Source organism: Myotis daubentonii, chromosome 13 (assembly GCF_963259705.1).
Source record: "Myotis daubentonii chromosome 13, mMyoDau2.1, whole genome shotgun sequence".
Taxonomy (NCBI): domain Eukaryota; kingdom Metazoa; phylum Chordata; class Mammalia; order Chiroptera; family Vespertilionidae; genus Myotis; species Myotis daubentonii.
Window position 1 is genome coordinate 30,318,503 of NC_081852.1, and position 144,179 is coordinate 30,462,681.

General features: G+C 40.6%; 2 protein-coding genes and 1 long non-coding RNA gene across 4 annotated transcripts; all 3 read left to right on the forward strand.

Annotated features, from left to right (window-relative positions):
* The first annotated feature begins 2,759 nt into the window (after window positions 1-2,759).
* SLC16A9 (solute carrier family 16 member 9) lies at window positions 2,760-68,144 on the forward strand. 2 transcript variants are annotated; one of them, XM_059662662.1, is made up of 6 exons: window positions 2,760-2,899; window positions 34,478-34,708; window positions 48,858-49,001; window positions 59,829-59,924; window positions 64,510-65,427; window positions 66,069-68,144. In XM_059662662.1, the coding sequence occupies exons 2-6, from the start codon at window positions 34,513-34,515 to the stop codon at window positions 66,245-66,247; spliced, it is 1,533 nt and encodes a 510-aa protein (XP_059518645.1). In that variant the 5' UTR covers window positions 2,760-2,899; window positions 34,478-34,512; the 3' UTR covers window positions 66,248-68,144. The 2 variants fall into 2 exon arrangements, with proteins under 2 accessions (XP_059518645.1, XP_059518646.1); XM_059662663.1 differs by lacking the exon at window positions 59,829-59,924.
* Window positions 11,719-12,271, forward strand: LOC132214942 (protein S100-A14-like). The gene has a single exon (XM_059662661.1). It carries the CDS (start codon window positions 11,829-11,831, stop codon window positions 12,141-12,143), a length of 315 nt encoding a protein of 104 aa, XP_059518644.1. The 5' UTR covers window positions 11,719-11,828; the 3' UTR covers window positions 12,144-12,271.
* Window positions 68,145-69,249: 1,105 nt separating the features above from the next.
* LOC132214534 (uncharacterized) lies at window positions 69,250-88,569 on the forward strand. Its single transcript, XR_009448303.1, has 3 exons — window positions 69,250-69,384; window positions 72,836-73,144; window positions 88,346-88,569. It is a non-coding gene; the product is annotated as an uncharacterized LOC132214534 (long non-coding RNA).
* Window positions 88,570-144,179: the final 55,610 nt, after the last annotated feature.

Sequence of the window (144,179 nt, forward strand, 5' to 3'; positions counted from 1 at the left end):
GGTAGGGAGACAGTTTTAGTCTTGTCTCTGCCAACCTGCTCCCCACCCCCTCTCCACCCTGGGGGGTGATCAGGGGAACATCCCTAGCTTCTCTGGGTCAAATTCCATTCATAGGTAAAGCATCAGGGTTGGGTTAGATTGCTGAGTTCTCTCGCATGGCTACATGCTCTGCTGAGGTGTGACTGAACAATGAACCTTCACAAGGGGTAGGGGCAATTTTCACATTCCTGCCTGGCAGCTATTCCCAAAGCCAAGTGGCCAATGGCCCCAGAGCCTGCTCCCATGCCCCCGAAGTTCTCCAGGCTTCCCTCTGCCCACTTCATTCATCACACTGAGTCTGGACGCCCAGGCATTTGAGTTGTTGACCTCTGGGATCTAGTCTTACGCTAACCTTGGCCCATGCTGTGTGTGAGGGTAAGCTCATTTTCAGTTCTTAGTTGATAGGCGTGGACTGGCCCCAACAGACATGGAGTGCTGGCCGTATACTCTTTTTAAAAGAAATCTGTGGAGATTTGGTGGAGATGAGAACAGGTACATAGCAACTTCAGAAACTAATTGGTGAACACAAACATTTTCGAGCAGGGTTTCCTTGTCTCCCAATATAATTCCGTATACAGTGATTGGTTTGACTAACTACCAAGAGGACATTTGTTCTGACGATTAGGGGGTATTTGAATCAAAGAAAAAACTTTCTAAAATATCTTTTATTGACACACATAGAGAAAAGGACACAAATTAGCAATGTATAGATCAATGGTTCTCAACCTTGGCTGCACATTAGAATCACCTGGGAATCTTTTTAAAATCCTGATTTCTGGCCGAAACCGGTTTGGCTCAGTGGATAGAGCGTAGGCCTGCGGACTGAAAGGTCCCAGGTTCGATTCCGGTCAAGGGCATGTACCTGGGTTGCCCAGTAGGAGATGTGCAGGAGGCAGCTGATCGATGTTTCTCTCTCATCGATGTTTCTAACTATCTTTCTCCCTTCCTCTCTGTAAAAAATCAATAAATATATTTTTTAAAAAATCCTGATTTCTGGGCCTCATCCTCTGGAAATTCTGTTTCTTTGTTACTAATGTTGTGCCCCCCCCCCCCATAACAAAGAAACAGAATTTCCAGAGGATGAGGCCCAGAAATCAGGATTTTAAAAAGATTCTCAGGTGATTCTAATGTGCAGCCAAGGTTGAGAACCACTGGTATAGATCAGTGCATTATTACAAAGTGAGCACACTTGTGTAACCACACCACTTGAGTAAAACCATTGTGTTCAAAAAATAGAACATGATGAGAAACCCTATTGTATCCCTTCTCCTAAGAAATAAATGTTTTATGTTAACAGAACCATCTTTTCATTTTTTCTTTCCAGAAAGTATTCCTGGGACCACCTCCCTTTTCGTCTTACTGTTACTTAAATTTTCTCCCTAATCTTTCTCCCTCCAACAACAAAAAAATAATGTCAGCTAGCACTGGCCAGTCTCTTCCCCATAGCCTGCTAGGAAGGAATGGAGTGGGACAAAGTGATGACCTGCTGTTTGCATATCTGTAAGAAAACTTGACATGCGTCGTCAGGGCCCACAGAGTTTTTTGTTTGTTTTGTTTTTTCATTCTCATCTCACAGGCAAGATAAGAAAACGGAAGCTCAGGAAACGCAGAAATCGACCCTTTGCAAAGTGTAGGGTCTGTAAGTCAAAACCAGAGCCTTCAGTTTATAAGGGAATTCTCATCCCCGTGCTGGGTGGCCCCAGGCCCCTTTGAAAAGCTAGTAGAAGGTATGGTGCCCCTTCCCAGAAATATGTACACACACACAGGACACCAAAAGGTGCAGAGTGTAGGCGGTTCCCACACCAGGTGAGCCCCTGGTACCTGTGGACTATGCTAGTCGGTTGCAGTGACTCTGTGGGGACACAGCACACAGCGCCTTGCCCATTACCTTCCAGCCACAGGTGGGAGTGTACTGTCAGCGCAGTCCACCCGCAGGACACCCCTTAGATGTGTGCACTGCGGGGCGCCCTGCTTTCCGAGGAGCTGTCACAAAGGACAGCAATTGGCATCCTCACTGCTCTCTGCCCGGGAGCACCGACTCCAGAATTCTGGTGCCCGTTTCTCCGGGATCACTGCCAGCGGAGTATACAGCTCCTGACCGACGGGCACCCGGCGGCCCCGGGAGCCTGGGAGACCAGGGGCGACTCGCATTCATCTCTAGACCCCGGGATCCCCCCACCTGCGCATGGGCCCTGGGAGGGTCGGCGTCGGCACAAGCGCGGCGGCGGGCGCACTCCTGTGAGCGCGGAGAGGGCGCCCGGCCGGCGGTGCCAAGCTCTAACGCCTTGGTGGCTCCCGGCCCGGCCCGGGGCCCTGGCAGTGCCCTCCCTCCGCCTGGCCGGCCTGGCCCCGCACCGCTCCGGGCCGCGAGAGCTGGAGCAGCGCCCCCACCGCCCGCTTTTCCGCCTCCATCTTCTCCGCCTCCGCCTCCTTCCCCCGGCAGCCCGCGCAGTCCTAACCGGTTTAGACTGGCCAAGGTGCCCCGCAAAGCCGCGAGGGGTGTGTGTGCGGCGTGGGGCAGAACCCGGGCAAGGACTTCCCGGGGAGGAGGCGAGAAAGAAGGTGGAGCCCAGAGGAGGGGGCCGGCTCCCTTCCTCCATGTGGCCGCCGCCGCCGCGGAGCTCGGCGGGGGCAGAGGGCGGCGGCTCCCGCGGCAGCGCGTAGCGGGACCGATTGCCCAATACTCCGGCAGGGGCCGGGGCCGGGGCTGGGGCCGGGCCCCCGGATAAATACCGCCCGGCAGGCCCGGCGCTCCAGGGGACAGCGGCGGCCGAGGTCCCCACTGCACCACCGCCCGGCCCACCCGGGGCACCGCGCCCCGTGCTGCGCCCCGGAGTCCCCCACCGCGGCCGGTGCGCAGGTAAAGGCTGGAGCTCGCGGGAGGGTCCCACGCGTGGGTCGGCGGCCGTCCGAGCTGCCGAGCCGCCCAGAGGCCAGAAGTCACTCCTCCGACTCCGAGTTGGAGGCGGCGGCGGCGGCGACGCTGTCACCCGCGGCCAAACAGCTCGGAACCGGCTTCTGGTCGGAGTGTGTGCCGGGGGCTGAGAGCGCTCCGTGCGCGCGCGCCCACCGCTGACAGCCCTTGTGCTAGGGTGCGTCTCCGTGGTGGGCAAGTTCCCCCAGGAATCCGAGGGCGGCGTTTTGAACGGAATGGGAAGCGAGAGCGAGAGAGGAGTGGGTCCTGGGAGGAAGAAGGTGTTCTTGGGTTGGATTCGCGGGGGAGAACTGTCCCGGACTCCCGTAACCGCACCTGGGGCTGCTGGTGGCAGAGCTGGGGGTGGGGGTGGGGACGACTCAGCGGGCCCCTATTTCCCAGAGGGCATCGAGGCCTCCCGGCGCCTTGGTGGGGACTTGTGCTCGCAGGTGCCCCCGGGAGGGTCGGAATTAAAGCCCGAGTTCTCCCGGGCTGTGCCGCGCCAGTTCAGCATCTGGGAGCGCAAGAGCCCAGCCTCCCATTCTGCTGGGCAGACAGGGCCCCCGGGCCTCCTGGACACCCAGCCGGCACCTGGGAGGACTTGTGCTGACCGCTCCACCGGTGGCTCCCTAGGGCACCTACTCTGGCTTCCGCAGCGCCCAGAGCTGGGGAAACAACTGATAACCAGTTAAAAGTTGGTCATCAGCCCGGCCGGTGTGCTCAGTGGTTAGAGCATCGGCCCAAGTACCAAAGGGTCGCAGGTTCCATTCCTGATCAAGAGCGTATACCTGGTTGCAGGTTCGATCCCTGGCCCTTGTCCTACCTGGGTTGCAGGTTCGATCTCAGGCGGTGGTCGGGCTAGTGCGGGAGGCAACCAATGGCTATGTCTCTCTCATATCAGTGTTTCTCTCTCTCTCCCCCCTCCCTTCCACTCTCTCTAAAAATCAATGGAAAAAAATATCCTCAGGTGAGGATTAGCAAAAATAAATTATATAAATAATAAAATAATTTGGTCATACAAAACAAATCAAAGCTTGTTGGGATGCCAGGTCTAATCCAGCACAGATCAATCTCTTGGAAGTTTAGGCAAAATTTACACTAAATATATTACTTACTACTTACAGTAAGTTATTTAACATAACTTTTTTTTTTTTTTACTAGTTTCCTGTGTCACAGTTAGTTTGGGTGTATTTTTTCCCCAAATTTTGAATTAACCTGGATAGTAGTTCTGATTGTAGGTGGATTTACACCCAGAGTAGTCAGCAGTTCCATCAAATTTTGTTAATTTGGTATTTCCTAACAATTTCTTAGATTCCGGTTGGCTTCAGGTGTGAGAAATTGTTCTGGCTCGTTCAGGCAGAGAACTGAGGACGCTAGACAAGAATCTGCAGTGAAAGCACCGGTTACTCATTATACAATCACACCTTCTTTTAAATTACACGTGAATGCAAATAACAGAGTCAGTGCCCAAGTCATTGCCAAAAATGTGTGTGTTTTTTAAGGCCCTGAGAAATGGAAATTACAAAACAAAATAGTTGCACCTGCAATTTTGCAAAGACTCATACTTTTAGCACCACTGGCTGCCTGAGGGACATCCTTCTCTGTTTCTTAATCTTTTGTGTGTAGCAAGTAGGGTAACAAGGACCCTTCCTATCAGTAGGATAAATATAGGGGCGGAGAAAAGATACAGGGAGGTAGATCAGGATATTAAGAAATCTCTTCTAACTTCTGACTGTGACTTTGAAGAGATAGTGCTGATGGTACGCATTGGTTGGTGTCTGAAGCTGTATGGGGGCAGGTCATGGTGCTTAAGGGGTGAATCTGGTCATGAAGCTCGAGCTAGAGGATGAGAGTTAGACAGACCTGGTCAGATTTACAGGCTTTATTTCCTCATCCCATGCCTCGATCTTTTGAACCCCCAGCTTTTGTAGTCTTTTTCTTTAAAAAAAAAAAATATGTTTCATTGATTTCAGAGAGAGGAAGAGAGAGAGAGAAACATCAATGATGACAGAAAATCATCAATTGGCTGCCTCCTGTACACCCCCTACTGGGGATAGAGCCCACAACCTGGGCATGTGACCTGACTGGGAAGCGAATCCTGACCTCCTGGTTCATGGTTAAAGGCTCAACCACTGATCCACACTGGCTGGGCTGTAGTCTTTTTCTCAAGTGAGGTATTTCTTTAACTTAATTGGGTATAGAACAACAGTGGGAAAGTACAAAAGAAAGTGTCTTGCTTCTATAACTATAGCTTTCCAAGAATCACCTAGTGACTTTAATTAAAAACTGGAAGAATGTATATATTTTGAGCTAGTTGGCCTTTTCTTTGGGAAGTTCTTTATAAACATCAAAGTATTTCCTGAGACTGCAAAGATTATGAGACTGAACTATAAGTTAAAACTAAGTTCATGGGAAGAATACATAGTCCCTGCCTTCAATTAGGTTAGCCTCTGGAGAAAGATAGGCATGCTGACAGATATCTTCAACACCAGATAGTGCGATTGGAATCAGATGGCAGTGATATCAATAATGTGATCTTAAATGGCAGAGGAAAGGAGAGGTTCACTTAAGGTTAAGAACTGAGAAAAGTTCTGTGGTGGGTATAGCATTTGAGCTGGGACTTGAGAAAGGAAGAGCATTTCCTCAGTGGAATGGAGGCCTGCTGGAACAAGGGAATAGTATAGAGCAGCGGTCACCAACCTTTCAGACCTCATGGACCACCAGTGGTCCATGGACCACCGGTTGGCGACCACTGGTATAGAGGAATGGAAGTCTGGTGTGTTCACAAGTAGATGAGAAGGTTGAAATAGCTGGAGCCTGGAATTTAAGGTAGATAGGCTGGGAAGTAGGATAGGGCTAGATTATGGAGAACATGACAAACCATGCTAAGAAATTAAAATGACATTGAATATTATTATTGTTATACTTACACCAATAATTTTAGCATTATTAGCTGTAGTTCATACCTTGAAGTTCAATTTTGTGAGCTTCCCTCTCTAAAATATGTAAATTAATAAAATCCCAGTGGTACATGGTTCCTATAAATGTTACTGTAAAAGAGTAATGTGTTCTGAGTAGCCTTCGACTTTGGGAGCGTGCTTAGCTCAAGCCAAATCTGATCCCTAGAAACAATAGTATGGTGACATTAGTTTTCCAGAAGAAATGAGCCATTATTCTAGTCCCCCCCCCCCCCCCGCCTCCACAGACACAAATCTGCAATTTTGTGGTATAACAATTCGTAGTTTGATTAGAACTTTAGATAGGAAAATACCTCTACTTCCCCAGGCCAATAAGCAGAGTAAAGCCACCTTCTGTTTTCTGTTTCTATTATTATTGGGCCTCTAGAGGCCCAGTGCATGAAATTCATGCAAGGGGCTCGGCCCTCGCAGCCCAGGCTTCAAGTTGAAGGTTGTCCAGAAGGATGTCGGAAAGTCGTTTGGCTGTCCGCTCTAATTAGCATATTATGCTTTTATTATTATAGATTATTACTGTTTATCAAACATGGTATGTCAAGTGAGCTAACACGCCTCATTTTACCTATGAGGGCATAACTTATATCTTAGACTGAGAATTTCAACAGGTTACTCAGCTAAGTGAATGATGGGACCAGGATTTGGACCCGAGAAGTCAGTCTTGAGAGCCTATCCTTTGAATAATTGTGCTATCACATAACAAGGGCATAATTAAAGGATAACTATTATTAATAGTAGTCAGGAGGAGTGTTTCTCTGTTTTCCTTTGTATCCTCATTCTCATCATTCTGAGCATTTTATTTTCTGTTTTATAATTGAGACATGATTGACATATGACATTGTATTACTTTTAGGCATACAACATAATGATTATATATATATAATCATTTTAATTTCATATATATATATATATATATATATATATATATATATATGTAAGTGCTTGCCATATAAGTTTAATTAATACCCATCACCACACCCAGTTACATACTTTTTTTTTTGATGAGAACTTTTAAGATCTATTCTCTTAGCAACTTTCACATATATGACACAGTATTAACTATAGTCATCATGCTGTACCTTCCACATCATTCTGATTAATTTTACTTTACACAATCACATATTTCAATGTTTTAACACATTTTCAAACTATTATATGAACTTGTACATTTGCCCACTCAAAAGAAACTCTTAAACTCTGAGAAAAGACGGGATATAGGGTAAAGAAAACATTAATGAATACAAAGACCAGGCCTGCCAGGTTCTCTGGAAGAGTGTCAATTTTAAATATTCTTCTCATTATTCGATAAACCCCCAAATTGCACTACATCTTTTTTATATATATAAATTGATTTCAGAGAGGAAAGGAAAGGGTGAGAGAGATAGAAATATCAATGATGAGAGAGATCATTGATTGGCTGCCTCTTGCACACTCCCTACTGGGGATCAAGCCCAAAACTCAGGCATGTGCAGTGGCCAGGAATCGAATGGGAACCTCCTGGTTCATGGGTTGATGCTCAGCCACCACGCCACACCCGCTGGGCAGGCTCCTTTGATATTTTGCATGCCATATATGTTGCCATGTGTTTTGATTTTTATTTTGAAAGTGATGCAGCAAATATACTAGTTTGTACATGACGTACTGAAGTGTGTATTCTGACAACTGATTGGATTCCACATTGTCATGTACAAATTACGCAAATCATATTAAGCAAAAGACCATACAGTTTAGATAGCTTCATCATATACTTCTTCACCAGAATACTGCTATTAGGGCCAAGCTTTGTGGGATAGGGGTTGTATGGTGCATACTAGATAAAATGCAACAAGAACCTGGCTGGCAGTACAGGGAGCATGGGTAAGAGTTTGGGATACAGGGAGGTATTATACCAATCAACTTTTATCTAAATGTCTGGCCCTCATTTTGCTTATACTTCTGTTAAATCTCTAGATCTTTTTTATCTATTCTCAGACTATGAGTGATTTTAAAATTCTGCTATTTTCTCTTCTGAACCTGAGAGCAGGACTTGGAAATAGGTGACTGCTGCATTAGTCAGTAAGGGATCTTGATACTGTCTCTCCCCTGGCATGACACATCTGAACCTCAGTTTCCTCATACAGATGAGGAAATTGAGGCGTTGATAAGAGCAGTGGCAGCAAGTTCACAAGGGAAGACAGGCATCAGAGATAAGCAAAGCAGATTGGGGTGGGGGCATGTCAGGAGAGTACAGAGGAAACTACATGCAAGTCAATCTTGGTTCCATGTCAGGAAGACATTAGGGAGTGAAAGGAACTGGAGACAACATGCCCATTCAATGAGGGACAACATTAGTAAGTTCTAGACAGTTTTATTTAAGAACCAGGGCCCAGTGTTGCCAGACCTTCTGATTTTTCAAGCGAGTTTGGAAATTTGAATTTTTTATAAAGAATCTCCCAGATTTAAAACACTGGAAATTCATTCAGAATTGCTAAACATTAAATAAAAATAAAAATAAAAATTGGGCAGGCCAAACAAAACACCTTTGGAGATCTAGAGCTCAGACTTGGCCTGAGCACTGCCAATTTTCTAGGTGATTTCCGAGTTTCCTTTTGGCCTCAGACTTCCATGCTCCTACACTTAACCCATTTTTATCTCTCTCCTATTTCTTCCCCTTTCCTAAAACATATTTCAGTGCTCACCATATCTAAATTATGATAACTTTAGAGGAGCTTTTTGTCATGTGCTGGACTATGTATGATAAATCTATACGTTCTTTAAAGTCAAAGGATGCCTTTTTTTTTTTTTTTTTGATGGCCATGCTATTGACATAATTCGAAGGCCCCTGCAGTTAATTACTTGTGTTAATTATCCCTTTTAGGGACAGTTAGTATGGTTATGGTTTAATTCCAGGACCCAGAGCTGTTTCTCTAAACATTTTAATTCCTGCTCTTCCTTCTCACCCCAATGTGAGATACTAATGAGTGAGGGAATTGATTCGGGTTTTCGCCTGGACAAGGTGTATTTATAGGCTTGACTTGTGGTGCTAAGGCAAAGGAATCTTCACCCTGGCAAGATTTCACTATCTAGTCTGCCTCTCTTCTTAAACATAGAGCAATCTGGGGATATCCTTGAATTGCAAGTAGTTGAATAAGGGTTTGGCTGTTATGAGTTGTGCTACTACAGCAGTTTAGTTTTCTTTAAGAGCATATTACTGTGGATCCAAAAATAAAAATGGAAATAAAGGTAATGGATTTTCATATGATTCCAATCAATTCTGGCTCCTAAGAGACCTGTGCAGAGAAATTCTTTAATGACATTTTTTTCAAAGCTGGAATTTTTGGATTTGACTGGCTAAGGTGTGTTCTTCGCTTTCTATCCATGAGCTATTTTACAAACACAGGGGCATGACTCTAATTGACAAGTTCAGGGCAGATATTGACAATGGGAAGGAAGAATTCGAGTTAATAAAGCAGGAGTGATGCTTAGAGAAACCACATGCATTACTGGGATGAGTTGATTGCAGGAAGACCAACAGAAGGCTCTGAATGACAGTTCTGAGCTACAGTTCGTTCTTATCCTGGCTCCAGTGATGACTCAACCCTCCTTTGCACCTCTGAGAGTGTAACTACCTCTGGATGTTTAACATTTAAGACCTAACCTGAAAGAATCAGGTAATTATTTGATCAGACCATCCGACATACCATCTAATGTTATATTGGTAAAAAGTTGAGATTCAAAACATCAATTTTTTATATTTTTACATAGATATTTGGCTAGCCCTTCAGATTCAATGATGGAAGCAGGCTATGAGCTCTAAAGAGTCAGGGGTGTCAATCAATTTGACCAAAAACTGCAAGGCAAACAAAAGCTTCATTTGGGGGCCTTTTTGGAATTGCAATTCTGGAACCAGATTCGGATAGGAACCCAACTGTGGTCTGAGGTGGAAAGAAAGGGATAGAGTTTATTAAGACATAAAAAGGGGGGTTTTCCAAAGCGATTGCACAAGTTGCTTTGAATGAGCTGTGATTGATGCTGGCAAGCTCACTGACTTTATACTGTATATGATTAATTTCTTGTGTCCATGGCTAGGTGAAAAAATATTTTTTGGGAGAACCAAGATGGTAGCATAGCTAAACCCTACCTCCCACAACCACATCAAAATTACAACTAAAATACAGAACAACCATCATTCAGAAATACCTGAAATCAGGTATTGATTGGAAGTCATATGACTAGAGAACTAAAGAAAAAACTCATTGAGACTGATAGGAGAGAGGAGGCTTAGAATGGGCTTGTCCAACACACACTTGTGGCGGTTTTTTACTTGGGAGGGATATCGAGGCTGCAGAGGCCTCCCATGAGGAGCAAGGAGTCCAGCCCCACACCAGACCACTCAGAACAGAGTCCTAGTGCTGGGAAGAGAAGTCCCCATAACTTCAGGCTGTAAAAACCAGCAGGGATTGTGGCTTAGTAACACAGAGGCTGCTGAAGTCCCAGGCAGTTCCTCTTAAAGGGCTGGTGCACCGACTTACTTGGACTCTCTCCCTCTGAGCTGCAGTGCTGGGGCAGTGGTTTGGGGGCACCCAAGGACATACAGGGAAGAACTGGGTTGTCTGGCACTAGGGCAAGAACTTGGGGTGGCTTTCTCCCAGACAAAAGTGCTGGCAAAGGTCATTGTCCCTATGCTGAGACTTCCCTCTTTGCAGAGCTGACTAGCAGGAGCCATATCTGAGTTTCCATCAGCCTGATTCACCCTGTTCACTCCACCCTGGTGATTCCCTTATATCCTGCCCCACCCAACTTGCAGCCCCATGCAAGCTGTTTGCAGCAGCTTTTCCATATGAATATTCTGCACTGACTCAGGTTTTAGACTCCCCTAAAGTCTCCCAAGCAAGTAGCAGTAGGCATCAGCATGCCACATTCTTCTCAATAAGAGGCCCTTGGGGGCCCAGCGCCAGCAGCAGCCTGCCTTATTTCATAGCTTGGCCTCTCCTGGGCACTTCCAAGTCCAACATAAGTAGCAGCCATCTACAAGCTCTGTAGCTTGTGTTGGGTAGCCCCAGACAGGGCACAGACAGTGGCTGATTTTGTACCTCCAGGGAGGCCCCAGAGCCAGTACACTCGGTGGACAGCTTTAGACCATGCCAGATTACAACTCTACACATCCATGACCAACACGCTCAAGGACAGACTCAGTGAGCACCAAAGCTCCACTGAAGCAAGTCCTGCTCCATAGTGGTATCTCTTGCACAGCAGCTCTTCCACTCTAGTTGAAGCTGGTACTCAGTACCAACTGGCCTGGGGATCAATTCCTCCCAGTGATACCAACAGCAATCAAGGCTCAACTACAACAAGACAGTGAACACAGCCCACACAAGGGTGTACTTAGAGTGCCCAACTCAGGTGACTGAAGAGGCTGAGCCTCTGGGCCCTACAGGACACCTATTACACAAGGCCACTCTACCAATCCCAGGAGGCATAGCAGCTCTATCTAATACATAGAAACAAACACAGGGAAGTGACCAAAATGTGGAGATAAAGAAACATGCCACAAATTAAAGAACAGAAGAAATTTCCAGAAAAAGAATGAAATGAAATGGAAGGAAGCAAAATACTAGATACAGATTTCAAAATAGTGGTTATAAGGATGCTCAAGGATCTTAATGAGCTTCAATGGTTATAAGGATGCTCAAGGATCTTAATAAGAATGTCAAGGATCTTAGAATTTCAAGGAAATTAGTAAGAACATAACATAAAAAAGATCCAGTCAGAAATGAAGGCTACATGAACTGAAATAAATAATTTACAGGGAGATCCTGTCCTGCCTCAGAGGTGTCAGCAGGTAGATCATGAGCCATCGGCTCCTCCGGGGCAGGCTGTAGATTACACAACTCTCAACCAAAGGACCAAGCACACCAGGCACCATGGGACAGTGTCGGTCAGCCAATGCCGAGCATGCCCAGGAATTCAGTGACGTGGAGAGGGCCATTGAGACCCTCATCAAGAACTTCCACCAGTACTCGGCGGAGGGTGGGAAGGAGACGCTGACACCCTCCGAGCTACAGAACCTCGTGACCCAGCAGCTGCCTCACCTTATGCCGAACAACTGTGGGCTGGAAGATAGAATCGCCAACTTGGGCAGCTGTAACAACTCTAAACTGGAGTTTGGAAGTTTCTGGGAGCTGATTGGAGAAGCAGCCAAGAGCGTGAAGCTGGAGAAGCCTGTCCGGGGGAGCTGAGAATCTTCCCCTGGGATTCTTGGGGGGATGCTGGGGAAAGGGGACCTTAGAGACTGTGGGCCTGGAAATAAAACTCCTCTCTTTACCGTCACCGCACTGTTCCCCAGCCCGTGCCTGCCTCACCTCTGCCAGGTTCAGCTTCATAGCGGCCCCTCCTGGGGTCTCTGCACTTCATCCCTGGGAGCTCTGTGGAGAGAATGGGTCCAGGAATCCCCACCAGAGGGAGGCTCAGGGGGCAGGCTGGGGCCAGGGATGGTGTGGAGGGGTCAGTACGGTTAAGGGCCACACCATTTGGTAGTGGGTGCTGGGCAGAGAGGAGCTGGACTTTGGGAAATGATTTGAAAGGGACTGGGAATAGGGCTGGATATTTGGAATTAAAAAAGGTCTCTAAGAACCTACCCCTCCTACTCTCTTCCCCAACCCTAACGAGCTGTCTGTCCAATGTTTTATCTTCCTGCCTCCAGCTCTGCCCCAGCCTCCTCCCAAGACTGTCCTTGGACAAGGGCAGGGGAAGTGGGAGAGCAGTGGGGAGGGGGAGCAAACTAAGAAGGGTGTGACCTTGGGGAGCGAGAACCAGCTGGGTGGTTGGGCATTTAAAGAATGATGGCTGTTTTGTATATCTTGATTAATAAAAATAAAATGGAAAAAGTGAAAAAAAAATAATTTACAGGGAATAAACCATAGAGTAGAGGATGTTAAGAATCAAATTAGCTATTTGGAATATGAGGAAGCAAAAAACACCCAATCAGAAAAGCAAAAATAAAATAGAATAAAAAAATACGAAGAGAGCATAAGGAGCCTCTGGGACAACTTCAAGTGTACCAACATTCGCATTCACGGGGGTACCGGAAGGAAAATAAAGAGTGCAAGATATTGAAAACCTATTTGGAGAAATAATGACAGAAAACTTGCCCTACCCGGTGAAAGAAATAGACTTACAAGTCCAGGAAACACAGAGAGTTCCAAACAAGAGGAACCCAAAGAGGCCTATACCAAGACACATCATAATTAACACATTGTTTGCAGGTAGTGTTTATCGCGCGCTAACAGGTGGCACGGGCCATTTTTGCTAATTTTTTGCGCAAATGGCCACGTTCAGTAAAATTACGATAACTTTAGTTTATGTATTTATACGTTACCCGCATTCTACTGCTAGTCTATAAAAAACATATTAATACGTGTCCCGTGCTCTACTACACGGGTAGAACGTATAAATACGTAAAACGTATAAATACGTTTCCCGCATACAATGTGTTAAAATATCAAAAGACAAATAGAGCATCTTAAAAGCAGCAAGAGAAAGGCAATTTGTTACCTACAAAGGAGTGCTCATACAACTGTCAACTGATTTCTTAACAGAAACTTTGCAGGCCAGAGGGGGGTGGCAAGAAATATTCAAAGTGATGAATAGCAAAGGCCTGCAACTAAGATTACTCTACCAAGCAAAGCTATCATTTAGAATTGAAGGTCAGATAAAGAGCTTCACAGACAAGAAAAAGCTAAAGGAGTTCATCACTACCAAACCAATATTACATGAAACATTGAAGGGTATTGAAGAAGAGGAGGAGAAGTAGGAGGAGGAAGAAGAGAAAAGGAGAAGACAGAGAAGGAAAAAAAGATAAAAATATGAACAATAAAATGGCAATAAATATATATCTATCAACAATTGAATCTAAAAATAAAAATAAATAAATAAAAATAAACAAACAGGAAATCTAATGAACAAAATAAACTGATGAATAAAATAGAACCAGAGACATGGAAACATGGAACAGACTGATGAATCTCAGAGGGAAGCGGGCGAAGGGTAGGAAGAGATTATATGCATATACGCATTACCTATGGATACAAACAATAGGGTGGTGAAGGCCTGAGGTGGGGTGGGAACTGGGTGGAGGGGGCAAGTGGGGAGTGGGGGAAGGAGGGCATTTGTAATACCCTCAACAATAAAGATTTCAATATAAAAAATGTTTGGATAAAATAATTTTTATTTACTTATTGATTTAAGAGAGAGAAAATTGACTTACTATTCCATTGATTTATGCACTAGAGGCCCGGTGCACAAAAATTTGTGCACTCAGGGGGGGTCCCTCAGCCCGGCCTGTGACCTCTTGCAGTCTGGGACCCCTCAGAGGATGTCTACCTGCTGGCTTAGGCCTGCTCCCTGGGGGATCGGGCCCAAGCTGGCAGTCAGACATCCCTCTGGCAGCCTGGCAGCCCTCGGGGGATGTCCACTTACCAGCAGGAGCAGACCTAAGCTGCAGTCGGATATACTTAGTGCTGCTGAGGAGGTGGGAGAGGCTCCCGCCACCACCACAGTGCTGGCACCCGTCAGCCTGGCTTGTGGCTGAGCAAAGCTCCCACTGTGGGAGCACACTGACCACTAGGGGACAGCTCCTGCATTGAGCATCTGCCCCCTGGTGGTCAGTGTGTGTCCTAGTGACCAGTCATTCCCAGTGGTTCTGCTATTAGGGTCAATTTGCATATTACCCTTTTATTATATAGGATAGAGGCCTGATGCACGGGTGGGGGGTAGCTGGTTTGCCCTGAAGGGTGTCCCAGATCAGGGTGGGGGTCCCCACTGGGATGCCTGGCCAGCCTGGGTGAGGGACTGATGGCTGTTTGCAGGCTGGTCAAGCCCCTCCCCCCCCAGTGGGGACCCTCACCCCATGGAGGTTTGGCCAGCCTGGGTGAGGGGCTGATGGCTGTTTTCAGGCTGGCCACACCCCCTTTAGGGTGGAGGGGGTCCCCACTGGGGTGCCTGGCCAGTCTGGGTGAGGGGCTGAGGGCCGTTTTCAGGTTGGCCAAGCCCCTCAGCAACGGGAGCTCCCAGCCTCTCCTTTTTTTCATTTTTTTTTATTCTGGGATTTATTTACCTTCTATAACTGAAACTTTGTTGCCTTTTGCGGAGGCTACAGCTGGCCGAGGGAAGCTTGGCTTCCTCCATCACTGGAGCAACCAAGCCTCCTGCTCGCTCCAGCTCCGTGGCTGCCGGCCGCCATCTTGGTTGGGTTAATTTGCATATGGTTGCTCTGATTGGCTGGTGGGCGTGGCTTAAGGCGTAGTGAAGGTACGGTCAATTTGCATGTTTGTCTTTTATTGGTGTAGATTTATTGGTTGCATATATATACACATAAATACACACACATATGTATATATTGATTTCAGAGAAGAGAGAGAGCGAGAGTGAGATAGAACATCAAGAATGAGAGAGAATTATTGATTAGCTGCCTCCTGCACACCCTACACTGGAGAGGGAACCCACAACCTGGGAATATGCCCTGACTAGAAATTAAACTGTGACTTCCTGGTTCATAGACCAATGCTCAACCACTGAGCCACACCAGCTGGGTAATTGGTTGCTTCTTGTATGTGCCTTGTCTATAGATCGATCCACAGTGCTCTAACCAACTGAGCTACCCGGCCAGAGCCCAAAAAGTTTCTTTTTTAAATAGAGAGTTCAATGATGCCGAGCCAGTTCCAGGAATTGCTTTGGGAGGTAGCCGTCTAGTTTAGCCCAGTTCAAAAGTTTAGTTTCACATGGAGGGTGTGTATTAGCTCAGCTTCCTGGAAGTCTCCCAGATCCATTTTATATTACTCTCTTGACAATATCAACTTTATTTTGCAGTTTTTCTTTCACATTTTTCCCCTTTTGATCTAGATTTTTTTCTTAGAAAGCATTGATGATCAACCATGAGGAAATATTGGTCCATCATTGTAAAAGCAGCACTGATCCCTCATTGCCAGGAAGGCTCATTCCTGGTATGTCATGTCCCACATAGGAAGGAAAGCAGTTTCCTGAGTTTACAATAGGAGAGCTTATGGTCGGTCACATTTGAGCAACAAAGAGGCTTGTTGGAAGCAGAGCTAAGTCACATATTCCTCAAATAGGAAGTTCTTTTGTAGACGTGGTCTCATTTGGATTTATTTGTTGTATCATCTCTGGACATTAAGCTACCTGATTCTGGCAGTGGCTGTTAGTTGTTGTTTGATGCACCTGGTAAGACACCTAATTAAGGTAGTGAACAGTACAATCACAAAAAAACAATATGATTAAGCCTGTAATATAGAACAAAGCCAGGTCCCTATTCTTGTGGGCAGCCAGCTAAATAAGCCTGTCCCATCCTAATTTATAGAGTAATAAATAAATACTCTTTTTATTCAAGGATCTTACCATTCTTTTCTAGAATCTCAAGTTGTTGTATCACTTTATCTGATTTTTTAACATAGAAGCAAGATTCATCTCCCAAAAGGGCACAAGTACCACCTTGTTGGTTGGCTAACAAATCTAGAGCCCCACAGTTTTGGAGTACAACTTCACCCAGAATGTCAGTTATTCTTTGTTGTTCTTCAAGACCAGTTGCAGTAGTGTTTAATGCTTGTGCTACAAGAATAAAAATATTTCTGATGGACTTTTTAAATTCAGCTATTCCATCCCAAGGGAAGAAAGCTCTAACAAAGCTCTGTCCAAAGCCTCTATCTATATAGGGTTTTGGGTTGAGAGAGTACCCAAAAAGACCATACCCCAAATCCCAATTCTGTTTGATTCATGTTGGTTGAAGTTTATTGACAAAATAGCTTAGATTGGGGATAATGGTGGAGGAAGGGAGAGTCTTTCTGGCAACAGCATCAAGTCCTAACATAACAATACCACATCTGCCTCAGCGTGGGGTAGTAACGTGACCTATATTTGAGTCCCACATAAGAGGAAACACCTGGTGCTCTCAAGTGAGAGTATGTAATTAGGCCCTTTAACCCAAACTTGAGGGAAGTATTAAGTCCTATTTCTGAGCAGAGACTTCATCTTAGCAATATGTTGGATGATCATGCAGAAGACATTAAAGTCATCATGTGATTTATAATGAGTGATTCAAAGAGCCCCTGATGTTTCCATATATTTGGATCAGGATTGAAAGGTTAGCATTTGATTGTTCTAAGTTTTCAGGCCGGCATTTCCTAAGAGACATATTTCATTTGTCTTCCACAAAACACCAAACTTTTGATCTAGTCCCCAAGTAGTATTCCAGAGCGGAAGGATAGCCTCTTTCCAGGATTGAGTGGCATTATTTCCGGAATTTCCCCACATCAGAGAGACATTGTAAGAAGTAACATTGCAGTCACTTAAGGTCCCTTGAGGTGTGAACTCCTGGTTGTCTGAATCATACGAAAGAGTGTAGTCACTAATGCTTAAAGGGACAAAACCCATGATTCTGCCTAAACCATTTATATCTTCAAAGCAGACAGTGAAGTTATCAGTAAGCGTCCAGATTGTATTTGGGTAATCCCTTGTGGTTTAGCAGGACCTCATGGATGAAAGACCATGTGTTCCATTGACATTTTTTTTTTTGAAGTTTGAGAATAAAAAAGACTTTAAATCTGGTGTTATGTCAATTTAGGTTTGTAAGCTTTCAAGGCTTAAGGGCCAACTCACTAATTCTAGTTCATTATAAGTATGGTTAATTCAGGTGTGTATATTCACAGTCAGTTAAGTTGGCATTGTTGGATAATTGTTGGATAGGAGGAGCAAAAGACTGTTGAAGAGCAAATAGGGTAGTCATTGTAGTAGGCAGACATAAGAATCTGAGTATGTTCATCCTGAAATTAGACTAAAGAGCTAGGAAAAGGAAGAATATAATCAGTAAGTGAGACAAAGATAGTCAAATAGAAAATCAAGTATAAGGGTTGCTGGGTGGAATCATGTATGACTGACCTGGTCGAGAGTCTTGGGAGAGCCATCTGCATCAGGTGCCATCTGCTTCAATCCCAGAATGAGAAATTTAGTGGTGGACTTGGGTTGTTTAGAGGTTTTCAGTTTAAGACCTCTAGTAGTCTGAGATAACCAGTCAGATTTGGGTGTCCTTTTTAAATGAGAAACATTAATCAAAGAGTCAATACCCTTAAGTTTAGCAGCACAGGGGTTAGTAGTAACACATTATGTGGCTCTTTCCTTTGTAGCTGACAAGCATCTTTATGGAGATGGCATTCTCAATAGACATCATCTCCAAACTGGAGACATGATGCTGTAGATCTTTCTCTCCCAGGAGCACACTATGGAAAGACTGCTTTATGAGCTGTGAGTTAGTCTCAAGGGCCCTTATAAGTTCTTTAGAGTAAATCAGGAGGTCTCCTTTCAGCAGTGCAAATTCATATATTTCTTGATCAAATCTCATGGTTCTGCATGTAATAATTTGAAAAGGAGGCAGTCTGTGTTTGCCAAGGAGACTACGTTTGTCAAAGGAACTAACTAGACCTTAGGTTGAGCGATACCAAAGGAAGAGCCTTAGGCCAAGGCAGATTGAAAGGCTACAAGTTTTGCCAATGAAGTTTTTATTATAAGACCAGAGGGCTGGGGATGATAAGCACAATTTGTAAAATCAGCCAGATCTTACCGTTTGTATAATTTGTCCTGTGAAATGAGTTCCTTAGTCACCAGGGAGTTCTGAGGTGATTCCCCAAGTAGGGAAGTTCTCTAATATTTTACTCACTGCTGCTGCTGTGGCTCTGTGGCATGGGAATGCTTCTACCCATTGAAAAAACATACAAATAATTTCTAACACAGATTTGTAACCTTGAGAAGGAGACAAGTAAATGAAGTCCATTTGCAAGACTTCAGAGGACCCTAAAGGCAGGGGGGAAACCTATCGAGGTATGGTTTTTCCCAGGTTGTACTATGGGCAGATTTGGCATTTGGGGTATACCTGGGAAGCTATTTTTGAAGATGAGATGACCCCCAGTAGTAATGTTTTTCTCATAAAACCATTTTTGGTCAGTGTTTTAGTGAGTTAAGTCATGCGCATATTGTAATATATGATGTTGTATGCAGTCAGGGAGAAGTGGTTGGTAGTTCCGAGCTACCCATAACATTCTTTTAGGGCCAAATTTACAGCCTTGTTTTAACCATTTTTTAAAAACTTTGTGGAACAGCCAAATTATGTGCTTCCATGATGTTATCTTTTTAAAACCCTAATTGTTTCCGTTGGTAGGATGGATGTTTCCATTGGGTGCTGAGATTGTTTTAATGCCTCTAACTTAGCAGCAATGTCAGCCAAATTATTACTTCTGCTTTCTTCTATATTTGCGATGGAATGTCCAGGAATATTTATGATTACTTAAGATTTAGATAATTGGATAACCACTAAGAGTTCTAAAATATAAGAACTGTTTTTATCTTTGGTCCAAAACAAGTCGGCAATCCTGTTTCAAGAGCTCACCTCTCAAAGAAGATGGAGGGCATCTTCATCGATGTTTCCTCAGAGGGTGAGCAGAGGAGGTGGTCATCCGAATATTATAAGTGGGTGGACTGGTAAGGACATTTTATACTGGCAATATCTGCCTTTAAAATTTGGGAAAAGGAAGTCGGACTTTCAGTGTGGTTCTGAGGCATTACTGTCCAAGTATAATGTTGCTCTTTCCATGTGAAAGTGAGTGAGGATTTAATTTCAGGATCAGCAGGGATGCTAAAGAAAGCACTACAAAGATTTATAACTGACAAGAATTTATTTTCCGGTGGTATGACAGAGTAAGGTGTGAAGGTTATGCATGACTGGGCGCTGGGGTATTAACATGATTTAGTACTCTTAGATATTAACTAAAGTGACATTTAACAAGGAGGATAGGAGTATTAAAAGGGATCATGCAAGAAATAATGAGGCCTTGTTTGTGATACAGAATGAATGTAGCCAATGTCGGTGACATTTTTTGACCAATGTTTATTGGAATGGAATCTAAAAGAGGATTTGATTCCGTTAAAGTGACAGGAAAAACCTAGAATAGCTATGGGTAAGTCTATGGATGAGTTTTTTTTTGAGAGTCATTAGTTAGAAGCTCAAGATGTAAGAATATTTCCTCCTTTTGAAAGGAGAAAATATGGGCTTTTTGAGTTTTAAGAAAGTCGTTTCATCCTAAGACATGAATAAGGGCAGAAGGAACCAAAAGACATTAGTGGATTTCCTGCACAGGTTCAGTTTGAAAGGAATTGGAAGGGATTTGAAGATAGTCATGGATTGATTGGAAACATCCACCCTTTGTGTGGCTTCTGTACTCTGAGAAAGGAGAATGGAGAGTCTGGTGGAGTTCAGAATTGATAAGGCAGCTCTGGTTTCTACCAGGGGCTTGGTTACCTCATTCCCAATAGGTAGATCAATTTCTCCTAAAGAATTAGGAGCATGGTAAAAATCTTCTTTTGATCCTCTGGGTAACCTTATTGCTGAGAAAACTTAAGTTGGAGCCCTTACAGAGGATTCACAAATTTTGTAGACTTTTATTTGTTGTATTTGTTAGCCTCGTAGTTGTTTTTTCAGCTTTAAGCAATCTTTTTTTCCAGTGTCCAAACTTTTTACAATAATTACAAACCCCATTTGAATGGTAGTTTGCCTTGGGGACTCTGATAGTATTTGCCATTAATTTAATTATAGGCTCATCCTTGAAGTTGCCTAAATTTGAGCATTTAGAGTTAGGGCCTACCTATGTGGCTTTCTTTTGGGTATCTTTTTGGGTAGCTTGGGATTGCTGCTCAGGATAGTTTACTAAATCATGGGTTTACGTGGTGGCCCAGTTAAGGTGTAATCTTTTTTACCAGTTGTTCAAGTTCATCCTGTAGACCCTCAACAGAGGCTGAATTAAAAAGCATCAAGGTGGCATCATTGACTTCATCTATGCTGGATTACTGTGTAAAAGTGTTTCCAAATCTATTATAGTAATAAAAATGGTTTCATTGGCGTTTTTAACACTTTTTAAAAATTTCTTACAAGCAATAACTTGAGGAAAAATCTTGGATATCTTTTCATGAAGCTGTTTAGCCAGCTTTGAGGCTTTGTTCATGGTTTCTTGTTTTTAATGGGAAAAATCTCTCATAGAGTTTTGCTATCTCACCTTGTTTAGTCATTTTCTGGCATTCATTCTCCTATGAGCATATGGATACCCGTGGTCGGCAAACTGCGGCTCGCGAGCCACATGCGGCTCTTTGGCCCCTTGAGTGTGGCTCTTCCGCAAAATACCACAAAATACCACGTGTGGGCGCGCACGGACAGTGCGATTGAAACTTCGTGGCCCATGCACAGAAGTCGGTATTTTGTGGAAGAACCACACTCAAGGGGCCAAAGAGCCGCATGTGGCTTGCAAGCCGCAGTTTGCCGAGCTGCAGTTTGCCGACCACTGGATAGGCTGATAGAAGTCAGAGAAACCTACCTCATATATCTGGATAATAAGCAGAAATTCTCTAGTAAACTCAAGGTGTCTTTTTTGGAGATTCGGAACGTCTTTAGTAATGGTATGAAGCTCAGCTTTCGTCCATGGGGTAGAAAAAGTAAGGAGTGTCGACTCAGGCCAGTCAAGTCCAATGGTTCAACTTTAAAAGGAGAGAGAGAGCAGGGGGTTCTAATGGAGCCTCAGATTCATCGTTACAAATCAGGAGTTCACGGAGTGAAGAGTAAAGGGGAGGACAGGTAGGCAGTAAAGGAGCAGAAGGTGCAGATAATGAGACATCAGAAGAACATTTAGAAATTTCTTCAACTTGAGTTTCTGAGGCAACTTGGAATTTGCTTTGGTTCATTTAGAATTTGTATTTTGGAGGAAAAAAAATTTTTGAATCACCTTATAAGTTGCGAGGCTTCAAAATGCCAATTAAAATATACTTCCCATTCAGGTTGCTTAGTTCTGTAGTCTTTTTCCAATTGTAATAAATGTTATACTAGCAAGATTGCCCAAATTAGTATGAGAACTTAGAGGAGGAATGACTAACTGTTGGAGAGTTAGGGTCGCATCAAGTAGGAGGAGACATTTAGGCTGTCTTTTTAAAAAATATTAATTGATTTTTAAAATATCAAATCTTTATTGTTGAAAGTATTACATATGTCCGCTTTCCCCTCCACTGATCCCTTCTAGCCCCGCCCCCCTTCACCACCCTATTGTCTGTGTCCATATGTTATGCACATATGCATACAAGTTCTTTGGTTGATCTCTTTCCATCCTCCCCCCCCACCCCCCCCCCCACCCCCGCTTTCCGGAGAAACAGGTGTTTGTCAGTAGGAAGTAAAGAAAGGTACTACAGCCCCTCTAGCAGCTGGTGGGGACTGAAGAGTCGGAGGCATAGTAAAGGGAAAAAGCATGGCTTAGGAGCTGGACTGTGACAGTGGCTTGGGGATCACAGGTTTGCGGGACATTCTGGAGAGGTGTGGTTGGGGCTGGATCATTGCACATCTTCAGAGGAAAACCAAAATAACCAGCAAACTAGCTGGGTATTTAAGGGCCTAAAGACCTAATATCACATAGACAAAACATGGATAGGTAAAACCAATATTTTCATTTTAATCTATAATTTTTTAGTAACATTATTCATTGATGGAGGGCTATACGTTCCATCTTTGATTTCTTGTGTGCTTAGAGTAAATTAAACAAAAACTTGTGCCCTGATAATGAATAAACTGTGTGTAGTGAGGAACTATGGGAAGATAGTTTGAAGCAGAATTTGAGATGATCAGAAGCACGGTCTGGAGAGATGGCTCAGGCAGCAGGCAGCGAGGATAAGCAGAGGGACCCATCACAGGTGGCTGTGACAGTGCAGGATTGGCAGAGACGATGGAGAGGAAGAGTCTGATCACAGGGCTCTGTGCCTGCAAGGCCCTGTTTCTGGTTGATAGGGACACTGGGGAGGTGAAGCAGGGAGGGGATGAGGAGTGGGCTTTCTGCTTGGGCAAATGGAAGTATGGTGATAGTTTTCCAAGTGAAATTCAGGAGGAGGAATTCTGGATATGTCAAGCAACTTAACTATTCCCACTTTATAAATGAGGAAACTGAGAAGGTTGTTAATTTGCTTAGCCACACGGCTAATGGCAGAGCCTCAGTAGGACTCCAGGAGAAATGATTCCAGGATTCTTGTTCTAAACCGGAGGCTTTTGGTGTTTCGACTGTGACCACAGTCAGATGTACTTTATAGCCTGACCCTGCACACATACATGGGCGCATGTAAACACAGAAGCAAAGTTTCGCAAAGTATTACCTTATCACCATGCAGGAGGTGCTCTTATATTTTCTATTCTCATCTATTTCATTCTGTTTTAAATTCCAATTTTTAAAAATGCTGCTCACAATACATGATTTATTTCAAGACCCATGACACATTGCATAGTTTGAACAAAACTGCTGTATACCACCACTGTGCATTGCTTCCCAAACTATAGCGTAATGCTCTTTTCTTTCTTTCTTTTTTTAAAACATTTTTATTGATTTCAGAGAGGAAGGGAGAGGGAGAGATAGAGAAACATCAATGATGAGAGAGAATCATTGACCTGTCTCCTGCATGTCCTACACCTAGGAATTGAGCCCACAACCCGGGATGTGCCCTGACCGGGAATCAAATGATGACCTCCTGGTTCATAGGTTGACACTCAACCACTGAGCCGTGCTGGCCAAGCTTAATGCTCTTTTCTATTAAATTCAAAAAACATTGATTGAGAGCCTACTACATGCATAGATATGGAAAGAACATAAAGAATATAAGATGTGCCCTGAGCCCAGAGTATTTTCAGTGTAGTGAGGAAAAAAGGAGAAAGACAAATAAATGACTAATTAGGATGCACGCCAATACAAAATAAAAAGGGAAGGGTATAAACAGCACATAGTGGAAACATAGAGGAAGCAGTAATTAATACTGGCTCTTAATATATGTTGCCTTGACTGGTAATGTTTAGTGTTTTTTGCATGCAAGAACACTAAAAGACTTTTATGAAATGAATAGAAATATCTTTGGAAAAGACTTTTAAGAATAAAGGTGAGCCCGGCTGGTGTTGATCTGTGGCTGAGCATGAACCAAGACATCCTGGGTTTGATCTCAGTCAGGGCACATGCCGGGGTGTCAGGCTCAATCCCCAGCAGGGGCAGCTGATTGATTATATATACTTCCATATTTAAACTTGAAGTTATCAGTGTTTATAAAATATGTTCTTATAAATGGGATATAGTCAGGCCTTGTCTTTTGTCTACTTTGACACTCTGCCTCTTAGTTTAGGTTCTTAGTTCATTTGCATTTAATCTCACTCATCCATGTTCCTATTTCTCCAATTCCCTTCCTCTTTCTCTAAAACTAACTAAATAAATAAATACAATTTTTTTAAAAGAATAAAGGCAAAAATAAATTTAAAGACCATAATATTCTGTGTATTATGCTCAAAGGAGTGGTCAAAGTAACATTATTATTATTTAGGTATCAGTTTGTTCAGTCTAAGTCCCTGAATGATGTCAGCACGTTCAGTCATATTAAAGAATATCCATTTAAAAAGTTTTAAAATAGAGGAGTATTTGTGAAAAGAAGTTTACAGCCAACTTTCCAAAGTAAAAGGATGCAGCTATAGGTATCATTTATGAACCTGCATTAGGTGATAACTCCTAAGATTAAGGGGAAAGAGGCTTAAGTAGAATCTATCAAAAAGCCTGTGGACATTGGGGTATAATGAGGAGTAGTGATGTTTATCTGGTAGAGTTTTATGTATTTTAAAAAGATACCATTTGAAAGTTTTTGGTACTGTGTCTGATACATAGAAAATGTTATTTGAAAATGGTAATTAAAAGTTATTCCAAGATGTGACTAAGTCATAGTACATTTAATCCTTAGAAAATGTTCTTAATCCCATTGTTTAGGTAATTCCTAAGAAAGGATAGTATCATTATTGAGATTTAAGGACAGTTGAAATATTTTTCATAGTCATGATTGACATGGATGAAAAGATCCATTTAAATAACTAAAAGCAGTCAAGTCTTTCATTCTATGCTTGTAGACTAGGATGTGCAATGAGTTAAGATGGTCTATAGTGCTGTACTGCAGTCCTTTTGCCCAATGGCCCAACACATTGAAATCACCTCAAACCCTTTAACAACCTGGCCTCACCCCCGAGGTCCTGTTTTCAGTGGTCTAGGGTTGGCCCGGGCATCGGTCATTTTTAAGCTCCCAGGGTGATTGTACTGTGCAACCAGGTTTGAAATCCCTTGCAGGTCTTAGTGTACCCTTTGGTGATTAGAAACATACTCAGGTGGATATACAACCTTAAAATGGGATCCGTTGTTTGCTTTTTTGATGCACACAGAGTTACCACCTTTTCTTAAGAACTAGTTTAGAAAAGAAGAGCTTAGGAGTCTCTTGTAGCCCTTGTCAACTTTGATGATTAATTCTCACTTCTATTCTACCAAAAAGTACCCCAATAACTGCAGAGCAGCATCTGGGAAAGGGGTGTTAGTCAGCGAGTGGCTTCCTGAGTTGAGCTGAAAGGAAGGAAGGAAATAAAAGAAGAAAATGAAAGCAAGGCAATGAAAGCTAACCTTATTTGGACTTCAGTGCCTCTTTGTTTTTCTTCTCTTGGCTATTGGTGACCTAAGAGCACACTGTCTTTGTCATTGTGGTCTTTCCCCACTTGCTGACTTGTTCTTACTGTCAGGAAATTATCCAGGATGCTGGGAAAAAAATATATATATCTTTTTATTTTTTCCTGAGGGAGAAATTTGGTAAAAATGGTGTGTGTGTGTCTGTGTGTGTGTCTGTGTGTGCGCGCGCACGCGTACACACAAACTATTGTGGTAGAGAAGTGTGGGCATTATGGATATTCTGGTCAGCTGTATTTATAAGGATAATACTTCCTCTGTCAAAATAAAAAATGAATTTCTATAGCAATCAATTATGCTTCAAAGGATACAGAATAATGAGACTTCTGTATGTCAGGCACTGTGCTAAGTGCTTTACATAAACGAATATTTACTCATCACAGCAATCTGATGAGGTAAGTTACTATCATTCTCCCCAGTTCATAGATGAAGAAAGTGAGGCACAGTGGTATTTAAGTGACTCGATGAAGGTCACCTTGGCCAGTATCAGAGCTTGGATGTACACTCAGGTTATCTAGTCCATGTTCCTATTCCTTATGCTAAATGTTCTAGAATATATATCTTCACATATTTATAGAAATAAATATATCTCTGTTTGTACTTGTATGAAACTGAAGCTATTGACATAACAAAAAAGTGGAAATTGTTCTAACTATTCATTGGGACCACATAGTACGATTACCAAAAGATCCCAGCTTCCCCCTCCCATTAATCCTCCCTAAACTGAGAGGTTGTTTTGCCAATTTGAACAAATTAGTAGGTGAATCCAACTTCATGTTGACAGCTTTATTGTAATCACCATCAACATTATCATCGCCATTAGAATGTTCTCAGAGTTTTACCATGACTGCTCTACTGGGACTGAGAGGCTGCCCAGGGCCTGTGGCTTGGACCCAGCCCGAGAGGTGGGGTGACCATTTCGGCACTGGCTGCCTGGAGATTCTGGGAGCTGCTTCTCCCTGCATCTTTTCCTGGGTTGCTGCAAAGCAGCAGGATGGCATTGTGGGTGGTTGAGTGCTTCTCCACAGGCAGTGTGCCCAGGCTTGGCCATTTGGGACAATGGGGAAGAGGCAGGAAAAGACTTTTCTCTCTTTGTGCTGGCAATGGTGTGTCCTTGCTCTCCTTGGAGCCACAGGAAGAAACTGAGCTCATTCTGTAGCCAGACCAGCTAGAGATTTGGGGCATTGGCCACATCAAAGTAAGTGTGGGGTTAATAGCAGTGCCACCACCAGTGGAAATAGTGCCAAATGCCACAAGCAAAGAGGGAGCAGGCATCTCTCCAGTCCTTTGTTCTCCGTCTGAGCTCCAGAGTACTTACTTGGAAAAATAAGTCATGCTCTCCTGAGAAGGTCCAATTACCGTATTTTTCCATGTATAAGACACCGTTTTTTTCTAAAACTGTTAGACTGAAAATAGAGGGGCGTCTTACACGTGGACGTCAGTGAGGAGGGAGCTGGGCCTGTGTGTAGCTGCCCATACCTTGTCAAACAGGCTTCCTCCAATCACGAGCCTTATTGTTACTGACGTCAGCTGATGCTGTAATTGGAGGTGGAGGTGGAGAGTGCACAGATGCAATAGCTTTCTGAGCTTTCTGAGTCCATAAAGATGTCAAAAGATAAAAAGATAAATACCGGTAAGCGATTGCCTTACTCTGCAAAATTCAAATGGAATCTAATCAGTTATGCAAAAGAGCATGGAAATAGAGCTGAAGAGAGACAATTTGGACCTCCTCCCACTGAGTGTATGATCAGACAGTGGAGAAAACAGGAAGAACAACTCCTTAAGATGCCAAAAAAGAAGAAGGCATTAAGAGGAAAACCAGCAAAATATTGATTTCTTAATTTTGGGTTGAAAAAGTGGGGGGCGTCTTATACATGGGGGCATGTTATACACAGAAAATGTAGTATTCTGCTCTTGTTTTGCATAAGTTTGATTTTTTAGAGACAGATACTTTTCTATCAACTTATAGTTCCTTTAGGTGTGTTAGCATGTTAGAGGTTGGTTTTTGAGTTGTTTGATACTTTCTTACACCATTTCTGTTTTCATAAAAAAAAAAACTTTTGCAAATCTACAGACAAATGGATGCAATCATCTTTTAAATTTCATATCACACACAACGATGTCCTTCTGTGTTTTCCCAAACATTTCATAGAAAATAACATTTGCCATGGTCATCACTCCTATAAGAATTTTTGCTTTTGTTTCTATTTGAAACCTAGATGTGTAGCGATCTTTGGGGGTAAATAAGCTTTGTCCTTGACAGCATAGATGACAGGGGAGAGCTAAAAGAACAGCCAAGTGCTGGCTGCTGCCTTGGAGTGGATCGGCTCAGAGCAGAAGAGTTTCCACTTGCTCCAGGTCCCCTTTCCATGATTGAACCCCCCTTTTATCTTCTTCCCTTCCTCCATTGGGACAGAAGAGTTGACATTTGGTCAGAAGTTGTTCTTCTATCCTATAGGGCAGCCATTCTCAGTCTGCTGGTGTGGCCTGGCATCAGGCATATTTAAATCACTCAGGTGATTCCGTGTAGTCAGTGTGAGAACCACTGTGGTTGGACAGTGTTTTTCAGAGTGCATCTGTGGATGACGTGTGTCAGAATCACAAGGCGACTTCTTAAAAATGCAAATTCAGAGAATCCTAACACATTGAAAATGCTTAGGCCTTAAGCCTGAAACTTGAAAGGAAAACAAATCCTAGTAGTACATACCTCTTTTGAATCATTCCAAATTGTAATGTGCCAATATTCAGATCTTGGTTTAAATGTTCTAAGTATTAAGAAATAACTAAAGACTAAAGCTTGGAAGCTCTAGATTTATAAATGTTTTAGTAACTAGTTGCTGTAGATCTCTGGTGTGAGTAATTATCAACTACTCCTTAGAAAGTGACTTTCAAGTTACCAGGAATACCTTATGGTTATTAAAGTAATTGCTAACATTTATTAACATTTTTTTTTTACTGTGTGGTAGGCACTGAGCTTTGCACTTCAAATTCACTGATATCATATTTTATAGATGAGAATACTGAGGCTCAGGGGCATTAAGTAATTTGGCTCAAAAACACATGGTCAATAGTATAGGCTGGATTGGAACCCAGATATACATCTAATATCAAAGCTCAAGATTTTAACCATTACTCAGTAGGTACTGGTCTGATTTATTTTCAGTTGGTGGTTCTATCTTGCCTTTATTTCACCAACAGTAATCATTCTTTAATAACCCCTTTCTGAATGTTATGTATAAATATCTCTTAACCAGTACCTACTGTTCTAGAACCAGATATTAGAAAAATTTCCCTCTTCCTCTCTTCCCCAGCATTATGGTAAAACTAAGGAGTAAAGGGAAGCTATAAAGCAATTGAAAATATTGTTAACTGGCTTCATAAAATTTTCTTTACATCCTTCTTCTATGTGTACATAAAGCAGCCAAAGGTCACTGATGTTTACATTAGAAACTCTGAAATTATGTTTTGTTTTCATTGCTTAGATTCTCCTTTTATGATGTGTAGACATACCTGCACCTTAACATCTTAACTACCTCTCTTACACTTGTCTTCATCAAAGGAGATTTGAGTGATTTATATTTGAATTCTGAGCTTCAGTATATATTTAGTATAGTTGTTTACCTATATTTTATTAGAATTCCCAAAGAATTCCTTGCCTTCATGTTTCTTTGAATACCCCAAGAATGCTTTTTATATGAACTTCCAAAGAATTTTTTTTATCAATGTAAATGTTAGCAATTACTTTAATAACCATAAGGTACTCCTGGTAACTTGAAAGCCACTTTCTAATGAGTAGTTGCTAGTTACTCACACCAGAGATCTACAGCAACTAGTTACTGAAACATTTATAAATCAAGACTTCCAAGACTCTTTAATCTTTAGTTACCCAAACCACAGTGGCGGAAACAAACGCTGGATGTTTGGAGGGGCAAAGGTCACAGTAGGGAGAGAGCAGTGCCAATATAGGAAGTGCTTCTGGCAGAACAAGTGTGCCTTTTAGTTTATGAAACTTGTTACCTATATTGGAGTCAGAACCAAACTATAATTTTCAGTAGCTTTTGAATGTTTCATTTTAACAGCTTTGTTGAGCTATAATTCACATACCATAAAATTCACTCATTTAATGTGTACAGTTCGGTGGATTTTATTTAAGAGTTACATAAACTGTACCACAATATACTTTTAAAACATTTAAACATAATTTTAAAACATGTGTATTACCCCAAAAAGAAACTCTGTGCCCTTTAAAGTCATTTCCCATTCCTACCGCTCAAGCAACCAATTCATCCCCACCAGCCACGTATGAGGGTTTCAGCTCTCCACATCCTGGCACATGGTTTAGAGCCTTCCATATAGTAAGAGGGGCATAAATGTAACTGAAGGAAGTCACCTAATTCTCCTTTTCCTTTAACAACAAATTCTAGCTTTAAGAGATATGCTATCTTTTATGCTAGCCATAATCAAATTTTATTGACTAATACTTTCTTATTATGGTTATTTTTATTTTATGCTCTCCTCTTTTCTCCCATGGAGGTTTATAATATGTGGAATATATTTAATTATTAAGTTAAGGATAAGAAATACACTTAAATTTTAAGATAACATTTTGTGATATCCCATCAAACCCTATAGTGTGGTTAAATTGCCCCAAAATTACAATGCTCTCTCAAAATAGTTTCTGGTTTTGAGTTTTATAAGATGTCTTTGTCATGCAGAGTCCAGGTTTGTTAACACTCTGGTTAAAAGAGTCCACATTCTCAGAGTGTACTAGAATATGCTATGACGATTATGTGTTTCTTAGAAGCATATTTTCATTCAGTTATATGAATAAGGGCTCCAAATTTTGAACATACTCATGGAACACGAGTCTAAATAAAACAATACCTTCTGGTACTTACCTATCTTGTTATTTTTGTTTAGGAGAAAATCCACAACTTAGATAATATAAATGGATTATTAATGCTAGGCTTTATTATATAACTGCGAATTCTATTTGGGGGTTATAAACACAGGCTTCTTGAGACACTTTCTTCTTCGTAAGTTTCAATTGAGCATGCCGTCTTCCTGTTTCTGTTTTCCTCTGGGAGCCCTGGAGAACCTACCCTCTTCATTTCCCACCAAACCTGTCAGGCCTATCCTGATTCCACACCCAGGTTTTTATTGTCCCACTTGCCAGAGCCACCCTTTCATGAGTCTCTCCATTGTTCTTTACAATTGACCTACTCCATGAGGCCTCCACTCCTGCTCCTGTCTTAATTACTTCCATTTCCATCTGATTCCTAAACATTTAATATTAATACACCTCTTTGACACTCAATTATATGCTCTCTTATGCACATGTCGTCCCTTTCTAACTGGGTTATAGTCTCCTTGAGGGCAAGGACCAGACATGTCATATCTCTTCTGATTTCCCTTGGTATCTAGTGCAATGTAATTTAAATTATAAGTGATCAAAACACCTTTTGAATAAACTTTGTTTTTATAATGCGTTTCTGCAAGTATTATAGAAATTTTGTTAACTTAGAGTTTTTATTTAAAAGAATGTCAGAAAGACGATTTTTATCACATTGGATCATAAGATATAAAGAAGGGGAGCTAATAAGATGATTTTTTTCAGGACAAAAATATGAAAATATGACATGTCTATATTTTCCATACTTTGTGGTCATAGGACTCTACTCAAAAGTTTAACTTTTGGCCCAAGTTAACTTTTTGGGACCAAGTGGGGTATGGGTGGGTAAAATTATCAACTTGAAATTACTGCATACTCACAATTTATTTATTCTGTTGCACATAAAAGAGATGAACACCAGCTACATCAACAAAATAATTTACTGAGTTAGCTCATAGAATGAAATGGAAGACTGGAGAAACTAGGCTTGGGTATCCCTAGGGAGTCAAGGTAAGGAACTGACAGAAGGCCTCTTCAATACACTACTATTGGGATCAATAAACTCTAAATAGTTTTCTTTCATTATTTATAGCCTTTCATTCAAGATTCAGGGTCCTAGGAGAGAAATCCTACTGGCCTTGCTTGGGCCAGGTACCACTCTACAGGTCAAGATCAAGGAACCTTGATGAATAGTCCCACCAACTGTTTAGCATAAGGAAGACCCAAATCCCCCAAAGGAAAAAGTGCACCATTACAAAAGGGAGGAAATGAAAACTAGTCTGTTTGTAAAATCTCCTTACAGAATACAGAATATTAGAGAAGTAGCAAGTGAGAGATATCTAAGGAATAGAGGAAACTACAGGAGAAAGGTATTACCCTGACAGAAAACAATAAATCACAAAATGGTATTTTTCACCATGCTCTATTGATACTACATGTATCTCAAACTACGAAACAAATGTCAGAAGCTGTTAGCCAACACTTTATAAAAACTTGTCTTTCTAGTCCGAGTTGGTACACATGAGAGCTTTGTATTTTAAAGGTTTGCTCTCTAGACTGTTTCCTGTGAGAAGAATTTCCCTGACTTCTTGTCCTATGTGTTGAAATGTCACCCCAGGCAATGCAAGGTAAGGTAAGGCAAAGCAAGGCAAGAAAAAGGTATTGGGTGGATAGAGGCATTTCTGTCTAGGTAGGTGCTAAAACTGGGAGGAAAGATATTCCTCCTCACCCTTTCACTCTCCCTCCTCCAAAAAAATATTGGCTTTTTCATGATTCTATTGCTTTTTTGTCTATGTGAATGTGTACTTTTCCTAATGTTCCATAATTTGAAGATTTAAATGAAGGAGAATCTCAAATGCATTTTTTTCCGCAACCTTTTAGTTTCATTAGATGTTTGGTTATTGCTGTCATACATTATCTACTTTAGGGAATTAAGACTCTTTTCTTTAGAAGGGATTCTGAACAAAAATTGCAAAGTAATAAATTCAGGAGAAGACCAGAATTATATTGTTTACTTTTATAATAAAGCAAGAGTAAATTTCTGATGAAGGGGCATATATGATTACTTCAAAGGATTTTAATATTTGGAGTATTCTGTCTGCTAACACCATTGTGTGGTCCGAGAGACTGGATTTTAGATGCTACCGTTTTGTGCACAAATTGTAACATCTTTCAGTTCTTAGTTATTAGATATTGAAATATTAAAATATTGAACATTCAGTTACTAAATAGTCAAGTTGTTTATGCAAAGGCCTATGGCAGGTGGGGACATGATTTTTGCCTAGTGCTCTAAATGTCAAAGTGAAAGTATTTACTGAAGCTTAGGTAAATTGATGGGTGTAACTATGACTCTTTTAAGCTAGCCAAATGTCTCACCATCTAATTAAGGATGTGAATGAATGGATGATTGATATTCCTAATGCCTTTCTCTATTATCTGATGAAACCACAGCCAGGGCAATGGCTTGGCAAAATCTTTGAGCAAAGAAGACTCTGTTGACCTTGACTATAAACTTGGCATGGTGAAGAGACACAAGGAGGCGTAGATTAAGTGGGAGCAGGGAGGTCAGGCTTTGGACTTCCAAATGCATTGCCACATATATTATTTCAGAACTTAGAAAAAGAAGAAACAATTTCAAATTTTTAAAAAATTATCATTATGATTCCAAAACTTAGTAAAAATTAAAAATAAAAATAGATAAATCTTACTTCTGAATTTAAAAATTCCCCTAAGTAGATTGATATAATCAAAATAGTGCATTAAACAAGGAAGATTTAATCCAAGAATTCAAGGATAGCTTAATAGTAGAAAATACAGACATTATTACATTAAAAGTTATAAGGAAAAAATCATAATCATCTCCTTGGGTACTGGAAATGCAGTTGGTAAAACATAGTAAGCATTCTTTATAACACTCGAAAATAGAAAAAAAATGAATGTTCATATAACTTGTGAAATAAACCTATCTTCGCCTCAGGGGCAGCACCTTGACATTTCAAGGCATTTCCACTGAAGTTAGAAACTAGACAAAGATATATACTCTTATTACTTAACATTATTTTGAGTGTCCCGTTCAATGCAGAGACAAAAGAAGGAAATCAGGAGTATAAAAGTTCAAAATAAGGAGGTAAAACTATCGGTTTGTAGATGAATATATAACTATATTTCATTAAGTGTTGTATATACATAAAAGAATCATCTAAAATGCAGGCAAGAGAATTTAGTAAGGTAGTAGGATTCAAAATTACCATACAGACATCAACAGATAAATCAAAGAAATAACCCCAATTATAATGTTAGTAAAAAGGATAAAATATCTAAAATAAAAATAAAAAGAAATGTTGGGGAAAACTTTAAACACTTAGAACACAAAAGTAGACTTGAACAAATGGAAATTAACACCATGTTCTTAGCTAGACTCAACATCATACAAAGTATTAATTTTCCTTAAATCGATATGCAAATTAACTTTAGTCCTCATGAAAACATCATCAGATATTTTTAGAGTCAGATTCAGAAATTTATATAAAAAAGTAAATAAACAAGAAGAGCCAAGGAAATACTGAAAAGCTATTCAATGATGGAGAGAGAGAGAGGAGGAACTTAGCCCCACTAGAACTTAAAATATATTTAAAATACTTTTTTTTAAAGACTTGGTAATTAAATGAATGTGGTAATGGTGAGTGAATAGATAGATCAATGGATCTATCCAAATAAACCTAGTCTTGCTAAGAATCTGCTTCCTGAGGACCCAAAGTGTAGCAGTAAACCCAAATCAGTTATTTCAGTGGCTGGGTGAGGCTGGAAATGTGGTGAATGGAGATAAAATTGGGAAGGAGACTTTTAACTCTATGCCTTTTTATAATTAAAAAAAAATTGGAGCCACATGTGTGTATTATTTAAATCATAAATTAAAACATTTCAGGTTCACTTTATATGCCAGTGGTATTTTATGCTTTTCCACGTGTATTTTTTGAAAACGTCTTTTATGTTTCAGTTTAGAAGATATTTTTAACCCAAAATACTATGCCCCACCTCACTCTAAATACGCTTTTCTTCTCTGTTTGTGTTTCAGACCCACAGAGGCGCGCCTCCTGATCTCACCTTACGATGGAAATGAAGGGGTCACCTGATGGCGGATGGGGCTGGGTGATCGTGCTTGTCTCCTTCTTCACTCAGTTTCTGTGCTATGGGTCCCCGATAGCGGTTGGAGTCTTGTACTTAGAATGGCTGGATGCCTTTGGTGAAGGGAAAGGAAAAACAGCCTGGGTCGGATCCCTCGCAAGTGGAGTCGGCTTGCTTGCAAGTAAGTGGGTAAATGTATGCTTCTCCTGACTCATTAGTCATTTAATTACGTTTGCTGCATCACTAACACTGTGCAAGGCATAGTAGGCTATTTGTTTTTAAAGTATAACATGTTTTTCTTGCCTTCATTGGGATTATATAACCACTCTTAACATGTAATAAGCTTGTGTGAAAACACAGAAATTCCATAAGATATTCATTCATTCATGTCTTTATTCATTTATTGGCTACTGTGTGCTAGACAGTGTGCTAGATGCTGAATATGAAAAGATGAAGAGCAAACACATCATTCTGTCCTTAAGAGGCTCACAGTCTCGTGAGAGACACACTTCTATGAGTAAGAATGATACAGGGAAATGAGGGCAGTGATTCAGGAAGTGATTCAGGCATGTCCACTGAATGCTGGTAGTCCTATTACATGTTTCATAATTATGCCTCTAATTCAGATACGCTGTGATCAAATCACATGTTCTACATTTGTATCACCTTTATAAGAAAAATTTTACATGGCAAAGGGCAGTCCCATCTCACAATGATGACGCTATTAAGGATTTTAATATAGTGTTTTTTAATAAGATATATGTGATATATTTTGTGTGACCTTCATATAATGTCTCCAAAAGTAATATTCTTGATAAACATTTATATCTGATATAATAGTGATTCCTATAATCTTTACAGAGAAAATAGCAGAGGGGCTTTTATATTCATCTTAAGACTTAAAATCATATGGCACTTCAATTTCTGGTATAATAGTTTAAACTCTGCGGTAATATTTAGTGATTATCACTCTAACTTGTTGGCAAACTTACAGGTGTGCTAAACTGGTGACGTAGATTGGATCATTAGCCCCGGGGTATCTTCCTGTGTGCTGTGAACTTGATGTGATTTGTTGAGCAAATCACAATTTCTATTCTTACAGGGAAAATAAGGACATTTACTATAGAGATTTGTAAGGTATTTTTGAGCTCTAAAATAATTTGGAATGGAAATAAAATGCATTAGCCATTTCTTTTTTTAAAATGTTGTCTTTCCTAAATCATAAAGGGGACTTCTTAAAACAAAACAAAATGAAACAAAAACAGTTGCTTCCAATTGATGTTAAGTTAAAACTAAGACTTGCTCCTAATGACTATGTACAGTGAGTGACTGGTTATTAGACTTGATGATTATTGTGATGATCACTTTGTAAGGTATAAAATGTTGAATCACTATGTTGTATACTTCATACTAATATAATATTGCATGTCATTTAATAATTAAAAATAAAGTAAAAAAAATAAATACATCCAACTTAAAAAAACAAAAACAAGACCTGAAAAACAATGTTGGATCATCTGGCCATGTCACATAAGATCATTAAACATAACCAAACAAATGAAAATTATACTGTCATTTTTGAGCTCAAGATAAACAGTAAAAGTTTTCCCAAGATTTATTTGAAAGGGTTTTTACCACCCTGAACATGCATGATCTTGTCTGAAAGGGTTTTTCAAAATGTGAATTGTTTGTAAAACTACAAAGTACAAGTGGACGATCATTTATATGTTAATATACGTATTAATTTTGAGAAAATGATCTAATGTGAAGGGGAGAGAATTTTTTAATGTTCTCCAGTTAGTCACCATTTTTATTAGCAGATATGAAGTTAAACAGAAATGTAGCTACCTTGCTGGTCAGAGCTGAGGCTGAGACTCTGAAAACGAAACTGCACTCTATCCTTTTTCTAAGTTAACTCTGTCGCAAGGGCCAGGAGCAGCTCCTGTTACTTGTAGGCAAGGTTGGCTGCATAATTTGCAGGCCCCAGTGCAAAATGAAAATGCAGGGATCTTGTTAAAAAAAAATAAAGAAAACCATAGAACAGCAGATCATTGTGTGGCCTTGCTAAGAGCTAAGCCCTGTGCACTTGCATAGGTCACAAGCCCATGAAGCCAGCCCTGCTTGAGGCTGGAGATATAGAGTATCCCACCGAAGTTCAGAGGAGACAACAAGTACCGGTGTGGGGGGTGGGATGTTGGCCTTAAGTCAGAAACTACTTCAAGTCCTGGTTCTACCACTATTTAGCTGAGAGATCTTGTGCAAGTCACTTAACTTTCATGTCATTAACTAGGAGAGGAGGTACTTGGAGCAGGTAATTACAGCTTTTGAAGATGAGCATAGAATAAGGAGACCAAAGGATTAGACAATGAGGAAATGGTGGGAAAGAATGATGAGCTACCCCTTAAGGGTGTGTGTTTGTGTGTATGTTGTATGTGTATGTGTGCATTTAATTGTTGTCCACTGAACATATGTGATATTGGCTTCCCTTGGCTCTTCATAGCATAAATTAAAGGACAAATCCTGAAAACTATGGTAATATAGAATTAGCAAGAGGGGTCTACAAGTATGTGCACCACATTAACCATTTACTTTTTTGAGAACTTTGTTCTACAGAGAAACAAACAGATCAATATCTTGGAAATGGGAAAAGTATCTCATGTTGGTGATTCAAATGATTGTCAGTGGTTCTTAACCAGGGGGGTTGTTAGAATCACCTATAGAAAAATTTCAGCATATAATCACCTGGATTTGATCATTAGGCATTCTAAGTCAGTCAGTCTACACTGGGGCCCAGATATGTGAATTTTTAAAAGCCCCCAACGTGATTTTCAGTTGGGAGCTACATTTAAGCCTCTCTATTTAGAATTTCTTGATGTATGATTTGCTTAGACATATTTATAAAGGGAACTATTGTATGTTTCTGCTTGGATGTGGCACTGCTTCTGCCACATAAATCATGAAAAATAAATTATGTTCAATGGTTCTGTTTTTTTTTTGTGGGGTTTTGGTGAAAAACACACATAAATGGGCATCTTTGCATTCTTTTTGATAAAAGATAATCTATACATATATATATACACACACACATCTTTTTTATAAAAGATGGGCTTATAAAAAGTTGCTTTTTTAAAATTTTATTTTATTTATTTTTTTTGAAATTTCTTTTTTTTTAATTAAATCTTTATTGTTCAGATTATTACATTTGTTCCTCTTTTTCCCCCCCATAACTCCCCTCCTCCCAGTTCCAGCCCCACCCTCCACCCTCACTCCCCACCCACTGTCCTCATCCATAGGTGCACAATTTTTGTCCAGTCTCTTCCCGCATCTCCCACACCCCTTTCCCCCCCAAGAATAGTCAGTCCATTCCCTTTCTATGTCCCTGATTCTATTATGATCACCAGATTATTTATTCACTTGATTCTTAGATTCACTTGTTGATAGATGCATGTTTGTTGTTCATAATTTGTATCTTTACCTTTTTCTTCTTCTTCCTCTTCTTAAAAGATACCTTTCAGCATTTCATATAATACTGGTTTGGTGGTGATGAACTCCTTTAGCTTTTCCTTATCTGTGAAGCTCTTTATCTGACCTTCCATTCTGAATGATAGCTTTGCTGGATAAAGTAATCTTGGTTGTAGGTTCTTGGTATTCATCACTTTGAATATTTCTTGCCATTCCCTTCTGGCCTGCAAAGTTTCTGTTGAGAAATCAGCTGACAATCGTATGGGTATTCCCTTGTAGGTAACTGAGTTTCTTTCTCTTGCTGCTTTTAAGATTCTCTCTTTGTCTTTTGCTCTTGGCATTTTAATTATGATGTGTCTTGGTGTGGTCCTCTTTGGATTCCTTTTGTTTGGGGTTCTCTGCGCTTCCTGGACCTGTAAGTCTATTTCTCTCACCAGGTGGGGGAAGTTTTCTGTCATTATTTCTTCAAATAGGTTTTCAATATCTTGCTCTGTCTCATCTTCTGGCACCTCTATAATTCTGATGTTGGTACGCTTGAAGCTCTCCCAGAGGCTCCTTACACTATCTTCGTATTTTCGGATTCTTTTTTCATTTTGCTTTTCCAGTTGGGTGTTTTTTCTTCTTCGCATTTCGAATCTTTGACTTGATTCTTGCGCTCCTCTGGTCTGCTGTTGGGTGTCTGTATAATATTCTTTATTTCAGTCTGTGTATGCTTAATTTCTAATTGGTTCTTTATTACAACATCGAGGGTCTCATTAGATTTCTTGAGGATCTCACTACATTTATCAGTGGCTTCTAGACAGTTCTTGAGAGACCTTAAAAGTGTGGTTCTGAACTCTATATCCTCCATGGACAATTTTGTCCTGTTTCTTTGTCTCCGCATTTTTTATGCTTTCTTGGTGCACCCCCTAGTGGTCTTTGTGCGCAGTCTTGTTGTAGTTAAGCCTTGACTGTTGTCGGCAATAGTGGGGGTGATTTGACCTACAGGCTAACTGGCTATGAGAGTCCACTGTGTCTGCAGTGGGAGAGCTTCTGTGCTGGATCTCTAGGGAGGTGCTAATCTAGCATTTGCCTGAGGCTATCTGGCAAATGGCTCTGCGCAGGGCTTGGGCTGGGCGGGTCCCTGGGGACCTACAGGGTGGGCGGAGCAAGCAATTATGGCTGCTCTCAGTTCCGTCCCTAGGGGCTCTGTCTCACAGAGTCCCAGCAACCGCTGCAAACCTCGGAGAGAAAGCTGCCTTCGATTTCCCACCGAAGCCAGACAGTCCCGCTTCTCCCATTTGAGTCTGGGTCCCTAGAGACTCGCCCGGATCTGGAGCTCAGAGTCTGAAACTCCCTCCTGATTGAAAACAACAACCGCGCCCTCCACCGCCAGCCCGCTCCATGCGCACTCCGCACCTGAGTATTTCACTTCAGCACTGCACCTCCTCTGAGTCTGGGTATGATATTCTCTTTCCTCCTAGTTGTAGAATTTCCATTCAGCCAGCCTTCCTGTGGTTCTGGATGATGTCCGTTCCGTCTTTAGTTGTTTTTTGAAGAGGTTGTTGGAGGCAGCAATCTCCGGCGTTAACCTATGCCGCCATCTTGGTTTTTCTCCGTCAAAAGTTGCTTTTTAAAAATAAAAATAAAATTTAAATTGATTTCAGAGAGGAAGAGAGAGGGAAAGAGAGATAGAAGGATCGATGATGAGAGAGAATCATTGATTGGCTGCCTCCTGCACGCCTCCCACTGGGCATTGAGCCAGCAACCCAGTCATATGCCCTGACTGGGAATCAAACAGGTGACCTCCTGGTTCAGAGGTAGACACTTAATCACTGAGCCACAACAACCAGGCTACAGTTGCTCTTAAGTTCAGGAATATGTATGCATTACTGGAGTTTGTCCAAAAAGCCAATTTCCTACCCATCTGTGAGTGGTGTGGAGAGGTGGTGGGCCCAGGAGTCTTCTTTTAACTAGTTCCCCAGATGATTCTGATATAGGCAGGTCATATCATATGTGAGAAAAATGTGTTATTTTCTTTCCTCAGTTTTGTCCAGAGAAGGCAGGGTAGGCGTCATCTTTGATTAGTTCTGTGATGTGACCTCTGGAACTTTACAATTGAGCAAGGCAACAGAGTAAGTACAATTGCCCAGCAGCATAGAAATTCTATTCTTCATATACTTGTCCCTTAAGTTCGCTAAGTGCCCTGTGTGCCTGGCTCAGTCCAGCCACTTTCACTTACTTGCTCTTAGTTGTTCCTAAAAACAACGCACTGAGATGGGCATTATTGTCCTCCAGGTTGAGTGACCTAGCCAATTTGAAACCCATTCTCTAAGAGAAAGTGGCACCTGAGCCCCAGTTTTCTAACCTGCTAAGCCTATTTCTTCATCTTTAAATTGAAGGTAATAAAAGTACCTACCTTACGTGCTTGTATGGTAAATGCTCAGTAAATATTGCTTAGTAGGGAACCAGAGTTACCCACAAAAAAATTATTTTCCTAAGCAGTCCCAAAGAATCTGTAAAAGAAAGGGTCCCTTCAGGATGAAAGACAAAGACATTTCTAGAGGGGTGAGCAGGAGGGAGAGCTAGAACTTTGTCAAGATTGTGCCTAAGCATCTGAAATTTAAAGGACCACCACTTGTCTCTGACAAACCTAGATTTGGACAGTAGTTGAGTAGCATATTAGAGCTATGAAAAAAAATGCAATTCTTAACTTTACAGTCTTCATAGTCTTAATTCCTTCTCTTTGAAACTTGAGTAGTTGAGGAGAAAATACTTCTTCCTCTGACATGATTTGTCTGTGCAGATTATCCTCAGGATGCACAAAGATGAGTACCAAAGAGCCTAAGCACCAAAGAACCTACCTCTCTAAGTTGTATATTGATAACCAGCTCACCATCATTATACTCCCCCACAGTCTCCTCTCCTCTGTGCTAGAAGGGATTAGTAGTCTCAAGGAAGAGACAGGAAAAAGAAAAGGTTACTGATAATTTGAGACATCCCAAATATCAAGGAGAATAGCAGGAACCAGACAATCTTTGGAGTTTTATAAGATAGGTGGGCCACACAGGAGGATGGGCTGTATAAGGTGGACGGTCAGGAAGAGGGCGGGCCATGCAAAGTCCTCGTATGCACAAGTGTGGAGTCTGCACTGCAGATGATGCACTTTGGTTGAGTAAATTTGTCCGGAGAAGGAGAGATTGTGATGGTTGGGAGGTGTGATGGTCATTGTCAATTTGGCTAGGCCACATTCCCCAATTATTCAAACACTAATATAGGTGTTGCTGTGAAGGTATTTTGTAGGTATGCTCAAACTCCATAATCAGTTGACTTTTAAGAAAGGATGATTATCCCAGATAATCTGGTGGACTGATTCAATCTATTGAAAGGCCTTAAGAGAAGAGATGAGCTTTCCCAGGATAAGAAGTTCTGCCTGTGGGCTGTAGTTCAGCCTGTGCCAAGTTCTCACCCGCCCTTCCTTGCCTAGCCAGATCCCACAATTGCATAAGCCAATTCCTGGTGATAAATCTCTTAATATATAGGGTTGGTTTATAGTTGTGAGTACATGGAACACAGTTTATTCTTATATTATGATTTATTATTATATTATTTTCCATAAGAACAACTATAAACCTATTGTTGCCCCAACCTACATGTCTTCTTCTGGTTCTGTTTCTCTGGCTAAAACCTGAATGATACAGAAGGAATGAAAGGTAACTGAACTAGTTCAAGAAGGGTGGGACCATTTTTTAGACAATAGAGTTGCTGAAACAGCAGGGAGATCTTTTGTTTCTACAAAGCCCCTCAAATTGCAGAGTCAATAAATCTATCCCTAAATTAATCTAGTGCAGGGATGGAAACATCCGCCTGTGGGCCATGTAAGGCCTGAGAAGTCATTTGGTCTGGCCCTGCCAAGGCAACCACAGGTGGGACTTGAAATTCAATAAATCTAGGAGCTTTTTTTCATGGCAACATAAATTTTTGTTAAGTGATTTATATTAAGCAGATGATGTTGTAAATGTACAAATGGCCGTTGGCAGAAAAAAGGTTCCCCACCTCTGTTAAGTGAGTCATTATGGCCCACAGGCTTGTTGAATGTGAGTGCTGGCTGGCAGAGCTGGGTGTGATCATATATGTAGATTTTACTCCCAGGCACTGTTACCTCTTTCAAGCAGGACTGAAATTCTGCCTCCTACAAAGGTTCTGTTACAGTGGCCAGTTCACAGAGTATTAGGTAGTTCCAGGATTGGTGAGAAGAAATGGCAGGGTTTAGTTAAGCTCTCCTCCATCCCTACATAATACTGTCAAACTAACCAACAGACAAAGCAGTCAATACTGGACATAGAATCAAGGATTTGAGTGGGTGCAGCTCCTTCGTGCCTTTCTCTTCCTCAGAGAGAGGATGAATTTAAAATTCTTGCTCTCAGGAGGTCACGGTTCGAGTCCCGGTCAGGACTCATGCCTGGCTTTCGGGCTCCAATCAGTGATTCTCTCTTATCTTTGATGTTTCTCTCTCCCTTCCTCTCTGAAATCAATAAAAAAAATATATTTTTTAATAAAATAAAATTCCTGGTCTCAGCAGGAAGAAGGAGTGCTCTTTTGTTGGGTCCCCTGCTTTTTAGGAGGAAGGTAGGACTATTGTGGGCCCAGTCTACTCAGCTAGGAAATCCTTGTTCCACTGCAGTCACAACCTGGTTACTGCTCTATTTTCTTTATCATTGTACCATTGTTGTAGGCAGCTAGAGTGGCACTGGGTGTTAGACTGGTAGGGTCAGACCAGACCTGGGTTCAGCAACTTCAGTACTTGAGTTCTGGCTAGGAAAGAATTCAGAGCCAAGACTCAAACTATAAGAGAACATTTACTTAGAAATCACAGAGGTAGAAGAAGTAATTCATAGAAGAAATGGGCTGAGGAAACAAGTTATAGAGGCCAAGGAGGGCCCTTGGAGCTTGGGAGTGAGGAAGGTCATGGTAACACTCCTAAGGGGAGGGAGGGGGGAGGGAAAGGTGGGAGTGTGCCCCCAGGCGGGAGAGCCCACTGGGTACTCAGTCCTAAGAGTTTTATGGGTGGAGATTTTAGGGCAGGTCTCAGGGAAAGATCTTAATAGGATATTTATCAGCTTTCCAGGTGTGTGCTTTCAGGGTTGGTGTCTCCACTGATTGATTGGTCAGTGCCAGGGTTGGGGTGTCATTATTCAATGCAGCTGGTCCTGAGGTCAGCATGGGGTCGCTTGTCTAGTTTTGCTGCTTTTCTGGTCCTGGAGCTGAAATACAACTGAGGCCAAATGTTATCTCTAGTAAGGAAAGGTCAAGGGTCCAAACAGCATGACGAGCCATATGCTAGAGGAGGGAAGGTCACCCTAGGGCAAGGTCCCACCCCACAGTTGTCCTTTGCTAGGCACCTGAGGCTTTCCATCCTGGTGACCTTCTGTACCTGGCCCATCGTCCTTGCTCTGCTCATGTCTGTCTAAGTGCCTCCCACACCATCGTCCTACATATGGCTTCAGTGAAGCAGGCCTGCCCATCTGACCAATTTTGGGACTCTGAAACTTTCTGGAAGAGAGAAGGGCATGGAAGTGAATTTATGTCCTGAAGGGAATAATTTCTTTCCCGAAACTATCTAATAATAATAATTACATATTGGAAAATCATATAACCAGACTTCATGGCTCAGTTCAAGACTTTGTTCCTTGGCCCCTGGTGATCTCCCTTTTCTGTAAACCCAAAACACATGATCTGGACCTTTCTTTTGGTGCTTATTGCCAATGACATTAGATTCTTATGTGTGTTTATTTTGTCTTTTGGTCTAAGTCCTGGATCAGAGAAAAGATGTCAGGTTTTCCTGTCACATTGCTGTACATTAATAACAAACAATCAGAAGGATAAATGAAGAAAACAATCCCATTTACAATTGCATCAAAAAGTATAAAATACCCAGGAATAAACTTAACCAAGGAGGTGAAAAACTTCTACTCTGAAACTGTAAGACATTGACGAAAGAAATTGAAAAGAACACAAATTAATGGAAGAATATACCATGCTCATGGATTGGAAGAATTAATATGGTCAAAATGACCATATTACCCAAAGCAGTTTACAGATTAAAAGGAATTCCTATCAAAATACTAATGTCATTCTTTTCAGAATTAGAACAAATGGGACCACAAAAGACCCCAAATAGCCAAAGAAATCTTGAGAAAGAGGAACAAAGTTGGAGGTATCACCTTCCCTGATCTCAAACTATACTACAAAGTTGCAATAATCAAAACAGGATGGTACTGGCACAAAAACAGACACACAGGTCAATGGAGCAGAAGAGAGAGCCCAGAAATAAACTCTTGCTTATATGGTCAGCTAATCTATGACAAAGGAGGTAAAAATATGCACTGGAGTAATGACAGGCTCATCAACAAGTGGTATTGGAAAACCTGGACAGGTACATGCAAAAAAGAAAACTGGACCACTCTCCAACAACATATACAAAAATAAACTCAAAATGGGTTAAAGACTTAAATGTAAAGCTTGAAACCATAAAACTTCTACAAGAAAATAGGAAGTAAACTATCTAACATCACTCTGAGTAATATCTTTTTGGACATGTCCCTTGAGCAATGGAAACAAACAAATAAATGTGACTACATCAAACTAAAGAGCTAATACACATCAAAGGAAACCTTCAGCAACACAAAAAGGCAACCTTACTGACTGGAAGAATATATTAGCAAATTAAATATATCTGATAAGGAGTTGATACCCAAAATATATAAGAAACTCATACAACTCAGTAACAAAAAATTAATCTGATTGAAAAATGGGCAGAGGACATGAAAAAAACATTTCTCTAAAGAAGACATACAGATGGCCACCAGACATATGAAAAGATGCTCAACATTACTAACCATTAGGGAAATGCTAATCAAAACCACAATGAGATACCATCCCACACTAGTCAGAATGGCTATTATAAAAAAAGTCAACAAATAACATGTTGGTGAGGATGTGGAGAAAAAAGAATCCTTGTGTACTGTTGGGGGGACTGCAAACTGGTGTAGCCCTTGTGGAAAACAGTATGGAGATTCTTCAAAAACTGTGACTCAGAAATTCCACTTCCTGGTATTTATCAAAATAAAATGAACACAATCATTTGAAAAGATATATATACCCCTATGCTCATTGCAGCGTTGTTTACAATAGCCAAGATATGAAAGCAACCCAGGTGTCCAATGATAGATGAATGGATAAAGAAAATGTGAAATACACACAAACACACACACACACACAATGGAATATTTTGCAGCAATGGAAAAGAATGAAATCTTGCCATTTGTGACAACATGGATGGACCTACAGGGTATTGTGCTAAGTAAAATAAGTCAGACAGAGAAAGACAAATATCATATGGTTTCACCTACATGTGGAATCTGAAAACAAACAAACAAACAAACAAAACAAAAAGATATTCATAGAAGCAGAGACCAAAGGGATGGTTACTAGAAGGGAGAGGTTGAGGGAGAGGTGAAAGGGGAAGGGGAATATAGACAACAATATTGTAATAAGTGTACATGGTGACAGATGATTACCAGAATTAGTGGAGTGATCATATTTTAAGGTTTAAAAATGTTAAACCACTGTATTATACATCTGAAACTAATATAACCAATATAAGATTGTATACCAACTACACTTAAATAAAAATAAATTTTTGAAAAAGATGTCAGCTTTTCTCTAAGTAAGCAGCAGGTGGCAGTGTGGAAATAGAAAATTTTTTTAAAGCAGTTTTCAAATTGCCATTTTTATCGGTCAAAGAATTTCTAATCATTTTTTCCTTAAGCTCAATTTTTTCAAAGATTCATGTATTAGGCAAAAGTGATTTAAGAATTTATTACATAATTGATAATAAAGTATGTATTTTATAAAACAGAGGGTTTGGTTGAAAATTACACCTTCATCCCCACCCCCAGCTTCCCAGGCTCTGGATTTCCTTGTGGAGTTAATAACATGCATTAAGGAACATAGATTTGAAGTCCTACCTTGAGGATGAAACAGGAAACTTTTTAATTATGCCAGTAATAATATCTGTGTTTCAATTCCATTGTGCTTATTACATTTGTAAACACTGACTCTCAATGTAAATGCAATTTGTTAAACAACAGAGAAAGGCCGTGCCCTTATGGTGTCAGACAACCATTTATGAGATTTGAATCTTAAAATCATGAAGTATCTAAGTATTTCTCATTGGGTATACAGACAGCTCAACTATTAGGAAAGTTTGGTATTTCAAATGAATTTTTTCTTTTAAAACATGGGCACAGAATATTCCCCTCTGTGTGTCATATAAATATTTCAGTGTATTCTGTTCTGGCTCACACTGGAGAGGACCTGAAATGGCAGGGGTCAGTTCATGATCAGGGAGGAATGTGAAAGAGTCACAGGTATTGAGAGCTAAGTGCTATCTCAGTGGTCATAACCTTGTCTTAAATTAAATACGCACTTAAGCCATTCTCTGGTACAGCAGCTCTCCCTTATCTGCAGTGGATATACTAGTATTCCACTGGGTGCCCGAAACCGTGAATAAGTATCCAGCCCTATATAAGCCATGCTTTTTTTTTTTTTTTAATACATCCATACTTACGATAAAATTTAATTTATAAATTAGGCACAGTAAAAGTTAACAATAACTAATACTAAAATAGAGCGATTATCACAATATTCTTTATGTGAATGGCATTGGGGCCATTATTAGGAAAATAAGGGTTATTTGAACACAAGTACTGTGATACTGAGACAGTCAATCTGATAACCAAGAGGGTTACTGAGTGACTAATGATGGATAGCATATACAGTGTGGATACGCTGGACAAAAGATTAATTCAGCTCCTGGACGGGACAAAGTGGATGGCGAGAGATTTCATTATATGTTGCTCAGAATGGCACGCAACTTGAAATTATGAATTGTTTATTTCTGGAATTTTCCTTTTAATATTTGCAAACCACAATTGACTGAGGGTAACCAAAACGAGGGAAAGGGAAACCATGGATAAGGGTGACTACTGTAATTGGCAAGAATGCTGGGCTTGGGGTCTTTGGATTCTGGCTCTACCACTTACTAACAATAAGACTATGGGTAGATTTCACCATTTCTCCATTTGACATTTCTTAAGACTTTTTTTTTATTGAAATAAAAAATACATACAGAAAAGTGTATATATCATGAGAGTATAGCCCAGTGAAATTTTCATAAGCTCAACACACCATGAAATGAGCACATTTATATCCTTCCATATAAATGAGACTATTGGGCTAAATAACTTAATATCCTTTTATTTCTAACTAGAGGCCCAGTGCACAAATTCATACACAGGTGGGGTCCCTCGGGGTGGCCTGCGGAGATTGGGCCCCAGCTTGCGCCCCCAGCCTCGCAGCTCTGCAGACCCTCCTGGAACCCCACCTGGCACCTCGCCTTGGCCTGGCGCCACCCCCTCACCTGCTCCACCATCCCGCCTGCAGGGTGATGGATCAAGGCCGGGACCCCTGCCTGGCTCCCTCAGTGCCTAGGAGCCGGGCAGCGGCCTGATTCCTACCACTGCCACTGTTTGCCATCTGCAGGGCGATTGGTGGGGCGATTGGGCCCCCGCTCGCACCCGCCTTGGCCTGGCACCTCCCACTCACCTGCTCCAACATCCTGCCGCTGTCCCACTCTCGTCGGGGCCCATCGGGGCAGCAGCACCTCCACTGCTGCCCACTGCCAGCACTACATCACCAGCGCCCACCATGTTCCGTGCTGCCCCCTGGTGGTCAGCGCACATCATAGCGAGTGGTCAAACGACCGCCCAAGGGGACAATTTGCATATTATATAGGGTATGCTAATCTCTGTAGTTGTAGGTACATTCCAGATACAGTGCTGGTGGGAGGGAATTTCACTAGCACTTAATGCTATTCCGTGAGAAGTTGCCCACCTATACATAGAACAGATCCAGGTAATGGTCACTTTTGCCTGTCGGTCAACAGTGTGCTGCCTTCCCCAGATTCCAGGTTACACATGGAATGTAGGACAGTGGAACAGACCGACCCATCCCTGGATGGGTAGGGTGCTTTTCCATTTGGCCAGAATATTCTCTAGGAAGAGAATAACTACTTCAACCCCACCTCTTCCCTCCACAGGGTTGCAATTGCTTGGATTCAATCAATCAACACATCCATCTTCATCATCAATTATACGACAGGCCTTGTGCTGGAAAGAAGCTCTAGATAGGAAAGGTACCTGGGACATGCAGGAGCCCAAAATCCTCAGAATATGAGGGTTAAGACCAGGGTCGCAGGAGTCAGACTAACTGGATTTTTACTCTGTTTCTGTTCTGTGGCGCTGCTGCTGCCACTGGCATCACTGAAGAATGAGCACAGATTGGGCACTTCCTTGTCCCAGGCCTTGTGATCAGCGTTACACCTGCGCTCTTATTTGTTCTCCCAGGAAATGCTATGAGGTGGCTTCAATTTCAGATGAAGAAACTGAGGCACAAAGAGATCAAATAAGTTGCCTGAGATCAAAGAGCCAGCAGGTAGTAGTGCTCAAATTGAAGAAAGTGTCACTCAGAACCCCCCACTTAACTATGTGACCTCACCCCCATCCTGACACGTCAATTTCCTTGTCAACAGAAATGAGGGTAACAATAGTGTCTGCCTCCCAGGGTTGCAGTAAGATGAAAATGAAAGGAGGTTGTTTATGTTACAGTGTCCAGCACATTGTATACACACTGGAGATGCTTATTATTATTTTAGTGTTGTTATTTTATGATGCAAAGAATCATTTTACACTTAGAGTGGGATGGGTAATATGATTGTGAAAAGGAGATGACTGTGACATAAGCGAAGGTTTCATTTCTTTTTTTAGGTCCTGTCTGCAGCCTCTGTGTCTCATCGTTTGGAGCAAGACCCGTGGCGATCTTCAGTGGCTTCATGGTGGCCGGAGGCTTAATGCTGAGCGGGTTTGCCCCTAACATCTACTTTCTGTTTTTTTCCTATGGCGTTGTTGTAGGTAAGAAACCTAACCACTGTAACTTTCCTAAGCTCCAAGAGCTCATCATAACTTTACCAATGTCCACTTCATTATTTAGTTAATATAGGAGGCGGAAATGTTCAGTAATAATTTACTATCAGTGGCCAGGTCACCAAAAATTGTTGCCTTGGTAAAATGTCCATCAGCGAAATGAAATATTTGAAATGACAAATGTGTTTTAACAGTGCACGTTATGGTTTCTTTCAAGGAGCAGGAAGGCATTTCATTTCCGTGCTTGTCTCTAAAGCACACAAAAGGAATAAAGAGAGGGGACAATAGGAGACATGTATGTGGCTAACATCTGTCATTTCTCACTGGCCTAGGGAGTGGTCCCTTTCATATTGGTCGGTTAAACAGGGCTGTGTTCTAAACATCCTGCCGTGTCACACCATCTATCACCACGACCCTGATCACAAAGTCAGAAGAGAAGTAAAGAGTAGATTGTAAAGCACATAATCTGTTTTTAAGATAAGGCACGATTGAAGAAAACAGAGTGGTGGGGATGACTGATGGTGACCTTGATTACAGGAGGGGAAAAGCAGAGTGCTCGGGGCTTGAGAGTTCTTTGGGGGATGGGGGATGCTTTGGTGATGTGCTCTACTAATTGTATTCAATGTTTAACATCATCAGACTCAATATTTGTAGGAGCTGCTTGTAGGGAATTTGAAAAAGAGTCCTGCTTTTTAAATTTTTTCTTAGTGTCTGAAAAAGCCTAATTTGTTGACTACCAATATTTCTCTCTTTTACTTGAGACTGTTTCCCCAATCCTATATAATAAAAGGCTAATATGCAAATTGACTGAACAGCTGAATGACCTGTCTCTATGATGCACACTACCACCAGGGGGCAGACGCTCAATGCAGGAGCTTCCCCCTGGTGGTCAGTGCACACCCCCAAGGGGAGCGCCACTCAGCCAGAAACCGGGCTCAGGGCTGGCGAGCACAGGGGAGGTGAAGGGAGCCTCTCCCACCTCCATGGCAGTTGGACATCTCCCGGACTGTGAGAGGGTGCAGGCCGGGCTGAGGGTCCTGCCCCCCCCCCCCCCAGTGCATGAATTTCATGCACCGGGCCTCTAGTAATAAATAATAGGAAAAATAGCAGCTAGCATTCACTGAGTACTTACTGTGTGCCAGGGTCTGCACTAAGTGAGATATCTGATCTCATTTAAACTTCCCAAGAACTGTTCTATAAAAAAGGAAGGTGAAGCGCAAAGTGAAATGACCAACTAAAGCAACATAGCGAGAACACATGGGGTAGGGTCCACTCAGTCTGACACCACATCCTGACTCTTTTACATTTTTGTAATTGTTTTTAGTGCTTTTAGAACCCAAAATTTATTTTAAATTTAACTACGTGCCCTAATACTACTCAGATATTAATCTAAATAAGCAGGTCACTTGTCAGTTCTTTGAGAGCACATAGTATATGTTTGACATTTTATCTCTATAAAACTTAAGGCAGTTTTGAACCTGTAGCTACAGATATATTGAGTAATCATTTTGCATTCTTGTCTGAAATAATAAAAATAAAAATGTAGATATCTATGTTTATTCATGATGGGATTATTCCTTTCAGAACACAGGACAAATTATTCCTTCCCAGACAAAATTTATTTTTGGATTGTTCTTTTTGCATAGGAAATTGAATCATTAAGTTGAACCAGTGGTATGATTTGGGTATCTTCCCTAAACTCTGGACTAATCGTTTAAAATTTCACAGGGTTTTGCTCCTACTCATGGTTTCTAGAAAAGCCTTTATGAGCACATATCCGAAGTTTTCACTGACCTAAAAACTAACAAAAAGTGACACATTTGCATTACCTATAGATGCAAATGATTTTTTTAGAAGAAAAAAATTAGCTGACATTGCCAAAGATTTATATATGTTTGATTGTGTTGGAAGAGTATCTAAGGATATATATTAGTAGAAAGAAAAAGACAAAATTAACTAAGTCCCATGATTAGATTTTAAAATTTCTGTAGCAACAGAGAGGGCTTTACCAGCTTGTGAAACTGATTTGGTTCATGTTACTGGAACCTTTCAATAGCTAACCTGGTCCCCCTCCCCTATGAACACATGGTCTTCAATTCATTAAATATTGGTCTTGATTTACTCTTGTGGCAGCTGGTGGTGGTGCTGGTGGGGTCACAGAGCGTCCACTTGGCTTTCTCCACTGTGGTAACTCTTACTCCACTGGCCAAGAAACAGTATGTAGGGGGTTGTACTAACTAACATGTATGCCTGCGCCATTAAAAAGCAGCAACTGGGGAAATGACTGTTGGATGGATCCACGGACTTAGAGGGCCTACTGTGAGCCAGACCTGGGCCATGATCCTACACATTATCTGCTTCCCCCATGTGACCCCACTCTAAAGAGAGACCATGTAAATGCCTCAGGTTCCTAATTAACAATGTCAGCTTGTACCCAGAGTCCAACAATGCTCAAAACATATCCCACATATCCCAGTGTGTGATCACCTAAATGCCGCCGTGGTTCTCTGTGGGCAAAGAGTCAGGGTATGGTTATCTACTTGTCATTGTGTTTGTTGCAATGTCCTACCTCCTGGCATAACCAGCCTCTCCTCTAGTTGATGGATTCTGGGTCAAAACGGGCTCAGGTCTGGGGAATATGTATGACTCTGATGTGGTGATAGATGCATGATTTGAAATCATGCAATTAGGAGGATGTGGTCAGCTCATGGAGAGACCCTTGGGCTTCGGGCCAGGAGATGTAGGTTCTGTGAGCTTGAGCAAGCACCTTTATTTCCACAAGTGACTGTCCCCTCCCCGGAGGAGGCGGGCTTAGCAACCTACTTCCTTTAGGTCTTGTGGGGACTCCATGAGGCCAAGCAAAAGACTTGAGTTGGATTTCAATTTATAATTTAAAGAAACCACCCACTTTGGTAATTATTGGGGCCCTGTGAGCTACTCCTTGCTAGCAGATTATTAACAGTTATTCCATGGTTGTCTTGTGTGTGGTTTTATTTCATCAGTAGGCTCACAATATAGGGCTCAGAGAATATTTGTGAGATACATAAATGAGATAATAATGAATAGTGACACATCCATTCTGTCACCATTTGAAGTAGAGTATCCAATTGAAAAGGCAGTGACAGGAAATTATTACCCAGTCTAAACTCATTCTCCTTTCTGTATTATGAGTTCCTTAGAAAAACACAGGCAAGATGCAGTCTAATGATAATATTCATGGAGCGCCAGCTCTGTGTAGAATTGTATTCTAAGCATTTTCATTCATCAGGAATGAATGGAATGGGCTCTTAAGATAGACAGACTGGCATAGGGAAGGAGCAAGCATTAACAGGAAGGCTCAGGGGTCAGACTATGTGGGTTAACTGTATTAGATCCACTTGCCAGCTATGTGACTCCAGATAAGTTCCTTATCTTGTTCTCTCATTTTTAAAAGTGAGCATAATAATAGCATCCAACCTATAGGGTTTTACAGATTGATGAGATAATGCAATAAATGGTAGCTAGTATAACTATTATTATTAGTTTTGTGACTTTGGAAAATTATTTAATCTCTCTGGCTTCTATTTTTATTTTTTATAAAATGGGACTAATATGAGTACAGAGATATTGTGACTGCTCATGGGAGAATGTGTATAGAGAAGCACACAGAGGTATTTAATACACATTTGTTCCCTTCTCCTTGAATTTCTTTCTGACCTCTTAGTTCAAGAGCACAGCAGCAATTTTTTCCTACTAAAGAAGCTCTGTGGAATCAGAAATATTTATCTAACAGGTTAAAGAATATAGGAAAAATAAAGTAATATAGTATCATGTTTAATCATCCTATAAAAGATCAAAAGAATGCTGAAGAGTGTTAATTGGCATAATTCTGTTTTACCATTTAATCGATATTTTAAAAAATAACATCTTGAACATATGATGTTATCTTGTTCGGTTTTTGTGTAGCTAAAATAAATGGCAGCTTGCCAGTCTTTTAATTGGCTATAAACCATGCTGCCAAACCTGGTAATTCAGGCTCCTGTTTTCTTAGTAACTTTCCTAAATCAGAAAAAAAAGGGTAACAGGAGACTGTGGAGGGGGTGCAGAAAATATGTCCTCAATGAATTGCTCAAGTGCCTTCCCAATAATTTCTCTTTGCTTTTCTGAAAAGTACAACTTCAAGTCAATTTCTTTTATTCTCTTTCTCCATAAGATATTGTTATTTAGTTACCTGATTACTGTCTTCTTAATATTCTCTTCTTGATTTTGGGAAAATTTAATTTTCTTTTTCTTCATTTTCTTGGTAACATCTGCATAGGGGAGGGGAAAACCACATTCGTAGAAAACATAGCTTGGGGAGGGGGGAACCACATTCATAGAAAATCTGATTCTCTTACTCTAGTTCTAGCTATTGAGATAAAGGTCATTCTCTATATATTTCCTTTAGCAATTAGTTTTATAAGCTGTTTTTTGTTTCTAATGGTTAGATCATTAAAGATAGTCTTTTGTCTCTCATGGATGTTCAATTATAATAAGGAATTTTGATCTTCTAATTAGTCTCAGGCTATATCCACATAATGCCATTATACTCAGGTAAAAGTGAAAAAAATGTACCAATATAATAGCTACTTTTAGTACCTTATTATGTTCCAGGTATTAAATCTTTTGCAATTTTTATGTCTTTTAAGCCTTACAGTTATCTTGTGATATTGTTTTAAAGATAAGGAAACTAAGAAAGTTTAAGTAAACTCTCAAATTCTCAAAGTCACACAGCCAATACATGATAGAGTTGGGATTTGAATCTATACCTTTGCTCTTAACCAGTCAATGTCATGTTCAGGAGACTCGGGCTAAGTATATAAAATTTAGAGTTATGTCAAAAAAAAAAAAAAAAAGAAAGAAAAGAAAAAGAAAAAGGCCAACTACTTGGACTTTTTAACTTTCCATGCAGATGTTTTAGGCTGAAAACGTAAGAGTACTGACATTTAACTACTTTCACCTACATTTAGCTGCGCTACACTTGGATGCTCTAACCTTATTTATCTTTTTCAGCATCCTAAGTTACGTTCTCATTATTTCATTTCCAGGAATAGATATTTCTGTAATACTATTTGCAATTGCCAATCCTAACCAACTCTCTGAACAGGAATATGACATACTGACTCAGATATTTAAAGAGGGTGTTGAAATGCTTGTTTCAGAATATACTGAAATGAATTCTCTGAAATGACCAAGAGAGAAGTAAGTCCCTACACTTTAGTGACCAACTGTCCCAGTTTGTCCAGGACTAAGGGCTTTCCTTGGATGTGAGGCCTCTAGTGGTCAAACGGGGGAAGTCCTGGGCAAATCTGAGTAAATTGGTTTCCCTCTTGCACACATAGAGTTTGGATTGTGTGGCTCCACCTTTAGCACTTCTTAATATTGCCATATTAAAATGCACTGTTACTAAAATATTTTATTTTTATAAAAATAATACTGCAGGAAGAAAATTTTATATTACAAATTCAGGGGTTCGATAGATGTCTGTTCAGTTTCACACACAAAATATGTATAATCACAGGATATTTAAAAATAAATCATAGGCATTTAAAAAAATATGTACACCGTTTCAAATTTTTTATTGCTTGACCCCCCCAAAATAAACCAAAATTTCATTGCTTTCAGTATTCTGATTAAGAAGCATTTTATAGCCCTAGCTCTGTTGGTTGGGCATCTTCCTATACACCAAAATGTCACTGGTTTGATTCTCATGCTAGCCACATGCTGGGGTTGTGGGCTTGATCCCCAGTAAGGGGAATGCAGGAGGTAGCCGATGGATGTTTTTCTCTCTCCCTTTCTCTTCCCCTCTCTCTAAAATCAATAAAAATATATTTTAAAAAATTTTAAAGAAGGATTTTATAATATTACAGTATTTTCTTTCAGTTTAAAAAATATACATATATTTTTATTTATATACCCATATAAATACTATATATATGCATACATACATAAAATAAAAAAAATGATTGTTGTGTTCATTCTGCTTATATATTTTGAAAACTTGTCATGGACTTCTTTCCATTCAATAAATATATTTCTACAACATAATTTTTTATGGCAACTTTAACAGACAGTTTTTAATATATATTGATTGGCTGCCTCCTGCACACACCCCACTGGGAATCAAGCCCACACCTGGGCATGTGCCTGGACTAGGACTGGAACCGTGACCTCCTGGTTCATAGGTCTACACTCAACCACTGAGCCACACTGGCTGGGCTTGAGTTGAGTGTTTGAAGGACACTAGGATATGGTCAGGTGGACACAGGTTGTAAAGGAAATGAGTGGTGGGAGAGGACATCCCAGGAGTTCATATGCTCATAGACATGAAATAGAGTGCAGTCTTCTCATGGATGTTTGTTTAATGAATGCACAAGTCATATGGGAAGTTGCAAATCTGTCAAAGTATGGTTGTAACAGAGGTCAGTGATAAAGACTTTTGCTTGGAGCTTATTGTAGGAGAGTGATGTGATGAGCATTATATGATAGCAGTTTAGAAGGTAGAATGGTGGGGAAAGGACCAGAGGCTAAAACAGAGATTGAGAGGCTATAGCTCAGATCAGAAGAGATGAGGTGAACTGAGGCAGTGGCAGTGCAGAAAGGCAGGGGGGTGGTGATCATTTAAGCAGTGGGTGTCATAAACCAGCGGTTGCCAACTGGTGGTCCACGGACCACTGGTGGTCCATGAGGTCCGAAAGGTTGGTGACCACTGTCATAAACAGCTTGATGTCTGGGTTGATGTGAAGAGATGAGGGAAGAAAGGGCCTCTGACATTGTGGTTTCACCCCGAGGTGTGAGAAATGGAACATACGGTGTGAAAAGGAAATAGAAGCTGTAAATATATTTAGTTTCCACCTATTTAAGTAAAGGAAACAATGATATTTTACTAATGTTTATGCTTTGAGTTGTTAGTGATACAGATATTTAGTTTTAAAATTATTATGTTTATACTGAAGGTTTATGCTCAGATTTTTTCCCCACTGTTGGAAGTCTAGTAAAAAAATTATTGAAGACCAGGGGATGCTTTAAGGCAGTGGCTTCCAACCTTTTTAGTCTTGGGTCCCTTTGTACTTTTTTATTTTAGGACACCCACAGAGCTTTTGATTATGTAGATTATATTGATGGATACTTATCCTGTTAAGATTTACTATCTTAAAAGCTGAGAAATTTAAAAATATTTGTTTAGTGATTTATTTCAAGGTAACAACAAACCCACTACATGTTAATATAACTAACATACTTACTATGAAAAATAACTCTATTTCTGCCTGGCCGGTATGGCTCAGTGGTTGAGCGTCGACCTATGAACCAGAAGGTCTTCTTTTGATTCCCTGTCAGGGCACATTCCTGGGTTGCTGGCTCCATCCTCAGTAAGGGGCATCAGGAGGCAGCCCATCAATGATTCTCTCTCATCATTGATGTTTCTATCTCTCTCTCCTCTGCCTTCCTCTCTGAAAGAAATAAAAATATTTTAAAAAGAAAGAAAAACAACTCTATTTTTTCATAACAAAACAAAATTGAGAAGAGTAACATTGTTTTACATTTTCACAAATATTTTTAATGTTCGGCTTCTAGAAGACATCTGCATTCTCCTATCTGCTCTGTACTCAGTTGTTGCAATATGTTTTTCTGATTGAAGTGTATGAAGGAAATCTGGTCTCACACAAAGGTATAGTTGGAAAATGGAGGAGATTTTAATAGCTTTTTCAGGTAATTGTAGATATTCTTTTTTGTCATTCAGTAAGGGACAATTTTCTGAAGGTTAATTGCAATTTGGAACCTGATACCACATCAGAAGACTTTTGTGCCCTGTTATATTAAGTCCATTTGTTTAGTCTGTACTTTGATCTCTGCATTCAAACCTGATTTTGTAACATCATGAATTGGTTATTTGAAAAATAACAGTTTGTTGAGTTATTCGAGAATTTTTAAATGTTGGCACATTTCATTATACATCTTAAAAATCATTTGTGTTAGCATCATCAGTAGGCTCATCAGAAAATCTGTATGTATAGGGAAGTTGTCAAATTCATGGTGATAGACACAAATTTCCAAAATTCTTGTTTTTGCTGAAATTTCTATCATTGGTAACAACTGTCAGTTGTTTCCCTTATTAATTTGTTTTCCAGGAAACATCTGCCAAAATACCCAAGTCTGAATAAACTACTTTGTCATACATTCTTTCAAATACAAACAAGGTTACAAGAGAAAAGTGGCTATTTTAGCTGACTAGTAAAAAGATTACATAAGCGCTTTCCTTGCAACAATTGTAATTCAGACTAAGCATTTTTTTAAAAATGTGTTTGTTTTTACTGTGAGCATGTGATGGTGAAGCATAGAAGGTGTAAAATTTGTCACCAGTACTATGATTGTGCTAAGGCTCTTCCAGTTTTACTGACCATCAGCATAAATGTGAACACAATGTAAAAAACCACATCTTAGTATTATTATGAAAAGAGTTTTGACTTTGCGGGCTCCATGAAAGATCTTGGGGACTCTGGAGATGTCTCGTTAATAACTGCTGATTTAAGATCATCCTGATACAGACGTGGGGAGGCCTCATGCCACCTTCTGCTTTTTGAAAAGTTTAAAGAAAAGGCATTTCAAATTTATGCTACATTTTTAAAAAAGCGAGATAATCTTATCTGAAACCCATGGCCTTACAACAATTTTTAAAAACTTACTTATTTTTAGCCAAAATTACAAGTTTAAAAGTTGCTATTTCAACTTTTCTAGACTGGCATTTAGTAATTGTCTTTGTGTGTGTGTGTCTAAATACCTAACATTTGTAAGAGCCCTAACAACCAAATCACAGGAAACTAAATTCATCCCTCTTCCTTAGTGAAGAGTAACTATTTTATTTCACAAAATTGGTTGTCCAGAAACAAGTCTTATATCATGTCTTAAAGTGTACTATATATAGTAATAACAACTGTATAAACCAGTCCAACTCCTGTTTTAGTTGTATTTCTTCCCTGAACTCAGACGAAAGGATGCTTTATTTTAAAAGGTTTATTTAAGTGTAATTGTTTTAATCTATCTCATTTTTAAAGAGGACTTTTTATGCAATCAAAGATGATCATCTGAGTCCTGGGTTATTTTAAGAGTTAATTTCCTAGAATGTTTATGTGATATATTTGTTAAGTCCAAGTATTTTTTTCTAAGTATAGTACAGGTAGCAATTAAAAGTAATGAAAATGATCTTAATAACTTATCTAATGGGCCATGGTTAAAATTCAGTTTTTAGACTGTAGCTTATGTGTCGTTTATAAAGTGATTCTTAAGAACAGGTGATGTTGCAGATGAAAAGCAAAATGTTATGGGTTAGAAGCCAGATGAAATTTTTATGAAAAACAAACTGAGGTCAGTAGGTACTCAATAGGGATGAAAAGTTTAAGCTAACAAACAAGAGCCTTGGAGGAGATAAACATTGAACGTTGGGTATCAAGAAAGGAGAAGTTTACATTTACAGAAAAGTAGAGAATAGTATAACAAGCAACTATATACCACTTACATTTAATAATTATTCATCTTTTATTTCTTTTGTCTTTTTTTGGTGAAAATACTTTAAACTAAAAGACATCATGACATTTTACTTCTAAATAAGGTAATGTTGTTATGAGAATGTCCAAAGTGATGGAAGAGTTTATCTGAGCCAAATGGAGGACATGCCTAGAAGTAAGATCTCAAGAGTTTGAGAAAATGCTCCCAAGAATGACAGTTTTGCAGTTCTTTTTATGTATTTGGGATCAAAGGAGGGAATTTAAGGAGATTACATAAAATCTATTGGTGGTAGGTAAAGGAGATGGGAGAAAGCAAGTTCAAGAAATCTCCCAGGTTGGATAAAAAATGGAGGGATATATACTCCCTTTACATTGGTGGGTAGAGGATAGTTAACATTTTAACAGTTACAGTAAGTAGATGGTGTTCAGGCAACAAGATTGTGTGCTCCCTTGAGGGCGGCTATACCTTTGAGGAGTCTGGAAAAGAGAATTACTCTGGCATTTCAAAGATGTGTTAACCTAAATGCACAAGTAGGATGGACAAAGCTTCAGGCACAGATAAACCTTTTACAAAGAAAGTTATAGGCCTGGTGCTTAACTACTTACCATGACCTGCCCCAAAAGAAATTTATGATCAGCTCACCTTGGGAGGTTATTTTCAGTTACTGTGCTTGTCAGATTTATGACATAATCCCTTTTTTGTTCATAATAATTTTCAGCTCTAAAAGAAAAAAACTTACAAGTATCCATTTTACTGTGATGTGTTAGTCTGAAGACAACCAGGGACATGCCTGAGGGTCTTTGTTTTGCAAACTGAGGTGTGCAAGCTATAAGCTCTTGCAAAATAGGTTGGGATGATGAAAGGGATTTTATAAAATTGTTTAGAGGACTTAGAGGAGAAAGAACAGTGAGCGAAGGACAAGAACTTGGGAAGCGAGACAGAGATATTAAATGGGCACATTTGATTACACTTTGCTATTTGGTATGTGATTTCACCATTTTCTCTCCCTACAATATCTTAATTTAAACTTGCATTAATCATTTATGCTTTATAAATTGGAATTTTTTTTTCAACTTGTCCCTGACCTTTGGGTGTGTAGAGTGGAAACGGAGCCTACATAAATGTGTCCATTGGAGCTGCACGACTAGCATTGAATGCATCTAGGAATTCATATTTGGAAGAGTTTCAGCCAGCTGGTGACAGAATGCCCTATTGGAATTATTCCCCACCCCCGTTTTTTTTGCATTGAAGTAATATATGTAATTAATCTATGCAATGTCTTCTTCTGTTTAGGTCTCGGATGTGGCTTATTGTACACTGCAACAGTGACCATTACGTGCCAGTATTTTGACAGCCGCCGAGGCCTTGCACTTGGCCTGATTTCAACAGGTACATTTTCAAAATAAGTACAGTATTGCCCCTATTCAGCCTTCTAATTAAAGTTAAAAGTTGGCAAACAGATATGTGTAACTAACTACCCTCAGCTACCACTCAGGTAGCACCTTTTTTTTCTTTTGCTCTATTCCTACAAGGAAATTTTATTTTCCACTGTAAATGTGGCATAGCATTCAGAAAAGCCTAAGATAGACATATGAAAAACCATTTATTTCAAAGGTGTGTTAACCTAGAGGCGCAGCAACACTGGACAGGGCTTGCTTCAGGCAAAAATCAATCTTTTACTAAACAGTTGTAGGCCTAGGGAATGACAACCCAGCCGAGTTAGGAATTTATGATGGATGAGATCACCCTGTGAGCTTACTTTCCATAGAACCCTTTTTCTTCGTCCACAAATATCATATCGGAAAGAAAGCTTATGGGCCCAGTGAATTGAGAGTCATGTGCTGGTGAGAACCTTGCTGAAGGAAGTGGACAGCATGTATATAAAGCACCTTATACCCGAGAAAGACAGGAGAAAAGGAAGGGAAATGGCGACACTGTCAGAAAGACGGATGCTGATGGCTCTCGACCTCCATTTATTGTGAAACTTACATTTCCCACACACAAAAAGTGGAAAAGACTGATTTATGAATACAGCTCACTGACCTATGTGCACAGCCAGGGACAGGCTGTTTACTCTTGCTGTTCCTTTAATAATCAAGAGATGATCACTGCGGGGTTGGGGAATATAAACATAAAAATTTCTGGACTCTGATATTTTAAAGTGGTGCTTTATTTTTCAGTTGGATTTTTTCCCCTAGGCTGTTTAGGGAATTTATCAAAGTTTCTGTAGCCAATATCTTATGAGTTTGGTTAGGAGATAAAGCTGCCAAGTTTAGTAAAAGCTGTATGTTTACGTACGCTCCTTGTTAGTGAGTGGGTGTTCTTGGGAAGCCAGGCTTTCAGATACGCTGAAGAACTTTAGTAGTAGATCTGACCACAGGATCCAAATTAATGTTTTGTTCCTGAGGCCAACCCGGGCAGCAGAGTGATTCCAGATGGAATTATATCTAGCTGGATATTTACTCAAGGTGGTTTAAAGAAGCATTGGCAGGTGAGAAATGGGAATCGTAGTGTAGGGGGAGACATGGCCAGAATCAGAGGACATGGCTAAGATAGTAATGGGAACAGAAATAGAAAAAACAAGATGGAGAATCCAGAACAGTTGAAATGCAGTTTCAAGAACCCGACAGGATCGCCCAAAAGTGTGGGGAGTGTGATAATAGGCATGGAAGCTTAAAGGACAATAGGTCTTACCTATCCTATATATTTTTTTGTAGAGGCACTATAATGATGCAACAGGCACAGACTCTGAAGTCAGACCTGGTGTTGAATCCTGCCTGTGTTGCATCCACTAGCTCTCTGTTGATGGACAAGTTAGTTAATGGTTCTGTTAACTATTAAGCCTCAGTTTTCTGAACTGTAAAGTGGGAATAAAAGAGTCCCATCAGGTTATTGGGAATATTAAAAGAGTTATTGTGTAAGACACATGGTAAGGGCTCTAAAAGTATTAGCCATTATAATTATGACCTAGATTTCCCTGAATCTCCAAATTTATCTGTGCTGAAGATGTTGAAAATTGTTTATTGAGAGAGCTGCTCCTGCTTTTCACTCAGTCTAGGGAGGAGGGCATAAGGACTTGAGCCAAAAATGGAGCTACTATGGACAGTCAAGACTTGGCAGAATTAAGGAGTTTACAGTGTCAACTCACAGGGAGCTAGGTGAGGCAAAATTAGGGAGAAGCATGAATCTACTGTCCTAGTCTGTTCAAGTTGCTATAAGAAAGTACCATAGAGTGGACAGCTTATAAACAATAGAAATGTATTTTTTATAGTTCTGGAGGCTGGGAAATCCAAGAACAAGGCACCAGCAAATTCAGTGTCTGGTGAGGGTCCATCTTCTGGTTCACAGAGGTCATCATTTCATTATGTCCTCAGATGGCCGAAGGGGAGAGGGTGCTCTTGGGGTCTCTTTTATAAGGGCACTAACCCCATTCATGAGGGCCTCGCCATCATGACCTAATCACCTCCCATAGGTCCCACCTCCTAATATCATCACCTGGAGGGCTAGGTTTCAGCATATGAATTTTGGGGAACACAGACAGTCTATAGCATTCACCTTCAGTGAAAGAGATGACAAGCAACATATAACTCACAGTAGAATATTTTTAAATTGAACAGAAGTTAATAGTGAAAATCCTTGCAATATGGGACCTAGTTGAAAGGAGCCTAGGCATTAAATGAAGGTTTTGGGAACTCGGTCTTGCCCCGTAGGGGTTGGTAAACTAATGCCCATGGCCCAAGTCTGGTGTACTGCCTGTATTTGGACCGCTCACAAGCTAAGAATGATTTTTGCTTTTTAGTGTAGTTTTTAAAAATCATAAGAAGATATTTTTATGGCAGGGGAAAATGATGTGAAATTTCAGTGCTCATAAATGAAGTTGTATTGGAACACAACCATGCTCATTCCTTTACAAACCTTCTCTGGCCCCTTTCTTGCTTCAGGGGCAGAGTGGAGCATTTACGACAAAGATTGTATGGCCCTCTATGGCTTAAACATGTATTCTCTGGACCTTTATAGAAAAAGAATATTGGTCCCTGGTGTTAATAGTTAATCAAAGCATGAGTGTCTCTCTTACTGTTGCAGTAACTGAACATCAATTACTATTTTCCCTCTTTGTGATAATATATAACTTAGACATGCATGGAAGCATAATTCATCCTTTATTTCACTTCACCATTTACACTGAGGATTTTTAAATTAGGGTTTTCTTTTTGAAAATTAAAAATTGTAATTTTCAGTTTACAGAGTTCCACAAGAAAGCTTTGAATTACTCTTTATTGCCCTGAAAGGATTCCTGCATCTTTCTAAGCTTTGGCTGCATTCTTGTGAGATGTAGGCTGGGGAAACTACTAGTGTGTAATTTGATTGTGCTGTCCTATCATATACTTAGCACATCATATGTATTCTATATATTTTGGTTGAATTAATTTAAATGTCTTTCTTGTATTTCATGATGTTGAGGGCTAAACTTAGTTGATGAGCAATGGAGAAGTTGCTTATTTTTTCAATTTAAGGTCAAAACACAGAACTTGCAGAACGCCAAGAGTATTTGTAGGTATCTAATGTTAGGGCACTTGGTTAGGATCTATACAGAGATATGGTATTAGGCAAAAATGTGAATTAACAGTGAATGGAGGTTACTGCAGTACAGAAGTACATGAAATAGTGCTATTTTCTTTTCTTTCGGTTTGTTTTCTGAAGTGCTTTTAACTTTGGGAGTATGTGTCACTTTTAAAAAGGTAAGGGAAGGATTAAATTGGTCTATGTATTATTTTTCAATAGTCAGCAAAGAAGATACTATCTTACCACAAAATGATATTATTGTAGCTGTCATTACATCAATATGAGCTACTAACATTTTAATGCAAAGAATTTTTAGGGAGGGCATTAAAAAGTTAACGTCTAAGATGTTAGAGAGACAACTATGGTCCCAGAGAAAATGCTTCTTTAAAAGTCTGAGAGTCATTTGGTTATTTGTAAGAATTTTTGATAAGATGGGTTTTTGCTTCAAGCATGGCATCCTGTTGGGGTGACGAAGTAATTTGGTATAGATCATCTTAAAAGTATGATCCACCTATTTACCTATTTTTAAACAGTTCTATTTATTACTCTCCTGCTTTTTAGGTGACATTTTTCAATGATATTTAAATTTTAAAATACGCAATTTTTTAAAAAGTTGAAATCAGAACACCGCTAATTAATTCGGCTGATGTAACATGAAGTTCCAGTATATTTAGTGTGATCTATGCTTTAAAAAAAAAAACAAAACACCCAGAAAATCCAGGAAAATTTACTAGGCATACTTTGTGTTTTCAATACCCTATCAAATTCCACTTTATTCTTTTCATGGTTTAGTAATGTGAATCATTATATTCTGGTGATTTAGCAATGGATTTGAACTATCACACCATGACAAATATCCCATAAAAATTAAAATACATTGTTCAGCTCAAAAAATAAAATATGAATATTTGCTTGTTAAAAGGGAATAAATATATAGCACAGAGCCTGGCACATAATAAGTACAAAAAAAGTAGTTGCTTAAGGTATTTGATACGAATATGGGCTCCAGGAGTCAGAATGATTGAGTGTACCTCCTACTTATGCCATTTACAGCTCGGTGGCCTGCGGCAAATTTCTCAACCTTTCTAGCCTTCAGTCACCTCAGGTACAGGTTGGGAATAATAATAGGACCTACACAATATGATCACTATCGGGATTAAACAAGATCATGCAATGTGAAGTGCTGAACGCTGTCTGAACTACAAATTCAATTTCTTAAAATAAATATTCTATCAGTATTACTATTATTGTTGTTATCATCACCTTTCATATTCTTGCTGTGATTTTTCATATGATGGCACGCCCGAGTGCCAGTGGAAAAAAAGAAATTGCACTGCGGTACCGATCATACTTGTCCCGAGAGCCCCACGTTATAAGAGATTAAGATTGAACAGTTCCGTTTCCTTTTCAGGTTCAAGTGTTGGACTTTTTATATATGCTGCTCTGCAGAAGCTGCTGATTGAGTTCTATGGACTGGACGGGTGCCTGCTGATTGTGGGTGCTTTAGCTTTAAATATATTACCCTGCGGCAGTCTGATGAGACCCCTCCGGTCCTCCGATTGCCCTTTGCCTGAGAAAACAGCTCTGGAAAATGTACCAGACAGATACTCCATTTACAACGAAAAAGAAAAGAACCTAGAAGAAAGCATAAACATCCTTGAAAAAAGCTACGGAGGCGAGGAGACCTGCAGGAGCACGCTGGCCAATGGTGACTGGAAGCAGGACGGCCTCCTTTGTCAGAACCCAGCAAGCACGGCACACACAAAAGAGACGGAAACCTACAAAAAGAAGGTGGCAGAACAGACGTATTTTTGCAAACAGCTTGCCAAGCGGAAGTGGCAATTATATAAAAACTACTGTGGAGAAACTGTGGCTCTTTTTAAAAACAAAGTGTTTTCGGCACTCTTCATCGCTATCTTTCTTTTCGACGTCGGAGGCTTTCCGCCTTCATTACTTATGGAAGACGTAGCAAGAAGTTCAAATGTGAAAGAGGAAGAGTTTATCGTGCCTCTTATTTCCATTATTGGCATTATGACAGCAGTTGGCAAACTCCTGTTGGGGATACTGGCTGACTTCAAGTGGATTAATACCTTATATCTTTACATAGCTACCTTAATACTCATGGGCCTGGCCTTGTGTGCAATTCCATTTGCCAAAAGTTATGTCATGTTGGCCATACTTTCTGGGATCCTAGGGTTTCTCACTGGTAATTGGTCCATCTTCCCGTATGTGACCACAAAGACTGTGGGGATTGAAAAATTAGCCCACGCCTATGGGATATTAATGTTCTTTGCTGGACTTGGAAATAGCCTTGGACCACCAATTGTTGGTAAGATATTTATCTTAAAGTCACCCATTTTACTGTTCTCCTTTGTGATTCCCCAGGATATAGAATTTCGGATTGTAATAATAGCACAGATTTGCCCAAAATAAATCTGCATGGGAAGTGTCATGATGATGATTTATTCAAAATCACTCTGCCGCCCTAGCCGGTTTGGCTCAGTGGATAGAGCATCGGCCTGCGGAATGGAGGGTCCCGGGTTCAATTCCCAACAAGGGCACGTACCTCCATTGCAGGCTCAATCCCTGGTACAGTGCTTGTGGGAGGCAATCAATCGATGTGTTTCTCTCACACCGATATCTCTCCTTCCCACTTGCTCTAAAAATCCATGGAAAAATATCTTCGGACGAGGATTAACCACAAAAAAAATCACTTTGCTATAGTTGCAAAGCCGATGTTCTCGCTCGGGGATTTGTTTATTCTTTATTTGGGAGGAAACCAAAATGCCTGTTTATTCTTGTCCAAATTTTGAGAAATTCTCCTTTTCTAATTCCCAGCAGGCCATCTACTTTGAGTAGATGGAATGTATATTCTAATATTAACTGTATAAAATTGATGAAGTTAGAGTATGGGCTTCATATTCATACTACTTATATCAAACTCACTTTTTTCTTCCTCTCTCTCTCCAGGTTGGTTTTATGACTGGACCCAGACCTATGACATTGCATTTTTTTTCAGTGGCTTCTGCGTCCTGCTGGGAGGTTTTATTCTGCTGCTGGCATCCTTGTCCCCCTGGGAAACACGCAAAAAGCAACTCCCCAAGCCAGTTCCAGCAGCCTTTGTGTACAAAGTTGCCTCTAATGTTTAGAGCAATATTGGAAGGCAGTATGAGACTGTTTTTTCAGAGAAAAATTACACGGTGGCTGACGCTGACTGATTTTTTTAAACATATCCTATTCTCTATGCAGCCTCTATCTCCTGTATTTTTTTCCCCTCATTTCTCTTTTCCCAAGAAGCGGGACTATTCTGTGTTGCTATGATTCACGAGTTCTTGACATTGTAAAAATTTTGGCCAGCCTCAGAGGACGTTCTGTGTGTAGAGAAATAATTTCTCTGCAGACTCCATTCGTTCCATTGCAAGGCACCCAGAGGGGGCTCTTCTGTTTTAGACCTGCAGGCGGCATGATGAGATATGTGTGCTTGCCGCTATGGACTCTTCTCTACATTAGATGAGCTAGTGAATAGAAGACTTTGAGCCAGTCAAGAAATGAAAGTAGTTACTAAGGATTAAGAATTGCAGTGGAGCAAACTGATCATTTTTTTTTTTTAAAAGGCATTTTAAATTACAGTCACCGGTTCTAATCATTCTGTTCTATTTACCTTGATGAAGCACCCATCAAGCATAAGGTGTTTGCTGAGATGCAGGCGATCTCCAAACGGAGGAGTAGTCACTATAGCCTTTCTTCATGGTTGGCCGCTATAACCTCTCTTACTTTTGTCTGTCAGCATCCATTCAGCTGATGTGTTCCCAGGAAGTGCTGATTTTACTTATTTCCAAATTGGAAATGCATATTTAAACCATTCCGTTCTGGCAAATGGGAAACATCCATTTGCTTCGGGCACAGTGAGGACGAAGTGCAAGTCCTTGCATATCTTCTTGGTTTATTTGCTATTATCAGATTTTACCACTATCACATTTTAATTCAAGGGCAGAACTAAAAAGTGTGTTTGTGTGTGTGAGTGAGTGAGTGTGTGTGTGTGTGTGTGTGTGTGTGTGTGTGTGTGTGATGTTCTAAGTCTGTGTGGGACATGGGAAGGGGAAAAGGCAATAAGAAGTTGATACCCTGATTCAACTTCATTCATTCTTAAGAAAAATGTTCTGGAAGAAAATAAATGTTTAATGCATTGACATTTTTCTAAATAAATGTTTTTAAAACTTTTGTATGCATCCAATTCTTCTATAGGTCCTTTAAAAAAATACCACTCTGAGAGACTTTAATTCTGTAGGTCTAGGCTGTGGGCCAAGGATCTATATTTTTAATGTGATTCTGATAACACAGCCGGGGTTGAGAATGACTGTTGTAAAACTGGCAACACAGAAACATTTATTCTCTCAACTAAAACAAACAAACAAACAAACAAGAAACCATTGAGGTGATAAGTTTTTATAAATAGCCAAGTGTGATTCTTTAAATAGGAGGCACTCTTCCCATTGTGCCAAAATTGTTTTTGTTTTTTTCATTTCTTTTGAAATACATATGTAAGCTTATTTCATACTTCTATGTTGCCTTTCTTCTAAGGCACCTGAAGCACTTTATAAGCATGAATCCCCACAACACCTCATTGAGGTGGGTAAATAGTGCTTTTCTATGCAGTAAACCTGGGGTATGGGGAGTTTCATAACTGAGTTAATCCTACTCAATAAGGAAATAATGGGGCTCCAAAGTGCCTTGGACTTCCGCTCCATACTCAGATTTCTGTACCTCATTTTTTAGTTACTGTCGAGGTTGGTAGATAAAATGAGTGACATTTAAAAAAAATTAAACTAAATGTTTTTGTGTTGTAAGTTCCTTTTAGCCAATGTTATATTCAGGAAGTCCAATAACCTGATAAAGCTTAATGTTTATGGCGTCCCCACATTCGTCAATGTTGATAATTGTCCAAATGCCTCTTTTCTATGTCTACTAATGTCATCCAATGCGTGCATTATCCATTGTCTAGGGAATGAATTTTAATGCACAATAAAATATTTTTTGTTTGTTTTATATCAGTTTGGTTGCTTTTTCTCTTTTTAGCCAGTCCCCCTCCCCACTTCAAAATTATGTACAGTGACACCTCCCTTGAAGGTAAACACAGAAATTACCTGCTAACTACTTCGGTTTCCAGAATTTTATGGTTGGACATCAGTATCTGCAAAAGTCAGTTTGCTAAGTTATTTTGACGATTGCCTTCCTAAAATCTAATATGTCAATCCTACAGAACCCTTTTGAGGAAAAAGGGACAGAATCCTTTTCAAGATTATTGGCAGGCCCTCGTTGGGGCATGACTATTCAAATCTCCTCTTCCAGTGAATTTTCTTTCTCCTAAACGCTAAAGGTCCCCACAAGACTTGCAACCAAGGGAGCAATAGGCAGCGGCAACTTGTCCTGGGCTAACCCCCTAATCTATCTCCAAAGCCCTCTTTTCTCTGACCTTCCAGTGAGCTGTCAGCAGCCCCGCCAAGGCTCTCTCCTGCTGCTTCTTCTGTCCTAGATAGAAGCCCTTCCTTGTTTAACTGTCCCCAGCTTTAATAAATGTACTCTCAAAATTTTTTTTAAATTCTTAATGATGGTCTCATCAGTCATTAATGGAATTTTTAAATCCAAGCACATTATCTTATTTATCCCTATTAATAGCCCTATGAAATGGGGATTATGATCCTTGTTGTATGGTTCAAAACGTAATTTTCATGCTATGAACAACATATATGTCATTTCCAAAAACAAAATGAGAAAGGTTTGATTTCTAACATGTCTGGGATATGGGGCCTAGCTGGGAGGGTTGCTACTAAAGCCAAGCTTTTAGTGTATAGAGATGTGATATTTATAGAAATAATTATTTATAACTTACCTATTTCTTAAGAATTAGCTTTTTAAAAACACAATAATGAAATTATATTGATTAGAATACAATCTTTCTTTTGTGAGTTAAAAGGTATTTCTTGATATTCCAAGTGCCTGTGGCTGAGCTCGGGAAAGCTTGAACTAAGAGAGTTTGCTGGGGACCCTCTTCCCTGATTTTAATAATTCCTCACTTCTCTCTCTCTCTCTCTCTCTCTCTCTCTCTCTCTCTCTCTCTCTCTTCCTCTCTCCCTCTCTCTCCACTTAGGAGCCAGCCGGTGATCTAATTTTCTCTAGAGTGACCATGTCATCAAAAGATAAGGTTCAGCCACCAACTTTTGAAGGCCCCATGAGAAACAATTTCCAAGAACCAGGAGTTCAAGTCTTGGGAGGTCATGACTGAATGGTATATCCATCCTGTACTGCTGGCTGGGAAGTCCCATAGCCTCAGAGAGCCTCAACTTCTAGCAATCACTGTAGGATTATCTTAACTCAGGACATTCCAGGAAAAGGAGAGCTCTAATTTTATGGAAAGAATATCTCATTTTTTCTTAGAAGGACTATTTTATTGAACAGGTAAAATACACAATATACATTAGCAGTGCTAAACAATTTCTCTTTCATGAACAGAATTTTGGGGCATTTTGCTTTACAGTCAATTGTCTGAAGGATGCCAGTTAATAAGCTGCCTCTTAAAATAAGGAGTTTAACCACAATCAGGTAAAATGATCAGTTGGCTTTAGCCGTGTGGAGATCATTTGTTGACCTTGACAAATAGTTTGGAGGAGCAGTCAGTACACAAGGGAGACCATGAATATAGACAACTTCTAAGGCATTTTATTCTTATACTAGAGGCCCGGTGCACAGATTCATGCACTGGTGGGGTCCCTCAGCCTGGCCTGCGGGGATCGCGCTGAAACCTCCTCTCCGACATCCCCCGAGAAGTCCCGGATTGCGAGAGGGAAGTTCTCGGGTGACGCACCCTGGAATCGGGCTCCCTCCTCTCTGGTTCCGGGTGCATCACCCAAGAAACACAACTGCCAAGTCACCACAGCTCGGTAGCTCCTGCATTGAGCGTCTGCCCCCCTGGTGGTCATTGTGTGTCATAGCTACTGACCGGTCGGCTGGTTGCTTAGGCTTAAATGAATTTTCAGTGAATTTTCTTTCTCCTAAACTCTAAAGGTCCTCACAAGACTTTCATCATATATATGATGAAAATATTGTTAACTGTTGAACTGACTTGAGCCTGGGATTATTTGGCCCCAAATTACTGTTTCTGTCCCCATGAGAGGTTTAAATACAGGGACAATTAGTGTTGTTTTGCCTCATGACCAAAAACAAATTCCTGACTTTGATCATCCATGGTAAGCACGTGTGGGGATGTCCTGGGGGAGGATGCACAGATTGTTACAAATTCACCCACAGTTCAGGAAAAACAACTTGAAATGTTTGTCTGACTAACGGGTGACCCCTGGCCTTCGTTTCTATGAAAGTTTCCTCTACTGCATTAAGTAAACTAAGACAAGCCATTCTGGTTGGGCCTGTTGGGTGGCAGATGCTCTGGATGAGGTGAGAAGTCATAACCCCCTTTGATTCTACAGCACTGACTGTTTTTATAAAAGAGCTTTCTTATCTGATATCTCATTTTATCCTCATAACAAGCATGTGACATAGGCAACACATGCCAACAATGATGGTCTCACCATTGTACAGAGGAGAGAACTGAGGACTCCAGTGGCTGAGGAATTGCTGTAGGGCACAGAGCTGGGATGAGCACTTGGGACTTCAGTCAGATTCTATGTGCTAACTGAGCCCTATTGCACGTTGCTCAAGTGAGAAGCAACCAAGATCTGCCCCCCTGAGTCATGTCTTCCTGATAATAGGAAGGAAAAGGGCAGCATTTAGCCCTTACCAATAGCGAGGTGCTTCAATAACCTGAGAATGCCCTGTTCTGCCTTTGTGTCTGGAAGTCATCAGCTCTGGCCTGAGCTCTGCTCTCACCTCTTGGGACCTTTCAGATAGTCTGTTTTTCACAGGTTGTATCTCAAAGTCTGATGGGAGGTGACAAGCCTATCAGGTTGTACGGGATGACATCTACTTCTATTAAAATCAAGTGGAGCTCCTTTTAAATCCAAGAGATTAAAGCATGAGATGAAATAACATATTAGATGAAATAGCAGGTGGCTCTTCATTTTGTGTTCCTGACATTATATAACTTAGCTTCCATTTCCAAGAATGTTCCAGAACTAATTTTAGAGAGTGCAATTCACATAATAATGTTCCTAGTCAAAACAAACGAAATACATCCATATGTTATGTTTGTATGGGAGGACATTAAAGGGGAAATTTGGAAATGAGGTGGTGAGATTGATCAAGCTGAATTTTTTCTGAAAGCTGATTATTCCTCCTTTATGATGTTATAATGCCCATAAAGAGGCATCAAGGTGAGATCACAAGGATCCTCAAGCAGCAAACACATGCTGAGTGTCTGAGAGTTTTCAGAATGTGGGGCACTGGTCTGATTACTGATACACAATAAGGTGCATTTATGTATGACAGGTTAACTTCCAGTTTTCTAGCTCTAGATGCTTAATGGACTTGCTAAGGACATCCCAAACTCAGAGGGGAGAAAGCCCAGATGGAAATTCTTCCTATGCCTGAAATTGGAGCCCTGACAGCGAAGTATAATAAGATCTAAATGAAGGAAAAGCAAAAATACTGTTGAAAAAATGGCTGGTGAAACCACACATAGTCTTAGTGATCTTCTGCTGTCCAACAATAAGTATGTATGCAAAGAGGCATGTGGGGGTGGAAGAGAAGGGTAAGAGGACTGCATGCCCCCTGGAGCCCTCAAATCAAACAGACTTCCTTTACAGGCGTGAACCCGGGTTTGGTGAAGGAGTTTTGATACAGCCACTCTCATATGTTCAGGATGACAGACATTGGAATAAACTATTCATAGACAATTCAGCAATATCAGAATTAAAATATGCATAGCATTTGATCCAGCCACTTCACTACTAAGAATTTACACTAGTCTTGTAGATGTGTTAAAAAGTGCACACAGTGATCACCGCAGCAATGATTATAAGAGAAGAGCTGAAAACAACTTCCATGTTTAAGAAGCGGACTTGCTAAATGCACTATACTATATTGATATAAGGAATTACTGCACAGCCATTGAAGACAAGGATAGACTGAGTGTATTGATATGGACTGTGTTTCAAGACATAGTTTTTAATATATTTTGTTGTTGATAGTATTACAGATATCTCCCATTCTCCCCGCCCCCTTACTTAAGACATATTAAATGAAAGTGTAGGGTGTGTGTGTGTGTGTGTGTGTGTGTGTGTGTGTGTGTAGCATGTGGGTATTGTATGTGTAGCAGTCAAGATCCCATCAGGAAATGGAATTTGCCCCAGATAGTTCAAATGTTGAGACTTTAATGAAAGGACTCTGGGCAGAGGTGTGGGCAGAGGCACCTGGAAGTACCAATGGGAAGCCTCTACCACCCTATATTGGAAACTGTGGTTCTCTACTTAGGCCTCCTTTTCAGGGCTGATGCACCCATCCCCAGTGGCTGGAAATATCAACTGTTGTTGGCTCATAGCAGACTGTTCCCTGGGTTGCGCTCAGCTACAACAGCTTCATTCAGGCTACACTCATTCCTGGGGGTGGCTATGGCCAGTGACTAGCTGATTCAGGGATAAAAGAGCCCAGCCCCCTTGTCTCAATTTAGGACAATTCTGAAGGGCCATCCCAGCTCCAGAGCACCCTGTAGCATCAACTAGGCCTCACTGAATTGTATTTCATGTTAGCTTCTCCTGGACAATTCTGCTTTTCTCCTTCCCTTACAGGTGTATCTCTCAAGGCATACTTCAATAAGCCATCTGCATGCACCTCTCCATCTGAGTCTGTTTCCAGGAAAACTAGTCCAAGGTACATCCCTGGAGCTGAAGGGCTGAAGAAGGTGGCGCCTGGAGTAGGGGCTGCATGCAGGAACTAAAGGTGTGGAGGGATGCAGCTACCACCAGAAATATGGGGCAAAAGCAGAGAAAGAGGAGATACCCAAACTTCTATATCGTCCGACTCTCCAACACCCTTCCATTGTCTCTCAATAGACAAATTAATTGGAAACCAGCCAGCAGGGGAATCTGGATAATGAGGTAAGCAGGGACCACCTCTTGGGGGCAAAGAATCGGACATAAAATGAATAGGGAATGTGAGTGGCAATTCACTTATATAAGCAGGAGGGACATATAAATACTAGTACACATATACTATAACACACATAAAATATGCTTGCTTATCCATAGAACATTTCTGGAATGATCCAGAATTAAATATGTGGTTGCTTCTGGTTAGGGCCACTGTGCAACTGGGGAATGAAGGATACTTGCCCTTCATTCATTTTCTTCTGGCCATTTGAATATCTTTTATACATGTGCGAATGTGTTTAATATTGTATTTGAAAAAAATTTAAAATGAAAGTATTAAGCTTCTAGGTAGAGAATGAAGGAGAGAGGTTGGAATGAGTGACTGGTTCCTTCATTTATGGAGAGTTACTAGATGCCTTGCATTGTACTCCATGAAGACCCCTCCTCTCCAGGAATTTACAGTCTAGTGTGGTACAGAGGGTGACAACAATGCAATGAGGACAGTGCTATAAGTGAATGAAGGTGGATTGCAAGCTACAGTGGACTAGAGCAGAAAGTGGGTCTCAATATCAGCAAGTCTTCAGTGTATAGGAGAGAGCCAAAGCTGAGGCTAAAATACTGAGAGTTCCACCTAGGTTGGCCAGTAGGACTCATTCAGGATAAAGGGAAGATACTGGATAAGTAATGGCAAGAAAAGGAAGGATTTTGTATGCTATACTCACTAGTTTTCATATTGAGAATCCATGGAAGGTAAGTTTTGTTTTTTTAATTGAGATGAAATTAAGTGTGCAGTTGATGAGTTTTGGTAAGTGTGTATACTTCTGTAATTACCATCCCACCAACATTTCTATTACCCCAGAAATTTTTCTTATGCTTCCCTGCACTCAATCCACACTCTCTGGGGTAAATCACTGTTTATTTCTATCACCAAAACTTAATTTTGCCTTCTCATGAACTTCATATAAATGGAAACATTTAGGATCTACTCTTTTGTGTCTGACTTCATTTGCTTAACATAATGTGTTTTTAAAAAATATATTTTATTGATTTTTTACAGAGAGGAAGAGAGAGGGATAGAGAGTTAGAAACATCGATGAGAGAGAAACATCGATCAGTTGCCTCCTGCACATTCCCTACTGGGGATGTGCCCACAACCAAGGTACATGCCCTTGACCAGAATCGAACCTGGGACCCTTGAGTCTGCAGGCTGGTGCTCTATCCACTGAGCCAAACTGGTTAGGGCTAACATAATGTTTTTTGAGGTTAAGCCATGTTAAGTTTGTCAGATAAAATATAGGATGCTAAATTAGAATTTTAGAAAAACAACAAATAATTTTTAGTAAAAGTATGCCCATGAAATACTTGGAGTTGTATTTTTATTTAATAAATCTGATAAGTCTAATCTATAGTGTTGTGTTTTTAATAGTCCATTGAAAAATGCTGAGCAGTACTTTATTTTTTTTTTTTTTGAGCAGTACTTTAAAGTATGAATGCACCATAATTTGATAATTTTTCTCCTGTTAATGGATATTTAGGTGTTTTGTGTGTGTTTTTCCTTGTTGTTGTTGTTATTACAAATGAAGCTACTGTGGATATTACTGTACAAGTCTTTTTGTGACTATATGTTTTTACTTCTCTTGGGAGAAATACCTAGAAGCAGAATTGCTGGGTTGAGAGGTAGAAAGGCATTTTTTTGTTGTTGTTGTTGTTGTTGTTATAAGAAACTCCAAGTTTTTCATTATATACTCTACGAAAGAATTCTGAGCAGAGGAGTGATGTGGTCAAATTTGCATTTCAGAAATTTCCCTCTGACAGGAGATGGTACATGTACATCAAGGAGATGGTAGGAGGGAGGGGCAAGACTGGAGGCAGGGAGGCTGTAAAAGGCCATTTGAAGTCCAGATGAAGATGACAGATAGTTGGATGGTGGTGGAGGAGAGGATGATAGAAAGATCTAGAAGGTTGACTCAATAGGCTTCTTAATGCATTATCAGTGAGAGGTAAAGGAAAAGAAGTCTGGGTGTATGTATGGCTTTCCTGACAGGTCCTCGCTGAGAATTGGTAGGGACAATATCTGCTTTATACACTAAGCTACATGTAGAACAGTGTCTGAACACAGTAGACATCAAACCAAGATTTTGAAAAATATATATTTTATTGATTTCAAATAGAAAAGGAGAGAGAGAAAAAAACATCAATGATGAGAGAGAACTACTGATCAGCTGCCTCCTGCATACCCTCTACTAGGAATTGAGCCTGCAACCCAGGCATGTCCTCTGACTGGGAATTGAACCGTTACCTGTTGGTTCATAGGTTGACGCTCAACTACTGAGCCACTCTGGCTGGGCTACCAATCAACACTTCTTTGCCCAACTCTTATGGCCCATGCCCCTAAGGGGAAAATCCTCCTCCTCTTCTAGTGGAAGCAGCTGGGTGTCTGGGAAATAAGCTCTATGCAGTCAGATGGACGAGCCATTCCCTCCACACGCTGTCACCTCCACAGCAGTTGTTATTAGAGTGTTGAGAGAAAGCCCTGGAACTGAGTCCTTTTCTTGCACTTCAGGGAAAGCCTAGCTGTGGCTGCATAGGTGTTGGGCCACAGGTCTGATTCCCTTATTTCTGTTTAGCTCTCTCCCAGGGTGCAAAGTAATCCAATGCCTGTTCTTTTAAGCCAATAAGGGATTCATTACTGCTGAGCCAGGGCTGCAATATCAGCTCTTCTTCCAGTAATCTAGATGAAAATGGCCTCATTTCCAAGTCCCATTGTTGCAAAAATTATGTAAGAGCTATAATCCCAGAAGAGAAAGCTGGTTTATTCTGTCTCCTAGAATTTCTGAGTCAAATGAGAGCTTGGAGAGACAGACATCTATAAATTAGAAACAGAATTAACCTGAGTCTGAAGAACCAAATCAGATTGAGACCTTGAAGCACAGAATGAAAGTGACTTAGTCATTTTATTCCACGTGGATTTCTGACAAAATAGTTAAACTTTAGATCCTAACTTTCTACACTGTGTAAACCCTTCAGAGATTTCCTGCTCTTTGTTCTTCCCAAGTAGCTTAACCCCCAAGGGAAACTGACCTCGGAATCTCTTGGGACAGTGGTCGGCAAACTCATTAGTCAACAGAACCAAATATCAACAGTACAACAATTGAAATTTCTTTTGAGAGCCAAATTTTTAAACTTAAACTATATAGGTAGGCACATTCCACTTTAAATTCACGGTTTTCATCTTCCGTTTTTCTTTGCTTCTTCTTTGTAGCCATCTCAAACAGGGCACCTAAAAAATGTTTCAGTTTATAATAATAAAGCCACCAACACAAAAGAATTACAATTCTTAAATTGATGACAAAAATACCTGTAGGATTTGCAGCTGGTTGAAAAAATACAGATAACTTTATGCTTCAAGTAGGTACTTTTGTCAACCGCGTGTGGTTTGCAGACGAGATTAGCACTAACCACTGCACAATGAGACTCCTGACTGACTGGCTCATTCAACTCGTGCATGAATCCTGCGGCCGGCCTTCGCCACGTCTCCTGTCGCCCGACCGACTGACACCCCCCACTTCTTCTAATGCCACTTCTTCAAAATAGACTCGCCCAGGCCGAAAACCGACTTCTGCGCGCCTGCACGTGGTATTTTGTGGAAGAGCCACACTCAAGGGGCCAAAGAGCCGCATGTGGCTGGCGAGTCACAGTTTGCCAACCACTGTCTTGGGAGAAGTCAGCCTCCTTTCTGATGTGGGAGGCTGACCTGCAGGGCTCCTACATGGCCTCCTCACACCACTTAGGAGTTTTTGCATTTCTCACCTTAAGCCAATATATACATATACAAAGGACATATGTGCAGCATGTACACATTCATAAGCTCACAGTACTGAGAGGAGGGAATAAAGGACTGGTAAAGGTTGTTCTGCTACCCATGAGCTCATATTCTACTCGGAAAGAATGACATACAATTAGAGCACAAATTGATACATGTCATGATAGAGATGAGTGCAAGTTTTATAGGTGTGGGGAGATGCAAAATATTTGTCCACTGGTAGTCACTGCAAAGTCTCATTTCTCACCAACAACCATGGCCTGGTGACTAAGTGGGTGCCAGATGGACATGGGACATTTGCAGGGGGCCAGCACTGATGCCAAGAATGACAACTGTCCTGTGAGTCCAGGCCCTAACTGGGAGTGGTGGGATGGACACAGGGAATGAGGGTGCTGACTGGGTGACAGGCACTTCAGGCCTGATGGACAGAGCAGTCAAGGCCATGGGGACACAAGGAGGGGCTGGGGTACTAGGGTAGGGTTATCATTCCATTGAGATCGAAGTATTTCAATATCTTAAGTGCTATCTTGTGCCCTATTCCTAGAGCAGCAATATCCTACAGAAAAACAATGCAAGTTCACATATTTAATTTTTAAAAAATTTAGGAACCAAATAAAAGCGTGTGTTTTGGGTTGTAGGTTCATTCCGGCCCCAGTCAGGATGCTCATGAAGCAACCAATCAATGTGTATCTCTCACGTGGATGTTTTTCTCTCTCATTCTTCCTCCCTTCCTCCTTCCACTCTCTCTAAAAGTCAATGGAAAAAATATCCTTGGGTGAGGATTGAAAAAAAAAAAGTATTTATTTGAACAAAGGAGGGATTACAATCTGGGGCATAGGTTCAGGTAGCAACCTAAATTTTGCTGCGAATGGAACAAAGAAAGACAGGGTTTATAAAGGGTAAAACCACAAGAAGCAGTTCTCATGAGGTCCTCCATGTCAGTGAAGGTTGTTGGCTGGGTCAGCTGGGATTGGTTAGGACCATTATGAAAATGGAAGATGCTGATTATCAAAATGGATTGGTTTCTTTCAAGGTGAGAATGCAAATGGTTTGGTCAACATGATGAGGAGGAACTAAAGGCCGTATATGTCCACACAACAATCATTGGTCCAGGATGTTTGCTGTTCAACCGTGAATTGTTTAGCAATAGGTCAGCAACTCAACCAGAGTTCCAAGACCTGAGACGGGAGACTTGGCAGGCCCTGCTTCCTCACTGGCCTCCCGATTCCATTTTAAACGACTCTCCGTTATCAAAAGTGAAAAGAAACAGGAAGGGTTAATTTTTATATTTTATTTTACCCAATAGGTCCAAATTGTTATCATTTCAACATGTTATCAATATAGTTGAGATTTTTTGAACTCCAGTGTGTATTTTAATATTATAGCCCATTTCTACTCAGAATGTACCCAACAGCCACTTATGAATACACTATTGTCAGTGTAGGTCTAGAAAGATAGTGGGAAGGCCGTCCTCTTTCTCTCTCTCTGATCCCTGGCTTTTGGGGGAAGTGACTTGCAGTTGCCTAAAGTTTCCTGGGGGGTTTCCTTCACTGCTTATCCCACCTGAAAACACACACAGCCCTAAACAGTAGGTGAAGAATATATAATGAAGACATGGTGGGTTTTTTCAGCTCTGAGGCCAATTACATTAATTGCCTGGCCCATTGCTTCGTTCTGGCTTCATTACCAACCAGTTTGACTACTAAACTGTTCTTTAAGCTCCTTTAAATGTTCAGACCAAAATTACCTGCAGCTTCGAATTCCCGAAACCCAAATATCTGTGGCTTCCCTAGGATAAGAGGGAATTCACTGTGTGCTGCGGCCTTCCTTCCGAGACCCTGCCTTGGCTGCATTTTCCGTTTTTGCTCCGTCACCTGGAAAACGGACCTTTGCGCTCCCCCTTTCCCTCCTCGCAGCAGGTAACGCCTGCAACCTCAGGAAGCATTTTCTGTGCTTCAGCACCACCTTGTGGTTTCGGAGGAAAAGTCCAGAAGTAGGCCGCATCCATCTTGGGGTCCCTGAGCATAATGAACAGCCTTGAAGGGCCATCTGGCTTTTGCTGTCTCCTTCAGGCTGAGAGGAAATGAGATTTGTTCCTGAATATGGAATGTCTCCTGTAGGCTAAACTGCCTGCTGAGAAATCAGGCGGTGTAGTGGGTCCCATCTGAACTAAGCAGAGAGTCGTGCAGAAACACAAGTCCAGGCTGCTCCTATTCTATTACTTAAATTGAATTGTGTCCACATTTCACAGATGTCTTGGTTCAGCCAGAGAGCTTGGCATCTGCGTCTGCTGTTACTGTAAAATGTTGAGGTAATGTTTTCAGTTGCTTCAAGTTAGGAATTAGCTTCTGGCCACCAGTGATGCATCCTGGAAACTGCGTGCACTTCACGGACCTGCAACCCAACCCGCAGCTGACTTTCACCAACAAGCATGCTGGCTTGGCCAGCGCAGGTTGACAACAAATGGCATGAGGAAATGGACGGGTGGAGCAGGACCTTTGCTGACGTCCAGAACCTCATATACTTCCTGTTATCTTGCACCTGTGCTCCTCAATCCCTTTATCACTTACTTCCGCTGGGATGGTGTGTGAGTTTTCAGTTTCCTTACGGGTCTGGAGAGGTTGATTGATTTGCCTGTGGTCACACTGTTAGTCACTGGTAGACCCTTATTGACCAACTTATCATTCTTAACGATGGACTGCTTCAACGCACAGATGTCCTAAAGTCCGAAGTTCGCAGAGATATGTTTGTGCTAAGAGTGAGGAACGGAGTGAATGTCCTGAGGCTCCCCAGTCTCCCAACACCAGAACCTTAGCTTGATTGTGCTAATCCTATCACAATGCTTATGCATATCAAATAATCGAATTTTAGATCTTAAATAGATACAATTTCTATTTGTCAATTATATCTCAATAAAGTTGTGGGAAAGAACCTTAGGGGATCTGTTTAACTATTGTTGCCAGTTTAAATCCAAGTTCCACCCTTCATTAGCTGTGTAGTTTGGGCACAATTTCCTCTTCTGATTCAATTAATACACATAAAGGCCTGAAACAGGGCCTAGGGCCTGCTAAGGATTCACTGATGATGACAATCAGGGCTGCGACTAAGTGAGGGTCCAAAATGACTCTGCAGGTGGGTGCCTCACTGGCTCACTCCGTCCTGGCCCCGAGGACAAGGATGATGATGAAGCCGTACTTACATGGTGTTTGCCCCAGTCAATCTGGGCTGCCATAACAAAGTACCACAGACTTAGTGGCTCATAAGCAACAGAATTTTTTTCCTCATGCCTTTGGAGGCTGAAAGTCTGAGATCAGTGTGCCACAATGGCTGGGTCCCAGGGAGGACCATCTGGTTTGCGAATGGCTGTTTTCTCATTGTACCCTTTCATGGCTGAGAGCAGAGAGGGAGAGCTGGTTCTCTTCCTCTTCTTATACGGACCTTAATCCCAGCATGGGGGCTCCACCCTCATGACCTAACCATCTCTAAGTCCCACCTCCTAACACCATCACTTTGGGGGTTAGGATCTAATGTAAATTTTAAACAAATATTCAGTCCATGTTCATATCATTGTGTGTCCCAAGTGGGTTGAGGAGCAGCCAGGCAGCCCTGATCGCTTCATCTCTGGTCTTGCCTTCTGAGTTTCTCCATAAGGGCTTCATTCCTCCTGGACACACGAGTGGACCTCAGGAGAGCAAGCCATTAAGCTCTTCCTCATCCTTAACATTTCCCAAGGTTTAGCTGAGAGGAAGTTTTAACAGGGGAGAAAAACAGAGTGCAAGAGATTTGCGTAGGTAAACTGGCTTGGAATGGAGAGGAGAGGAGAGGAGAGAGTGAGCCAGGAAGGGGTAGACTGCAGGGTCCTGGACACAAGCTTCCCCGAGTCATGACTATTGGCTGAGCACGGCTTTACTGACCCTTCACGTCTGACAAGTGAACTGGGGGTCCCATGACCCTGAGTGGAGATCCTTCCATATCAAGAAATGCACATCTGCTTACAGGATTCTGGCTACATATTCCAACAAGGGCAAGGAACAATGATTGTGATTAACTGGGTAAAGCAATTTATGCCCTCTCCACCTGCTCCCCAAATTAATCATTTCCTGTGTTGTTCTTTCCCTCCCTCCAAAAGGGTCATAAGGCACCTGCAATTCCAAATACTACAGAAAAACAGACACAGCTCCTGACTTTGAAGGCTCCTGGATTGGAGGCAACACTATGGGGTCCTGCCTGCTCTTGGCCACACTGTTCACATTTGTGCTAAGGCTCTGGGACTGCCATACCAGTCACATCTGTGGCTGCAGGAAGGACTAAGGGACACAGGAAAAAACCCTCAGAACTAAAAACTCCTTCCCAGCAGGTGGCCTCAGCACCTGTAGTTCCTGCGTGACTCTCTGCGGTGGGTTAAAGCATTGGCAGTCCTTAAAAGTACAGTTCTGCTAAGGGAGCAATTAAAGTGTTTACCTGCCACTTTAACCACAGTACAAAAGTACATATTACATGGATTTTGTGGAAGGTGAGTTTTGAAGGGGTAAGTAGTATACACCTGGAAGGAAAATGTCAAAATGCAATATTGCAGAGGATAGGAACATTGCATGTGGGAGCGCACACACACACACACACACACACACACACACACACGTAGAGGCTACAAGCACAAAGCACTGCTGCTTAGGAGCATACTCTGAAGACTGGGAGGATTTGCATGTATTTGTCTTGGGCTACCAGGCAGCCACCAGGCTCTTCGCTGGCCCTTGCAGGCACAAAAATGAATGCTTGTGCTTGAAATGCCTTCCCCAGAGCTGGATCCTAAGGGCCTGTTCAAACCTCAATGGAGGGGAAGACTTGGATCCAATATCAGCCAATAAATCACAGACCAAACCATTAGAATGCAAGACCTAAAATATGTGAAGAGCTGAGCATTTAGGCCACATGTTTGCAGGGAGCTGGGTGGAATGTGGCAGGGGTAGCAGTCTCTGAGTCTTCTTTGAATTCTAGGGTCTAGTAGAAGCAAACCAGAACTGGGGAGTTGAAACTTATCTTCACAGGAGACACGCGGGGTGGGTTCAAACTCTTATTCTTTGATTTCCCTAGGTGTATTAATTAGGGTGTTTAGACGATATTTACTATTTAATAGAAGAGGAGGTTGAGATCCTGGGTAGTTCCAAGGCTGCTAAAGTAATTCCATTGATTCCATCAGATATTCAGTTCTATTTATCCTTCTGATCTGACATCATCAGTATGTTGGCTTTTGTCCTCAAACATATTATCTTATGGTAGCAAGATGTTTGTCGTAACCCAAGGTAATTGTGTGTAATTCCCACACAATTACAGCGGAAGAAAATAAAAGTGGAGAGAAGTAATTGCTTCTAAGGCATGCCTTTTTACAAGGAAGGGAAATCTCAGGAGCCCCTTGAGACTTCTCTTTGAGGGTCTCTGGCCTCAATGAGTCACAGGCCCTTGTCATAGCTGTGACATTTTCAGCCTCCAGAGTGAGAGGTGAACTCTGCCAGCAAAGGGTAATGTGGTCAGATAGGCAACTGAGTGTCTGAAACACAGGGCAAGAACCTTAGTATCTCTATCCTCAGTTTCTTCATCCATAAGTTGGTGTTGCAGAACTATGGTCTGCTATAGACGGAATGTTTGCGCCTCACCCCACCCTCCAATTCATATGCTGAAACTTAATCCTCAGTGTGGTAGTATTAGAAGGTGGAGCCTTTTGGCCATTGCTCCAACCTCATGAATTGGGAGTAGTGGTTTTATAAAAGAGGCTCCAGAGAGCTCTTCTGCCCCTTCTTCCAGGTGAGGACACAGTGAAATAATGGCCATCTGTGAACCACAAAGTGGGCCCTCATCAGATACCTTGCTCTTAAACTTCCCAGCCTCCAGAACTGTGAGAGATGAATTTCTATAGTTTATAAGCCGCCCATTCTATGAGATTCTCTTCTAGCAGCCTGAGCTGACTAAGACATGTTCCTAACAGAATGCCTGATACCCCAGATGAGCTCCATAAAACTGTGTTCTTTCACTTTCAGTATCCATAGCTCAAGAATTTCAGGAGTCCATTGTCCCAATGGTCATGTGTTTGGGGGTCATGAGGACAAATGATGGGGGCAAGTGAATTTGACTTAGGTAGGGTTGACGCCTTCCTACTAGACTTTAGATTAGAGCAGTGATGGCGAACCTATGACACGTGCGTCAGAGGTGACACGCGAACTGATTTTTTTGGTTGATTTTTCTTTGTTAAACGGCATTTAAATATATAAAATAAATATCAAAAATATAAATCTTTGTTTTACTATGGTTGCAAGTATCAAAAAATTTCTATATGTGACACGACACCAGAGTTAAGTTAGGGTTTTTCAAAATGCTGACACGCCGAGCTCAAAAGGTTCGCCATCACTGGATGAGAGCATGATAGGGCAGTAATAAGGAAGAAGGAGGAGGAGAGGGTAAACTCCACAAGGGGAAAAATGGTTTTGAAGGCTTCTGATTGACATGTGCACAGGACTTCAGAAGGTGCCTATTTCTAAGACCTACATCACCACCCCACTTAGGAAGCTGATGAGCCCCGCCCAGCTGCACTTCCTCCAGGGCCAGTTCAAATGGTGTAAAACAGAGGCACCAGACACTAGTCCCTGCAGAAGTGACCAGGTTGACATCCCCCATGCTGAGCAGCACAAGGGAAATGTGGATGTTGGGACATTCATATGCGGTCATCCTGGCAGGAAGGTCACAGAGACCTTTGACATGGTTCCCTGAGAATTCACGTGAGGCTAGGATGGTTGTGATGCTTAAAGGGGGATGAGCAATTAATATTCAAAGAAAGAAACCATAGGAAAAATATCATTTTGGAAACCATAATGAAAGTATTAATCCAGGCGGGCATGATCAAGTTGTGTTCAAATCACTAGATGGTTGAAGGACAACTGAGCATTCCCATAGCATCAAAGTGGTACCACATGAATACACACTTAGGTGTGAGGTGACAACTGTACAGTGCAGTGTGATAGCAGACCGTCATCACACTTATCCAGGGGCAGGCTTCCCGTATCAATGGTGCTTCAAGTCTTTAGACTGAACTTCTATTGTCCAAGAATAAGCTGACTAACACTGCAGGAGAGCAGCAAAGACAAATCCAGAAGCTGGGAAATTCTCCAGGATGTTTGCAGTCACCTATTTCACCAGGCAGGGGCCACTGAATTAGGGTAAACGAGACTATAGTAAAACAATTAAGAGATGCAATGCCATCTTTGTTCTGAATTGGATATTGTTTTCAACAAACGAGCTATGGCATTTTGGGATCAATTGGGAAAATATGAATATTGTCTGGATATTCATTGAAATAGTAATGTGAAGGTCATTGATTGAAAAAAAAGAGAGAGAATAAAATAGTATACAACCTCATTTCAGTTCAGTACACACATATATGTCAATACATATGTAGAAAACGACCCAGAATGACATGCACTAAGGTGTTAACCGTGGTGGTCTCTGCACGGTAAAAATGTGTTTTTATTTTTAAAGTTTTACTTGTTTGTATTTTATTATTTTCTTCCAACGCATATGTCCTGCTTCTGTAATAATAGCTCATTTTTTCAAAGGTTGTTTTAAAAATTATTAAACCAAACACACAAAAGGGGGAGAGAATAGAAAAGCATGATTGTTAAATTGTCAATTTTGCTGAAATCTGGCTCGATCTAGGAGAATATCTATGATGAATAGCTGTATTGTTTGTTCTCACTCTTCCTTTCATCTAAGGAACAATTGTTGAGCTGCTGGAAGTGGCTGCCTTGAATATTTTCTGCGTCTGTCACGCCACTGCAATCAATCTGGCCACTTCCACCCAGCAAAGGCATTTTCTCAGCACGGCTCCTGGAACACATTTTAAAGCTTTTGCTTTTTAATCGTTGGAACGAACAGCCTCTCCCCACTCCTGCCCCTGAAAAACTGGGACCCAGAGTCAGGAAGTGATTACCCAAGGCCTGAGCCAGTTAGAGGACAGGGATACAGGTCTGATTTTCTTTCTTCTGATGAATCAATTCACTTGTCATATATTTATCATCTACCCTGTGCGGGTACTGGGGGGAACATGGTGGTGTAGGCACTGTTCCTGTCTGCAGGCCTGCCCCTCGTTGGGAAGAGCTTTTTTTCTCAGGAATGCCCTCCCCTGGGTTCAAAAGACCCTTGTCTATTGGGTAATGAACTAACCATCTAAATGTGCTTCTAGGAATTTCCACATGATAGGTAAGAGAGTCTTATTTCAATATCATAGTTAAATTACAGGAGCAAAGTGTGCCTTCTGGGAAAGTCAATAACCCAATGGTGACATGTGGGAAAATAAGAGTTCTACATAAAATAAGGGCTCTGTCTCAACCACAGTGCATCCTGGGGAAAGTGTTCTTTCTTTAGCACATTCTCTGATTCTCAGATAGCCCTCGTAAAAGACTTAGGGACTCACTCTTTCATGGATTAATCATTTTGCTATTTCTTAAATGAGTATTGCAGGCAGAAGTCACAAATCAGGTGTGGCTGAAATGAGGAAGGCTGGGCTCAGCATTTACCTTTTAATCCTTTCTATTTTCCATGACAGCAGAGCTATCCTCGTAGGGATAGAGCTGGACATGGAAAGAAATTGTTCTAATAAACAGCACTGATTGTTTCAGCAGCACAGGCAGGGCCTGAACCCATGTTCTTGGTTTCCTCTGGACACTGTATTGTATAGCACTGTGAGACTGCATTCTGGTTCAGCCCAAACTATAAGACAAATATCCACAAGCCCATATTGATACGAGTAAATGGTTGGATAAGTTAAGTAATGAGGAAAAGAGGCAAATTTCCTATGAAGAAGGGTTCCAACTAATCTGTGTAGATACTACACCCTCAGTGAGGTGAAGCTTAACACCCTACTCCTTAGCTGTGGGCTGCATACAGTGACTTCCTTTCTAGGAGTACAGCGGGGAAAGGGAGAGGGGAAAAAGAGTACTGTATAATGGAGGAACCTGACAAATACTACTTGAGCCTGTTGATCAAGGTCAACATCAGTAGTTTAGCCCGGTTGGTGTGGCTCAGCAGTTGAGTATTGACCCATGAACCAAGAGATCACTGCTTCGATTTCTGGTCAGGGCACATGCCTGGATTTCTGGCTCGATCCCCAGTGGGGGACGTTCAGGGAGCAGCTGATTGATGATGTTTCTCTCTCATTGATGTTTCTATCTCTCTATGCCTCACCCTTCCTCTGTCTCTAAAAATCAATAAAGGTAAAAATATATTAAAAACCCCACATCCATAGTTATATAGCATGCTAATAGTATAGACCCTTGATACAATGTGATGAAAATGTTAGTTTACCTCTGATCTTCCTCCCCCAGAAACCTACAGCCCTCGTCAGATCATAAGAAAAAAATCAGACAAATCCTAGTGGTGGGACATCCTACAATATACCTGGTTAGTACTCTTAAGATGGTAGCTTTAAAATGTTGCCTTTATATAATCCTGCATCAGCTCACTTTGTTCTGTTTTGATCTTTGAATTTATTTCAAATATCGCTTTGTATCTACCACCTCTTACAAGTTTCAAATGGTATTTGCCTAAATTCAAAGCTTTTCTTACCTTTAAAATGATTTGCTGCAAACTATTTTAATCAAAACCTTCTCTTGGAACAATAACCCAAAAAGATTTTCTTTCATTGCCTATATTTGCTTGGAATGGTCATCTCTTTTTCCTTTAAAGCCTACCTGATTTAAAGTCATTGACAAGATGTACTGGGATAGTAGCTCCTCCCCCCACCCACCCCATGCCAATATTGTGACTCAACAGTCAAGATAGAAAATATAGTATCAGTCAGATATGTATTAGAATGGGAACACAGCAACATAATTGCAGGATAAAGTCACAGTTTGGCATTTTTAAAACTCATAACCTTTTTGTCCAGATATAAACCAAAGACGGAGAAAAACTCTGAGACTGTGTCAGCTATTTTACTCATGGCTATGCTCTTGAAAGGGAGAGTTCGATCAATGCACACAGCTAGCAAATGTTCCTCTAATGACATAGTCATTTGGGATAAGTGAGTTTTATTTTGGCTGAAGAGGGAGTGAGTTATTGGGGAAAGTCTGCTCTACTGGAACATCAGCCATATTTGTAAGGGAGAAAGGCTGCTAGGAGATTTGAGATGTTCTGGCTGGGGAACATTTGGCTATTTGAACAGATGTCTCAATTTTTTAAAATATATTTGAGGTCCTCCATCCATTTGTTTGAAAAATTAAAAAAGGTTAGATCATGGTCTATGATTTCGGGAAGAGAAATCTGAGAAAAATTGTTCTTGCCTGTTATACATTAAATAAGATACTTTAGGACTACTCAGTAAGGAGGGACATTCAAAATGCTGTTGTTTTAAATAAAATTATATTTGTGTTGAATTATTATTAACTAGAGGCCCAGTGCACAACATTTGTGCACTGGAGGGAGTCCCTCAGCCTGGCCTGCACTCTCTCGCAGTCTGGGACCCCTTGGGGGATGTCCAACTGCCGGCCAGGGAGCCAGCCTACGCAGGCAGTGGGATATCCCCTGAGGGATCCTTAGCACTGCTGTGGAGGTGGGGGAGGCTCCCATCACCGCAGCTGCGCTTGCCAGCAGTGAGCCCGGCTCAGGACTTCTGGCTGAGTGGTGCTCCCCCTGTGGGAACACACTGACCACCAGGGGCAGCTCCTGCGTTGAGCATCTGCCCCCAGGTGGTCAGTGCTCATCATAACGACCGGTCATTCCGCCATTCGGTCAATTTCATATTAGCCTTTTATTACATAGGATTACTAAAGGTTGAACATGGCCTAAGCTAGAAAAAGGCTAACCTAGAGTTACAAGGTAGGGCTCCTAATGACCGTGACAGGATCATTTCCACTATGCCTTGTTGACATGGAAGGTATGAAAAACTTAGAATTCTTGTTGGAGACCCAATGTTTTCATTTATTGCTGGATCTCATTGTTCTATTTATTAAAAAGAAATAAGTGACCAACCTTGGCATAAAAAATGTAAATAAGCTTCCCATTCATAATTTTGTGAAAGTAAAACCACATTTTAATCAATATAAGCAAACATAAAAATTGCTATATATTTCATGGTCCAATTCCCCCATATTTAAAACCAACTGAAAAATATCTTGATATAAATGTAGATTCACATGTGCTTGTAAGAAATATTACAGAGAGATTCCATATACCTTTCACCCAGCTTATTCCAATGGTAACATCTTACATAATTGTAATATACTATCACAGCCAGGAAATTAACACTGATATGCTCCATTGACCTTATTCAGCTTTCAACAGTCTTATATAGCCTTAAGCTATGATCTTAGGAGATGTACAAAGTCTGCTTTGTTTTATTTCAGTGAGTCCCCATAGCATAGAGGAGAGGGCATGCACGGAATGCCAAGGCAGCCAAGCCCAAATCCAAATCGAAGCTGTATGAATTCTGCATGCTTCCATTTTCTCACCAGTGAAGTGGGGATAACAGTACTGACTACATCACAACGCTGCTGGGAAAATAGGAAATAATGCATGCCTGGCACTTTCCGGAGGATCTGGTACACAGGTGTGCTGAATAAATATCACTTGTTACAGTCATGTCCTCTCCTTTCTGTATGCATTCACTTTCACGTTATTTTCACCCCACGTGTAGAATTTCCATAGCTGCTCCCACCTTCTAATCAAGGTTTTTAAGGAGAACAAGGATGTCTAAAGGAAAAAGTACTATCTATTTTTGGTCCTCAAAGGGGATATGAAAACAATAGGTTTGTGCATAGAAGAGGAGCAAATCTTCGTTTATTTACAGAAGAGAAGCTGTCCAGTAAATACTTTCTTGGCTGCAATTGTTAACAGAATATGCATCCCTAACAAGTTTGTGTCACCTCAGAAACAAACCTGAGACAAGGACTTAATTTACTTGGAATATGATCAAAGAAAATACGAGAGGAGTAGAAAAATGAAACAAAGGAAAGGCACCACCCCCCCAAAAAAATAAAAATAAAAAAAGTCTGGGAGGCAGTGTGGATGTGGTCCCACTGAAGAAGTCAGGGATCTGGGTGTTTATCAAGTCCTCTAGGCATTGGTGGATGGGTGCTCCAGAGTGGGGGTGAATTAATTCCCTGGCACTTCCCATCAGCTCCAGGACAGAGAGAACCCTGAGGCAAGCAGCTAAAAGTGCTGGCAGTGGGAAATGGAAATAGCCAAGAACATGGTAAGTGTCAAGGGCATAAGGGTGGATTCTGCTACAGTCTGTTTCTTGCCTCTCACACATCCACTTGTGGCCCATGTTAACTTTATCTCATACTATTTCAAGTTTGTAGCTTGTCACAGGGGTTACTGGACAAGCTACAGTCCCCACTGTTGCCATTGGTTTCAAGGACATCATTGATAATTATCACCTTCTTCTTCCACAATTCTAGGTCCCTCTCACCCTCAGCCACCATTTCCGCATGTGGAGGTTGCTTACACAGCAGGGTAATCTACACCTTCATCTCTGAGGGGCCTGGGTCCCTGGTTCATGTCTTAGTGGTGCTTTGGTTGTTACACTTGCTCATTTATAGTTACTGGGGGGCATGGAAGCATCAAGAGGGACTCTAATGAGTTCTCTAATCTCCAGACCTACTTCGATAGCAACAACCCTACCTACTATAATCACCAGACAATGATCTCTGGCAATGTAGAAACCCCTTTACCTGCCCATAATGAAAGATTTTGGTGGAATCCTTATTGTTTTCTCTTGTTGAAGCATTCCTCTCACCATAGGCCCATCCACAGTCTTATTCTCCAGACCTAAACGAAGGTGGGAGTTTTACCTGGGGTAAGGATATCATCTTCATTATGCATGTAGGAAGTGAGAAAATGACCACTGAGAAACTGACTTGGGCCAGTTTCCTGTTTATCACCTTGTCTCCTCTTCACTCCCCCCACTCTAATAGGGGGGCATACAGTGATCTGTGCAGACCCTCTACCAAACAGTCCTCAAGGCATCTGGTCATTCCCTTATCCTCTGGGTGCAAACAGATGGGTAAATGGCTCTAGGTCCTTTTGGGGTGGGATTAGAGGAACTATTCCATATGGACTTGCTCTGGTATCGCAGGTTAAATGCTTTCAGTAGCTTCAGTGGAGTGGCTGTGATCTGAGAGCTGATTTTGGTCTGGAAACAAGGCCCGAGTTGGAGTATTCATCCGTTCCTGTCAGTTGTTGGTTGAAAGCTGTCCTGGAAGCACTAATTTCCTGGCATTTCTGATCGGCCCAGGAGGAGCCCAGTAGGTTCCTGTGGTCAGAGAAAGCCCCCAGGCAAAGAGTAGCGGATATTGAGCAGGCATGCCTGAAATGATAAACACTGAAGGATCACTGGGTGGGGGGCACCAACCACACTGTTGACAAAGTCAGCAGTTTGGGAAAATTTGGGCATAGTATCACCCACAGGTATCAGAGAATCAGTGGATTTCTGCATCCGCTAACTTCAGGATTTATTTTACTCCCACAATCCCAATTTATAAGTGGATTGTGGTTAGGATCTACTTTTTCTCCTCTAAATTAGAAAAAAAAAAAAAGCACGCTAATTAATGAAAGTCATTATAAAGGCAACACACATGATCCTTAAGAAAATATTGTAATACAAGACATGGACTAAGAGCCATAGGAGCACCAAAAAGAAATTTATTATTCCGATGAGCAAGTTAAGGGGGGAGGAAATACCAGAGACCTCGAACATCTCTTCTGACTTCCTTGGCTCTGGTCTCAGTCCCTGCAGCAACGGTTTTCAACCTTTTTCATCTCATGGCACATATAAACTAATTACTAAAATTCTGCAGCACACCAAAAAATATGATTTTTGCCGATCTCACACAAAAATAGGCATAATTTTGGTTCATTCCCTCTGGAGGGCTATTATTGGGTTGGCTGTTGTCATTTTTTATTTGATAATCAAAAGAGGTGAGTGGCCCTGACTAAATAGTCAGGTATTGCATGTTTAAAAATTCTTGCAGCACGCCTGCTGAAAATCACTGCCTTACAGCATCAGAACATCCCCAGGGGATGGGAAAGATTTGACTATCGTTATGAGTTTATCAAAGAGAATGATGGATACTAAAAAAATTAACATGTTCAAGGTCACATCATAAATTTTAGGAATACAACTGTGCCTCTTCATCCTGATTAGTATTAGTATTCTGATACTCACTCAGCTACTCTTTATCTCACTTCAATTGGTATCTCAAAATATATTGGTAAGCTCATACTCCACAATCTGTTTTCTCTGGGGGAATGGAGAATGACAGCCTACCTATCATGCACGTTGCTGTAGAATGAAATGTGACTTTTATGTAACCACAGTAATATATGTACGCTATAAAAATGCCTTGCAGTCTGAAAATGCTACAAATAAATTGGGAAATGAAGACTAATATGCTACTGAAAGGTTATAATTTTCAACTCTCAGTGTGAGTCAGACCCCAGGCTCCTTTGAAATGGGGTTGACAGTTCTCCAGCATTAAGCAGACACACAATAGAATTCATCTTACACATTATAAATGTCTTACCTACCACCACAAATGGCACACGTCTTGGGACCTCTTGTTGGAGGGGTCACCCCAACAGCCAGGTAGCTTGACAGTAATATCTTCCTGTTAATTTTGTTCAGACACAATTTGTCCTTACCAAAAATTTCCTTGCAGGTATATTTTACATCAAATGGCCTTGTAACATACTTATGATGATATTCACATATAAAACGCTAGATTTGTGTACTTGTGTACTCAAGTTTTTATTTTCAGTATCCAAAATAGTTTTAGCAAAAGGTGCCATATATATATTTTAATTTTTTTTAATTGATTTTTTGCAAAGAGGAAGGGAGAGAGATAGTTAGAAAACATCGATGAGAGAGAAACATCGATCAGCTGCCTCCTGCACATCTTCTACTGGGGATGTGCCCGCAACCCAGGTACATGCCCTTGACCAGAATTGAACCTGGGACCTTTCAGTCCGCAGGCCGACACTCTATCCATTGAGCCAAACCGGTTTCGGCCACATATATATTTTAGGAAAAATATATGTGAATAAAATGTTGATTTTTTAAAAAATATTTTTTTACTTATTTCAGAGAGGAAGAGAGAGGGAGAGAGAGATAGAAACATCAACGATGAGGGAGAATCATTGATCTGTCACCTCCTGCACGCCTCCCACTGGGGATGGAGCCCACAACCTGGGCATGTGCCCTGACCGGAATGGAACCGTTCATAGGTCCACGCTCAACCGCTGAGCCACACCGGCTGGGCAAAATATTGATTTTTCAAGGGCTTTATCTATTCTTTACTTTACAGTGGTCCCCCCCTTATCCAAGGTTTCACTTTCTGCTGTTTCAGTTACCTGGAGTTTACCATGTCCAAAAATATTAAATGGAAAAGTCTAAAAATAATTCATACATTTTAAATTTGGAGCCATCCGGAGCTGTGATGAAATCTCGCGAGGTCCTGCCCAAGACCGGGACCGTCCCTGGCCAGCCCCTCCGCACTGCGCATGCTCCCGCCCATTAGTCGGGAGGAGCCATCTTGGTTGTCAGACCCGCTGGCCGCGGTACCTGGGCACTGGCGTTCAGGTAAGCCTGGCTTTACTTAATATTGGGCCAAAGCACAAGAGTAGCGATGCTGGCAATGCAGACATGCGGAAGAGAAGCCGGAACGTGCTTCCTTTTAGTGAAAAGGTGAAAGTTCTCTGCTTCATAGAGAAAGAAAACAACAACCGTATGCTGAGGTGGCTAAGATCTGGACGAACCTTCTATCCGTGAAACTGTGAAGAAGAAAAAGAAACGTGTGCTAGTTTTGCACCTCACACGGCAAGCGTTACGGCGATGGTGCATTGTCAGTGCTTAGTTAAGATGGAAAAGGCATTAAGCGCCTTTTGTTGGTGGGAGACAGGACATGGTCACAGCTCGGTGATCCTTCTGACGTATGACGTATGACGTGTTGACGTGTTGACGTATGACGTGCTCGCGAAGGCCCGCAGCAGCCTAGCGCCACCGCGCAAAGCCCGTCACCCCCTCAGGTCCTCTCCTCGCACAGGCACTGTCAGCTCACACAGCACAGGAAGGGCGAGGACAGACCGGAAGGGACTTTGAGAGAGATAATATTCACATAACCTTTATTATGGTACGTATTGTTATGATTGCCCTACTTTATTATTAGTTATTGCTGTTGATCTCTGACAGGGACTCATTTATACATTCAGCTCTACTATAAGCATGGGCGCATAGGGAGCACATACTGTATACGGGGTTCACTGCTGTCCGCGGTTCCAGGCGCACCCGGGGTGGTGAAGTGTATGCCCGGCGGATAAGGGTGCGCTGCTGTGCTTAGAGGACGAAAGGCGGAGACCGATGCTGGCCATCACTCAGTTCCCAGAGACCTAGCTGCTGGAGCCGTGTTGTGAGTCTTTGCTCCAAATCTTTGCTTTTTGTTCAGACAGCGAGTGAACAGTCTTCTTCCTCTTTACAGCCCCCCCGCCCCCCCCAACTCCGTGGAGCACAAAGGTGAAGTTAATTGGAGGGAAAGGAATGTTTGATTTCTTTTGTCACCTCCCAGCCAGCCACACATCCGTTAACCCCAGCAGTAGATTGTATTAAGCCTTTTATTTTTCTTCGGATCTTTAAATTCCTTAGAGTCTGTAGAACCCGCTTTTATTTTGCGAGAATGGAGATGATGCTTTTCTTCCCTCGGCGTCCTCAGTTCCTCACGGATTATCCGCAGCCGCGCTCTCTGTGGCCCCTGCCCTTGCTCGTTGTCCAGCTTGAAACTCATTTCAAGGACCTGGGTCCCTGTTACACCTTCCTTGTCTATCTGTGACTCCAGTTCCCTCTGAACAGTATGAGTTTCACCTTTTTCAGCGTGACAGCAATGCTCTTAGCGCAGCGATGGCGAACCTATGACACGCGTGTCAGAGGTGACACGCGAACTCATTGTTTTGGTTGATTTTTCTTCGTTAAATGGCATTTAAATATATGAAATAAATATCAAAAATATAAGTCTTTGTTTTACTATGGTTGCAAATATCAACAAATTTCTATATGTGGCACGGCACCAGAGTTAAGTTAGGGTTTTTCAAAATGCTGACACGCCGAGCTCAAAAGGTTCGTCATCACTGTCTTAGAGCGGACAGAAGTAAAACGGGGCACATTTGTTCTCGTGGTTCGTTAGTATTAAATCTTCTCTCCCGCAAAGATTTAATGCAGCGTATATCATAACCTAAGCAGAGCAAGCAACAAAGAGTTAAAAATGAAAACACTGTGGTGAGCATTGTCTCCCCCTCCAACCCCAGTACCTCAATGAAGAATAGTCATCATTAGCTAATTAAAATATTTACTTCAACTTGGGTCTTAACTTCCGACTTACGAGTCATGGCTCTTAATAAGCCACCCTTAATAGGCTTCCCGTGGCACTGAAGAGCACTGTCCCACCTTTACTTTAAAATGTTTTCAAGGCCTGCCACTGACCCGTTTATTTTGAATGGTGATTGGGCGAATAGGAATTGCAAATCATTAGACCTTTATTATATCAACGGTGGGCTTTGGAATAGCAAAGACTGCATCTTACCCACTTAAACACTTAAATGACCTTCAGCAAGCAGATCAACGTCTTTGAACTTAGTTTTCTACTCTATAAACGAGCTGTAATGATTAACTGTAATAATGTCTGAAAGCCTGAATAAGGTGACTGACAGATGAAGGAAATCTGTAAAGTTTCCCTCTCCTTTGAATGAATTGTGCCATCAATTCTATATTAAAGCAATCAATTTTGAAACATTATGGAAAATTTATTTTTACAGATTTTTATTAGAGCAAATTCATTAATCAGGATTCTGAATACTTGAAAAAACAAACAACCCATTAGGACTTCAAGCTCTCAAGATGTATTTCCAAATCTTTTCCTAATAAGACTCATTTTTCAAAGTTTATAATGACTGATATCAATACTGTACAATTTGTCAGAGAGCCTTTAAACATTTTTTAAATAAAATTCAACTTGTGGAAGTAAAAATTTTAAAACCTAGTTTTCTCTTAAGCTTTTAAGTTCAACTTATAAATCTCTGGTTCTATTTATAACCCTAGTATTAAACAATAGTTTTTAAGAGACATTTTTATAAAGTTACTTAAGTTTTGCTGAGAGAGGGAGGGAGAGAAAGAAAACTCATGGACATGGAGAATAGTGTGGGGATTGTGGGGAAGGAGGTGGGATGAAGGGAGGTGGAAGAGGGTATAAGGGAGAATAATTGGTGATGGAAAGAGACTTGATTTGGGGTGGTTAAACACACAATACAGTGTACAGATGATGTGTTGTGGAATTGTGCATCAGAAACCTGTATAATTTTGTTAACCAGTGTCACCCCAATAAATTCAATAAAAAGGAAATAAAAGCAAAAGCATACAAACAAATAGAGAAGTGGACAAGAACTAGAATAGACACTTCACAACAAAGAATATGTATATGGATAATAAAAACACAAAAAGGTACTCAACCTCATTATTCATCTGGGAAATGAAAATTAAAACCACATGATATTCTGCCAGAAAGCCTATTAATCAATATGCACCCCTCATAACCAATTCATACATCAAAGGCTCATATAATTAAGGAATAGTTTTAATTGCCAGCTCTATACAAACTAACATACTTCATCCTAAGAAATTTTCTCAGATGATGGGGAGTAGAGATGGGTTCTAATCTCTCTCATTCTTATAAGTCAGGCTGGAGGGAAAATTCTTTTAATTGTCTGTCATTTTTCTTTCATTATTGAATGAGAAGTACCCATGTACTTAAGACAACATAAGACTCTTTTGAGAACTGAGTAGAAAAACTAGATGAAAAATCAATCAATATTTTTTAGTTTTTAAAAAATTGCTGATAAAAACCCAATTCAAACTAGGTTAAGTAAAAGGAGGGATTTATTGGAAGAATACTGGGGTAGTCATGGGAAAAGCAAGCCATGCAAATGAGAAAGGTGCCATTGACCCTTAGGAAGTAACAGCTAGAAACAGTGACTAGAACGTAAGCAAATCTCAGTTTCTGCCTCCCATCTCTGATTTTCTCTGAGTTTTCATCCTTTTCTCTTGTCATAGACTGGCTTTTTCCACCAAGACAAATGTCATATTATATTGTCTTATATTTATATTATAAATATAAGTAGGCTATAAAATCATAAGGGTAGAGAACTCATTTATATTATCTGTGGCTGTATCTTTAGCACTTGACATCTGGCATGCATAATTGGTTCAATAAGCATGTTTCAATAAACCATTGTTGAATAAGTGAAGGCATAAACAAAAGAACAGGGAATAAGTACATTTGAAGAGCTATGGTAGCCTGGAGAAGGCCATAGTAATGGTACACTATATAGAGAGTTTGAGAGTTTCTTGAATAATTCTTATAGCCAATTTAAAACTCTTGCTGTGTTTGGCACTGTGCCCAAAACTTGACATACATCATTTTACTTAATCTCTGTAGGCTGGGTTTTAGAATTCCCATTTTATGTCTGATGAAGTTTAAGTAACAATCCAATGGTTGCACTCTAGGTACACAGAGTAGCTGGGTTTAAAACTCAATACCTAACGCTCATTCCTATGTTATTAGCCATCACCCTGCATTGATTCCATCGTTAGCAGCTCCAAGGACGAGAAAAGAATGGACTACCTTGGTCTTCCAGCCCTTGAAGTCTATTTACAACTTATTTCTCAGGAGGGAAGGAAACCTTCCTGATGTCATTAATAGATTGGCCTTGTAGGTTCTTTGGGAACTGAATAAGTGGGTAAATTCTTATTCTTCCTGGTAGTGAATTAAAATGTGAAAAATAAAATTAGCAGTTATAGTTTAACCATGAGGGAGAGAAAGAATAGTTATAACCTGATTAATCATTTGCTGAAGCTTGTTGAAATTCAGTAATTTAAATTATGTAGAATGAAAAATTTAAATTTGATAATTATTTTCATTCTCTGGTTTTATTATGGGCCTGAGTGAAAAATTTCCAGAATCTAGTGATTTCTCAGTACAAAATGTTTCTTAATTTAGAAACAATGCCATAATTACCTAAGTTTTTTCATTTGTTCTATTCTCAGAGTTCATGTTTACGTATAACAAGCTCGCAGGTGACACCCAATTCTCAGAAATTTTTGCAATTCTACTTTTGGTTTATTCTGATGGCAAATTTGTCTTTGGTAACTTCCCTAGAAGGCAACTTTCTTATATTTCCCTCTGTTCTTTATTTTCATTCTATATTAAAGAATTCAAAACATGTGTAAGTGAACATTTAGCCCGTCATTCAGATGGTCTTTTATTTATTTATTTGGTGCTGGGTAAAGCCAGCCCTAGAATGAAATAGACCTATGATCCTGTCATTCAGAGTGACATGCTATTATATGAATATGAAGGCTAAAGATAGGCATGTGAAACTGACTCTCACTTATGCATTAATATTTTTAACTGTGATCATTTTTTGATCTTGTAATTATGAATCACAGAGTTGGATTTTTTGAGTGTAATTTACTAGAGCCATAAATTCTTGATGAAATTTCAGTAAGCATGTCAGCCTCTTTGATTAATCAGTTTGTTCATGTCAGTGCTAAGCATGTGAAAAAATCACATTTATCTCTTTTCTTGTCCTGTGTTACATATAAGTTCATAAACTTCAAGACAAAAAGATTCATCCTTTCCATTTCTTTTACACTGTGTTTCACAGTGCCCCCAGCAGTGCTTTAGCACCCAAAGAACACTTGATGACAGTGTATAATTGACACTTCTCTCTTTGGGGTATAGCTCCTTTGGAGAAATAATGTAGGAGTTTCAGTGTCATGCTTTATGTGGAATGCTAGTCCATATGCCTCCAGAAGCTGCTGGTGGCTGAGGACAGATTCCATTTGACTTGGCAGTAATTTTCTTTTTCTTCATTTCCCACAATTGATCTATTAACAGGTCGGGTTAGCTCTGCCTTTAATGTTTCTCAATGCTTTCCATCTCTATAATATTAACCCAGACCAAGACATCTTTTCAGGTTAATGTATAAGCAAACCCCTCCCCTTTTTAAAATTGATTTTTAGAGAGAAAGGAAGGGAGAGGAAGAGAGAAAGAGAAACATCGATATGAGAGCAGAACATCCATTGGCTGCCTCCTGCACACCCACTACTGGGAATTGAGCCTGCAATCTGGGCATGTGCCCTGATCCAGAATTGAACAGGCAACCCTTCGGGTGCACAGGAAGTCCAACCAATGAACCACACAAGGGTATGTACTGTGGCTGCAGGCTCCTCCCCAGGAGGCAACCAATCAGATGTGTTTCTCTCACATTGATGTTTCTTTCTGTCTTTCCCTTTCTCTTCCACTCTCTCTAAAAATCAATGGAAAAATATTCTCAGATGAGGATTAAAAAAAATATTCTTCATAATGCTGTAAAAAAATTAGGGGATAGAAGCCTCATTGAAAATGAAGTAGAGAGGACAGAAGGTAGTGCTCTCATCCCCTACATTGATCCCACAACTAGGAGAACTCTATAATATTCCTCCCAACTTCCTGTTCACATCTATAAGAGTTTTCTTTATTTTAGCAGACATGTATGTTCCCTGCAGCAATTCTTTGTTGTTCTGGAATAATCCCATTTTTGCTGCAAAGGAAAGGAGAGGGTGCTTACTTAATCATTAACTAAGAGAAAACAATGAACTTTCTAAAATTCCTTACTGAGACAAACCATGGGGGTAGTCACGTCTGTCTTCTGCAGCTTCAACACTAGACCAGTGATTATAGAAAAACAGTTTGTTCTTTATATGCCTGATAAAAATCACCTCAAAGTTTCAAAGTAAATTACTTCCAGACCCTATCCCCAGGCTCCCTGACACCAGGGGGTGCAATGACTCAACCTTATCTTCCCTAAACATCCCTTCCATTTGATGTAAAACTGTTAATCATTGAACTGTTTGTACCCTAATTGAAACTTGTCACACAGCAGAGGCACTTTTCCCTATGTCTCAGCTTATATAAGTGCTAATTTTTCTGATGTTGGAACACTGTTTCAAGGTTTCTTGAAGCTTTGCTCTCAGGCTATAGTCCTCAGGCCCAAATAAGATACTTTCAGATATTCTGGTTCTTTTTGTAGGCATGAACTTGAGTTTAACAAGGACCTCCAGGGATTCTGATACTAACTAATGTTTGAGAATGACTGTCAGTTTGGCAAGATGCGTATGCTGGATAGCCTAGGTTGGCTAAGCACTGTGTTATGAAGGGTATGTTAGCTTCTTCGGGTTGGCCTCCCGAGTATTTTGCAGCCCCCAGGTGAGTGCCTTACATGCCTGACTCTGGTTCTTGCTCTGCTTGGAATCAGAGATTGCAGCACCAAACACTGGTTAAGAGCACAGAATCGTTGGCACTGCCACTTCTTAGTTGAATAATCTTAGGCAAGTTATTTATGTATGCTGAACCCCCAGGAAACAAAAATAGCCATTACATTATCTTTACAGAATTTGCTTCAGGAATAGATGGAATAATCCATGTGAAGAGCTTTGAACAGTGTTCATAGAAGAACAGGAGTACAGTAGCCCTGGGCTTGCCCTATGGACCATTTTCCCCCTCTATGGGGAAGGTTGGCCTGATTATCAAATGACACGCTCACATGTTTCCAGAACATAACCTTTTCATAACTTGGAGATGTCCAACCCAGATGGTTTTGGCTTTGCCATTAACTAGAGGAGTAAATCAGCCCGTACAGACCACAGTTACCCCCAGGGCAACAAACCTACCCAGTTGCCTGTGGTTGCTTTTGCATTAGCCAGCATCTTTCTTTAGAGGAGTGCTAAATCCTTGGCCGATACTGTCAACAATAAACAGCCTTCTCTTTGAGGAAAATGTTTTATAAAAATGGAGTTGTTTAAAACAAAGCCTCTTTTCAAATAGGGTAAAACATTGAAAACTTAAAAATATACACCCGTGGAAGAAAGCAAAATCTAAGGAAATGTATTTGAAAATGTAGTATCAGTGAGAGATAATGAAGTGTTTCAACATAGTTTCTCTGTTATTTTGCTCTCATGGGTAGGTAGAAAGATCAGGGGGAAATTGCAGATAATTTTAGAGGTACATAGAGGGGAACTATGGGTTTCTTATTTCTTTTTGTTGGCATCTATCATGGTCCTTTATTTGATATCCCCACAGGCCACCCCTAGAGTCTGTATCTGTCTTACTGAATTGGGGACCATTTCCCCAAACTCTTCCTATCTCATACTGCACAAGCCCACTGCAGGTCTTGAATGCACTCTGTATAAATCCCAGGCCTGCTCCAGAATTTTACCTCGTGGGTATCCTCTCTGAATTGTGACTTCCCAGCTGCTGCCTATGTTGCCTTCTCTTTCTGGCTTTCCTTTGCTGTACCAGCCTATCTCCCATACACTGTTACTGATCTGAAAATGGGATTTAAAACAAAGCCTTTTAGCCAAAAGAACACTCCAAGTTGATTTCGTTAGTAGGAACTTTATTGCAAACCAGCAAGATAGGAGTGCACCAAGGATCATTCCTAAAGCAGTGCCTCCCCAAAAACAAAAGACCACATGGTATTACAGGGCTAGTTGCTTACATCATAGCATGTTGAGGTATGTTTGAGGTGAGCATGCACACTAAGCAGACAGCTATACACATATATATAACATGTACAGAAAATGGTGAATAAGCCTGCCTTGGGTAGAGATTTCAGTATTATAATGAGGATATGATGAGAAAAGTTTATGCTGAGGCCACTGAAGGATCCTTTGGTCAGTTCCAACAGGCCAACGGCAGTTTCTAGCAGCTTCCTTATCTTTATGTGCCGGTCCTGAAGGAAAACATCCCAGGCAAGCACTGTTGGAGTTCCATCATCAATCAAGCAAACGTTTAATCTTGTAGGCTTTCTCCTAGCCCCTAACCCTTCTGTCCCAGCTAGGTAGGCTACAACACCTTTTATCTTCAGTGAATTCTACTATGTGTTATTTTTCTCTCTGTTGAAGCCCCTTTAGAGCAGGAAGAGGGACTCAGGCTTCTTTGTATCCCCGGCATGTCCTAGATGCCCAGTAAACATTTGTTAATGCTGATGGTAATGATGTTGACTGAAAAACTGGGTTGATTCTCCAGGCTCTCCTTATGATTAGAGTCTTAATTAATTTCAGGTCCATGACAACAATTAATAAAACGTAAATTGTTCCCTACTTCAGACAGCAAGGCTGTGATCAGGAAGAGTAACTCCCAAAGAAGTTCTAAGTAAGTTTCTCCCTTTTCCTGGTGCTAGTTGGTACCACGGCCAGGATTTTGAGAAAAGACATGGGCAGTACAAGGAAACTGCTAATAAGTTACTATTAACTCCCGTGTGCTTCCAGCAGATAAATAAGCATTAGATAATATTTTTAAAAATTCTCCCAAGAATTCCAAATGCCTTCCTTTCCCTCAGCTGCAGAAGGACACTAGGTGTAATTTTCCACTTTCCCTCACTGCTCTCTGAGTCACAAGGATACATTCAAGAAGGGAGCCAGCAAGGACTGATTTCTACAAGTCATTGAAGGCATGTTATTAAAAGTTAATGTATTTCCCTAGCCAGGTTTGGGACTAATGTAGCAATAAATTGAATGAAGATGGCTCAGACTTCTTACATAATGAGAACCCAGCTAATGTGGAACTAGGAACCTTCTGGTTTTCTAGGGGGAAGGGCAGGCATTGAGCAGTGTTCAACATTTCCAAAGCATCTACGGCAGCACAAGAATCCAAGAGATGAAGGAATATTGCCTTTTTAGTCAAGCTATTCTGAATTAAATCTCTCCTACTTACAGTCTCACTGTTTGCTTCTTGGTTTGGGGCTCAGCGTGGTCATATTAAAGCTTATATTCCTGGGCACCTATGGAAGTCTGTGGTGAATAGAGAGAAAGTTTCAGGGTGTTGTTTAAAGGTGAAGAGGGCAGGCTTTAGGCCAGAGTTTGAATCTCAGTCCTGTCACTTACTGACTTGGATACGTTGTTCAACCTCTAAGACTCACTTTCTTCCTCTTGGAACTGATAACAGTACCCTCTTAGAGCTGTAAGAAGTAAATGAAGTCATAGCTGGAGAATGCTTAAGAGTGCTTAATGTATAGCATCTTCACAACAAATGGTAGCTACTTTTACTATTGGTGTTGAAAGTTTTTAATTAACTTCATTTCTTCTGAATTGGTGAAAACAAATTCAAGATTCTTTCTGTATTTCTTCCTTTTTTTCATCTTTCTTTCTGTTTCTCCCTCTTCCACTTCATCTTCTCTGTTTTTTTTCACTTCATCTTCTCTTTAAGCCTTTATAATTCTATTGGGCTTCCTAGAGAAATAGACATGTTGCAGGGTTTATGTGGGGTTTTTTTGTCATTGTTGAATATTAATACTAAATAAATGAATAATGATAATGTTTCAGGATATAATAGAATGAGCTAAAATTTTATTTCAAAAGAGTCAAAGCAACCATTACACAGATCTTCTGAGCATAAGAAGGTAGAAAACAGATTTCGCCTTTCTCAACCTCAAACTGCCCCACTGTAAAATGAAAGGTTCAGCTAGATGACATGTGGCAGGGCTTCAAATATGTCAGTATTTCCCCCTCACTAGGAATGGGTCAGTTGCAGCAATAAAATGTGCTGAAACCGGCTCTAACCGTCTATTGTAATGAGAAACTGTTTTATGAGTGCCCTCGGATCTAAAAAGGGATGGGAGTGGGCAGGCCCTTTTCTGGGGAGTTTTCAAGTGAGGCTGCATCTTGACCTGTAGAGGATTAGGTATGACCAGTAATCAGTGGTCAGCTGGTGGTGGTGAGGCTCTCCAGGAAGCACATAGGCGGTCAGGAAATCAGAAGGCAGCTGATCAGAGGTCTGAAAAGCCTAGGGCCTCCTGAGAGGGGTGGACAGATGGGATGTACCAAAGCAGGTCAGGAGCTAGGCAAGAACAGGGACTCTTCAGAGCAGACTGGAGGAAGTTCATGGAACACTCAGCTCTGGTTAGTATGCCCATAGAGTAAGCAGTTGGGTCAAGTCAGTTTTTGACTAAGAGCTGAATAATCCCCCGAGGTCAGAGGCAACATGGTGGAGAGGGAAAGGTATAATTTTTTTGTCATGCAGGGAAGGTCTGCATCCTGGCTGGACTGTTTACTTACTTGGCACATGGGGAAGCTGTTTCACTGCTCTGGCCTTTGCTTACTGACTTGTAAAATGGGGATATGAGTGCCATCCTTTCAGAGTTGTTGTGAGGGTTAGAGGCAATGTGCTCAAAAAAGTGGGAGCAATGATTAGTAACTTCCTCATCCAATACTAAGGAATGATGCCTCTTGTTTTGTGCTCCATTCTTCAATTAAATGAGCCTTAAGAATTAAGTTATTTTACATTTATTGGAATATTCTATATCCATGTTTCTCAAAGAGTGGCCTAAGAACCCCTAAGTCGAAATCACTTGGGTAGTTTATAAGCATTGTTTATCACTTGGCACCACCCCAAGCCATCTCAACCAGAGGTACGGAAGTAGAGACCTCTGGATCTGCATTTTTAACTAACCACATGATTTGAGGACCACTGACTTATTAAAGGGCAGTAGTTGGGATGGTTACGAACAAAACGTATGAGTCTCTAGCTATAATTTATCACCTAGGATCTAAATTAAATTTTATTCGCAAAAATGTTTCCTAAAAGAAGAACTAGAAAATCTCTGTTGTAGTGGATAGAGCATATGTTGTCTTGGGTTCAAATCCTGACTGGCAGTTGTGTGCCAAGTGACCTTGTGCAAGGGGTTTGCAAAAGACTGCAGCCTGTTTTTGTAAATGAAGTTTTATTGAAACACAGCCCCAACCATTAATTTACTATAGTCTCTGGCTATTTCCAGTTATAATGGCAGTACTGTGTAGTTGTCACAGAGACTGTATGGCTTGCCAAGCCCAAAATGCTTACTAACTGGATCTGCATTTAAGAAAAAGTTTACCTTTCCCTAACTTAGGTGAATTAAAGTACCCCTTAGTTTTCTCATAGGTAATATGGGATTAATAATACCTATCTTGTATGGTTGTTGGAATAAATAAATTATATAATTGATGGAAATTTCCTAGTATGGTTTCCAATAATAATATTGGCTAATATTGTTTGCTATGTGCCAGGCACTGATTTAAACACTTTACATAGATTTTCTTACTTATTGTTTGTAACAGTCTGTGAAAGCTTATTATTATTCCCATTTTACAGAGGAGACAGAGAGACTGTGAGTAATCTGTCCAAGGTTATACAAACTACTGTGCTGAATTTTTTCAAATAAGGTTAGTTTCCTGCCTTTCCTCCCCCTCCTAAAGTTGGCACTACCTGTACCTCATCTATACACAAATCTTAAAACAAGCTCTCTGAATGTGAGAAGATTCTGAAGTGGGGAAGGGATTGCAGAGTTTATCCCATATAAACTCATTGTTTTAAATTTAAGGAAATTAAGACCCTTTGTCTAAGCCCCATAGTCAGATATTTGCAAAGTTAGGACTGTCCTCAGAGGAGCTCTCACACACCAGTCAGCTGATAGCATTAAACAATTGATTGGCTCATCTCTGTGTAGGAGAGTGTGTATGGTTGAATAAGAACTAAACATTTAAGTCCTGACTGCCCTCAAGGTTATAACTCTTTCAAATACACTCATAGTTATTGGATGGGCTGAGCCGCAAATGCCTGTTACATCCAGACCATCTTTTCAGGTCTGTGTCCCTCCCCACCCCCAGGGATTTAGGGTTTTCAGTAGTATGCATCAGTATGACCATATTAGCTATTAAAATATTGAAATATTTCTGTATCTGTTGGAAACCCCTGAGCCTGCCTAATGCTTTCCCATTGACCTGGCTGTCTGGACCCCTGTCTCCCCTCTTCTTCCTACAATCCAACAATTAAAAAGTTAACCTCTGGAAGGCTAAGGGGCTTAGATGGCCCTGATCCGGGCCTCTGGTTGTTCAGTGCAATTGCAGAGCTAATTGCTAAATCCAGTAATTTGTCACCCCAGTTTGACATTCACTTCTTTGGGCACAATAGGATGAGCTGAACCAACCATATTCTCTTTCTCAAGAATTTATACTTACAAGACAAGACAGTGAGACTTTTAACTGGAAATTGGAACTTTAAGAGGATAGTGAAGAAAAGTGGTGGCCAAGGTGGGCTCTGAGCAAGACTGAAATGTGAGGAAGCTGAAACTCAGTGAGCTGCAAAGGCTGGGGGTAGAGGGTGGAGGTAGAGCACATAAATAGAAACAGTGACACCACCAGTGAGAGCAGATGGTCCAGGAGAGGGACAGAGGGAGCCATTGGTCCTAAGATCCACATCAATTGTTGAATGGTCTCTAGTTTTAACAGACTCCCTATATATGCCTAAACCAAACTCCTTATTCCTGAATAAATCTCTTCATAAAATAAAAGAGCCAGACAAATCAGTATGGTTTCAGCCAATAGTTATTCATTCTATTTAAATTAAGCTACAGTAGGAGACCCATTACATCATTAAATCTATTGTAAGCATCATCATACCACAGATTACATCATAGCATCTGCATGACTGGCCTGGGCACTAAGAGAAAATAGACCCTCATTGTGGCGAGGTTAGATGAGGTTAGCAGCTGAAGCCTAGAAGCCTAAACAATGCTCTGCTCTCTCATTTCTGGCCTTGATTCAGGGCTGCTGCCTGTGAGTATGAATTATCACTTTTAATAACCAAGTGGACATTTAAATGGTAATGAGAATATTATGATTTTCCAAATGAAAAGCCTCAATCTAATGCATTTTCCTTTGAGAACACTAATTTGAAAATAAAATCATAGTTAATTTAAGCTGAGTTAAATACATACAGGCAACATTGGAAATTACCAGCAAGTGCCATTTATACCACTGCTTTTACACGGATACACATCTACCTATACAGGTCTATAGTTTCTTCCTGGGAAACTGAGGACAGTTGGTGAGAGATTGGTCACACCTGAATCTTTTCACATGATTATAAAATGTACTGGAAGTTTGAAAGACTGAAAGATATGAGAAGATTTTAAGTAAAAATATTGATAAAAGGCAAAATTATTCCAAGGGCTAGACCAGAAATGTAGTTTCGAGGTGAGGCAACACTCAGGAGAGAAAAAAATGTCCCTTAACCTGATATCTGAAGCCCCATACGCTTCTTCACCCTCTTTGCCCTCTTCCCATCTTCTGTGCCTCCACCTCGTGGACAATCCTGGGGGTCACCTGTCTCGCTGTCTCTGCTTGCCCTTTCCCTTCGACTCAGAAAACCCAAACCTCTGATGGAAATTCTGTGTCCTTCAAAATATATGTCCTACCTTCTCCACCATCCCCCACAATACATAATTAAGTCACTGTTGAAAGGACACTTCTGGGGAGCCTTCCTGGACTTCTCAGACTAAGTCAGGTGCCCACATAACTCCTTGTTTTCTTTTTGTTGTGACACCAGATATTTATATAATTATCTAGTAAATGTCTATCTCCTACTCTAGATCAGCTGGGGCAACGTGAAACATTTAGTTTCCCAGGCCCTGGAGATTCTGATTTGGTGGGTCTGGGATAGGCACTGGGGAGGAAGGGGCTTGGAATTTCTACGTCTAACAGGGTGATTCTTATCATCAAGAACACTTGGCCGATGCTTCTGTAGATCCTGAGACTCCAGACTCCATTGGTTTGAAGCAAGGCCTTGGCAGAGTGAGCGAAGAGACAGTATTTTTTTCCATGTCCAGTTTCTGTTTTTGTTTCATATCTTTTGTAGAAAGACTTGCATTTTAAAAAATAACATGTTGCTTTTTTGATCCATTCTGATTAGAATATTTACCCCTGTAGTAGGGACCTTTTCTCCTTGAGGGCCTTGATCACACCTGCTTTACTGGTTTCCCCTTCCTGTCTCTGCAAGTGATGCTGGTAGGTGTCCTTTTCATTTGTAGAGTCTGTTGAGGTTGAGATCAGCTCCCCCAGACCTTCTCTCAAGGAGCCCTGGGCTAACAAATCAGGCAGGGCTTTTGGTCAGGAGAATTTTGAGAGAGTTTATTGGTTATAGAATATTTCCCAAGAAATGGACCGCAAACAATAGGCTGGGCTAAATCTGATGCAGAAAGACAGCCTTTCAGAGTGATTTTAAAAGCTCATACAATCCCTTTTTAAGTCTCCCATTATTTCCATTGTATTCTTAGCACACACAGGCAAAGTGAACACATGTGGGTGACAAATGATGAGAGGGAAAAGCACGCCCAGGCTGGCTTGCAGCCTCCAGCGCTCGCCTTAGGAGCTGCCAATCCCACCTTCCCCTTCACAGTGCTTGTCTGTTCTGCTGTCTGGCCTCTACTCATAAACAATGAACCCAGAAATGAGTTACAAAATTTTGAAACCACATGACAAAATATTTTAGTAAAAAATTAGTTTATTTCCATTGAGATTATATTAGTGAGACTTTCCTTAGAATTTGATTTTGTTTTTTCAAAAAAATTCAGATTATAACCTAAACGAAACATTATTAACCTTACCTATACGTCCTGAGAGTGGGGAATTTTGTGCATGATGGATGACCTTGTATATTCACCTAAAAGTAAACATTATCTTATGAATCACCACTAAAATCCACACAGAGAAATAACACCCTTGTTTCTTCGGATCCTCTTTAAAGCTGAGCAGCTTCGTCCTTTCCATGGGAAACTGTGGCTCTCTTACCTCTGCAGGAACATTGAGGTGTCATTTAGGTTTCATTCCACTTGGGGTCAGTATTGTGCTCCTGATTGCTGCTATGCTCTTGTTTTTGTAACTTAAAATGTCAATTTGGGAATCTCAGCGGAAATATCCATATAGTAACAAAATTGGACTGCCCCTTCGATTGCCAGCTGCAAAGTCACTTTGTAGCAAACTTGGTGGCCAACTGATTTCAACTCCTTTGTGTGGGCAGCCTCTTTTACTATTACCTCTGAACCTTTTTATCCTTAGGAATGCTATAGGGATAGGATTTGCTGTGACAGCTTAGCATCACACAATGGTGACAAAGGCTTAGCATCAAGGAGGTCTAGAAGGCAATATTTTACCTCTAGCCATTTCTCCTTGTTGCTATTAGCAAAACCAATTGGGTTTTTCTTTACAGGAGGTAGATTAAATTACATGTTTCAGGTAGAAGAAAATAACCCCCCCTCCCCCCCCCAAAAAAAAACACACACCAAAAAAACACACAAAACAAAACAAAACCAAAAACAAACAAACAGTTGTTCTCTTCCTTAGCTGCACATTAGGATTGCCTAAAGAAATTAGGATTGCCTAAGGTCAAATCCTGATGTCCAGGCCATATCCTAGAATAGAGGGAAATCTGGAAGGAGAACTCAGGAATAAGCATTTTTTAAAGCTCTTCAGATAACTTCAATATGTAACTAGAGTGAGAACCACTGACCTAAAGGAAAATACAGAGTGCTGGAGCTAACTGTAAATACAGAAGAATTCTAGAGTTAAAACAGGCTAAAAAAATGAGCCAGAAATCACAAAACTAGTTCCTTCTATTTTATTAATTATCAATATGACTTTAGACAGGTAATGGCCTTGGGTTCTTCTTTTGTAAATAGTGTAAGGACCAAAGGTCATGGGATATGACAGTCTTTTGAAACAGGCTGTGCTTCACATATGTGTATTATTATGGTCATTTTATAAACATACCACTCACTTTTATTGTCTTTATAAACCTTAAACAGTGTCCTCTTCCCCCTTTCTGAATTTGACTTCTTCACAGTGTCCTGGGCTTCAAGCTGATATAATGGAAGCAGAATTTCCTAGATGGGTCCTGGGCAGGAATCTGCATTTTTAAAAACAAACCATGGGACTTCCAGTTTCAAACAATGGAATAAGTGCATTTCATCCCTCAGCTTTCCCAAGAATACAGCTAAAAACATTACATGCAGAACAAGCACAAGAAGTGTCTGAAAGATGGAGAGAAGGTAAACTGGTTAAGGGCCCCAGGTTTCAAGGAATCACATGACCGTGAGTTCTCTGGGTTTTCATTTTGCCTCCTATATATCCCAGACTGGTTGCTGGAGAAGCCTGCAACCCAGAAACTTCAATGGAAGCAAAGTCCCAAGAAAAGCCTGTTCTCTCTTGTCAAAAGTTGGGAAAAGGGGTAGTCTAGCAAGATAGAAACTTTTGGACAATAAATGGCCTTTCCTGGCAAAACACCAGGGAAGAAACCATGTTGCACCCTTACCTTGTCAAAAGGTCAAGAAGTCTAGATGGAGGGCCTAGACTCGCCCCCTGGACTGGAGGTAATAGTGAGGTCACCACCCCCTCCATGCTCAGGCAGTGTTTGAGGAAGCCAAGTAGGGAGCCTGGGTTTCTGTCCCCATTCTGGGGTGGTGAGGCACCCCTTCCTGGACCTCCATCCTCTCCATTCACTGGAGGCCACCAGGAGTTTGAAGGTCCTACTCCATCTGGTGGTAATGAGTGGCTTCCCACTTCCCCACCATAGGGGTGCCCGTGGAGGTTGAGTGGGAGAGTCTGGACTTCTATCTCTTCCCAGTGGTAATGAGGAAGAGAGTCAGTGTGTTCCCTCCACCACTGGCCCAGTTTTAGCTTAGGCGAGCTAAAATAAAAATGTAAATAAGATCTAGAGTCTTAAAACATAACCCCCTTAAAATGTGTCCACAACACACACAAAAATCACCCATGAAGCCAAGAACCAGGAAAATCTCAACTTGAATGAGAGAAGAAAATCAACAGATGCCAACATGGAGATGACACAGATGTTGGGGTTATCTAATATTTTAAAGCAAACATCTTAAAAATGCTTCAGTAAGTATTTATAAACATGCCTGAAGCAAATGAAAACAAACTATTGAGGTGATTTCTGTGCACCTCAGTGTTTGAAGACCAACAGTTCAGGGAGTTAAGGCTTCTCTGAAGAGATGAGGCAGCTGGCCAATTAGGAATGTTTCTTAAACTCAACATTTCTGTGAGGGCCTAAGCCTACTTAGTCTTAACTATCTCTTGAATGCTTCCAACTTATTTCTTGGTAGTGTCATGTAAACCTATGTAGACTGAATGACTTGACTCATAATTTCCTACACGCATGTACTTACTGATCAGTACTCAATGGGTACTTACAGGGAACCCTCGTAAGTATTCAGAGTTCTCTCTCTGGGTATCTCTGTTCTGTCTGGTATGGTGACTTGCAGACTGTAGCTGCCTTGGTCTTCTCAAGCCCACTTCAGTCTTCCCAACTCGTAGATATTGCAAAGCTCTACCTGAGTCTTTCCTCCCTTCTCTGTGGCCTGAAAACTTTCCCCAGGTAGTAAACTGGGAGACTTGGTATCACTATTTTTTGTTGCCTAATATTGAATGTCTTAAGAACCATCATTTCTTATCTTTTGTAGATTTTTTTAGTTGTTTTATATAGGAAAGTGAATTCTGTCCCTGTTGCATTATCCTATATAATAAAAGCCTAATATGCTAAGTGTCTAGTTGTCCGTTCGTCCGTTCAACCAATCAAAACGTAATATGCTAATGATATGCTAAGGCTGCTCAACTGCTCACTATGACCTGCACTGACCATCAGGGGAAGATAGTCAACCTGTCGACCAGTCGCTATGACATGCACTGACCACTAGGGGGCACATGCTCTGACCAGTAGGTTAGCTTGCTGCTGGGGTCTAGCTGATCGGGACTGAGTGAGACGGGCCGGACATGCCCTGGAGGCCTCCCGCAGTCCCTCCCTAGCTGGTCAACCTCTCGCATCCCTCCCCAGCCCCCGTCATGCACCGGTGGGTTTCCTCGGTCTAGCCTGCGCACTCTCGCAATCCAGGACCCCTTGGGGGATGTCGGAGAGCTGGTTTCAGCCTGATCCCGCAGGCCAGGCTGAGGGACCCCACTATTGCACGAATTCGTGCACCGGGCCTCTAGTAAGTTCATAAAATGATGATCCCTTTCAAAAGTTACAAGCATATGTGTCTTAGTCTATTATGGCAGCTATAATAAAATACCATATACTGGGTGGCTTATAAATAGCAGAAGTTTATTTCTCACAGTCTTGGAGGCTACAAAGTCCAAGATCAAGATGCTGGCAGATTCAGTGTCTGTTTTGGGCCCTCTTTCTGGTTCATAGATGGCACCATCCAGCTGTAAGTTCACATGGCACAAGGGGCTAGGGAAGCCCTCTGGGTTCTCTTTATTATAAGGATACTAATCCCATTCATGAGTGCTCCACCCTCATGACCCAATTACCCAATATCATCACATTGGGGGGCGGGGTGCAGTGGGAATGTCAACATATGAATTTGCAGGGGGAGGGTGGGGGAGGGATCACAGACATTCAGATCAGAGATTCTCAACTTTTTTCATATCATGATACACATAAACTAATTACAAAAGTTCTGCAGCACACCAAAAATATATTTTTTTGCTAATCTGACAAAAGAAAAGGTGTAATTTTTATTTCATTCACACTGGGCAGCTATTGTGTTGGCTGTTGTCATTTTTTATTTGACAATCTAAGGTATTACATGTTTTAAAAATTCTTGCAGCACACCAATTGAAAATCACCTGTTTAGGCCATTGCAGTATGCAATTAAAGTGGATTTTTTTCATATACTTTAAACCCCTTTTTTATTGAAGGAGATTGACTCATTAATCATATGTAAATTATTCCAAGGCAGAGAGTAGAGGCTCTTTTATTATGACCTAAAACAAAGCAAGCAAAACAAAACAAAATGAACAAAGGAATCACTATATCATATTGTTCAATCAGGTGACACCAAACCCTAAATTCTCCAGGTCTGATTTGTGGCTCTTGGCCCTCACACAAGCTGGGACAAGATCATCCGCACACACATCTAGTGGTTGTGCTTTTTTGAGTATTTGAGACAGTCCAAACACATACCAATGACTATAAGATGGGTGGGAAGTTGAGAAATGATAAAGAGGTTCCTTTCTAGTACAGAATTTCCTAAAATGTGTTCCTTGAAATTCCAGTGTTTTAGAAGATATTAATAAGTATTCAGGGAAAATACCAACCACAGAATACAATTTCATGGTCAAATAAGATGGGGAAATGTATAAATATAATGTTCTCATTAAGGATTCACAATGCACTTGAACTCTGAGAAATTCTGCAGTTAACTTTGATTATGTCAGATAACCAAGTGCTTTTGATAATTTCTCCTTTTGCCTGAAATAGTTATATTTTTCATTTGCTAACAAGATACCTGACTACTCCAATCAGAATCAAATCCATATATGTACTAAAGTTATGGAAGTAAAACATATATATCCGCAGAGTCCTTGAACTGATACTGCTTTTGGTTCAAGTCCTCAATGAGAAAATTGTAAATTGAAACAAGAAGGAAATATTATTAACAAACTTACTGAATTCTTGAAAAACACAATATGTAAAAATACAAGATTTCAAATTTTTCAGGGATCATGAATACATTGCCCATCATTATGCCTAGTGCAGCCTGGGTACATACTAAGCATTCAGTAAATACGTGTTTATTAGTCATTCACTCAAATATTTATTGAACACCCATCATATCTTAGGACATGTATTAACATTAAATAAAAGAAATCAAATTTAAAAATAACCTCTGCATCACAGGGAGCTTGCAATTCATGGGGAACAAAAATAAATAAGTAGTCATTGCTCATTAATCCAGGAGTACCTTTCCATTCCCTCCTGCACAGATACTACTTGAGGACCTACCATGTACCAATCACTGCTCTAGGATCTGGGATGTAGGGACAAACACAAAAGATGGAGTCTCTGTCCTAAGGAGCTCGTGATTTGATGGTAAAGACAATTTAGAAAGTGATTGGATATGTTAGTAAGCAGAAGAGAAAACCAAAATCTGAACAATAAGTGAGCTAAGTAAAAGAAGGTGGACCTGGGCCCATGTAGAGCCTTGCACAGGAAAATCCTGACAATGGGAAGGAACACGGCTGCACATGCATTGAAGGACAGCCAATGTGGCTGGAGCAAAAAGCAAATGGCAAGTGGCAAGAGGGAGCGGGCTAGGTCATGCCCATCTTACAGGCCAGGTTTAAGATTTTCATCTTTATTTTATGAGCAGAAAGAGAGTGATGTGAGCAGATTTACCTTTTCAAATGATTTCCTCTCTAATTGTACTATGGTTACATGAGAGAATGTCTGTGTTTTAGAAAACACACACTGAAGAGTTTAGAGGTAATGGGACACAATATGCAATTTACTCTTAAATGATTTTGAAAACGAGAGAGAGAGAGAGAGAGAGAGAGAGAGAGAGAGAGAGAGTAAACAAAAGGGGCAAAATACAAACAATTGGTGTGTCTGATAAAGGGTATATGTAAGTTGTTTATATTATTCTTGCAACTTTGAGTTTGATATTATATCAAAGTAAAATTATGAATAAAATTGCTCCAGTTGTGGCATGGAAAATAGATTGGCAGGGTCTACCAGGAAGGGGTGCCTAGGAGACTGTTTCAGTCAGCAGCAGGCCAGAGGAGCTGGTGGTCTAGGGCAGTGGTTGGCAAACTGCGGCTAGCGAGCCACATGCGGCTCTTTGGCCCCTTGAGTGTGGCTCTTCCACAAAATACCGACTTCTGCTCATGGGCCACGAAGTTTCAATTGCACTGTACATATGCGCCCACACGTATTTTGTGGAAGAGCCACACCCAAGGGGCCAAAGAGCCCCATGTGGCTCGCGAGCCGCAGTTTGCCAACCACTGGTCTAGGGTGACAGCAGTGTGGGACAGATCCCTGGGATGGTTAGTGCAGGATCTGGGGGAGGGTCTGTGAAGTTGAACAAGTTAGTGTGGCCTCAAGGAGCAGCCAAGAGGTAGGGAGGTGGGTCAGTCTTTGGGGCCTTGGCCCTTTGAATTTGCTACTTTTAACCCACCCTGTACAAGAGGACAATCAGAAGCGGGGAAATTGTTAAACTAATTAAACTAGGAGGCCATTAGACTTTGTGGCTCTAATGCTGTGGCTGCCTACCTAAGTGAAACAAAATCTAAGCCTGTAAAGGTTACAAAATCAAAACTCTAAGGACAACCAATTACAAACAGCCAGCTAAACTTTAAGCTCTAGCTGATCAATACTTGCCTTCCTTTGCTTCCCCCTTTTCTCTATAAAAGTCTTTTCCTGGGCTCCTGTGGGTGGAGAGCTTCTAACCACTTCTGGTTTGGTGCTGCCCAATTTGAGTTGGTTTTACTCAGATAAACTCTAAAAATTAATTTAAAAAGTTGAATGATGTGTATGTGGGGAGTATTAACCAATTAATTGATTGACTAATTTTCATAATGGACCACGGTGCAGTGGAGGAGATACCGAGAACTATTTAGGATGTGAGATAAACAAGATTTGGGGGATGTTTCCAGCAAGCTTTGGGGGAGCCTGGGTGATGGCAGCTCCTGTGTTTTGCTCTCAGTGGGACTCAACTACCCTCCTCAGGTGTCTTTTCTGTCCCTCTACCACCTGACTCCTCCTTCCTTATTTTTCCTGCTTATTATAACTTGACCGTGTTCAGTCCACACAAACATTTTAGCTATGGTTCCCACTACTCACGTGCTATTTTCTTTTTCATGTTTATTGGTTCAAATTTCTGGGAAAGTTAGTATGATTGATTCCATTTATCATTTTAAGTAAGACCACACTGGCCTTTGTCCAGGCATTGGCTAGTCCTTCACACTAGCTGGGGCTGAGTGGGCATTTCAAAGTCAATATGGTCACATGAAGAAATAAGCTTGCATATTTAGTAGAGGCTGTAGGTGGGAGAGTGTTTCTCGGAGGGATGTAGAGGTAGGGAAAACCCATTGGTTACTACACCCAGAGTAAGTTTCACAATAAATCAAAACTTCCATGTACGACCTCACTTTACTCACACAATAATGTTGTGATGTAGATGGGCTGGGCTTATCTCCATTTTATGAATAAGAAGACCGATATTCAGAGAATGTCCTTTGTAGAGATAAATGCAGCATCTGATCTGTACCTCCAATATTCTTTCTCAGTCTCAGAATATTAGAGATGGAGAATAAGATAGTCCAGCCACCTGTTCCCTCATTTGCACCAACCATTCTTTTTGCACATATGCAGAGACCCAGGGAGATTGCCACGAATTGTTCACTATTGAATCTATTTGAAACAACGTTAGAAACTTCAGATTTTATTTACTGTTCTAACAGTGCTGGCTGAATTATAATGCTATCCTGTTTTTCCTTATTGCATTTTCTCTTCCTTTTACAAAGGAATAGCTTGAGGTTACAGAATAAAAATCTGAAGCTATGCAATAGAATTTTCCTAAATTTCTCAAGTGCTTTTAGCTGTTCTGTGTTCCTGACTCTGAATTTTAACTAGGGCAAGGATTGGTCCATCCTATCCAAGTTCCCATAGCAGTCTTTTATCTTTTTTTATTGTTGGCATGATTACAGATGTCTCTCCCCTTTCCACCTTTTTGCTCCCTCCCCCATCCCATTCCATTCCTGGCCTTCACCACATTGTTGTCCGTGTCCATGACAGTCTTAAACATTCTATGATGTTGGTGCTAATGAAAAGAGCAGAAGCTTTTCAAGCCAGCACTGCCTCATAGAGGCCCTGATCAACCACTAGACCAGCCGTGGGCAAACTACGGCCCGCGGGCCGGATTCGGCCCATTCGGCTGTTCTATCCAGCCTGCAGAGCCGAAAGAGCGGAGGGTTCTCTTGCTCTCCCCTCAGCTCCTTCACCAGCAGCAGTGTTAACATGGCAACGTCGGGAAACTCGGCCGCAGCTCCTTCTTCTGAGTCCAGTTTAAGAACCCATTGTGGCCCTCGAGTCAAAAAGTTTGCCCACCCCTGCACTGGACAGTGGGGAAAAGTTTCTGAAAGGGGATACAGCCAAATGAGCCTGAAATCTTAACTCTGATCACTGTCATCACAAATAGTTCTTTCTGCAGCTCATCCCCTTTACTCTATCAAAAATCTTGAGGTTCTCAAAAACACCACAAGTGCAGCCCAAACACAGTTTTAAAAGCATGGGAAAGACTTCTACTTGAAATATTTCCCTTTCGAGACTTGGATTCAGAATAGGCTTGATGTCTATTTTTTATTATCTTGTGGCTCTTGTGTGAATTTCTCTGGCCCCTTCTCTCTTTCAGGCTCTCCTTACACAGACTCAGTAGAACACATACAGGTGTTTGTTGCTGCCAATGGACATGGAGCTGCTGGATGTCAGCTTAAAACAGGTGAGTAATTGCAGAACTTCCATAAAACAATGTTCACAGCAAATCTGAAGTTGCTTGTCAAAGGTGAACCAGATTAAGATCTTAGGTGGATCAAAATAAGATTCATCTGGTTTTACAAGACAAATCAGGTCATCTGAAATAATCTAGAGATCAGAGAATTCAAAAGTTGGAAAGCACCTGGGAAGGAAAATGGTCAAGAAAGTTTCTAAATTTTGCATATAAGAAAGAAGTAAAGAAAGTCGTGTAGAGAATGCAGAGTGAGCTGTATGTGGGTGTCTCAGGTCCAGTCATGGCTGTGCTGGTATTTAGCATCCTCAACTAAATTAGGCAGCTAAGTTAATTTCTCAAGGTGAGTGCTTTTGGCGATAAAATAGTTTTTGACTAGGTTATCACTAAAGTCTCCTTTAATTCGATGATGTGAAATGCATGACACAAAAACCAAGTCTGCTTGTGACCACATTTTCTCCCTCTGGACTGATTGCAACTTCTGAGATCATGAGTAAAACCTAATTAGCTGGCGTTGATAAGGTTATTCACAGGATACTCCCGGCATCCTGGGCGTCTTGTTCTGTTCTTGTCATCTTGTCTCCTATTTTTCCTGAAGAATTTGACACTCATACCTGACACACTTCTTAAACTGGATATCCAGAGAAGTGATACATATTTTAAAACCAGAACTCCTTTAAACATTTTGCACAAATGTATTTAATTCTAGAAGTGAAAATCCAATCTGATTTATACTTTCCTTTGTATAATAATTTAAATGCAGCAAGGATTGCTGTTGGAGCTCAGAAGAAAAGGTAGATAAGAGCTATATTTATGTGCTTATCTTGCCTTTAAATTAACTCCCCTTCCCCCACTTCTTGTCTGAGCCCTTTGGTTGCCATGGAAACTGGCCTGGCCTCCAACTGAGATTCCTGTGAGACTTAATTGCATTCAGAATTTCATAAACTCTCTATTAACCTTTGCCTGACAGATACGTGTATGATGCAAAATGAGTTAGATTACTGGTTTGAGATGATGTATACATTCAGGTTTCATGTGCCCAATGCTCTCTTTCAGTCAATTAAACATGTAATAATTGTGAGAGTGTTACTGTTGATGTATTTTTTCCTTTTTAAAGAAAATGCCAGATTTAATATGTACATACTGAATAAATAAGTATAATCCTAAGAGAAGGTTCAGAATGAAAACTGAGTACTATGTCTGTATGTTTGAATGTATTTAGATATGCTGTGTTTATTTATATCTATATATTACAATATATATGTTTGTGTTGGGCACTACTTAGTATTTAACATGTGTAATCTCACTTCATCATCCTGATAACTCGATGTAGCAGGTACAGTGGTGCCCACCATTTCACAGGTAAGGAAACTGGCATTTAAAGAGTGCAAGGTTCCACAGAAAGTGGGTGGCAGAGCTGGGACTAGAATCCAAATCTGTTTGACTCCAGTGCTTTGAAACCTTCCATATGTATTCATTTGTATGCCTCTAGAACACATCAAGGGACTGTGTAAGGTTTAAGAAACAATCTTCTTTAAGTAAATTGTTCATTTTTAGGAGCAGGAAAAACAAACATATAAGACACAGTGCTTGCTCTTGAGGTGGGGTGTAGGGGAGAGTGACAGGAGAAAACAGACATGGAGATATAATTACAAGTTGCTGAGACTTATGGCAGATGTCACTGCATAAAGCCCTAGTCTCACTACATGGTCATGTTCAAAGACACAATAGCTTCCCTGTAAAATGACTGAAAAACAATTTAAACTCTGTGCTCTTTAAGAATGCCAAAAGCAATTCCATTTATACACTGTAACTAAACATCTGTTTCCTCCCCTCCCCATGTAACTCGCACCTGCAGTAGCTTCAGTGGCACAAAGGTACCATTTTTGTGTTATTCCAGCACCATGTGTTCAAAGCTCTCCCCTCTTTCACTGTCAGCTCCACTAAACTAGGTCATGAACTTATCCAATGCAGTCTTCCCTGTTGCTGTCCAGTCCCTCAGGCTCACCTCTGTGCTAGAGAGTGTGGCTAAGCCTCTCTGATAGTTGTCATTTTTCTTGTTCTCCCACTATCCAACTTTTGTATAAAGAAGACATGATTGGAAACTGACTGGAAGCTGGGTTTTCTCCTTAAAGGAGAGATGGGATAGGGAGAAGATAGCAGACACAAGTCAATCTGTTCTAAATCTTTGCCACGGAGGAATAAACTGAGTGCAGTGGGAGTCACAGAAAGTCAGGCAGCCATTTCCGCCTGGGGAGTGAGAGAGGGATATTCACAGATGCTGATCTTAAAGGATGATGGGGGTGTTTTCCAGGTGGAAAGTGAGAAAGAGGGATTCTAGGCCAAGGGAGTGGCGTATTGGACATTTATAGTCATGCACAGGCATGCGGTATTTGAAGAATAGATAGATGATTCTTTTTGAGATAAATCCCACATATTTAGAAGCAAGAGGGAAATATGAATCACTCATTTTGGAAAAGCGAAAATAGTGGAGCTAAGAGGATCAAAAGGTATTTAGTCCAATTTTTTTCACTTTACTCCCAAGGAGATGGAGGCCCAACAAATGCATTTTAAATGAATCTTCTCCTTCTGTAGGACCACTTGCTTGAAGAGCTTGCAGGTGCTTCCTCTCACCCATTTTAAAAGGTCTCAGGTCATGGGATCTGCTAGAACACTCTTAATGTTCTAACATCAAATAGGAAGGTCTTCTAACAGGCTTGATCTAGATAAATTCATTATTTATATTTAATCATCAACTAATTTAATAGATACCTGTTTATTCTGTTGTTACAGCCCCCATTGACTTACATTAAATCTCTTTTATCTCCTGGATAAAAGGAAAAAAATTATAATTTCCTGGTCACTGATTATTAGAAGTCTGATTTGTTTGAAATTCCAATCTTATATCTTATTCAAAATTTTCCCTTATCACAGTTCCTTATCATAGTGACTATAGTGTGTATATGTGTCTGGGGAAAGAGGTAGGAATATGATTTGATTTTTTATTCTGCATCCCTCACATTGGGGAACAGAATAAGCTCATTTAGCCTCCTATTTTCCTTTTGCTGGGTTTTAACCCCTTCACTGTGTTGGAACAGGGAGGAGGGAGAAAGAGGATAAGTCTCTTATTAACTGACTGGTTGCATTGCTTGAAAAGTAAAGGCAAAGACGTTGGAAAGGAAGAAGTAAGACTGTTTTATACTTGCAGGTGACATGATTATCTATGTCAACAATTCTATGGGATCTACCAAAAAGCTGCCACAATAAATTAATTTATCAAGGTTGCAAAATGTAAGGTCAATATACAAAAATTAACATATTTCTATATACTAGCAGTGAACAATTAAAATATTTATACTGAAAACAAGAATAGGAATTAATTTGACAAAAGATGTACAAGACTTACACAATAAAAACTGCCAAACATTACTGAGAGAAATTAAAGAAGACCAAATTATTTTGGGGAAAATATGTTCATGTATTGAAAGACTGAATATTGTTAAGAAGTAAATTCTCTCCAAAATGACCTATTGATTGAACACTCAAATTGAAATCTTGAAAGGCTTTTTATAGATGTTGACAAACTGATTTTAAAATTTATGTAGAGGTACAAAAGGCCTCAAATAGTCAAAACAAATTACAAATAAGAACAACATTGAATGGTTAACAGTACCTAATTTTAATACTTACTATTTAGCTACCATAATCAAGATAGTGTGGTATTTTGTTGTGTTAAACAAATAGATCAATGGAACAAAATAGGGAGTATAGAAATAATCCTATATAATAAACTAGAGGCCCGGTGCACAAAAATTTGTGCATGGGGGGCGGGGGTGTACCTCAGCCCGGCCTGTGCCCTTTCTCAGTCTGGGACCCCTCAGGGGATGGCCACCTGCTGGCTTAGGCTTGCTCCCCAGGGGATTGGGCCTAAGCTGGCAATCAGACATCCCTCTGGCAGCCCGGCAGCCCGGCAGTCCTCTGGGGATGTCCACTTGCCAGCGGGGAGCAGACTTAAGCTGCAGTCGGACATCTTTAGCGCCGCTGAGGAGGCAGGAGAGGCTCCCACCACCACTGCTGTACTGGCAGCCATCAGCCTTGCTTGTGGCTGAGCAGAGCTCCCCCATGTGGGAGCGCACTGACCACCAGAGGGCAGCTCCTGCATTGAGCATCTGCCCCCTGGTGGTCAGTGTGTGTCATAATGACCAGTCATTCCCAATCTTTCTGCTGTTAGGGTCAGTTTGCATATTACCCTTTTACTATATAGGATAGAGGCCTGGTGCATGGGTGGGGGCCGGCTGGTTTGCCCTGAAGGATGTCCTGGATCATGGTGGGGGTCCCGCTTGGGTGCCTGGCCAGCCTGGGTGAGGGGCTGATGGCAGTTTGCAGCTGGTCACACCCCCTTTAGGTTGGGGGTCCCCACTGGGGTACCTGGCCAGTCTGGGTGAATGGCTGAGGGCCGTTTTCAGGCTGGCTGGTGACTGAAGCTCCCAGCCTCTCCTTTTTTTTTTTTTTTTATTCTGGGATTTATTTACCTTCTATAACTGAAACTTTGTTGCCATCACTGGAGCTGAGAGCTGGTTCTTGCTCGCTCCAGCTCTAAGGCTACGGCCGGCTGAAAGCAGGTACCTGGGGTTTGTTTAGCTTCTCTAATTGAAACTTTGTTGCTTTTGGAGCTCAGAGTCGGGCCGCGGCAGGCGGGGAACCTTGGCTTCCTCCATCACTGGAGCAAGAAAACCCCCTGCTTGCTTCAGCTGCGTGGCTGCCGGCCGCCATCTTTGTTGGTGGTTAATTTGCATATCACCCTGATTAGCTGATGGGAAGCGTAGCGAAGGTATGGTCAATTACCCTTTTTGTCTTTTATTAGATAGGATGGCTAATATGTAAATCGACCGAATGGCGGAATGACCAGTTGCTATGATGTGCCCTGACCACCAGGGGGCAGATGCTCAATGCAGGGGCTGCCCCCTGGTGATCACTCACTCCCACAGGGGGAGTGCCACTCAGCCAGAAGCCAGGCTCATGGCTGGCAAACACAGCAGTGGTGGCAGGGGCCTCTCCCACCTCCACAACAGTGCTAAGGACCCCTTGGGGGATGTCTGCCTGACAGCTTAGGCCCACTCAGGCAGGTGGACATCCCCCAAGGGGTCCTAGACTATGAGAGGGCATAGGCCAGGCTGAGGGACCCCCTCCCCTCTAGTCAATACATAAAAACTGACTTTTTATAATGGTGCCATGACAGCCAAATTAAGAAAAGAATGATTCAAGAAATGTAATGGAAAGTAGATATTTATATGCCCAAAAAAACACATTTGATGCAAATATAAGAAGGAACTTAAAATTGATCATAGATGCAAATGTCAAATCTAAACCTGCAAAATCTACAGAAGAAATCATAGTATAAAATCGTAGTGATCTTGGGCTTGCAAAGATTTAAATATGATCCAAAAAACATGAACTCTAATAGAAAAAAATATGCAATGGATTTTATCAAAATTTAAAAATTCTCTTCAAAAGACAATGTTAAGAAAATGAAAAGACAAACCACAGACTGGGAGAAAATATTTGTAGAACATATATCTAACCAAGGATGTGTACCTTGAATATATAAAGATCTCTTACAATTCAATAATAAAAATTGAAAAAAACAAACCAGTTGAAAATGGTCAAGATTTAAACAGACTTTTATTCAAAGAAGATAAGAATGGCAAATAAGCACACATAAAGAGGCTTACCAATTTTAGTTTTCAAGGACATGCAAATTAAATCTACAATGATATGCTCCTACACTCCAATAAATGTCCAAAATTAAAGTGGCAGACCATACAAATTGTTGCTGAGGACATGAAGCATTTGAAAGTTTCGTGCACTGCTGTGGGAATGTAAAATGCTTAATCACTTTAGAAAAATGGTTAGCAGTTTACAAGTTAAATATACACCTATGATATGACTCAGCCTTTCCACTATTAGGTATTTATTCAAGAGAAAAGAAAGGTCCAAAGGCTTATACTTGAATATTCATATCAGTTCTCATCACAACAGCTCCAAACTGCAAACCACCCTAATGTCCATCAGCAGGTGAATGGATGAGCAAATTGTGTTCCAGCCATATATGGAATATTGCTCAGGAGTGAACTGACAAGGAATGAACTCTTGCTAGACATAGCAACATAGGTAAATGTCAAAATACTTATACTAAGTGAAAAAGCCAGATGAAAGTTTGTGTTTCCATTTATGTCAAATATTGGAAAATGCCAAGGAATTGATAGTAATTGCAAGAGATCAGTGGTTGCCTCACAAAACAGTGGAGAGGTGGGTAAAAGGAAAGGCATTGAAGGTCAGTGGAAGGGACTAGAAAGAGGTACAAGGAAACTCTTTGGAATGGATATGGTAATTGCATTAATTGTGGTTATAGTTTACTGGTGTAAAAAATTGGTAAAAACATCAAATTATACCCTATAAATATGTGAAGTTACTTACATGTCATTTACATTTTCAGTAAAATGGGGGGAAAGTTTTTAGAAGCAGAAAAAATATTTTTTATTTTGTGATCCCATTTCATAAAAATTATACCACCACACACATAGGCACATATCACAAAGAACTGGGAAAAATTTTTACAAAATCATAGCTGTGCTTTGATTTCGTGAATTTATCAATTTCTCTACAATGACGACTTGTTTCTTTGTAAAGAAAATCAAAGTTATTACCTAGTAGGTAGAGAGCATTGGCAACATTTTCATATCATAAAACAATGAACAAGACTCTTAGAATTAATTGAAGGATCTTAAAAACCAACTAGTCTCCTTTCTTCATTTTGAGAGAGAAAACCGAGACCCAGGGAAGGGAAGTGACTTGCCAAAGGCACATAACAAAATAATGACTCTACTCAGACTTGAATGCAACTTTGGGGACATCTTTTATAGAGTTTGTGCCACTGTAGTATGCATTTTTTGGTATATTTTGAATTGTATTTTTGGCTACTAAATCTGTTATAAGTTTAAACGTGTAGAAGATTTGAAAATATAGTACAGAGTCCTCATATGCCTTTCATTCAGTTTTTCTGAGTGTTAACATCTTGTGTAACCATATAACAATGATCAGACCTAAGAAATTAACATTGATAAAACCCCACTGACAATATTTTAGACTTCAGTTGGATCTCATCATCTTCTCACTGATGTCCTGTTATCCTGTTCTATGATCTTACTCAGCATCCACACTGCTTTTAATTGTGTCTCCTCAAATCTGTTTCTGTTTTTTTCTTGTCTTTCATGACCTTGACAGTTTTGAAGAATTTTGGTCAGATATTTTATAGGAAGTCTTTTGATCTGGGAATGTGATGCTTTCTCTTGAGTAGTTTGAAATTTTTGCATTGGGAAGGGTTCCCCACAGGCGATGTGCCCGTCTCAGTGCATCATCTCCCAAACGGGTACATGATGTCCATAATTCTTGTTCCTGCTGATGGTAACCTTGACGACCGGCTTAGACGGCATCTGCTAGATTTCTCCACTGTAGAGTTACTATTTTCTCTTTTGTAATTAATAAATATTTATTTTGAAGGAGATACATTAAGACTATGCAAATACTTTGTTTCTTTTTAAACTTTTGCCTACTAATTTTAGTATCTGTTGATGGATTGAGCCTGCAGCAATGATTACTGTGCTATTCTAATCATAATATCCTATTTTCCTCATATTTTTGATATTTATTAGTAGGAATTTTCTGTAAACTACAGTGATTCTTCCCCCTCCCACATATTTACTTATGCAGTTATTTATTAATATTAGCATTAAAATGATTTTTTATTATTTATGTTCTTACCTAATATTATCATTTTCATTCTGTTCAAATTATGCAAGCTTTGCTGTTGGGAGCTCCTGTGTCTTTTATCATATACTCATTCACTTCTGTGAACACTTCCTTACTTTCTGGTTCGCAAAATGTTCCAGGTTCGTTTTTACATTGTTCCTGATCTAGCCCTATAGCCAGCTGTTCTCCCACAATTTCTGGCTCTTTTTATTGATTATGCACCATTAAAAAGTTATTGAGGAACATAAGAAGAAACCAGGCAGGTTTCATAATATCTTATCTGTGGATATCACAAAATCTCGGTACTGAGTGAGCTCATTGCTACTGGGTATTACTCTTCTAAGCTCTCAGTGGGCAGAGCTAGGAAATAAATCTGCTATTTGTTGTATTATGACTGTATACACGTTGCATTATTTTTTCTTGTGTGATGCTGTTTTTAATTGGTTAAATATGATGATTAAAACATTTTAAGGACAATGTAAAATTAAGTCTTGATTGACTTAGATATTCAATATCAAGTCCATCCTTTCTTCAAATTGTACCATGTAGGGGTTATTTTACATACTAGTCACCTCCTCATCTATTTATAAAACAACTATGTTGTGTTTATTTTTAGAGCAATTTGAACTAGTGCTTGAGTCTGAGAAAAGAGTTATCTTTATTTAGAAAATATATCCTCAAATCTTGAATCCCATATCAGGAACTAACTGGCTTTCTCAAGTTACAAATGAAGCAGAAAAACTGCAAATGAAAAGAAGTCCAAATAGCAAAACCTAAGTGTCTCCTCAAGTGTCCTTGAACATTGGAAGTTTTAGGTTGAACCCTATGAAGATTATAAGCCATCAGATATTGGTAATTTCATATGGTGCAAACGAATAGAAGTAGATGTAGAAGCTCCCAGGTAACTGATCAGTATCTGCTACCTCAATTCTTTCACTATCTTAGAGAAACATGTGGTTAAAAGATGGGACCTTCCTTTTTTTTATTTTATGGTTTCCTTCTTTTTTTTAATTAAATTTTTATTGTTCAGATTATTACAGTTGTTCCTCTTTCCCCCCCCCCCCATAGCTCTCCTCCAGTTCCCACCCCACCCTCTGCCCTTACCCCTCCCACTGTCCTCATCCATAGGTGTACGATTTTTGTCCAGTCTCTTCCTGCACCCCCACACCCCTTTCCCACCAAGAATTATCAGTCCACTCCCTTTCCATGCCCCTGGTTCTGTTCATCAGATTTTTTATTCACTTGATTTTTAGATTCACTTGTTGATAGATATCTATTTTCTGTTCATAATTTTTATCTTTACCTTTTTCTTCTTCCTCTTCTTAAAGAATACCTTTCAGCATTTCATATAATACTGGTTTGGTGGTGATGAACTCCTTTAGCTTTTTCTTATCTGTGAAGCTCTTTATCTCACCTTCAATTCTGAATGATAGCTTTGCTGGATAAAGTAATCTTGGTTGTAGGTTCTTGGTATTCATCACTTTGAATATTTCTTGCCACTTCCCTCTGGCCTGCATAGTTTCTGTTGAGAAATCAGCTGACAGTCGTATGGGTACTCCCTTGTAGGTAACTGACTGTCTTTCTCTTGCTGCTTTTAAGATTCTCTCTTTGTCTTTTGCTCTTGGCATTTTAATTATGATGTGTCTTGGTGTGGTCCTCTTTGGATTCCTTTTGTTTGGGGTTCTCTGCACTTCCTGGACTTGTAAGTCTATTTCTCTCACCAGGTGGGGGAAGTTTTCTGTCATTATTTCTTCAAATATGTTTTCAATATCTTGCCCTCTCTCTTCTGGCACCCCTATAATTCGGATGTTGGTACACTTGACGTTGTCCTAGAGGCTCCTTACACTATCTTCATATTTTTGGATTCTTTTTTCTTTTTGCTTTTCCGGTTGGGTATTTTTTGTTTCTTCGTATTTCAAATCTTTGACTTGATTCTTGGGATCCTCTTGTCTGCTGTTGGATCTCTGTATATTATTCTTTATTTCAGTCAGTGTATGCTTAATTTCTAGTTGGTCTTTTTTCATATCCTCGAGGGTCTCACTAAATTTATCGGCAGTTTCCAGAAAATTCTTGAAAAACCTTATAACCGTGGTTTTGAACTCTTTATCCAGTCATTTGCTTTCCTCCATTTCTGTCATTTGTGACCTGTTTCTTAGTCTCTGCATTTTTTATGCTTCCCTGTGTTGGTAGAGTGGCTTTATGTGGTAGGTGTCCTATAGGGCCCAGTGGCTCAGCCTCCCCAATTACCTGAGGTGGACACTCTTGGTGCACCCCCTTGTGGGCTTTGTGCACAGTCTTGTTGTAGTTAAGCCTTGATTGTTGTAGGTTTCACTGGGAGGAATTGACCTCCAGGCCAATTGGCAGTGAGAATCAGCTGTGTCTGCAGTGGGAGAACTTCTGTGCTGAAGACACCCTTTTAGGGCAAGACATGCTTCAGTGGGGCTTTGGTGCTCACTGAGTCTGCCCCCTGAGTGTGTCCCTTATGGATCTGAGGAGTTGTAATCTGGATGGTCCCACTCTTACCATGGGTACACTTGGTTTCTCTCGATGTGACCCTCCTTGATGGGTACAAGCTGACCAACCTGAGAAAGAGAGCTTGGTAGGTCTAGTTAAAAACTACTTCTAGAGTGGCAACTACCCTGGGAGAACATGGTCAAGCATAGTGTCTCACCTCTGTGTATTCACAACCTAGCATTAATGCTTACAGAAGATTTGAGAAAACAGGATAAATTTTGATCCACTAAAATCTTAATATTCCAGCATCTTTGAGATTCAGCACCATTACAAAGTTATTGAGGAAGATAAGAAGAAACCAGGCAGGTTTCATAATATCTTATCTGTGGATATCACAAAAAATAAGCTGAGCCTTTATTATGTAACTTATATCAACATTCCAAAACTCAATCAGGAAGAATCTAAAAATCTCAACAGGCCAATAACTATGGAAGAAATTGAAGCAGTCATCAAAAAGCTTCCATCAAACAAAAGCCCAGGACCAGATGGCTTCACAGGGGAGTTTTACCAAACATTCAAGGAAGAACTAAAACCTATCCTCCTCAGACTACTACAAAAAATCCAAGAGGAAGGAACACTTCCAAGCTCATTCTATGAAGCTAGCATCACCCTAATACCAAAACCAGGTAAAGACAACACAATGAAAGAATTACAGGCCAATATCCCTCATGAATATAGATGCCAAAATCCTCAACAAAATCTTAGCAAATCGGATCCAGCAGTACATCAGAAAGATCATACACCATGACCAAGTAGGATTTATCCCAGGGATGCAAGGATGGTACAATATCCGCAAATCAATAAATGTGATACATCACATAAAAAAATTGAAAGAAAAAAACCACATGGTCATATCAATTGATGCAGAAAAAGCATTTGACAAAATTCAACACCCATTTTTGATAAAAACTCTCAGTAAGGCGGGAGTAGAAGGATCATACCCCAACATAATAAAAGCCATATATGACAGGCCCACAGCCAACATCATACTCAATGGACAAAAACTAACACCATTTCCCCTAAGAACAGGAACAAGACAGGGATGCCCCCTCTCACCACTCCTGTTCAATGTAGTACTGGAAGTGTTAGCCATTGCAATTAGGCAAGAAGAAGAAATAAAAGGAATCCAAATTGGAAAAGAGGAAGTAAAACTGTCCTTATTTGCAGATGACATGATATTATACATACAAAACCCTAGAGACTCCGTCAAAAAGCTACTAGACTTAATACATGAATTTGGCAATGTAGCAGGATACAAAATTAACCCCAAGAAATCTGAGGCATTTCTATACACCAATAGTGAACTTTTAGAAAGAGAGATTATAAAAACAATCCCATTCACCATCGCACCAAAAAAATTAAGCTACCTAGGAATAAACTTAACTAAAGAGGTAAAAAACCTCTACTCAGAAAACTACAGGACGTTGAAAAAAGATATAGAGGAAGACATAAACAGATGGAAAAACATACCGTGTTCATGGATTGGTAGAATCAACATCATTAAAATGTCCATACTACCCAAAGCAATCTATAAATTCAACGCACTTCCCATTAAAATATCAACGGCATACTTCAGAGATCTAGAACGAACTCTCCAAAAATTCATCTGGAATAAAAAAAGACCCCGAATAGCTGCAGCAATCCTGAAAAAGAACAAAGTAGGTGGGATCTCAATACCAGATATCAAGATATATTACAAAGCCACTGTTCTCAAAACTGCCTGGTACTGGCACAAGAACAGGCATATAGATCAATGGAATAGAATAGAGAGCCCAGAAATCGGCCTGAACCAATATGTTCAATTAATATTGGACAAAGGAGGCAAGAACATACAATGGAGCCAAGATAGTCTCTTCAATAAATGGTGTTGGGAAAATTGGGCAGATATATGCAAGAAAATGAAACTAGACCACCAACTTACACCATACACAAAAATAAACTCAAAATGGATAAAGGACTTAAATGTATGACAGGAAACCATAAAAATTCTAGAAGAATCCAAAGGCAACAAAACCTCAGACATATGCCGAAGTAATTTCTTCACTGATACAGCTCCTAGGGCACTTGAAACTAAAGAGAAAATGAACAAATGGGACTACATCAAAATAAAAAGCTTCTGCACAGCAAAAGAAACCATCAACAAAACAACGAGAAAACCCACTATGTGGGAAAACATATTTGCCAATGTCATATCTGATAAGGGCCTAATCTCCAAAATTTATAGGGAACTCATACAACTTAACAAAAGGAAGATAAACAATCCAATCTAACTGTAATTCTGATGCTTGACAAACTCCATCCTATGGACTTTGAGGCCTTGAAAGAAAAGTTACATAAATGACAGAGAAAGCACAAAGGAAATTAAACAGATGTGATCTCTATTTCTATCCTTCTATAAACAAGGAATTTGAAGTTAATCTTTTTTCCCTTGTTAACTAAAGAACAGAGAAGGCAATGATTATGTATGTGGGAAAGTGTTTGCATATTTCATCAGTTTCTGCCTCCTAGGAAAAATTTGCCAGGTCTAGTAGAATGTCATAGTACTGTTGTATCTGAGAAAAAATATTAAAGCAATGTGTTACTCTAGCTGGAATAAAATCTGAAAGTCATTTTCAGCCTTTTTCTAACTTTATTTTTAATCAAATCTAGATGGAACAACATAGATCTCTGATTAGCTATATGAAAATGCTAATTTCTTATGGAAGTGTGTTGGTTTCTGGACTCCAAAGCTTCCAAAAGACACAGTGAAGCCTACAGGAAGTGAGGCTAAACATCCATGCTCTATCCTGCTGTTGGATCTTTTTTTTTTTTTAACCTATCCTAAGAATACAGCCTAAATTCATCATCATTATCAATTTCTGCTTCATCAAACATTTACTGACCACTGACTGTATGTAAGGGCTACAGAGCTGTATTGTATAAGAACAAACCTTTAGATAAACGATTTTATAATTTAGTTGGGGAGATAGTTGTAGTGGGTTGGAAGGCATTTCCTCTCCCCAAATCCATGTCCCTCCTGGAACCCCAGAATGTGATTTTATTTGGAAATAGGGTTGTTGAGGATGTAATTATTTAAATTGAGATCATACCACTTGAGTAGAGTTGTCCCTTAATCCAGTATGATTGGTGTCCATATAATAAAAGGAGCAATGCCATGCAGATTGAGGCAGAAATTAAAGTGATGTGTCTACAAGCCAAGGAACTCCAGAGTTTACTCGCAACACCAGAAGCTAGGAGAAAGGTATGGAACAGATTCTGCTTCGAGCCTTCAGAGCAAGCATGGCCCTCTTAACACCTTCATTTCAAACTTGTAGCCTCTAGAACTGTGAGCAAATACATTTCTGTTGTTTTAAGTCACCAAGTGTATCACTAGTCGTACTTTGTGATAGCAGCCTTAGAAAACGAATACAATGGTCATAAACAAATAAGACTCCTATTATTAAACTTTGGCTGTGTTTCAGGTCCTAGTCTTAGAACTGTTTTCTTCTCTGTGGTATTATCACTATTACCCCTGCAGGAGCAAACTGAGAATCAGAGAGGTTGAGTACTATAACTTGCCCAATGTCAGTCAGCAAGTAGCTCTAACCCTTGTCAATTTGACGCTAGTGACCATTCTCTTAATCATGGGAGGAAGCCCATATGGGCAGGTGGAAGGCAATGGCAATAGCCCAGATGTCCATGAAGAGCAAAATGGAGAAACACCCTGTGATACATCCATGTGATGGAATACTACTCAGCTACAAAATGCTACAATATGGACGAATCTCAAATTCTCAGTTAAAACTCCATACCAGAGAGTACATACTATATGATTCCATATGGATGAAGTTCTACAATAGGAAAAACTAATTAAACAGTGAGTACTCTGGAACTGGACACAGGTCCCTGACCTTTGGTAGTTCAGGGAGGTGGCTATGGTAAGACCTGCTCCTTGCACACTGGGTAACCATGTATGTATACATAGCAGGGAGTGGAAGAGCCTGTAAAACCCACAAAGACAGGGCCCATGCTAGTTTGACTCACCATCACTTTCCAGCAATGGCCACTGTACCTGGCTCATAAACACTTATGGAATAAGAGAATCCACTCACAAATCTAGTACGCCTACATGTTTATATTTAATCTCTGAATTCCCGCAATGTGTGCCACGTAATTTAGCATTTGATTATATATCATATGGTAATGCTTTCTGATGTGTGTCATTTGATCAGCCCAATCATCTATGCTAACACAGAGAGCAAGCAAGTGGGAGAGAGGAAGAGACAGGAACAGTGCATGAATTCAGAGGTTCTGGGATGATTACAGCAATTGTGTAGCAAACTCACATGACATCCCTGCTGACTGCCCCACTGCTTCTAGAGTTCAAGCTGAGTAAATGAATGTATCTAGCACTGTGCTGGGCGCTGGGGGCGGGAGGGGTGAGGGTTGGGAAGGGTTCAGGAGAAGCAGAATACATGGTCTGGCCTGAGGGCCTTCATCTCCCCACTGGGAAGGGGAGGAAAACAAGAATGTAAGCAGCACACTGCCGGGAAATATGGTAGGAATATAGCTCTCAGGACAGATGGTCCACCACTCAGCCATGACACTCTTTCCTACTAAGCCCCCTGCTGGCTGAGGATGTTCTCCCACTCAGTCCCCCAAAGAGCCACACTAAACAGCTGGAATTGGTAGGTAAGATGTTAGTCCCAAGTCTAAGAAGTTGAAGGAAGGCAGCCACGTTGAGATAAATGCAGATTTCAGAGATCGGGTTAAGGCTTCATGGAGAAGGTGAATTGGTCTGAACATAAAGTACAGTTCACACGCTGGGGTTTGTACTGGATGCTGCCTCATAGCAAAAGCGTGGAGCATGCACAGGGAAGCTGTGAGGCAAGGCTGTGCTGTTGATTGTCTCCATGCCACCAAGTCATCTCACATGCTGATTTCTCCTCCAAATCAAAGCTGCTCCTTGTGAGGCACTATTTGTCCTGCAGGAGTGTGGGAGGTGGGCAACCACTGACCCTGTGGAACACAGATTTGGGTGCAGTGACTGGTTACAACATGGCTACGGTTTCTGTCTGCTAAATGGGCTTGAGCAATGACTCCCCCAAGAGAAGCATCTCAGAAAGGGGAGAAAACCAGTGTGCTGCAGCCACTCCTCATTCTGCAGGATCCCCAGGGTACCTGGAGCCTCTCTGTGCCCAGAGTGGGGCCTCAGGCTGTGTGGGGCTCACATGGTTCCTACATTGAAGGACTGAGCCTCCTATTTCACTGCTTACATCTAGGTCTTCCTGAGACGGAATCTGGACAGATGGTACCTTCACTGAGAAAAGGACTATTGTGCTCACTTGTTTATAGGCACATCTAGGAAGGTGGAGAAGAAATTACCTTCAAAGTTTCGGCCTTAATAGGCTCTTGTAGCTACAGAATCTTGTCAAATAAGGGAGGATGAAGGCTTTTCATTTCAACAGTGTGCTTCAGCCAGAACCAACCCTTAGTCAATAGTTCTATTTTATACTGTGCCTGCTTCTCTGAAGTATAGAGGATGGCTTGAAATAAAAAAAAAAGGTCAAGGTTGTTGAGAAAGAAATCTTACCCAAATGTGGAAGGTTTATCTCAGGACTTACTTTCTTTCCTGCTGTTTGGTGTCCTTGTCCAGATGCCCAGCCCTGCTCCCTGCAATGCCCTGCACTTCCTTCCCCTGCTCTCATTTTCTTCTCTGTCATCCTAGCAGAAAATTTATGTTTTTGTTTATTTATTTTTATCAATTTTTTTGGGGGGGTGTTGACAGGAGAGAAACATCAATTTATTGTTCCACTTCTTTTAAAAAATTTGTATTTATTGTTGAAAATATTACAGATGTCCCCTTTGTTTGTTTTTCCCAATAATCCCTCCATTCCACACTTGCCCCTCCCAAGCCTTCTCCACTCTATTGTCTGTGTCCATGGGCTATGCATATATGCATATTCATCAGTCTGTTCCATGCTTCTATGTTTCTGGATCTATTTTGCTCATCAGTTTATTTTGCTCATTAGATTCCACATATGAGTTATATCATGTGATACTTATCCTTCTCTGACTGGGTTATTTCTCTTAGCATAATACTCTCCAGGTCTATCCATGCTATTGCAAATGATGAGAGGTCTTTCTTTTTTACAGCTGCGTAGTATTCCATTGTGTAAATGTGCCACAGCTTTTTTATCCATTCATCTGCTGATGGGCACTTGGGCTGTTTCCAAATCTTAGTTATTGTAAATTGTTCTGCTATGATGTTGTTCCACTTCTTTATACATTTATTGGTTGTTGGGTGTATGTGCCCTGACCAGGGATCAAGCCTACAACCTTGATAAATCAGGTCAATGCTCTGACCAACTGCACTACCTCGCCAGGGCCAATATTTATGTTTTAAAATAAGATGCTTGCTGATCTAAAGGAGATATTTCCTGTTGTAGTCTGAAGTTAGGTGAGGGCCAGGGAGAGAGAGGTTTTATTGGTAGCATCTTCACGAGACCAGTTCTCGGGCACAGGGCTACAACTTATCCTGCTGATCGTTCAGGTGATTTGACTTTGGTTTCTGAAACTGCTACATTCAAACTTTTCCAGTAGGGCCAGTGTTTGAATTGAAAAATACTCATTCTCTGCAGTAAAACCTCCCACAACTTCTTTTTACTGGCTTAATGGCTTTTTCTAGAGCAGATGATAGATGAAGCCAGAGGACATAGTCTGGCCATAAAAGACATATTGATTCAATCATATTTTCCAGAACATAACCTCAGGGTAAAATCTAGAAATCAAAATTATGCTGAGGCAGTCACTTGGCTAGGAATCGTTGTCTGCTTGTCATTTTAAATTTTTTCATTTTTCATTTTGGGAAATGATTCTCAAATTAAAGCCAGCATCCTGAATACAAAAAGATAACTCAAATGCCACTTATTATGAATTTTGTTTGTTTCCCTTGAATGAGTAACCAAGAGCTAATTTCTCACATAATAATTTTGCTACTTAATGAGAAACAAGGAATTAATTGAGTTCTATAGAGTCCAGTTTTAGTTGAGTTAAAAGGAAAATGATTTAGCGTCAGAAAGGAACTTTGAGAACATTCAGTTTAATCCCTTTATTTTATGACAGCAGAGTTTGAGAACCTTACCTGAGAGGACACAGTGGGTTGGGCACACAGAGAGGACAGTGATCTGCAGCTTGCCCCAGGCTCACTCAGGTGTGTCAATTCTCTAACCTTTCAAATTACCAACAATGCTGTCTGCTGTGATTTACATAGGAATGTCTCATGAGTGAGGTTTGATTCCTTAGAACTAAGAGATGAAAATATAGAAATCTTTATTTAAATAAAATGTGAAAGCCAGGGAGCTGTTTGAATGAATTCACCTGATGGCCTAGGCAGCCTTGTTTTTGAAAAGAGATTTTTGTGCTCTTTGCAAGTGATGTGGAAATCTGAATCAACAAACACAGAACCGGGACCCAGAGGAAGGCTCTGTCAGAATGAAACATGGAAGCGGTGTTCATTATTATCAACAAAACTAAAAAGTAAACATTACAAGGGCTTGCTGCCATCAGATAGCATGCATGGTGATGGAACACAGCGGTCCATAGCCTGGCACATCCCAGGGCATGAAACAGAAGACTCTTCAGAGCCAGCTAGAAAGCTGTGGCCATGCCAGGCACCGAACGGAGCCCCCAGGAAGCCACAGGCCACAGCTTCTCCCTCCCTGTCCATTTGGGAAGTGCATGTAGTCAGGATATAAATCCTGGCCAGCCTTCTGGGCTGGTGTGACCTTCAGCATAATAATTCAGCTAGTGGGTTAATTTTAGAATGCTGCAAATAATCAAAGTCATGTATTCATTGTCACTTTTATAATAGAGACCTATTTGCTCAAACACTGATCTGTAATATTCATATCACAATATGCGTAGGAGGTTTTTTTTATTATTTTACTTTAAGGTTTATATTGAGAGAAGTCCAGCATTATTGCTCTTCTCATCTATTATTCAAGGAGTGTAGTCCAGCTGGACAGAAAGACAGATCTCTCTGCTTTCTGTCTGACTCACTGTTGCTAACAGTGTCAGGGAAGCAGAAACCTCCTCAGTCGATTGATGTCTTCCAGCTGTGCCACTTTGAAAATCATATTTCCACTGAAAAAAGGGCTGGTAACTTTTTCAATGCCCCTACCATTAGAAAAAAAGATAGTTTGTGGTCATGGGATGCCAATTTTTAAAAAGATTTAAAAGTGATGATGAATCATTCTCTTGCAAACACAATTGAGCTGTGTTGAAAGATGCTTTGGATCCTCAAAATAATTGCCAGGCTTCATGTAGAACCTTTCGTGGTGGCTCCAAATACCCAACTTCCAAACCAAACATGTTTATTCATTGAAAGCCACTTCTTTCTTGAATTTTCTTCCTCCTCATCCTCTTCTCTACCCCCCCTCCTTTATTTTTCTCTTTTTTTAAAAAAAATTTATTTTCTTGTTTAAAGTATTACAAATTAGTAGTACATATGTCTCCTTTTTTCCCCATTGACCTTCCCCCGGCCTCCCCTAACCCCTGGCACATGTCCTTGTCCCCCCCCCCCCCTTCAGTGTCTTGTGTCCATTGGTTATGCTTATATGCATGCATATAAGTCCTTCGATTGATCTCTTACCCCCTGCCCCAATACTCCCCAGCCTTCCCGCTGTAATTTGACAGTCTGTTCGATGCTTCTCTGCCTCTGTATCTATCTTTTTTTTCATTAGGTTATAATGTTCTTTATTATCCATAAATGAGTGAGATCATGTGGTATTTTTCTTTCACTACCTAGCTTATTTCACTTAGCATAATGCTTTCCAGTTCCATCCTTGCTGCTGCAAATGGTAAGAATTCTTTCTTTTTTATAGCAGCATAGTATTCCATTGTGTAGATGTACCATAGTTTTCTAATCCACTCATCTGCTGATGGGCATTTAGGCTGTTTCCAAATCTTAGCTATGGTGAATTGTGCTGCTATAAACATAGGGGTGCATATATCCTTTCCTATTGGTGCTTTTGTTTCTTTGGGATATATTCCTAGAAGTGGGATTACTGGGTCAAATGGAAGTTCCATTTTTAATTTTCTGAGGAAACACCATACTGCTTTCCACAATAGCTGCACCAGTCTGTATTCCCACCAGCAGTGCAAGAGGGTTCCTTTTTCTCCATATCCTCGCCAGCACTTGTCATTTGTTGATTTGTTGATGATAGCCATTCTGACAGGTGTGAGATGGTACCTCATTGCTGTTTTGATTTGCATCTCTCGGATGATTAGTGACTTTGAGCATGTTTTTATGTATCTCTTGGCTTTCTGAATGTCCTCTTTCGAAAAGTGTCTATTGAGGTCCTTTGCCCATTTTTTGATTGGGTTGTTTATCTTCCTTTTGTTGAGTTGTAGGTCCCTGTAAATGTTGGAGATTAAACCCTTATCGGAGATAACATTGGCAAATATGTTCTCCCATGCAGTGGGCTTTCTTGTTGTTTTGTTGATGGTTTCTTTTGCTGTGCAGAAGCTTTTTATTTTGATGTAATCCCATTTATTTATTTTCTCCTTAGTCTCTCTTGCTGTTGGATCTGTGTCTATAAAGATATTGCTACGACGTATGTCTGCAATTTTGCTGCCTATGGAGTCTTGTAGGGTTTTTATGGTTTCCCATCTTATATTCAAGTCCTTTAGCCATTTTGTGTATGGTGTAAGTTGGTGATCTAGTTTCATTTTTTTGGTATGTATCTGACCAAATTTTCCAGCACCATTTATTAGAGAAACTGTTTTGACTCCATTGTATGCTCTTGCCTCCTTTGTCAAATATTAATTTAGCACCATGGGAGAATGAATAAACCTTATACTTGTAGTGGACTGTAATGGCTAATTGGATCTGTGCATCAAACCCTTTAACCCCCTTTCTTCAAAAGATTCTGACCACAGTAATGGCCATGTGACCCAAGCAAAGCCAATCAGAGGCCTTCCTTGGAATTACATTGGCTTTTGATGGCTGGAAAAATGCATTCTTTCTTTGTGGTAGGGTTGCCAAACTCTCAGTGGCCATGTTTTTGCCAGTCAGGTAAGGTCCTTCTGTGGTAGGAGATAAGATTGGTCAATGTGTAGAATAAGCTGAGATAAGAGATAGGTATTGAGTGCAGTCCCCAATTCTAATTCCTGAGGCCCAGACTTCAAACTCATCCTTATATTCTGTAAGCATCAGTTTTTCAAAAATTGCTCTGCTGTGTAAAGTTCACTAATTTTCATATTTCATCTGTGATTGAGTGAAAATAGCAATTGCTCAAATTACTACTATAAACGTATTTGGTTTGGTGACTTAGCTCAGGCTGCTGTAAAAACAATACTATAAACTGGATGGCTTAAGTAACAGACATTTATTTCTCACAGTTCTAGAGGCTGGGAATTCCAAGATCAAGATACCAGTAGGGTTGATTTCTAGTAAGGTCTCTATTCTTACGTTGCAAATGTCCACTCTCTTGATGTGTCCTCACATGGTGGAGAGAAACAAGATCTGGTCTCTCCTCCTCTTCTTATAAGGACACAAAACCCATGATGTGGGTGCCACCGTCATGATCTCATCTAAACCTTATCAACTCCCAAAAGCCTTGCCTCCAAATATATTACATTGGAGGCTAGCGCTTCCACATATGAACTTTGGGGGAGAACACAAACATTCACCTTTAACACTTGGGAAAAAAATTTATAGTAAAATAGAGGAAGGGAGGAGGGAATGAAGAAAGAGAAGAACAACATAAAAAGATAAAACTTTCAATTCCCCTAAGAAATATTCCCTTCCAATTCCATGGGTCAATAAGTTCTCTTTCTTTTTTTTTTGTTTCACCTGTTTTAAATTGGGTTTATGTTAACTGTAACTGCTTAATTCACCATTCCTTTGAAGGTGCTAAAAAGATTATCCCATTGCATGGCATTACATAATTAAAGAATGAGGGATACATTTCTAATGAGAATTTCTCTAGCTGAATTGTTTAGATAGTGTACTCATCCAGTGATTTGCTCTCATCAAGTGTCACAAACACCAACTGCAGTCTCTGCCCTACTTTGGGTAAACACTGTAAACTCCCAGAAAAGAGCTGATGAAAATTCAAAGTGAAATAAAAGTAAATACTAAAACTTAAATCTTCTTGAATTTGGGGATACTTTGCTTGTGACCCAATATATGGTCTATTTTTGAAGATGTCCCATGAGCACCTGAGAAGAACGTATATTCCCTGGCTTTGGGGTGAAGTGTTCTGAAGATGTCTATTAAGTCCATCTGATCTAGTGAGTCATTTAGGATTGCTGTATCTTTGCTGATTGTTTGTCTATAGGACTTATCCAGTGCTGTCAATGGTGTATTAAAGTCCCCTACTATGATTGTATTGTTGTCGATCTCTCCTTTGATATCTTCCAGGAGTTTTTTTATGAATTTGGGTGCTCCTACATTGGGTGCATATATGTTTACCAGGGTTATATCTTCTTGTTGTATTGATCCCTTTAGTATTATGAAGTGGCCTTCCTTATCTCTTGTTAAGGCCTTCACTTTGAGGTCTATTTTGTCTGATATAAGTATTGCTACCCCAGCTTTCTTTTCCTTTCCATTTGCCTGAAAGATATTTTTCCATCCTTTCACTTTCAGTCTGTGTGAGTCCCTTCTAATGAGGTGGGTTTCTTGTAGACAGCAGATGTATGGGTCATGTTTTTTTATCCATTCAGCCACTCGATGTCTTTTGGTTGGAGCATTTAGTCCATTTACGTTTAAAGTTATTATTGAAAGGTACTTGTTTGTAGCCATTTCTTTTTTGTGTGTGTGTGGCTGTTTTCTTTCTGAGCTTTTTATTTCTTATTTTTATACTAGTCCCTTTAGCATTCCTTGCATTGCTGGCTTGGTGGTGATAAACTCCCTTAGCCTTTTTTTGTCTGTGAAGCTTCTTATTTCCCCTTCAAGTTTGAATGATAGCCTTGCTGGATAGAGTATTCTTGGATTCAGTCCTTTGCTTTGCATCACTTTGTAAATTTCAGTCCATTCTTTTCTGGCCTGATGTGTTTCTGTTGAGAAATCGTTTGACAATCTACTGGGAGATCCCTTGTTTGTAACTTTCCGTCTCTCTCTTGCAGCCTGTAAGATTCTCTCTTTGTCCTGAACATTTGCCATGGTAATTATGATGTGTCTTGGTGTGGGTCTTTTCAGGTTCACCTTGTTTGGGACTCTCTGGGCTTGTGTGACTTTTTTCTTCCCCACCTCAGGGAAGTTTTCTGATATTATTTCTTCTATTAGGTTTTCTAATCCTTGTTCATCCTTCTGTTGTTCTGGTACTCCTATTATTCGTATGTTGTTTCGTTTCATTGTTGTCCCAAAGCTCCCTTAGGCTCTCCTCCTGTCTTTTAATTTTTTTCTCCAATTGCAGTACATTTTGGGTGTGTTTTGCTTCCTTGTCTTCTAATTCACTAATTCAGTCCTCCGCTTCTCCTAGTCTACTATTGATACCTTCAATGGAGTTTTTCATTGCAGCTATATTACTCTTCATTTCTTCTTGGGTCTTACTTAAGTTGTTGATTTTTTCATCTGTTTCTTCTAGCTTCTTCCATATGTTATCGATTTTTTCATCTGTTTCTTCTTGCTTCTTGCAGAGGTTGTCGATTTTTTCATCTGTTTCTTCTTGCTTCTTGTGGAGGTTGTCGATTTTTTCCTCCATCCGGTTTATGCACTCTAGGACCCTTATTCTGAATTCTTTTTCTGTCATGTTGCATGCCTCTGTATTACTTAGCTGCTTTTCTGGAGAGTCCTCCTTCTCTTTCCTTTGGGGGTTTCTTTGTCTACCCATGTTTGATCTCACTGACATATCTAGACGTTGAGTCGTTCAGTGGTTGCTCCCTTGGTGGCAGTGACTCCTTGGTCTGTGGTTGCTCTTCAGGCGGTTGTGGTAGCAGCTGCTCTTCAGTTGGCAGCAGCTCCTCTGGTGGGTGCTGTTCACAGCTGTGGTGGCTCTTCTGGCTGGTGGGGCAAGGTTTCACGTACAGCTGCTGTTCCTCAGCAGAGGATGTGGTGTTCAGGAGGTTGCTGTTGCTTGGATCTGCTGCGTTGATTTAAAGGTACAAAATACAACACAACAAGGCACCACGTACCAGGCACTATACACAAATATATTCACGATATTAATAATCCCAAATGAAGGTGACCACCCGAATTAAGAGAATTAGGGGATAAGGAAGAAGGGAGAGAAAAAGATAAAAGAGAAAAAAGAAAAGGAAAGTAGGGTCCAAAAAGAGGAGTGCAAAAATAAAATTGGGAAAAAGGAGGGGGGAAAATAAAAGTAAGAAAAGAAAAGAGAAGAAAAAAAAATAGAGCGAAAAGAGAGAATGAAGTGGAAGAGGGGAAGAGACTTTTTTATATGAGGAGAATACTCCTATAGAACAGCCATTAATCCCAACAAATTCCAGCAACAGTTCCCTGGAGATGAATGCAAACTAGAAACAACCAATAATATAACGATGAAAATAGAATGGAGAACACTAATCCCAAAATAAAATAAAGAGAAAATAAAATGGCACTTTAAAAAATGGTAAAATGGTAGCAGTAATAATACTGGTTAACAATAAGAAGGTAGTAATTAAAAGGGTAAAATCAGTTGATGGAAAAAGAAGAAAAAAAAAAAGAAAAGAAAAAAAAAAGAAAAAAAAATTGGTTTCTTAGTTAAAAGGTGAAAAAAGAAAAAAAAATTGCAGTAGTGAAGGTCCTTCGGTTCTTCTATTCTTCAGTGTGGCTCGCCTTAGACCTTCCAGGTATTCAGGAGAGTGTTGAGTTTCCCTGCGATATACTGTTCCTCTGTGTTGTAAACCACAGTCCTTATTTTAAAGCATGTCGCATTTATTTCCCAGACTGCCTTATTTTGTGTTTAGCAAAGAGTCAGTTTGTGGGTCAGCCTCTGGGTGGCAGTGTTCTGGGGTTGGCCTCTGAGGCTATAGGGCCTCTCTGTCCAGTGGAAGTTCACTGCCCAGAGCTGACTGCGTAATAGTTAGTTACCGGCGCTGTGTTGTTGCTGGGATTGAAAATCCCCCTATAGGCCAGACCCTGTTAACTCCCAGGGACTGATCAGGTTATCTTAATCCTTGATCTCGTACAGGGTGGAATCTGGGTGTGGCTGTGCTCCTTGCCTGGGGGCTGGGGGGAGGAGTCTCACTCTCTGGAGAGAGTGGCTGCCCCAGTCTTGGGTTCAGGGGTGTCTCAGCCCTCAATTCGCTGCCACCTCTCCCGGCTCCCCCTCTCTCCCCAGTCTCTCCCCAGATTCCACTCCTCCGCACACTCTCCCTCTCTTCAGCACAGGTGAGTGTCTGTATCCGAAATGTCCCATGAACAGGATTCAGTGTAAACAAACAAACAAATGCCGGCCGCGGAAACGGGGAAGGCTTGGTTTCTGTAAGCTTCTTCTCTTACCGGGACTGCATGGTCAGGTCAGCTCTTCAGGCTGCCCCCTTTAGGCTCAGTCCTCCGTGATCACAGAACCCAGCTCTCAATTTCCCTGGCGGCGCCAGGAATCCCGCGGTTCTCCTTTCCCCCGTCAGGGGCTGTGCCTGTCCCAAGGGACCCGGCTGTCTGCCACACGGTCTCCCTCCGACCCTCTGGGCTCAGAGGTCTGGCAAACTTTCCTGCCCAAATCCCTGGGTTTTTTTACCTTTCCAGGGGAGTTCTGCTCTTCCCGGCTGCAAACCGTCTCCCCAGCTGAGCAATTTCCAAAACTTAAATCATTAAATAAAAACATGGGCCAATATAGGTTCCAGGAGATGCTGATTAAAGATTTAAGTAATATGCCGTAACCGGTTTTGCTCAGTGGATAGAGCGTTGGCCTGCGGACTGAAAGGTCCCAGGTTCGATTCCGGTCAAGGGCATGTACCTTGGTTGCGGGCTCATCCCCAGTAGGGGGTGTGCAGGAGGCAGTTGGTCGATGTTTCTCGCTCATCGATGTTTCTAACTCTATCTCTCTCCCTTCCTCTCTGTAAAAAAAATCAATAATATATATATATATTTTTAAAAAAGATTAAAGTAATATAAATGTGTAAAATGTAAACATTTAGGGGAAATTTTTCATTTTCTAAGAAGTAAAGTTAATTTTTACATTCCACTTCAATACGAGACGCTTCCCTCTACATTTCTCTTATTTTTTCATGTTAATGTCCTACTCTGCTTTATGAAGGGGATGTTAATAATTTGTGGTTACATTATAAATGTATCATTTCAAAGTTTGGGGTTTGATTAATGTTCTCTCACATGGTTAAAATCCTGCCATCTGGCTTCTTGCTTAGGCAAAAGGAGAGTGAACTAAGAAAGTGGCGAATGAAGCAACACAATTTAAAAAATGACTGCATCTTTCAGGCTTTAACTTAAGACAGAGAAAGAAAATTGGAAATGTTAGAATGTTTAGAAAAAATAAGCAAATGGGGTCTAGGCTTGGGTCTTCGGAACTAGTGTCAGCCCTTTAGGACTAGGTTCACCTCTTAGGCCTTGGTTGGGCTATTCCGGGCTAGGTCCACTAAAATCAAATTAACCCATGTCATAGGGAAGCATCAGTTTTTCAAAAATTGATGTTACACAAAATTGTGTTACAGGAAAGGACCCATAAGTGAGCATACTTGGCCTAGGAACAGAGGAGCTGCTGACTGTAGGGAATGGTGCCTGTGGAAATCACTCTGACACATTGAGAGTGGCTTCCTTGGGGTTGCAGGAAGAATAGGTATTGCTTAGGGGCTAGGCTGGGCTCTTCAGGGTGAGGTTCTACCCTTCGGATCTGGGCTTTGATTCTTCGAGTCTGGGTTCGGCTCTTTGGGGCTAGGCTCCATCCTTCAGGACTGGGTTTGGCTATTTGGGACCAGGTTAGAAAAAAAGAAAAAAAAGCAACAGAGGAAACAAAATTCCAAACAAAATTAAAATCAATGTCTAAGTAGACAGATGAGGTTATAGAAAAGATTTAAACATTTTTCCTAGTTTAGAGAACATTTAGTAGAGTATATGCTGATTTCTCAAAGCATTGCATTTTTCTAAACCTATAAAAATGATAGGAATCCTACATGCATATCATTTCTCATAGAGATGAAATTAGCTGTTCTTTGTTTGCAAATAAAAAATTAGAATCCTCATATATTGCTTGTGGAAATGTAAAATGATATAGATGTTAAGGGAACAGTTTAGCAGTTTCTTGAAAAGTTAAACATAGTTACTATATAATCCAGCAATTCCATTCCTAGGTGTATTTCCAAGAAAAATGTAAACATATGTGCCTACAAAATTTCTGCATGAATATCTTTGGCAATGTTATTCATATTAGCTGAAAAGGGAAACAACCAAATGTCCATCAACCGATGAATGGATAAACAAAATGTGCTGTGTCCACACAATGGAATATTATTCATCCATAAAAAGGAATGAAGTAGATACATGCAACAACATGAATTAACCTTGAAAACATTATTCTAAGTCAATGACTTTTAACTGGTGTGCTGCAAGAATTTTTAAAACATGCAATACCTTACTATTTAGTCAGGGGTAGTGACTTCTTTTCACTGCTTGGTTAATTCTTGGTATCAGGAATCCTTACATGCAAGTATAGGCACCTGATTTTTTTAAAAGTCACTTTGGAGCAAAAAGGGTAGGTAATTACTATTATTACTTTTGTAAGTCAATCAAAAATATACCTATTTTTTGTCAGATTGGCCACAGCATTTTAGTAATTAGTTTACATGTGACGTGAGATGAAAAAGATTTGAAAATTGCTGTGTTAAGTGAAAAAAGCCATACACAATAATCCCAAATTATACGATTCAGATGATATCAAATGTCCATAATAAGCAATGTCTATCATAGAGATAGAAAGTAGGATAATGCTTGCCTAGAGATGGAGAGAAGGAAGAGTGACTGCAAATGAGTATGAGGTTTCTTTTGAGATTTGTTATAATTAAATAGTGTAAAACATACTGGAATTAAATCATGGTGATGATTGCACAACCTTGTGAATATACTAAAAACCATTGACTCATATACTTTAAAATGGCAAATTTTATGATATGTGAATTACAGCCCAATTAAAAAAAAAATTTTGTCTAACAGAGTGAGGATCATTTCTTAGTCTCCTACAAAATTTACAAATGCCACATTTATCAGGGACATAAACTAATAACAGTTATCTGTCACTAAATTTCATGTTGTCTTCTGAATTCTCTTAACAAAAGGACAAGGCTGTTTATTAACTTCATGTTACAGATGAGGAATGGAGGTGGCTCAGGAGGATACGTGACTTGCCCAAGGTGTCTCAGCTGCAGACTAACTCTAGACCTGACATTAGTGAACTTTGTTTGGGAGCACCGGTTTTGTGAATTGCACCCAGGGCTTCCATTGCTCCCTGTTGCTTTCACCCTGTGCTCAACAGGATCTCAGTCACCATCTCAAGATGTTTGCTCTATCTGTGAACTTAAGTGCTATAATCAAGATCATTCAGGGTTATAGGGGAGAGGATCTTGGGAAATGAGAATGGCATCACCCATACTGATCTACACCAAACCCACTCCTTGACCAATTTGTTGGATTAGGAAATGGTAAGTGGGATTGGGGCAAAAAGGTTGAAAGGGCATGAAAGAACATAGTTCTGGGCTATCCTCTCTGAATTGGGGTGAAGGGTTGGG

Excerpts from the sequence above, each read along its gene's own strand:
- SLC16A9 (XM_059662662.1), top strand. The coding sequence starts at position 34,513 with ATGGAAATGAAGGGGTCACCTGATGGCGGATGGGGCTGGGTGATCGTG. Across the intron at positions 59,925-64,509 it reads ACTTGGCCTGATTTCAACAG|GTTCAAGTGTTGGACTTTTT; the intron begins GTACATTTTCAA and ends TTTCCTTTTCAG. Across the intron at positions 65,428-66,068 it reads CCTTGGACCACCAATTGTTG|GTTGGTTTTATGACTGGACC; the intron begins GTAAGATATTTA and ends CTCTCTCTCCAG.
- LOC132214942 (XM_059662661.1), top strand. The coding sequence starts at position 11,829 with ATGGGACAGTGTCGGTCAGCCAATGCCGAGCATGCCCAGGAATTCAGT.